The 144,179-nt window shown below is 39.5% G+C and overlaps 1 protein-coding gene across 11 annotated transcripts; it reads left to right on the top strand.

The window, feature by feature from the left end:
• The first annotated feature begins 26,194 nt into the window (after window positions 1-26,194).
• Window positions 26,195-133,873, top strand: LOC131233962 (general negative regulator of transcription subunit 3-like). 11 transcript variants are annotated; one of them, XM_058230861.1, is made up of 16 exons: window positions 26,197-26,422; window positions 26,518-26,649; window positions 30,237-30,374; window positions 41,800-41,850; window positions 42,376-42,465; window positions 42,576-42,722; window positions 42,990-43,100; window positions 59,874-59,951; window positions 68,079-68,864; window positions 71,898-72,053; window positions 101,377-101,440; window positions 101,552-101,685; window positions 110,977-111,255; window positions 111,378-111,512; window positions 111,607-111,788; window positions 133,532-133,873. In XM_058230861.1, exons 1-16 carry the CDS (start codon window positions 26,330-26,332, stop codon window positions 133,596-133,598), a joined length of 2,643 nt encoding a protein of 880 aa, XP_058086844.1. In that variant the 5' UTR covers window positions 26,197-26,329; the 3' UTR covers window positions 133,599-133,873. The 11 variants fall into 11 exon arrangements, with proteins under 11 accessions (XP_058086853.1, XP_058086844.1, XP_058086846.1 ...); XM_058230863.1 differs by lacking the exon at window positions 133,532-133,873 and adding an exon at window positions 132,021-132,279 and having other exon boundaries at window positions 101,398-101,440; XM_058230864.1 differs by lacking the exon at window positions 133,532-133,873 and adding an exon at window positions 132,021-132,279 and having other exon boundaries at window positions 101,552-101,661.
• The last annotated feature ends 10,306 nt before the right edge of the window (window positions 133,874-144,179 follow it).

Here is a 144,179-nt window from a genome sequence, read left to right as displayed (position 1 = left end):
TTGAAATGATGCACTAACCATGGAGGAATTGAAGGTGGGTTCAACCGGTCGAGCTAGGCTAGTTGGGAAGATGAAGCAAATGAAAAGAAATTGCTTTTTAGGTAATAAAAACTCCCAAACCCGAGCGGGCCGACTGGTCAAGTACATACTTGACCGGTCATGCCACAACTGGTCGAGTGTGTACTCGACTGGTCGAGCACCTCAAAAGTTCAGCATGTTTTCATATTTTGAAATTTAAAAAATTTGTAAAAATAAAATAAAATAACAACATGCAATATTATACAAATAAACATAAATATTTCAATTCATATTGCACATACCCATATCCAATTTCAACTTAGCAAACCTATTTCTGTCAAGCGGCTTTGTAAATAAGTCAGCAAGTTGATTTTCAGTCTGAATATAATCAACTGAAATAATCTTTTCTTCAACTAATTCACGAATATAATAATATCTAATGTCAATATGCTTAGTTTGTGAATGTTGAATTGGATTTTTAAAAATGTTAATTGCGCTAGAATTGTCACAATACAAAACCATAGTATCTTGCACAAATCCATAATCATTTAACATTCTCTTCATCCACACAAGTTGGGTACAAGCATTACATGCTGCAATATACTCAACCTCAGCTATGAAAAGAGATACAGAACTCTGTTTCTTGCTATGCTAAGAAACTAAACAGTTCCCGTCATAAAAACATCCACACTAGTAGACTTTCGGTCATCAATATTACCAGCCCAATCAGCATCCGATTAACTGGCTAAGTGAACATTAGTATCATGGGGGTACCAAAGGCCAAGTGTGGCCGAACTTGCGACATATCTTAAAATGCACTTTACAGCAAACAGGTGGGACTCTTTAAGGTCCGATTGATATATAGCATAGATTCCTACGCTAAATGCAATATCAGGTTAGCACGCAACTAAATATAATAAACTATCTATCATACTGCGATACAACTTAGGATCTACACTTTTACCTGTTGAATCCTTAGAAAGTTTAAGTGTCATACTCATAGGAGTATTGAAGTTCTTATCACTCTCAAATTTAAATTTTTTTCACCAAGTTTATAGTATACTTGGTTTAAGAGATAAATAACCATCAGCAAGCTGTTTTACTTGCAGTCATAGAAAATAGTTCAATTCTCCTACCATGCTCATTTCAAACTTGGACTTTATTAATTTTGCAAACTCAACCAACATGTTAGCACAAGTAGATCCATAGATAATGTCATCAACATATATCTGCACTATCAGAATGTGATCATTGTATTTCTTTACAAACAGTGTCTTACCAACACTCCCCATTACGAAGTTATGACTTAGTAGAAACTTAGTCAATTTTTCGTACCATACCCTGGGAGCTTGTTTTAAACCATAGAGTGCCTTTTTCAAATGATAAACATGGTTAGAATGTTTAGGGTCTTCAAAACCTTTAGGCTATTCTACATATACCTCCTCATGCAGATCACCATTCAAGAAAGCACTCTTGACATCCATTTGATAGATTTTAAAATGTTTGTAACAAGCAATGGATATGAACAATCTAATAGATTCAAGACGAGCTACTAGGGCAAAGGTTTCATCATAATCAATGCCTTCTATTTGAGTGTACCCTTGTACAACTAGTCTTGCTTTATTTCTTCTAATATTATTGAGTTCATCAGACTTATTTTTAAAGATCCACTTGGTTCCAATTACGTATTTATCATCAGGTCTGGGAACCAAATGCTATACATCATTTCAAAAAAATGATTAAGTTCATCTTGCATAGCTATAATCCAGTTTTCATCAGCAAGTGCTTCTTTTACATTGGCTGGCTCAATCTGGGAAGTGAAGCACACATAGTTACGTATGTTTTCAAGTTGTTTATGAGTGCGCACACCAGTGAGAGGATTCCCAAGTATTTGATCAATTGGATAGTCTTTAACTGATCGTAGTTCAGTGTCATTATTTTGACTAGATGAAGAGTCTGGTTTATTGATTAATGAGACTTCAGCATCTTCTGAACTAGAGGTGGATGTATGCAGATGATCATCTATGACAACATTAATAGATTCCTGAATTACACCAGTCCTCTTATTGAGAACACGATACGCTCGACTATTTAGAGTATATCCTAGGAAAATACCTGCGTCACTTTTCGTGTCGAATTTTTTCAAATTTTCTCGGTCACGTAGAATATAGCATTTGCTACCAAAAACTTGAAAATATTTTACTATTAGCTTCTTATTGAACCACAGTTCATATGCAGTCTTATTATTCGATTGTTTAGTATATACATGATTAATAATATAACAAGCAGTGTTAACAACTTTAGCCCAAAGATTTCTAGGAAGTTTCATGCTATTTAACATAACATTAGCCATCTCTTGAAGTACACAATTTTTTCTTTCAACAACCCCATTCTGTTGAGGTGTCTTAGGAGCAGAAAATTCATGTGATATCCCATGATCGCTACAGAACTTCTAATGCTACAATTATCAAATTCGGAACCATGATCACTTCGTATTTTAATAACTGGTGATTCCTTCTCAATTTGAATACGCTTGAGTACCCATTTTACTTCATCGAGAGTTTCAGATTTCTCTCTTATGAAGACTACCCATGTAAACCTGGTAAAATCATCTAATATTACCAGAATAGATTTTTTACCACTTCGACTCTCCATTCTAGTAGTCCAACTAGATCCATGTGGAGGAGCTCAAGAGGTTTGGATGTGGCACTAGAGTTCACTTTCCTATGAGCACTTCTAGTTTGTTTTCCAATCTAATAATCGCCACAGATTTTATCCATTTTCTTTAACTTGGGTAGACCACGTATTACTTCACCTTTGCTCAGCCTATAGAGATTACGATAATGTACATGTCCTAGGCGTTTATGCCATAAATCAAATTCATTGGTTTGGACCATGTCGCACGATAACTTAGATGAGCTTGAGTTACTGACAATAAAACAGTTCTCAGAAGTTCTACAACCAGTCAATATCACAGAACCATTCTCATTAGAAATTTCACACCCTTGGTTGTTGAATTTGATACTATGTTTATTATCACAGATTTGCGATATACTTAAGAGATTATGCTTAAGACCTTCTACAAATAAGACATTCTCAAATGGTGGAAGATTAAAGAGGTGAACCGCACCTTGGCCAACAATTCTACAATTGCTACCATCACCAAAAGTGACTAAACCATCAGCCATATCTTTGAGATTGGTGAACAAATCTTTGTCACCTGTCATATGTCTAAAGCATCCACTGTCTAGGTACCACTTTGATTGACTTGAAGCCTTGAAAGCAGTGTGAGCAACCAAACAAGCAACCTTAAGGACCCATTTCATTACAGTTTTGGGTTTTGGAGCATTGTTGTTTTTCAATACTTGTACTTGTTATATATTCTACCATTTAAGTTGGATTTAAAAGCTCCTTAAGTAGATCCACAATTTTTTCAGCCAAAGGGTTATGATTCTAATTTCTATAGTTGATATGATTGCTTTTAAGTTTCATAGCATGAGAAGTTTTAGAATTTTAAAAATTATTTTGATTAAACTTTTCCCTTTTGAGTTAGAGGACTCTCCTTTAACAAATTTAGGAGGAGTAAGCTTACTTTTAGGAGGGGTATTTTTTATCGTAGCCTAGACCAGATCGATCGCCACATTTCCTTGATCCGGTTAGAAGTATTTCTAGTTTAGGATCACCTTGGGCATACCTCCAAGTATCCTTCAAACTCAAGAGAGAAGAGACTTCTAATTTTATATTATCATTCTTTGATTTTAGAATTTCAATTTGAGATGTTTTGAAATCTAAATCGCACTTGGTTTTTTGAAAACAATTAGATAGATGCGATTTTTCTAAAACTAGAGTATCAAAATTTTCTTTTAGCTTTAAAAACTTTTCTTTTTAAAGTTTTAATTTTACAACTATCTTGCAACTCTCCCTGTATAGGGCATTGTAGGCATCTTGTAAATCTTCATCATTTTCAGGATCACTTCTCAAATTATCATCGTAAGTTAAATTACAACTTTCTGAGGAAGTGACTCTGGCTAGAGTCATTAAGGCTTTAACCTCATCAGTAGACTCAGAATCAAAATCATTTGACTCAGAAGAAGCTTCAGAGTAGGATGATTCATCCCATGTACCCAACATACCTTTCCTTTAGGTTTGTCCTTCTTTAGACATTTGTTTGCCAAATGCCTATATTTATGACAGTTGAAACATTGGCCGTCTTTAAGTGATTTCTAAGTTTTAGATCTACCCTTTTTCTTCTCAGAGGGTTTTTGAAAATCAACTCTCTTTTTGCTTTTAAAAATTTTATAAAACGTCTTGGCTAAAAGTGCCATATCATCCTTTGAATTTTCGCAATCAGAATTATTATAATTATGAGAAATACCTTTAGAAGATTTTAGGGCTATGGATTTACCTTTAGGAGCCTTAAAATTTAACTCGTAAGTTTGTAAAGAACCAATAAGTTCTTTAACCTGCATGTTATCCGTATCACGAAGTTCCTGAATGACAGTGACTTTTGAATTGAACCTTTCAGGTAATGAGCGCAGTATCTTTGCACAGACTTTACTTTCTGGGATGCTATCTCCAAGACCTCACATTGAGTTGAATATGTCATTTAACTTAGTATAGAAGTCCATGAATATTTCACTTTCTTCCATATGTATTTCCTCAAACCTAGTGGTGAGGATTTGAAGTTTAGATTTCTTAATAGTAGTCGTACCCTCGTGTGTCATTTCTAAGATATATCAGGCTTGTTTTGCAGTATCACAAGATATAATACTTTTGAATTCATCTGGTGATAGTGCGCAAGTAAATGCATTTAAAGCCTTGGCATTCGCACTGCCCTCATTTTTTTGAAGAGTGGTCCAAGTATTATAAGGTGCAACCTTAAGAGTTTTAATACCATCAATGCCTAGAACTTCAATGGTAGGAGGGTTCCACCTAGTCACTGTGGATTGCCACACATTTTCATCGATAGATCTCAAAAAAAAATCTCATCTTGGCTTTCCAATAGGCATAATTGGAGCCATCAAATGGTGGTGGCCTAGTAATTGAAAGGCTATCAAAATTTGACATGATATAAGCTCAGATTAGTTAGCTCAGGAAATAAATCCAAATAAATAAGTTATTAGGCTTTAATACCACTTCAAAAGGCCGAGCTAAGAGTCCTAGAGGGGAGGGGGGTGAATAGGACTATGCCAAATTAAAATTTAAATGTGGAATTAAGAAAGAACTAGAACAAGATAACACTTATCAATCCCAAATAGCATAAATAAATAGCAACCTCAAATGCACAAGTATTGAGAGGTTGATACAGATGTTGTTCTAAGGACAACCTTACACCAAAAACCAATGGCATATGGTAGGACAACATGATTTCTAGAACGGTCTGTGTATCAAAGTCCCAAACTAATACAGAGGAATAAAGAATAAAAAAGAAATAAATATCTACTGCTATTACAACATTCACCACATGTGAAGAAAATAACTTATAATCATTCACCACAAATGCATAATAATAAACATTCACTACAACTCCAGCAATTATAGTGGTTTGCTTGTGTGTACACCAACTGTTAGAAAACAGCCACACAACTACTCCACTCCCAATATCCTCACCCACGGGATATTGGCTTTCACTATGAAATAAGTTTTCCAAGATTCACCCAAAACCTTCACAATTGTGTTTTCAAAGGGCTACCACAATTAAAAACCCCACTCACTGAGATTTTCTGGCTATCTCAGTCAAAACCAAAAATGAAAGATTTTCTGGCAATCTTACAAACCAAATACAGAAAATTGAAATGTATTTATCTGAAGATTCTTCTTCTGATGAAGCCCAGTAGAACCAATTCAATGTAGATGTTCAATGTCCAATCTCACATATGAAAGGGTTCTTAGCTTTAAATGATTTTTAGATTAAAACAACCTGGGCTAGCTTGATTTAATTTTGATCTTAAAAAGGGAAATATTAATATTCCCTTTTCAAAAGAAATAGAATTGAATAGAGATCACAAAATCAAATGCAAAAAAACTATTAAAAGAATCTTAAATACTAACCAATTAGCTTCTCAAATGTGGAGATAAGTTTCTCAGAGTTGTGACTTGAATATCTTTTGAATGAATTGAGAAACTCTGAAAATCGTCCTCAATTTATAGGGAAAAATATTGTTCACTCGACTGGCCTAGTGGTCAGCTCGACTGGTCGAAGGACCAACAACATTTTAAAATTTCTGGCGCAATAAGATAAGATCGCTACTCGACTGGTCAAGTGGCTTGCTCAACTGGTCGAGTGGCCTGCTCGACTAATCAAGCCCTGCACTCGACTGGTCGAGTGGGTCCTAGAAATGTTGCTGGACTTTAAGTCGAGCCTACTCGACTGGACGAGTAGTCTCCAGGACTAGTCGAGGGTCCAACAGAAAATTCTGAAAATTCACAACAAACCTTTGACTGGTCAAGAAAATTCTTGGACTGGTTGAACCAGTGTCTGGACTAGTCGAACCATGACTAGGACTGGTCGAAGAATGACCTATAAATTTATCAAATGACTTATGATATAAGTGTAAATTGTATGACCTATCCTAAGGTCAATCTAGGGTCAAACAAACCTTACTTGTGAGATTGATTCATCACATATCATTCTCTTGAAGTAGTTGAAGCTTGAAGACATGATCTAGTACTTAAACTTCTTGTTCTTGAACCTCTTGATCTTGTACTTGAACTTCTTGTTCTTGAAAGTGAACTTCTTGATGTTGTACTTGAACCTCTTGATCTTGTACTTGAATGTAGACAATATTGGAAAGGATGACATGAAGTTGATCTTACAATAACTGCTAAATAAGATACAGATTCTAAAAGGCTTTGGCACTACGAAATTTGATAAACCTAGGAGCTAGATAAGACAACATTTACACACCGCCCTTAACATATCTTCGGAACAGATCCTGTTATACATTAGGGATCAGAAACTCCTTCAGTAACCAGTTTGCATGAAGGCCGACGTAGGACAACGAGACAAGCGCAAGCACTGTCGTTTCCATCACGACCACGGTCTTAATACGAGCGACTGTGTGGATCTCAAGGACGAGATCGAGACCCTCATCCATAAGGGTCATCTGCGACGATACGCCAAGGAAGAGAAGTCAGCTCAGAGAGAAGAGCAACAAAGCAAGACTACGGAAGAGCTTGCCGAGATACACACCATCTATGGTGATTCGTCTGGTGGAGGTGATTCGAATAGGGCTCGCAAAGCCTACTCTTGGAGCTCGGACCCCGAGCATTATGTCCACCTGATCGAAAGGCTGAGGAAAGAACTTCGAGTGAACCCCCACAGTTTAACCTTCACATAAGATGATGCGTGCCGAATTCAGCTTCATATGGCAATGCCCTGGTAGTGGCTATGACTATAGCTAACCATAAAGTTTACCACATCCTGGTCGATACCGGGAGCTCCGCCGACATCTACTCTGAGGCATTTGAAAGAATGAGGATTGACAAGTCATGCCTCCAACCTGTGAAGACCCTCCTGCACGGCTTTGCCAAAGATAAGGTGATCTCCGAGGGATCCATCTCCCTCCCCGTGACAGCAGGTGAAGGACATCATCAAGTCACACTTCTGGTCGACTTCCTTGTTGTGAACGTGCCGTCGGTGCACAATGTTATAATGGGCCGACCTTCCCTTAATGCAATGAGGGCGGTCGTGTCCACTTATCACCTCATGATGAAGTTCCTCGCTGAGGGAGGAGTCGGATACCTCCGAGGAGATCAGCGCGAAGCCCGGAGATGTTATGCTGTGGCGGTGAGAAAGGGTTCGGTAAAGTGGGCCCTTACTGTTAACGTCCTCAACTCCAGAGCTCTAACAGAAGATTCCTCCATGGACTTAGTGATCATCCCACTTGAAGAAGCTAACCCAAGCAGAACGGTTCTGCTCAAATCGTCGCTGAATTCCAAGCAGCGGTCTCAGATGATGGCTTTCTTATAGCAGCACAAGGACGTCTTCACCTAGTCGCACGAAGACATGCCAGGCATCTCTACCGAGGTTATGGTTCACAGGCTAAATGTGGACCCAAACCATAGACCGGTGAAGCAGAAGAGGAGGGCGTTCGGCCCCGAAAGGTACTCGGCCATAGCAGATGAAGTGTCGAAGCTCCTCAGTGTCAGATTCATCAAGGAAGTGCATTATCTGGATTGGATTACAAACGTGGTCCTTGTGAAGAAAGCCAACGGAAAGTGACGGGTTTGTGTAGACTACTCAGACTGAACAAGGCCTGCCCCAAGTACAGCTTTTCCCTGCCTCGAATCGATCAACTGGTAGATAGCACAGTCAGATATGAACTGCTATCCTTCCTGGATGTGTACTCCAGGTACAATCAGATCGTAATGCATCCTCTAGATAGGCAGAAGACGACCTTCGTTACAGATAAAGGTCTCTACTATTACCGGGTCATACCCTTTAGCCTGAAGAACGTAGGGGCAACTTATCAAAGGCTTGTTAACCAGATGTTTGCCAAGCAAATCGGTCGGACCATGGAGGTTTATGTTGACGACATGCTAGTGAAGAGCGTCAAGGCATCCGACCACATTACGGACCTCGGTAAAACTTTCTCAATTCTTCGGGAGTACCGTATGAAGTTGAACCCCGCCAAGTGCGCCTTCAGAGTCGGCTCCAGCAAATTCCTAAGGTTTCAAGTCAGCCAAAGGGGCATCGAGGCAAATCCTGAGAAGATCAAGGCGCTGCTTAACATGGGTTCACCTTAGATCACAAAGGAAATCCAATACCTCACCGGTTGGGTAGCGGCACTCGATCGATTCATATCTCGAGCTATGAATAAGTACCTCACCTTCTTCTAACAGTTGAAGGGTCATAAAAAGGCCGAGTGGACCCCGGAGTGTGAACAAGCATTCCAGCAACTAAAATAATATCTAGGATCACCACCCCTGCTTTCCAAGCTGGAAGAGGGTGAGCCCCTGTTCCTATATCTGGCGGTCTCATCTTTGGCCGTCAATTCTGCGCTCATCAGAGAGGTGGGGAGTAGGCAGCACCCCGTCTATTATGTGAGCAAAGAAATGGTACCTGCCGAGACTAAGTACCTGAGTATGGAGAAGCTGGCACTCAGCTTAATCTTCTCAGCATGGAGGCTGCGTCCGTACTTTCAAGCGCATACTATTATTGTCCTGACTGACTCCCCCCTCAAGCAAGTCCTTTAAAAGCCCGACGTGTCAGGTCGATTGACCAAGTGGGCTATAGAACTTGGGGAGTTCGACATCCAACATCATCTAAGAACTACAATCAAGGGCTAGGCTATGGCCAATTTCATAACAGGGTTCACTACTCCGAATGTAGAGGTGACAGACGCGGGCACAGAGGCAGTTCCCGTGGCCCCACTAACTCTCCCGCATACTTAGGATGCGGAGTCACACGGAGAGCATAAATAGATTCTTTTTATGGAGAAGGGTCATCAAATTCTAAGCATGTCGGGGTAGGGATTGTCCTGGTCGCGCCCGATTTAACCTCCATCCAGTACACTATCAGGCTCAGCTTCAAAGCCTCCAACAATGAAGCAGAGTACGAGGCCGTACTGGCTAGACTCAGACTGACAGCTAGTCTCGGGGTTCAGTCTCTCGAAGTACGATGCGATTCTCAACTCATTGTGAACCACATCTCTACCGAGTATGAGGCCAAGGAGACTAAAATAGTGGCTTATCTTGCCGAGGCTCGAAAGCTAATAGAGAAGTTCTAGAGCTGCATCATCAATCAGATTCCGAGGGTGGGGAACTCTTGGGCCGACGCCCTCGTGAAGCTAGCCTCGGCCACAAAAGGAAGATTCTCAGGCTCATTCCTGTAGAATTTTTAGATGGTCCGAGCATCGACCGGGCTAATCAAGAAATGGTCAATCTAGTGGAGACCACTCCGAGTTGGATGTACTTGATCTACAACTACCCGCATTTGGCGAGGTCCCCCAAGATAGACTAAAGGCCTGACGTCTGAAGGTCAAAGCTGCACGATACATAGTCTTGGACGGGATCTTATACAAGAAGGGGCATTTACAGCCCTACCTCCGGTGTCTCCGACTCGAAGAAGAAGACTACGTAATCTGAGAGATTCATGAGGGAATCTATGGAAATCACTTTTGGTGGCCATGCCTTAGCTCTAAAGATACTCCGTTAGAGGTACTTCTGGCCAACCATTCGAGAAGACTCCAAGAACTATGTCCAAAGGTGCGACAAATGTCAGAGGTTCACTGTTGTGCCAAGGCAGCCTGCGGAGGATATGACCCTTATGAGCGGGTCATGGCCGTTTACTTAGTAGGGGATCGACATCATCAGGCCTCTACCCACTGGAAAGGGACAGGTCAAGTTCGCTATCGTAGTGGTCGACTACTTCACCAAATGGGCAGAGGCCGAACCCATAGCGAAGATTACAAAGTAGAAGGTGATTGACATCTGGAAAAACATCATTTGTCAATTCGAAATCCCTCACACCATTGTCTTTGACAATGGGAAGTAGTTCGATAATGATAGATTCCAAGGCATGTGTAGGGGGCTTGGCATTTCAAATGCATACTCCTCACCTCGTCACCCATAGTCCAATGGGCAAGTAGAAGCCGTGAACAAGGTCATCAAGCACCACCTCAAGATGAAGTTAGAAAAGGCCAAAGGTAATTGGGCCGAGGAGCTCCCGTTTGTCCTTTGGGCCTATGGGACTATAGCTCAGTCGTCTACTGGGGAGATCCCGTTTTCACTATCTTATGCTCGGAGGTAATCGTCCCAGTTGAGATCGGCCTCCCCATGGCTCGAATCAGAAACTACGAGGAGGGCTAGAATGTCGAGCAAATTGTTGCAGGTCTTGACTTGCTCGAAGAGGCCAGAGACGTCGCCAGACTCCGAGTCGCAGCTTGACATCAACATGCACGCGATTCTAGAATTCCAGGGTCAAGACGAGGTGATTTCAGCCAGGGGATCTTGTTCTCCGCCGCGTCTTCCAGAATACAGTAGAATCGGGGGCTGGGACACTCTAACCGAACTGGGAAGGGCCTTATCGCGTGGTCAGATCAACGAAGTCAGGCTCCTACCACCTGGAAGATCTCGAAGGACGTCAGCTCTCTTACCCCTGGAACGCTGAGCACTTGAAGATCTACTACCCATGAAAAACTACTGGTTATTCAAGGCCCTTGATAAATGTACGGCTCGGAGCTAGTAGCCTATTAAGGCTCTGAATAAAAGCATCTTTCCTTCTACATGGTCTATTCCTTCAGTTTATCTACAACAAAAGAGTTGCCTCTCATAAGTAGAGGTGAACTCAACAAACCGATCCCTTAAAGAAGGGGTCGGCTCATTAATCCACGAAAAACTACAGAAGGGTCACCTTTCATATGCAGAGACAAAATCCGTAAGTGAACTGATCCCTTAAAGGAGGGGTTAGCTCATCATATGTTAAAAATCTACAAAACGACTAAGTGTTGCACGCCATTCGTGGAGAGTTGACCCCTCAAGGGGTTGGCCCTCAACATCAACAATTTATCATACAGCAATCAACATATAAAATTATGCCCTTGACTAAGGGTCAAATGATCAAAAATAAAAAATCATCATCCATCCAAAAATTAACATCCCATGTAAAAAAAAAAGTATTTCACTCCCTCCGAGCAGAGGGACCAGCCGCCGAGCTACGGGGCTAAACATCAGGGTTAGCCTCAGTAGCAGCCGGGACATTCTCAGGCTCAACTACAGTGGGTTCAGCGTCCTCGGCCTCGTTCGTAGTAAGAGCGTCGAGGTCGATGCCCAAGTGGAGCTGTAAGACCCGTATCCTAGCACGTACTGTTCCATAGGCTTTCGCGATCCTCCCGGTCGAATTTCGGTGACCCACGATGCGTATATAGCAGTGGCGTGCGATCCTGAGTTGTATCTCGTATTTTAGAGTCGGTTCGACCCGAGACTTGTACCCTAGCGACCGCACCGTCGCCGCGGTTCCGATGTCACGTCTCGCACGCCGAGGTGATACCTAGGCTAGAAGATGTGGGCCCGCGTTCAGTTCGAGAAAACACTGCGCTATTGCAAAACCCTAGAGAACATCACATCAAATCCCATCAATCCCATCAATCAATTACACATCACCTCACATGTCAAAGTACAACCCCATCCCCAAGTACACAATACCATCCCCAAAGTCAACTTTTCCATCCCATCTCTTACACACCCCATCACTCATCCCATCACTCTCTCTTTCAATCCCTCTCTCATCTCTCTCTCTTCCATTCTCTCTCTCATTTTCCTCCCAAGCAACCCACGTCCATGGTTCTCCATGGGAGAAGCTTTGTGTGGCCCACTTCTATCTCCCATCTCCACCATCCAAGTTTGATCCCAACCGTAGAAATTGTTCATTTGGAGCTCTAGCATACATTGGCGGAAGAAGGAAGAAGAGATCTAAGGCGGGTGCTTTTATTTGTTGATTTTGGATGACTTGAGGGCCCACTTGTAGTGGGACCCATCTTGATGTATGCATTGTAGTGAGGGGCCCATAGTGGCGGGGTCCCTCCATCTACGCCATCTATCTCTCTCTTTCTCTCCCTCTCCCTCTTTTAATGTGTGGCCCGCCATGATGAATGTCTTTTATCCACCCCGCTGTCCATCCGATGGCTCACCTTACTGCCCGTTTTCGGGTGGGCCTAACCGTGATGTATTTGTTTCATCCACACCATCCAGATCGTACTGGACGATGCTGGATCAATTACATGGTGATGAGGGGCCCTGATGTATGCATTCTAACCACACAGTGCAGACATGGTGTGTGGACCCCACCATATATATGTATTCTTCATCCCAGCCGTCTAGCAGGTCTGGACGGTGGGTACCCACCATGATTTATGCATTTTAGGTCCTGGCCGTCCAGGCCCTGGACACTAGGAATCCCTGAACGCTGGGGTGCTTTAAAAAAAAAGAATAATAATATTGTTATGATTATAATATAAAATTATGTCTATAAAATAATATAATTTATTATATAAAATAGGATGGTGGCCCCACGTGGGACCCACTTGCCTAGAAGCCTATTGGCTGGTGCACTGTATCAGCTATATAGCTGCTGATTTAACATCAGCAGCCCCGAGGGCCTGAGGGATGTGTTATAATCCAGTCTGTCCACTCTCGTGCCAACGCTGATGAGTGTATTCTTGATCCACCCCGTCCATGCACAGTTACGTGGGGCCCACCTTACGACTGCCACGTGTGGCCTACCATGATGCATATCTAGCCATCCACTTTCTTTACCTTGTGGGACGATGGGTCCCAGCAGCGTAGCTGCTGCACTGACGTCAGTCAGTGGGTCTGATCCAAAGTATGTGTTATATTCAAACGACCAGCCATTTGGCAGGAGAGGCCCACTAGGGTAGGTGCTTCACTCACACCGTCTAGCCATTTTGAGATGGCAACTGGGCCCCACGTGATGTGCGTATCTCATCCATACCGTTCACAACATTTGGACGGTGGCTGGACATTGACTGGATGCTGGACTCCTCACCCACTCACACACCCACATATGTATATATTAAATGATATATATATTATATTATATAAATATATATTACAGTGAGCTACTCCCATGTGGGACCCATGTTGAAGTGAATTTCATCCATCGATGTATGGGTTTTGTCCAAGCAGTCCATCTGGACGCTGGAGTGGAAGAATAAAATATATGAAATAATATATTATATTATATATGAAATATATATATATATATATAAGGGTGGACCCTAAGTGGGACCCACCTCTTTCTCTTTGAGGCATAGCTGCTCCCTTGGCGTCAGCTAGGTCCGTGGGACCTGTTGCACGTGTGGATACAATCCACACCGTCTAGCTCTGTGGGTCCCACTGCTATTCTACGTGCAGGCCCCACGAGTATGTATGTGTTTTACCTTCACTGCCCACTATTTGGGTGGTGGGGCCCACCATGATGCATGTGTTGTATCTATACCGTCTAACCACTTGTGAGATTATTTTATGACATGAGAAAATGATTATGTCAGATCCAAAGTTCAAGTGGACCCCACCATTTAAATAGTGGACAGTGACATCCACCCTTCAAACTTCTAAGGGCCGCAGTGGTTTCCAATTAAGCTACTACTTGTTTTCACTTCATTTACCTCTATGTTAACTTATGAATAGGTCATATCTCAAATATATATCAGAGTGGGCCCGATTTGATATACGTGAGGCCCATCGGCACGGCCTACTAGATATACATGAAGCCCGTTGGTGCGGCCCACGTGATATAGCCAACTTGATGTACGTGAGGCCCATTGTGATGTGTTGAAGGCCCATCAGTTGTGATCCTTTGTGATGTGTTCAAGGCCCATGGAACGTGGCCCATTTGCAGTATATGAGGCCCAAGTGGTGTGGCCCACTTGTTGTATATGTGGCCCATTTGATGAGGCCCAATATGATGTATTTAGGGCCCATTTGATGAGGCCCGATGTGATATATGTTGGACCCTTGTGCGAGGCCATGGGCCCACTGTATGCTTAGCTCTAAGTGGGTCACTTCTTGGGAGCAATGTTAGTTAAACATCCACATTGATGGGTGATGATGGTTAAACGTCCATATTGTGACCTTCCCTTAAGCCCTTTGTTAGGGCGATTACCGATTTCGATGGACGTGACCGATTTGCCGATTCCGATGGACGTGCCGATTCCGATTGTCGTGACCGATTTGACTATTGTGATTAGCGATCGAGGCTGATTATCGTGACCGATTTACCGATTTTGATTATCGATCGATCCCGATTGTCGTGACCGATTTCCTGACTTTGATTATCGATCAATCCCGATTGTCGTGACCGATTTGCCGACTTTGATTATCAATCGATCCCGGTTGTCGTGACCGATTTGCCGACTCTGATTATCAATCGATCCCGATTGTCGTTACTGATTTGCTGATTCTGATTATCGATCGATCCGATTGTCGTGACCGATTTATCGATTCTGATTATCGATCGATCCGATTGTCGTGGCCGATTTGCCGATTCCGATCAACGTTACCGATTTGCCGATTCCGATTGTCGTGACCGATTTGTCGATTTTGATTAGCGATCGAGGCTGATTATCGTGACCGATTTATCGATTTTGATTATCGATCGATCCCGATTGTCGTGACCAATTTTTCGACTTTGATTATCGATCGATCCAGATTGTCGTGACCGATTTGCCGACTCTGATTATCGATCAATCCCAATTGTCATGACCGATTTTTCCTGATTATTAATCGATCCCGATTGTCGTGACCGATTTGCCGACTCTGATTATCGATTGATCCCGATTGTCGCGACTTTTGTCGATTATCGATCGATCCCAATTGTCGTGACCGATTTTCGACTTTGATTATCGATCGATCTCGATTATCGTGCCGATTGTCGATTCCGATTATTAATCGATCCCGATTATCGATCGATCCGATTTTCGCTCGATTATCGATCGATCCCGATTTCTGTTTATCGAAGTCGATTATCGATCGATCCCGATTACCGACTCTGCGTGGCCGATTTCTGATTAGCGATCGAGGCGAATTATCGTGACCGATTCGATTTTGATTATCATCGATCCTGCATTGAGTCGATTTCTGTAATGTGCCGATTGTCATTCAATGATCGAGACCTGATATGATCGTATTGCCGTATCGTCGATGTATTCATGGCCCATGGGCAAGGCCCATTGTGGTTTATTCGTGGCCTATGGGCAAGGCCATTGTGATATGTATTAGGCCCATGATGTATGACGCATTTGATGTATTCGTGACCCATGTGTAGGGCTCACATTTCATGTGTTTAAAGCCCATGAGCAGGGCCCACCTGTTGTGTATATGTGGCCCTTGAGTAAGGCTCATGGTGTTATAAATTAGGTCCTTGTGTGAGGCCATGAGTCTACTATATATTAGGCTTTATGTGGGTCATTCCTTGAGGGTAATGTTGGTTAAATGTCCACATTGTCGAGATCGATTGTCGATGCCGGTTCTTCATACCGATTATGAGTATATGACAGCATAGCATCATGATACATGCCCATACGCATCATCTGCATGTTTGTTATGAGATGTGATTGACCATTGCATATGTTATAGGGTAGGTTGTTCATGGGGCTTCCTGATAGGCGAAGTTGCCCCACATGAGAGCACGACATGTGCAGGATTGATGCATGATTGGACTGTGTGACTCATGTATCTCGCATTTGTGTGACATGACCACCGTACGCACTAGCGACATCAGGGCCATAGCCTCCACAGGTATTTTGTGGATGGCCAGATGGGACACCAGAAATCTGTTCTACATGGGGTGCTATAGATATCCCTGAGTGAAAGTCCCTAAACCCTCTTGGTTCCAGAGGTTGCTCCAACGTCTAGACCGAGTGGATGCATGAGCGCATGAGGGCCGTCTACCATTAGGCCGCGTCTCCCACTGTATCGTGGTCGGTTGGAAGGGGGTACGGCCTTACCTGCCCGAGAGGAGGGGGCAATGCTAGGCTGAGTCTGACCAGCTCGAGGAATGGGTCCGCTATCGACGAGCCAGGCCCGATATTGGCAGGCGGATAGTGAGGTCTCTTCCACTCACCTTGTTGCGCGCGATGTGGCGGTAATCTGGTTTGGAGTGTAATAGACCCCGGTGATTTTCCAGAGAGTAACCGTACTGATATGTGGACTTATTGAGCAAGAATTGCATATTCATTCATTCACTATCCACTCGAGCTGGTGGTGCATAACTATTTGTTACATGTACCTTCGCATGGCGAGGATTTTGGTTGGGCGCGCGACTAACCTGAGATTAGGAGTTTACCACATTGAGTCTGACTATCCAAATTTAGGTATGGGACTGGTTTGGATAGAAGTCCCTGGTGGTGGACCCCATGCCTGCGATACTACGTACTATCATCCCGACTTCACACTCCAGTATGGTCATTTCATTCGCACCGCATACCACATTGCATCCGCAGTACTTAGCATTTTAGGTTGCTATGTTTCTGTATTATACGGCCTAGATATGACTGGTGGTATTCGTGGACTCATCAGGATTTGTATATTGCATTGCATCAGCGGCATCTGATATTTGGCTTGTTGTCTCCGCATTGCATAGTTGATCTACATTGCTTCATCAGTATATAATATTGTTTTTATTATATTTCAGACTGATGGTATTTATGGGCCTATCAGTATGTTTTCGTATTACTCTGATTTCGTATGATTTATGATCTTGCTAGTGTTTCTGATATTGTGTGATTATGCGTTTATCAGTATTTCCGCTTACTCTGATTGTTCCGATATTGCTTACTTGACACTTACCTTTTGCACACACTTTCACCACCCACTAAGCTTTCTATAAGCTTATGCACGATAGATACGTGCAGGTGGTGTTAGGTTGCAGCAGCATTGAGCCTGGAGCGTGCAGCGGTCTTCTGGAGCTTTGATTTATTTTATATTTCCCTTTCAGTATTGTACTCAAACGATTATATTAGTGGATATGTGATTATGGTGTTGCCTTTGTGATTTAGGTAATCTTGTTGTTATGCTCATTACGAGACAAATGTACATTGAAAAAAATCCTCCTTGTAGGATCTCAGGATCAGAATCTGGCGTATATACGCTGGGAACCGAGAATGGGGTACTACGGAGGCTGTCAATACCGGATTTGGTGAACGGGAATTTTGTGAGCCCGGTTTCCAAGTTTGGGGCGTGACAGGAGCTTTCGGACCTTAGGAAGCCAGGAATCGAAAACCGGTGTTGTAGTTGAAGAGATACAATTTGTCCAACTCTCTGACCCTCTCTGACGACTCCTTATAAGCTTCCACTGCCTCAGCAGCTTGTGAGGCCACTTGAGTTTTGAGCACCCCTCACTGCTTCTCCACCTCCGCAGCAGCCCAAGCCTCGAGGACTATCCTCTGCTGAATCAGCCCATCGGCAGCTTCACACTTCTCCCTCCTGAGGTTGTCCGTAAGTTGCGCACTCTCCCCCTCCATACGTTCAACGGAGGCTTCCAGGCGCTCGACGACCTCCCACAGGCGCATGACTTCGGGGTCGGCCACATCCAAGTGAGCTTGGAGTTGGTTGACCTCACCCTAGAGCATCAGATCCCTCGCTCGGCCCTCATCAGGAGCCCTCTTCAGCTCCTATTCAGTAGTTAAAGCCTCCAGAAGCCTTCTGAGCTTAGCCTTCTCCGCCTCAAGCTCGGCCTTCTCCGCCATGAGTCAATCCATCTCCTTCAACCTTTCCTTAACCTCCACCATCATCAGCAACGACTGGTAGCAGACTGCTATGTAGTCGTTCATGAACTTGGTGTAGTTGTGTGAGAGGGTGTTGGCTATGATCAACTCTGGTACATGCTTGGCCGTCCAATCATTCAGCAAAGCCATGTGGTAACCAGGAGGGAAGATCTTTAGAGTGGGCTCGACAGCTCATCCGACTTTGCTGGCCTCGGTGGCTTGAGCTGCTGCCTCGGGCGTGGTAGTGTATCTGACCAGGGTGTCGATTCTACCGGCCAGGAAGTTGACCTTGGTAACAGTGAGGCGGGCTACTGAACGGGCGGGGGCATCAGCATCGGGAGTCTCCCCGACAACTTCTCCCCCTATCCCAAGGGGCCAGCAGGGAGTGGGGGTGGAACCTCAAAGGCTTGCCCCTCTAGAGTCGGAGTCGAGATGGTGATAGGCTCAGCTCCGATGGGGGCCTCTGGGACTTGTGCTTCAGGGGCAGGGGTCTGGGCCAGGATGGGCATGGCTTCGGTTGGGGCGGGTGCAGCTTCAGCAGGGGTAGGGATGGCTTCGAAAGTCTTCCTCTTCTTCCCCATCACCTTAGTCCTCGGCTCATTAGCAAGGACCACGCTCATCGGAGGGCGCAACACCACCGGCCTCTTTCTTTTTGAGTCGCTTGCTTCCATTCCTACCCGAAAAGAAACAAAATAAGCCTAAGTGAAATCTACAGAAGAACAACGGACAGTCTCCGAGGACCTTACCCCGCTTACCCAGAGCGAAGGGAGTAGGCTGGAGTCTCCAGAAACCAAATGACACTAGGTTCTCCCAATTGATGAGTTCGAACCAAGCGCGTTGATCTTCGGCGAGCACTCTGGCTCTAGCTACTTGGTTCTGCTGGAGAGGATTGAGATCAGGAGCCCCTTTCAGTTGGACTATAGGCAGAAGCAAAGCACCAGTTATAATACAAAAAGACAAGTCAGACATACAGAGTGCGACAAAATTGGTGAACTTGGTAGGGACCCGGGCCCACAGTCCACCCAGCTCAGAGACTAAGGCCACCCACTCTCCTGAGGCCCAAAACCACTTCCCCTTCCAATCTTTGTTGGAAGTAGGGAGTCGGGTTACCAAACCCGGGATACATGGGGGTCTGGTAGAGAAGTAATATCGGGACGGCTCGTTCCTGTCGTACTTAGCCACGTACAAGTACAAGAACTCGTCCTGCGTCAGCCTTTGATTCTTCACCTGGCCAGATGAGGAATGTGGAGACTAGGATTCGCCCGGCATTCGGGACCAGCTGGCCTGGGGCCACTTTCAGTTGTGCAGTTAGGTCGCGCACAAACGGGTGGATGGGAAGTTGGAGCCCGCACTGAAGGACGCTGGTGAATACAACAATCTCCCCCTCATCAAGAAGACTATCTTGATTAGTGGGAGAAGGAGCTCGAATGTGCACCGAGTCCGAGATCTGGTAGTCTTCGCGAATCTGAGCCATCTCAAACTCAACCAGAACCGAGCCCCCGAGGACTAATGGCTTTGGTCTGCCTCCGGATGGGCCTACCTTCGATCGTCCCATAGGATCTCTAAGTGTCCTCTTCGACCTCTTGCCTCGGTTATCAGTCCTCGGACCTGCAGCTCTCTGGGTCGAGGGGTTAAACGGTATGGCCTTAAAGTGACCTTCAGAGTTCCCGGCCCCTGAGTCGGTGGTCCCCAGTTTGGAGTCGGCCTTCGCTCCTCAGACCTCCTCAACTTCATCAGAGTTGCTCGACATTGTAAAAGAAAAAGTCTAGATGGTGAAAGACTCACTGCGCTGAAGGCGATTCACTCCGGCAGAAAATCTCTCTACTCCAGCAGCTTCCTCTGAGTAAAATCCCTTCTCCGGCTATCGGAAACCCTTCCTCCAAGCGAAATTCCTTCTCCGGCTATCGGAAACCCTTTATCTGGCGAGGAAAAACCACTTTCCAGCAGAGGCGATTCGAAAAGAGTAAGGGAACAGGAAGTAAGAGAGCTAGAATACAGGAGAAGGAGAATGTGAATGAGAGCGAGAGGGGTTTATATGACCCTCCCATCACTTAGCGTCATCATTACGAACAGGTGTCCCCAAAGTCGAGGCGGCTCGACACTGTCACCGGGGGACACGTGGAGGGAATTAATAAGCTCGAGTCTGCGTTCCCAGGTCCGAGTCTCATCGGCATTAAAATCTACTTATGGCGTAGGCGGCCTCTCACCTCTATATGACCTCGTGGCATCGTTTCCTCTACTCTGTTGATTACGAATCGTAGCCGTCGCCACATGTCCTTCGTTTAGAGGTCGTAATCCTAAGAGTCGTAGCCGCCGTACTGCACCTGTAACCCGAAGTGCAATCGTCACAGTGATAGCGTTCAAATTATCCCAACCATCATCATGAGCAGAGACGTGGAGGCGTCGCCCCATTTCCTCAGGCATTTACTCTCTAAGTCTGAGCTCGGACTAAGAGAGTAGGGGGCTTCTGTTATGGGGAAATTTGGACAGAGTTGGCCCCAAGCCATCCGACCCAATTAATAGGGCCTCGGAAGGAGAACATCATGTCAGGCACGAACAGACTTCTGGACTACAACCCTAGGCCGGTGTAACGTCTCAAAAAAATCCGTACAAAGGCCCGAGTACCACCTCAGGAAGAAATCCTTATGGACCGTATTCTGTAGGAAATAGTCGAAAATTAATTAAGTATTAAACTAAATAATCGATAGATTTGGCTCGAACCACTATCTATACAAATGGCAAGAACCAAAACCGTCAGAATCACTAACTCAACACTACTTAAAAGCCAAGGAGGAATCCTAAAAGCCGGTTGCTCTCGGGAGCACATTGAAACTCCGTATCGGACCTGGACCGCACGTTGAAAGTCCGATGACCGTGAAACTATAGGGTTATGACCGCCTTATTGGGCTTGACAACCATCACGGGAATCAAGCCCAAATATTATCCAGAAATGCACAACTTGAGCCCTGAGTGAAGTGAGTGAGAAACGCGAATATCCTTAGAAAAAGTAATGAAACTTAAGTAAATTAGGCCATTCGCTTGCAGGCGAAATTAAAGATTTCAGACCGTCAGATTCTAACTGAACTTCACCTATGGATCAGGAAAATTTTCCTGCACATATCCATATACTTGTGGCCCCGATCGAGTAAGAACGACCGTTGATCTGATACTAGTTCTTCACAGTCGATCCGCTAATCCGATCGTACTAAAATCATAACCTGGCTTAGATATGGTTAGAGAACTTGCTCTATGCCGTAGGTGAGTAATGGACCTCCAAATGGGTTCTGTTTGCCTGAAACAGGCACCCTTTGGTTATAACCTATGTATACCATGGCCTTGGGGCCATTGACATCACTTCTGAGCCTATATAATGCCCTTAAACCACCTCATTCCCCTTTCATACGAATTTGCTTCAAACCTTAGGAGAGAAAAGAGAGAAAAAAAAGGAGAAAAGAGTGAGGAGAGAAGAGAAAGCTTGGGAGATCGTGGCAGTGTTTCTCTCTCACGACTACACGCACTAGATCGCCTTTCCACATCGCTACACGACTCGTTTAAAATACGATTTGGGTAAGAAATCCTAACCCTAATCTTGATTTAGGGATCCAAATAGATTAAGCGACAAAATAGCTAACCTATTTCAATGTTTAGGTACCCATTGTTTTATATTCAGGAATGTAGGATTCGAACCACGTCTTAATCGAGTATTCCGACGAAATGGGCGGACTATAAACGTTTAAGTTATGGTTTTCAAGGCTTTCAATGTCAGTAATGATTTATGTCTAACTTGATTGCTGCCATATGATCTTAGTTATGACACTTTCGATAAATTATGTAAGTGTGAACTATGTTGAATATAAGATACCTTCCATGTGTTTGTTGAAATGTTTGAATGAGCGTGAAATCCTGATTTGTGTTTGACATGATTTCTAATTTAAGATCCATGTATGTTATATGCTTTATAACCGATGTTGTGTAATGAATTGCTATGGTACATGTCGTAACTAATTTAGTCTATGTATTTAGTAAGGTGTAGTTCAAGTGTTTGATAAAATATCTGAATGAGAATTTGTTGATGGATTGTATTTATCAAGGGTATTGAGATAGGATTCTCAACAACCTCATCTATATATAAAGCTTTCGTCATGTAATCATAATTTCGATTATGCAATTTACGGATGAAATATTGGTAACATATTCAATTTCTTAACAAAATGCTCAAATGAGTGTTGTAATTAGATTGTTTGTTAAATGTTGCTATGATTATCACATGTGTTCTGCCTATTGCACTTGCATAAGATTGGGGCCATACCCTGGCCCAGGCAATCGGTAACAATTCCCGTTTGAGGGCGGAATTAGTCTCGCCACATTTGATACGTTCGGTGAATCCGAGTCGTACGACGATTGTCGACAGTGGTTAGGCCACGTGGAGTGCTTATGCACTCCATGTCGATTAATTCGGCGTGCGCTCGTACCAATCAAACTTGTCTAATAAACCGATTGGCCTATTATGTGTTTACCATGTATGGACATCACTGCTTGAATCTAAGGTACCGCTTACCAATGTAAAGACCCGTTTCAACTATGGTACTACGATTCGCTAAGACTCATGAGTCGGGCATGGTGGTATGGGACACCGTGGTCGAGTCGTCGGCCTACGCTAGGGTGATGAGCCTCCCCATAGTGACCAGTGAGCAACTCAAAATCATGAGCCAAATACGGTGGTATGGGACACTGTATTCGAGCTGTCGACCTACGCTGAGGTGACGAGCCTCCCCGTAGTAACCTCGAGTATAAACTCTTGAACTTGCTCATCCACTGTTCTTCATTAGGGTGATGCCCTACAACTTACCTATCATATGTGGTTAACTAAGATTGACGACCCTAGCTGGATCCTTTGTTTAGGTAATTGATTTAAAGGGAGGTACCTTAGCTTCCCAAATCTGCTGTATGAATAAGCCTAATTAAGAACCCGGCTAACACGACCATGCACCACATTGCATGTGCCTTTGTAGATGAAGGGCACGATGAAGGAGTTTGTCATGTGTGAATGGTTGATGTTGTCGCTTGCGAGGGAGCTTTGTGCGAGTGCATGCATCATACTGCACTTCATTCTTACATTAGCCAGAGTATTTAGGAAGTGATTGTTGTATTGCTTTATCATTACTGCTTAATCAAATTGATAACATGTTAACCTTTGCCTTATAGTACCACTGAGTTGATCACTCACTCCCACTCTGGGATGGTGTTTTAAAACACCAACCAGACTCTGTTGTAGATGCAGGTGATGAGGATGTATATGCAGCGGAGTTGGACTTTGTAGATGAGGAGGAAGAGTTCTCTTATGTTTAGCTCTTTGGCAGGTCTATGTAGACCTCGTGCTGCTTCGATGGGATTTTAGAGATACATAGATTAGTCGGACACTTACATTTTGTCATTTTGTATATTTTGAAACAACACTCATATATATTCAGCCTGGTAAATATGCATACTCCGGTTTGTGAAACACTTTCATGTGTTAATACACGTACTTTATTCTTTCGCTTGCTTAATTTAATTACACATGGAGTATGATATGCTGATTTAGTATAATCCCTCTCATGTTTAATGCACTAATATGAACAACATTTAAACATCATTATCTATGTTGCATAAGTGATGCGTTGGATTTCGGGAGATGAGCTTTGCTCGACCCTCGAAATTCGGGGCGTTACAGCTGGGCAAGACGAGCTCTCGTCCTCATCCTCATCTTCATCCGAAGAAGGTTGGCGAGCTAAGGGCTCATCCTCTTCCTCATCCTCATCTTCATCTGAAGAAAGTTAGTCGAGTCGAGCTCTCGTCCTCATCCTCATCCGAAGAAGGTTGGCCGAGCTGAGATCTCGTCCTCATCCTCATTTTCATCCAATAAGTTACTCACGATACGCTATACGATCCAAAGATTGTGGAGTATCTCCATGATTGTAATATTCGCTTGATTGAGTAGATCATGCTGAGATTGACGGACACGATCCGCCCTACCCACATGTATAAATACCAGGGGACCCCATTGTAACAGGTACGCAATATCTTGTACCCTCTCTCTACATTACGCGACTTACACCCAGATTTCCTAGCCTGACTTAGGCATCGGAGGGTCCCCTGTTTAAGCCAGGGTCTCCTTTGCTCACCTTTCTGTGCAGGACCAGGATTCGTTCGAGGCTCGCAGCATTGAGTGGAGGGTGGTCCAGATTTTGACCTCAACATATACGAAGGTCCGGAAAGGATTAACCGAATTTCCGTATCAACAAAGTTGAACTAAAAATTCAAATGATAGCTTAAACTTGTTTAGCCGCATGAAGGTTTCTTTGTGCATGCATTTGAGTTTTTGATCTTTCAGTTGAAGGCTATGTTCTACTGCATTGTGGTGGGCACAATCCACTAAGGTGGGTGGATACTGACTGTGGGCCTACCGTGATGTATGTGACTTACATCATCTAGATGTCCATCTTCTCACCGCTCATTTTAGAGCATGATTTAAAAAATGAAGCAATCCAAATCTCAAACCTCAAGTGGACTACACCACGGAAACACTGATGATTGATTACCCACCATTACAAACTTCTTGGGGCCACCCGACTTGTTAATAAGGTCACAAAGACCTGGATGAAGGGAGGACCGGACAAATATCAGCTTGGTCCAAAAGTTTTGTGGCCCACAAGAATTTTTTTACAGTCAATCACCACTGTTTCTTATGGTGTGGTCCACCTAAGATTTGGATTTGCTTCACCGAAAATGATATTTCAAAACGGATGGATGGGTGTGGATGTAAGGCACATACATCACGGTGGCCTCACAGGGATCCATCGAAGCGGATGGAGTGATATCTCGTGAACAGCGTTGTGGATCCACATAGTTTCTGCCAATAGTCAACTTCTTGCTACTTTTTTTCGGACACGGATTTTCTGCGAAAGGCTTTCGCAGGAAGTTCCTGCACTGGGAACCCAGGTGGGGTCCACTGTGATGTTTGTGAGAAATCCTACCTATTCATCTATTTTGTGAGTTCATTTTAGGACATGAGCCCAAAAATTAACCCTATCAAATGCTTAAGTGGGTTGAAAACATGAGAATTGAACGTCCACAGTTGAAATATTCATTGGGCTACAAAGTTTTGAATCATACTAATATTTGTATTTTCAGTTCATCCCAGAATGATGCTATTAGCAGTATGGATGGCATGTAAACATCACTTTCGAACCTAGTAAGGTTTCAACGGTAGAAATTTCCCCAATCACCTTTTCTTTTAGTACGGAACACTTGAGTTTTAGATCCTTCTCATTTTTTATGCCATAGCTAAAATAAACTCACAAAACAGATGAACGGGTAGGATTTCTCACAAACATCATAGTGGACCCCACCTGGGTTCAGCCACTTACAGGTTGAGTAGCGAAACTGGCTACTGAAGTGATGTCACCAAGTTCTGTGGGCCTCACCATGATGTAGATGTTATATCCACATCATCTATACATTTGTAGAGATGATTTTAGGTTATGAAATAAAGAATTAGACAGATTCAGATATGAAGTAGACCTCACCACAGAAAACATTGGGGAGAGTGACACCCACCGCTGAAACCTTTCCAAGGTCCACCGTAATGTTGATTTGAGATCCAACCTGTTCATAAGTTAACACACGTGAAATAAAGGAAAACACAAATATCAGCTTCAAATCGAAAACTTTTGTCGCCATTAAAAGTTTCTAACGGTGGCGTCACACTCTCCACTGTTTTCTGTGGTGGGGTCCGCTTGAGCTTTGTATCTAACTCATTCTTTGGATCATGTCCTAAAATAGTGTATCTAAATAGATGGACGGTGTGGATACAAAACATACATTATGGTGGGATCCACGTAACTTGGTGACGTCACTTCAGTACCGAGCCTCGCTACTCAACCTATCAGTGGCTAATCCGCGTCCCTATCTCCGTTAATCGGCTTCCCTCTGTGCGACTCTCAGACACTTGATAGAAAACCAAAAACCCAAAACCCAGAACCTATAGCCTAGCTTTGGATGTTCAGATCTCTGATACGTTAAAATTCCTCTTCGACATCTCCATGGGAGCGAGCCGGAAACTGCAGGGCGAGATCGATCGCGTCCTGAAAAAAGTCCAGGAAGGCGTGGATGTCTTCGACAGTATCTGGAACAAGGCCCGATCTCGAAAAATTGGTTTTTTTGTTTCATCTCCTTCCGACGCTTCCTGAGCTTTTCTTAGCTGAATTCGTCTTCTTTTTTGTGCTTCTAGGTTTATGACACTGATAATGCGAACCAGAAGGAGAAATTCGAGGCGGATTTGAAGAAGGAGATTAAGAAGCTGCAGAGGTACAGAGATCAGATCAAGACATGGATTCAGTCGAGTGAGATAAAGGACAAGAAGGTTAGAATTTCTATGCGTCTGCTCTTGTCCACCGTTTTATTTCTATGGTTTTGAAGTCTCTGTAGTTCTTTCATTCGTTGCTCCTGTTAAAATTTGTGTTATAAGATGCTTAATTAGCATGACTTGGAAGTGCGCAATGGATAACTGGGTTGCAGTATATTTACACCTAATGTAGAAACCCTAGAGTGTAGTTATGTACAACTTTAAGGGCTATGCTTTTGCTCTTAAGCTTTGCATTTCTGTTGGCAGTCAGGCTCTCACCTCGCTTAAGGTAGCATCTGGGCACACAATTATACGAAATTTGTTGATGCTGTTTTCGGCTCACCCCCTTTGTGGCCCTTGAACCTGCACAGGAAGAAGGAGAAAGGTGACCCTGGCTTTACCAGGGGACCCTCCGATGCTTAAGTCAGAATTTGGTTCTTAGAATAAAGGTTTTAGGGTGAGAGTTTCTGCATACCTTTCACCATAAAGGTGTTCTTATTTATAATGGTGTCGTACCCCGTAGGGCTTCCGCAATTGGAGTAGATCTTAATCTCTTGGGATCCGTAATCCTTGATATTCCTGGATTTTCGAGGATCTTAGCTTATCTCCCAAAAATCTCGAGTGGAGATCCAGAGTTTTACTAGGTAACTTCCGGATATGGAGCAATATAGCTCGGCCGACTCTTATCTCTTCAACACGGTCGTGCCGAGATAGGTTTTACGGCTAGGCTCCGCCCACTCTATTGGCCGACTCAATTTATGGGTCGGACTAAAGCTCGGGCGGCTCTAGGACCGACTGATCATAGGCCGGTTTCGGCTTTCCTCTGTGAGGCTTTCGATTGAGTGTTGAGGTGCACTTCCTCTCTTAAAGGTTTTGCTTTATGGCTCAGGACATTCAGGCTTTGGTCGGGCTAGGCGCCTCACGATCCGAGCTATATCTCTCCATTCAGCGTTTGAGGGCTTTGGGCTTTATCCGGACTCGGCGCCCGACGAGTTCGAGCCATTGCTTCACTGACTCTTCTGACCCTCAAGCCGACTCAAAGACTTGTCATATTTTCCCCCCAACAAAATTCATGTGAGTTTTGAAGAGTATCTAGCTGCACTTTCTGTATTTGGGTATCACTAGATTGTTTTTGGCAGGTTCAATATAAAAGCAATTTGGTTTGTCATTTTGTCAAGAGTACAAGTGGCATTAGATGGACATGAAGATGTGCTCACATTCATCCTAACCATCCGATCAATGGCCAATAAAATGGATTTAAGAATCACTTTTATTAGATGATTCTAACCATCCTATCTATGGCTATGAAAATGGATGGTCGAAATTAATTATGTTAAGGAAGGTCTGATCATTGTTGTAGACCTTTTATCTTTTACGTTCCACCTTTGATTGACCGTAACCCTCAAGAAGCACTTTGATAAGGTGATTCTAACCATTTGATTAGTGGACGGGAAAATAGGCTGTCTAAAATTATTATACTTGAAAATGTATGATTGTTTATCTGTACCGACCATCATGTAGTCCTCAACATTTGATTGACAATAACCTTCAAGAACCATGTTAACTAGGTGATGCTAATCATTCAACCAACGGCCAAGAAAATTGATGGTCCAGATTGATTATACTTAAAAAGGTCTATTTGTTGATCTTAACCATTTATCATGTAGGCCCCATTTTTGATTGAGTATAAATTTAAAGATTCACTTCTGGATTCAACAACTCAACCCGTGTTTGTCGACTAAATGAATTGACAAAGGAATCATACTTTCTTCCTCCTCCTCCTCCTCCTCCTCTTCTTCTTCTTACTCAATCCACGTCTGGTAGAGAGATTGGATAGAGCTCTCTATGTTCCAGATCGACGGATCTCTGGAGTTATCTGACTCGGCTCGAATCTGGAACCGAACCAACGACTCAGTGAGCAATCGCCCGATGCACACTGTCCCTCCCGTTTCCTTTCTCTCTCTCCTTTACACTTCAATTTGTTATGATATCTTTCTCACGTATGAGAGGTTTTGTAGTGCTTCAAAGGAGGGTGGGTGTGAAGGAAGCAGCGCCGTGTGGTACACCTACGCGAAGACGAATTGCGCACAGTGGTTTAGTGGCTGTTTTAATCCAACTCATAGTTCAGATAGAGATGGGTTTTAATCCATATTTCAAGGGATGGTACCCGTTCAAGTGGGCCACTCAGTGAATGGATTTGATCGTGGGATGGTGCAGCCCCAACGATCGACGGACAACACTCTAACGAAGAAGATGACCGTTATTTAAATGGCGGATTTTGTTCTGACCCATCTCTCTTCGTGGCAATCACTGTGAGTGGTTAAGATGGAGGCATGAAAGCTTGTGAACATCAAGAATCGAAGGTCCAACAGGTTTCAATTAGTGGTTTTTGCAAAAGAAACTCTCGCACAATGCAGCTCAATTTCGGGAAAAACGGCGGAGACGCCATGTTTATCTTGCTTTTCTCGACTCCTTATCCTGTTAGGAGTCGGAAACCTTGTTAGGGATATACAGACAGTTTGGATTTGCTAAAGAGGATTCTCCTCCTAATGTGGGAGAAGAAATCGGAACGCCTTCATGTTCTTACGCACTGTACGCACCTAATTGAAACATTACCCGATAGTTTGAACATATATCCTAAGATCTTTATAATGTCCAATTTATCTTAATATTCGGATGACCCGTTTGGCTGATCCAAACATGATGAATGGTCAGATGACATGTTAAAAAATAAGGAAACTTGATGGTTAGTACTTTGACCACGCATGTAGGTAGATACGATCAATTCTGTAAACTGATGAACACAAAGTGGTTTTTGGAGTGATCAAGAGGTAGAACATGTATACTGTTAGATTCAAGTGACTTATTCACATATGTAAGTTTCTTAGATTATAGTTTTGATGGTGGGTTTAGTATATTCATAGGTGGTGAACAAAATGAACAAATCAAAATCTCAATTCGATACGTGTACAAACGGATGTAGAGATCATATAGTTGGTTTATTATGATTGGGTGGTCTAAAATCAAAGTGAACGGTCAAATATCTTTATCTAGAGGTGAATATTTGATTGAACGGTTGGTTATGATGGCAAAGTGAGAATACTTAGATATATGATGGTCCTGTCTTAAAAATCAATGGTCGGATGACTTGATCTATGGATGAAGATCATTCTCAACGGTCAGATTCAAGTTAGAGAATAGATGTAAGTTTAGGATAGGCTAAGTTGGTGACATACACATGTATATACTAAATTAAATTTCATGGTAACACTCGAAAACTTTCAGTACTCAGAGTATTGAAAAGTTCGGGGTGTTATAATTACAACCACTATTATTGTTACAAAATACCTTACTTATACCACCACTATTGTGGTGGGTATCAATACTATGTGATGATTTCCCATATCTATGTATATCCACATTGCTAATCATTAGGAAAAAATTCCATATTATGCACAAATGTTTTGGGTTATCTTGCAACATTAATTATAACCACGCTATCTAGTCAGTTTCATAGATTAATTGTCATTTTAGTTAATCTTATATTAATATGGCATTCATGATTCTGGAGTTGACAGTCAATTTTTGATATATGTTTGACATAGGTTAGTGCCTCTTATGAGCAGGCTCTGCTGGATGCTCGAAAGCTCATCGAGCGTGAAATGGAAAGATTTAAAGTTTGTGAAAAGGAGACTAAAACAAAAGCATTCTCCAAAGAAGGGCTAGGCCAACAACCTAAAACTGTAAGTGTCTCTATATCCTCTTCTCTATCATATACTTTGTTTTCTGAATGTTAAATTGAAATTTTATTAAAAGAAAAGACGAGATGAGACTATGAAAAGGGTCTTAAGCCAGTGGGCAAGGTAATGTGGAATCATCCCATGACAAACAACACTGTTTAATTTGTTTAATTTTCATCATGTCACATACATTCATTCAAATCAAATATACATTCACACAAACTAAATGAAAAATCATCACCAGATTATAATTAGATTAAATCTAACCAAATAACTATTCAATTCACACTATTATCTAATTAAGTCTCTACTCCTTAAATAAATATTTAATTACACTATGAACTTTAAAATTTACAACTAAGTATAAATAAACGAAACAAAAATCTAATAGTAATATCCTGATTGCTGATAATACTCCAATTTTGAACTTGAAACATTATTCAAGATGGGGTGAGTTTACAAATTCTCAGTGGGATAATTTCCTTACCTGAATTTGAAATTTATAGATTATATCAAAATTAGATAAACAAAGGAAATACTTGAATTAAAGTACAAAGAGTAAATGAGCATAAATTAAAAATACTAAAATCGTAAAAATGCAATGAATGCAATGCTTTTCATGAATTTTCATAAACTAAAACTTAAACAACAGTCATCGCTTATAACACTATCGTGGATAGCTATGTTATACTAACGCCCGCACATCGGTGCCTCGTGGTGATGGACCCATTTATTTATTAGCTATTCAGACTACTGCACCAGATGTACCTCTAGTGTTTGTTTGTATACACGCTTGCTTTAATACACCGTACACGAATGAGACTCTAAAAGATCCAATGGGTTATAGGGTCTTTCACATAAGGGTCACAATCGCCCTACTGGCTAGATTTAAGAACTTTCTACCAAGGGACACAATGGCTTTACTTGCGTATACTTTTAGGACATCTATGGGCAGTGCACCTGCATACCAATCTCAATTCTCAATTAACATTAAACATGCATATGTTATTAATAATTATCCCATAACTATAAATTCTAATTAAAAATATAAAACGTGCATTCTATCATAGGTTCAACTATAGTCTTCAACAATGATTATAATTTATAACATTAACACACTTTTTGCTACTCTTACAATAATGATTAAAATTCCTTGTAAAGATCAATAATTGTTAAAAACTATTAAATTAGTAATAATTATATTTAAATAAATAATTAAAATATCTTTAAAAGAATAATCAACGTGAAACTCAATTTTCAAAAATATAAAAAAATTATTTCTTAAACAAAAAACGAAAGAAAATAAAGATAACTATGTGAAAATTTAGTGATGTGGCAAATCCTATATTTTAGGTGGAGGTTTAAAGAGATAAGATAATTAAAATTTATTTATTTTTTCCTAATATTTTCAAAAGTAATTAAGTCTAAAATTTAATAATTAATTATTTCTGGAATTTTTAAGTGGAAATAAATAAATTTTAATTATTTCATCTCTTTAAACTTCTAACTAAAAATAAAGGATTTACCCTAATCATTAGATTTTCACATAATTGTCTTTATTTCTTTTGTTTTTTATTTAGGAAATATTGTTTTATATTGCTGAAAATAGTTTCATGTTAATTATTTATTTGAATATAATCATTATTGATTTAATAGTTTTAAAAAATTATTGATCCTTACAAGAAATTGTAAATATCATTGTAAGAGTAGCAAAAAGTGTATTAATATTACTCTGTGAAGTTTGTAATTTAACATGTGGTAGACTGCCCCCTTTTCTATTTCTAATTAGAGTTAATGATTATGTGATAATGATTCACATCATATGCATATTTAATGTGAATTAAGAATTAAGATTGGTGCGCAGGTGCACTGCCTTGGTGATGTCCCTAAAAGTATAAGCAAGTAGGGCCATTATGTCCCTTGAAAGTCTCTAAAGTTAGCAAGTATGGCGATTGTAACTATTGGGTGAAAGACCCTAGAATCCATTAGATCTTTTGAAGTCTCATTTGTGTATGATATATTAGTGAAAGTGTGCATGCGGACATACAACAGACGTACAATTGAAGTATAAATGGGTCCCTCACCATGAGGTACCGGTGCGTGGGCGTTAATGCAACGTGGCCATCCACTATGGTTACAGTGTTGTACAAGATAATGGTTGTTTAAGTTTTGGTTTATGAGAATTTATGGAAAGCATTGCAATCATGGTATCTTTACGATTCTGGTATTTTTAATTCAAGTTTCTTTACTCTCTGTATTTTAATTCAAGTATTTCATTTGTTTATGTAATTTTGATATAATTTAAAATTTTCAAATTCAACTTCGAGTAAGGAAATGATCCCACCGAGCATGTATAAGCTTACTTCATCTTGGATAATGTTTCAGGTTTAGAGTTAGAAAATTATGAGTAGGCGAGATATTAGTATTAGATTTCTCTTTTGTTCATTTGTACTTAGTTGTAAAATTTAAAGTTTATAGTATAATTGAATATTTATTTAAGGAGTGGTGACCTGAGTAGATGATTGTGGATTAAATATTTATTTGGTTAGATTTAATCTAATTATGATATGGTGATGAATTTTCTTTTAGTTTGTGTGTAGATATTTATATGATTTGAATGAACGTATGTGATGTGATGAAAAGTGAGCAAATTATATAATGTTCTCGGAATTCGGGTCTCGAGTAGCCTTACTTGGGTACTTTGATTTTGGGGCGTGACAAAACTTGCCCTTCTCTAACATTCAAACATACTAACATTTTGAAGTTCTGTGTTGATTGCTTAGTTTTTTTTTTTTTTAAATTTTTTTTTAAATTTTTTTTAGTGTTTCTTTGCTCCTACTGAAGTTAAATCAGTGTGACAATGTTAGGTAATAAGTGCATTTAGGTTAATTTAGCAAAATTTGTACTGTGGTTGAAATTGACAGTATGTACCGATCTTAATGTTTTATCTTTTTCACTGCCTCAATATGAGACATTTTCTTTGATTCAATGACTTTGGTTTGTGGTACTTGATTCCTACTGTTGATCTAATTGTTTTTATTTATTATCCATTGCAAGTTTCTTACCTTAGTTATGTTAATGAACTTTGTTGACTTGGCTCTCCTATTTTTTTTTTTTAAAGATAATAAATAATTTATTCTATTTGTTTAAAAGGGCATTCACAAACATTACTTTGTTTTGATTTTGGGGTGTAGCCATAGCTTTGGATGTTTCCTGTGCTACCCTTTTCATTTTTTATACTCTTAATTAGAAAAAAAATGGAGAATCACCAAGTTGAATTGTCAGTTGTACACTGATTTTAGATCTTTATTTAATTTTTTCATTGTAAAATGTCATTTGTTCGTTACGATTTAGTTGAGTTGACCTTTGCTAAGGAGCTAGATCGGTCAACAACGCCAGTTGAAGCTATACACGATGCTCATTTGAGTGCTGATAAGACTGTCGGGGTCGGAGGCCATAGGAATCAAGCACTTGAAGCCGATATTACTAATAGAGACAAGGGCGAATCCAACAATGCACCCTACTCACTAGTGCAAGTCATCCTCGAGTCAAGCATACTGAGAGGAGCTCGAAGCAACCATGCTAAGACGGTAATGCAAATCATTCGGGACAGGGTTAATATGATTGCTCCCAAGCATATGTCATTGATGTGGCAGTGTAGGGCTAGTTTGGACCTTGTTGGAGTTGTTGGGCACACCCATTGATACCACCGAGGAGTTCTGAGCCACCCAGTGCTCTTTGGAAGGTCAAGCACTAGATTGGATCAAGGCAATGGAAGGCTTTAATCCAGTGGGTGTAGTAGAGGTGAATCATAAGAAGATTGCCAAGGTGGAAGCTGTCGTGACACAGGCCAATGAAGCCTGACTGGGGGCCGATCGATTGCACTAGAATCCATCCGGAAAACTCGCTTAGAGATATCCTCTCAACTGATGAAGACACTCGTGCTAACAATCTGGTCGCCTGGGGGAATCGTCTACGGGGTGAACTTACACAGGTCAACATAGAGCTGGCAACTATTGGTGAAAATACTTTACGAAGTGGAGGGCACTATCAATCATTGTGCATGATATTGTTATCAAAATCGTACGCTTCATGATATGAATCATATGATTCATATTGTATCGTATTGGTGTACGATTTGAATCGTACACCCAAATCGTACATTCTAAATAATCGTACGATAATCGTACGAATCATATGATAATTGTATTGAATTGTACAAATCATAAGATAATTGTAAACCGCATAAATGGGTCCAAAAAGTACTTGAAAAAATCAGTTTGTTATTATTTTTTATTCAAAAATTTCCTCTTCTTTGTACCCTTTTGCTCATAAAATATGAAAAAGGCTCTCCCTTATTAAAAATTTCCTCATTTTTTTTTTTTGAGAGAGAGAGAGAGAGAGAGAGAGAGAGAGAGAGAGAGAGAGAGAGGAGATTTGGGGATTTTGACATTCAAAAACTCAAAACAAAGAAATCAAGATATCTTTTGATTCACAATGAAATCTAATGTCATGTTTTCTAACATGATTCTACACTTAAGAAAGGCACAAAACAATAATTTTTATTTTTTTTTAAAGGACTCTTGTATGCTTTTAAGGTGAAGTTTTTTGAAAGGCAACAAAAGAAAACAAAAGAAAAAGACAAGAATCCTTTACCATCATGATATGTATACCATATACATTTTCTTAATTGATAATATCATGATATGTATTACTTTTTTGCGACACAATGGTAAATGGATGATTGATGAGTTTTTAATATTTTATGATTTACTTATATCTTTTCATATCTCTTATATATATATATATATATTGCAAATCAGAAATTTTTTTACGATTTATGATATGATCTTTGATTTGCGATACAACAATGATTTTGACAACATTGTTCGCCAATAGTATCTCATGAGCTTGACATGGTGATACAAGTTATGGCTAGCCTGGTGGCCACCACATTCTCCAGAATGCACTTCCTATAAGGCATGTTCAGATTCCTGCTTGTCTAAGGATTGCAGGAGAACGTCATAGGAACGATGATACAAGTTGTTGTTATGGTAGACAAAGCAATCGGCTCGTCGTCAAATCTCCATCTTCTGTTTAGGTTATTAGGGAGTTGCCCATACTAGCTATAGTTGATGAAGGGTTGCATCAATCATCAATTTCCGCCCTGAGGCAAAAACTTGTCTTGTGGGGAGGATTTTATTGATTGGATCGAGGGGCAATAGGAATCACTACTTCTCAATCTTGACTTGGAGGGGACTACCTATAGGCTATGGTGGTGCCATCCCAAGGTTTGCTAGCCCATTAGCTTCAATGTTGTCGGACTGAGACCAACATGTCTTTGAATGTCTCGGAGTGCTTTAATAATTTGCTTAGCTTGCTTGTAGTAAGGTGTAAGAACTCGTAATCAATGCAAGCTAGTTGATGATCAACTTTATTTCTCCAAAAACTTAAGGTGCACACTCTCCTCTTGTGGACAATCTCAAGGTCAATGATGTGCGCGTGATGCTTCGCCTTGTTGTTTGGGCAGGTGATGCCCATGGCAAGGGAGTAACGCAATAGGTCCCTTTGATGACTGATGAAGATGATGCCCCCACCGGCGTAGTTGCGTGGGAAGCTCTATCAAAGTGCATTTTCCATGGTCATGGTGTGCTGTAAAGGCCGTTATGTAAAGGTAACGGTGGCAACCATCACCTGTTATGGGATCATAATGGTCGTCATAGCTGTTATGTAAAAAAATAACCTGTAACCACCATTAACGGCCTGTTACGCCCCCTATAAAGGTCGTAACAGCCTCGCAATGATTTGTCACGGGTCAAATACAAGTTTTTCAGATTATTTTTTTTATTTGCAATGTTATGGGGAAGATGCAGGTTTTTTGAGTTTTTTCTTTCAATAAAAAAAGGGATTGTGACTGCCGTTACAGGGGTTGTAACAACCGTTACGACCTGTATCATAAAGATAACGGTGGAGCCCGTTATTGCCACTATTACTGTTATGGAATACCTTGGCCATGGTGTAAGTATCTTGACTAACAACACTTGTTCATTTGGGAGGTTGTCTAGAAGTACATCAGAGTCAAAGGCCAGATGGGCCCATAGGAAGTCGGTGAGGGCTTGTCCTTTAACCACATTCTAAGGTACATTCCTGATTTTGAACTTGTAGAGCGACAATGACCACTTGGTGAGACAACCAAAGAGCATGGGCCACAACATCAAGAGCTTGATCAGGTCAACTCTTGATATCAAGATGATCTTGTGTTCTAAGAAATAGTGACAGGCTTTTGGGCTGCGAATAGCAGCATTAGGTAGATCTTTTCAGTCGACGACTAGTTGTATTTTGCCCCTATTAGAGTGCGACTGAGGTAATACAGGACATTTTGTTTTCCCGCCTAGTTGTTCTTAGCTAATAGAGCACCAAGAGAATTCTCGCATGTTGCGATGTACAAGATTTGAGGTTAACCCGTGATCAGGGTTGTTAAGACTAGAGCTTGCTTAAGTGGCTTTTTGATGGTGTTAAAGGCATTCTGGCATGCTTCCATCCCATTGGAATGGGACTCTTCTTCATCAAGTGTGAGAACAGTAGACAATAGCTGGCCATATTTGAGGTGAATTGGCGGATGTAAGCGAGCTTTCCTTGGAAGCTCTTGAGTTCCTTGAGCGTCTTTGGAGGTGTCATCTCTTAGATGACTTTCATCTTCACTTGGTTGATCTCGATACCATATTAACATGCGATAAAGCCGAGGAATTTCTCAGAAGAAACCTCAAATGTGCACTTCACAGATTCATTTGTAACTGCTTGCTAATTCTGTGGAAGGCCGAATGCAGATGTTGGTGGTTATTCTTATGCCTGTTGGAGCGTACCACCAGGTCATATACATAGTACTCAACGTGTTTGTGCATTATGTCGTGGAAGATGACCTGCATGGCGCGTTGATAGCATGGTGTGTCGTAAAGGCCATTACGTAAAGGTAACGGTGGCAACTATTATGCGTTATGGGGTCGTAACGGCTGTCACAGCCGTTATGGAACAAAATGACCCATAATTGTAGTTAATGGCACGTTACGTCCCCTATAAAGGCTATAACAGCTCCGTAATTGTTTGTTATGGGGCAAATACGTGTTTTCCATACTTTTTAATCAACATTACGGGACAAATACAGGTTTTTGAGGATTTTTTTTTTCAATAAAAAAAGAGACCGTAACGGCCGTTACGGGGGCCGTAATAGCCATTATGACCTGTATCGTAAAGGTAACGGTGGTGGCCGGCCACCGTCACCGTTACAGAACACCTTGGTTGATAGGTCGTGCCGACATTGTTGAAGTTGAAGGCACAACCTTGTGGGAAAATGCCGATTGGGGTGCTAAAGACCATGGCCTCCACGTCCTCTAGGGCCATCCGGATTTGGTTGTATCCAGAGTAGCTGTCCACAAAGGATATGGTAGAGTAGCTAATGGTGTTGTCAATGAGGAGTTCTGTGATTTGGGTAACGAGAAGTCGTCCTTAGGACAGGCCTCGTTGAGGTCATAGAAGTCTATGCAAACCTTAATTTGCTTATCTTCTTTTTCACTGAGATGATGTTCGAGACCCATTGAGGGTACTTATTCTCTCTAATTAATCCAACTAAATCTCTCCAATTAATCCATCTAAGATGAGCTTATTGACCTCTTCTTCAAATTGCATAAACTTTGGGCGAAAGTGCCCCCTGCGTTTGCTTAAAAATCTTTTTCTCGTTGGAGATGTTGAGCGTAAGAATGGCCAACTTTGGATTCAGCTATGACATTTCCAAGTATGTCTAGGTAAATACGTCTTTCAACTCGTTTAGGAGGTCAATGTACTTGTTGACCTTATTCAGGGAATGCTGGTGTTGAGATGGGTCAGGCGAGGCTACTCTTGAGAATCGAGGTTGACTTCTCGTAGGTTGTCAATAGTGGGCTTGCTACCATCTCTGATTTTGGCTAGTGCTGAGCTTGGCTTAGCAAGCATAATGCCTACCCCCTGTCCTACAATTAATTCGAGGACCTCAAAGATCTGATGGATGGATGCCTTGGACCTTGACAGGAGGTGGATGATGACACACTCTGCCCCCAGACCACACCTTTTGGTTTAACTCCATATATTGGATGCTTCGTCCTGGCCGGTGATCTCAATTCTGAGGGCTTTACATGGTCAAACCCTATTTTTTTCATAATGCTCCTACTTGCAAAGCTGTAACACTGTAGTTCAAAGGGATCAAGCTTATCCTGCTCGGAGTAGTCACCATTGGGCTGCGGTTCGAAGTGATTGTTGTAGGCTTCTGCGTGTGTAGCCTTAGCAGCACACTGAGTGTCTGAGGTATCTAGTGCAATGGCTCAAGTGCCTCGAGTTTATGAAGCTAGATTGTGAAGCTTGTTTGTAGAACTTCCAGTGTCTTAGATGAGACAAGAGTCAACAGAGATTGTCCTGGTTGTCACAGATATTGTGGTATGTAGTGGAACTTCTTTGTTTGTTCAAGCTTTTGGTTGACGGTCATAGAAGAACTAGGAGGATTGTGAGCCTTGTCCTTGCTTACGATCTCCTCGACCTTGGAGCTACCGGGTCTGTCGATCTTCTTCTTGTTGACGATGACCTTGGTCTTGGGCCTGGAATGTTAAGGGAATTAGGTGCCTTAGTGGCTTCTTTCTCGTTAGCAGCAGTTGTCATAATATTGAGCATCTGCAAGGTATGACTTTGCAACCGTGTAGGGGTTGATGTCAGTGACCACCCTTTTTTGGATGCCATTCTCGCAGTACTTGAAGCACTAGTGGAGCAACAAAAGGACGATGTTGTAGTGATGCATCCACAAGTAGCCAAGCAGCAGGGTATAGGTGGTAAATATGTTGATGACCTAGCAGGTGACCTTGGTCAATAGCTTGCCTATCTTAGAGACAATGGTGATTGCCCCCATAGCGTACTAACCATCTTGATTAAAAGCCTTGTATCATCAGACTGCTGTCTTGCAAATTGGTGAACCCGGAGGTTAGCTTCTTTATGTTTTTAGTGACATGAGATTAGCTGTGAAGCAGCTATCCAGCGTGATGCCGTTGATGTTGACAACTTGGATGTAGCCGATGACCATGAGGGGTCAACTCTGTTCCTTTTCGAGCATGATAGCTTCAATTAAGGTGATAGTGGCCATGCACTTGGCAACCTAAGATGCTTCTATATGGCTGTTCCTGCTTTGGCTCTTGTCATGGTCATCGTCCTTAGCCTCGAACTTGACTAAGAAGAGCTCTCGGGTATTGTCATTCAAGAGGGTATGCACGAGGGCCTAATGGTAAGATCGGGAGAGGCACATGGCATTATAAATGCTTAGCTTGTTAGGAATTCTCTTGGGATGCGCCAAGATATGATAGATAACTAGAGGAGCTTCTGGGAGAGGCTGGTTGCCCTCGACAGGTGCTGTGCCTGTTGCCTTCCTTGGTTCATTAGGAACCAGGTCCTGAGCCTTATTGGGTTCGGATGACTGTGGAGTCGTATATCAAGAAGATATTTCCCAACTCAGAGAGCGACTTGTTCAGCCTCAGTCGGGGCATAAGGATTTGAGTCGTTGGGAATGCCCTCAATGACCGCAGAAGTCATATCACAGATGGACTGGAGGAGCCTGCAGAGGGCCTTGAGAATGCACTTGAATGTGTCGGGCATATGGTGGCTTCCATTTGATACATGCTTTGCTTGAAGATCGTAGCAGAGACAACACTCTACTATTGTCTCCTCAGATACTGGGAGAGACTGGCAGTAGCAATGGAGGTTCCAATAGCGCTGAATGAAGTTGAGAGTATTTTCTCCAGAGTGTTGTTTAACTATCTTAAGCTGGTCACTGGCCACCATGACACCATTTGGTGGAAGCGCACAATGAAAGCCTCTTGCAGGTCTGCCCACAACTGAAAGGCATGTGCTGGCGGGGAGAGATAACCATGGCCTCACCAGGAGATGGAAGGAGAAAGGGAAATATCGGAGCAGCCGAGCGGGTATCCTTCTATAACATTTCACGGGCGCGGGCCACCTTCTCGTATGTGACGAGGTGGTCAACTGGTCACCATTGTGGGACAATTTGAAGAGAATCTGAATGGGTGTTGCCTTGTAGGCCTTAGCTTGAGAAAAGTTTCGGGAATGAGGAAACTAGGGCATAGTAGCTAGCAGTCACCTCACATGGTTGGCATGGGCTTCCATGTAATATTGTATCGATGTATCGCTTTGGTCAGAGGGACCTCATGGCGGCTGCCTCTTTGAGAAGTTGGAAGGAGAGTCAGTGGCGCCTAGCTTCCGTGTGTGTGTAGGCCAGCACTTCGTTCGCCTGCCTCTGCAAATTCATGTTCAGGCTGCTCTCCTAGCCATGGTAATGTGAGAGCAAGTATCCTCCTCATCAGGACATTGATATGGGCACTCACTGGGGAACTTTTTCTAATAGATGAACTCCTAAGAGGGGTGGAGGTGCGCCTCGGGACGAAGAAGTGACAAATCCCTCTGATGGCTACTGAATCATACCAATTTTGGGCAGGGCCATGGGAGACTGGTGGAAGTGTTTGATGTGGCAACATGAATCAGATTTCTCACAAGGTCACTCCTTTATGTACTGGATGAGATTCTGTATTGGCATCTCAACACCAAAAAAGTGATAGGATACTGACTGGAGCCTCTTGCGTGTCCTCTGCCTCTTAGAAGACTGGTGAGTCCTTAGGCAAGCCGAGGTGGATGACAAGGTGTTAGGGGTGAGTGGTGATGGAGATATGCATCGAACAACCTTTGGTAATTGATTCTGAAGCTGTCATCACTGTCCTCATCACTAGCATGTGGAGAACTGACTTGCATATCTTTGATGTGCATTGGGAGTACATCCCAGAATATCTTATCACAATCATCTCAAGGGGCATTAGGCGGGACCCCACACCTTTTGGTGAGACAAGCCTAGCAGGGAAATATGAAGAATAACAGATGTTGTTGACCCCTTGGTCCAGGAGGTTGTCAGGATCGACCTGTTTCTTCTGCTTCTTGGTCTTGCGGTGAGCAGCGCCAACATCCCTGGGCATCAGTATCAATGGCTCGTTTCCGTTTGGCCTTCACAGCGCAGTCATGCTCTTGTCGGAGTCGATCTAGAGAGGCGCTAAGGCTCCATTTGATGTGTGTAGGCCTGTTTTGGGAGTGACAAACTCCATGGCAACACTCCTATTTCTTCTTTTAGGTGAGAGAACAAAATAATTTATCTTATTTGTGTAATGGTAATTCACAAACATTATTGGTATGATTTTGGGCTGTTGCTCTAGTTTTGGATGTTTCCCATGCTGCTCTTTTCATTTTTTAGACTCTTAATTAGGAAAAAATGGAGAATCTCCAAGCCGAATTGTCAGTTGTAGACTCATTTTAGATCTTATTTAATTGTTTCATTTCCTCTTTTCATCTTTTTTGATAGGATCCTAAAGAGAAGGCTAAATCAGAGACAAGGGATTGGCTAAACAATGTGGTATGCCAAAGTTTATTGCTCATCTTTGTTTTTCTTTTTCTGTTTCTTGTGCTTGAAAAACTTTCAGGTGAAATCGAGTAAATTATTATTCCTTGCTTACATGTTTGAAGTTTTCATCATGTTGAAAACTGGCATGATGAAATTTCCTAGGATTTGTTGAGTGGGTGGATTACTATATGTTGATTTCTTGTGGATGATCTTCCAATAACCCTTTTTCCACATCAATCGTTTCTCATAAATTCTCTCTGCTCTAGCTACGTGATTATATTTTGTTTCTATCTTAAAAAAAAGAACAACAAAAGAAGAAAAGAAATTATCTTCTCTAGTTCAGCCCCGATTAGTTAGGATTTATTAGTAGTATTGCAATGTCAGTTGTATCCTGTAAATTTAATTATGGCTGCATTTTATTCAACGTAGATGTCTTTGATCTTTGCAGTTCATTTTCTATGTTGTTTGACCATCTGTAGTTTGGTTTGATGTGGAAATGAAAAGTGGCTGTCCAACATGTATCTATCTCTTTTATAGGTTGGGGAGCTGGAGTCTCAGATTGATTACTTTGAAGCTGAGATTGAGGGGCTTTCAGTGAAGAAAGGAAAGATGAGGCCTCCTCGATTGGTTTATTTCCATCCCATATTCTGTTGTTACAGTGACAGCTATGCCGTTTTGTCGAATTGCTCATAGATTTACTTTTGAGTTTTATGTTTGATGAAATCACTGTTTTGCAGACACATTTAGAGGCATCCATTGTTCGGCATAAGGCTCATATAATAAAGCTAGAATTGATTTTGAGACTGCTGGATAATGATGAATTAAGTCCGGATCAGGTTAATGATGTTAGAGATTTCCTAGAAGACTATGTTGAACGCAATCAGGTGAGTATTTTCCATTTGTTCTATCAAATATTTATTACTTTTGTTTTCTATTTTAATTTTCAGTGTTTCTGACGTAAAGATCTGTGGAGTTGCAGAATCCATTCTTTGTTTTTTTTTTTTTGTTTGTTTTTGTTTTTCTTGTTTCTGTCTACCTTACTAACAAAATGCTGCTTTTGCAAACTTTTTTTTTTCTTTTCTTTTTTCCTTTTTTTTTTGGGGGGGTCTTTTTATAGCCTGTCTTTTACAAATTTTGCAATATATGTGAAGGAGGATTTTGATGAATTTAGTGATGTCGACGAGCTTTACAACTCTTTACCGTTAGACAAAGTGGAATCACTTGAAGATCTGGTTGCAATTGTTCCTCCTGCTCTTGTAAAGGTAACTTCAATTGGATGATATGTTTCAGTTGATAATTGTCTATCATTTAGAGGCTTGTTTTAAGCACTATATAAACTTGTAACATTCTATTGATTATTCATAGTTTTTGTTTGGGTTTTGTTACATTTTCTATGGATGCTAATTTACATGAATCTTTAACTTCTTAGATTATCTTTTATGAACTATTACATGAATCCTGTGCTGTCATTCCACTGTATATAGGACGATATCCTCAATTAAACCACGGGTCATCAATCTTTTGTTACTACCTCCACATCCTTTGAGGCCTTCCCCTTGTCCTTTTATAGCCTTCAACTAGAACTGACTCACCCCTAACAGGTGCAGTTCCTAATCTCTGATGCACATAGCCAAACCATCTAAGTCTACTTTCCATTACCTTATCACCTACTGGGGCTTCTCTTGAGTCCTAAGTTCCCTCAAACGCAATCATTTCTAATTCCATCATTTCTTGTCTGGCCACTCATTCGTATCACCATCTTCATTTCAAATATATTCATTCTACGAACATGTTGTTCCTTGACAGCCCAACATCTTGTCCCATAAAGCATGGCTGGTCTTAAAGCTATCCTATAAGATCTCCCCTTCATTTTGATTAGCATACACGGATCACATAAACTCTAGAGGCACGTCTTGACTTCATCATGTATGCCTGATGTAGGAACAAACCAAAATAGGGCACTCCAAAACTCAGGTGGGCCACGTGAGTTTTATGCTATTCCCTGTGGTGTGACCCACTTGACTTTTGCATCTAGCTGATTCTTGGGGTACACATAAATACATACATACATACATACATACAAACATACCTGTTCGTCATGTGTGTCCCACCTGGATGAAGGGTCAACTAGGCCATTGCAAAACTATGTGGGCTACACCTTGTGATTTGGAGGTTTTATGGATGATCATACACTATTCCTTATGGTGTGGCCCACTTGAATTTTGGATCTAGCTGATTCTTGGGGAGTCCCATTTCCATGATGTGGTGTCTAATGCATGCTTTGGATGTCTGACGCACATCACAGTGGGCCTCACATGTAGTTGCCTATGAGACATGGTCAATTGCATGTGATTAGATACTCTCTCTCTCTCTCTCTCTAGGGCTGTACATTGAGCCGAGTCGAGGTGGGCCAAGCTTGGCTTAACTCGTCCGTGCTCTCCTCGAGCCCAAGCTGGGTCTCGAGCTTACCATTGGAGCTTGACTTGTTTGCTAAACCTTTCGAGTCGAGCTAGTGGATCGAGTTGAGGCGAGCTTACTTTGAGTCGAGTCGAGCCTGCTCCCAACCCGACCCAACTCGCACCCGACTCAACCTAGCAACGCGACCCAACCGGCACCCAACTCAACCCATCCACCTGACCCAACCCAGCCACTCGACCCAACTGACTCAACCTGCGCGTGACCCAACTCCCAAATCAAATATTCAATTAATAATATATATATATATATATATATATATATCATAGAGCCATAGAGGTACCTTGATGTTGAGAGAGAGAGAAAGAGCTCGGGCTAGTGGCTGAGTGCAGGCCGTACGGTTGAGATGAGTCGGGCAGATGATGTGTTGAGAGAGAGAGAGAGAAGCTCGGGCGCGACGGGTTGGCTAAGGAAGGGAAAGGGTAAGAAACGGGCGGATGGGTTGGGTAGTGTAGGGTTTAAGTTTTAACTTTTTTTTTTTTAAATATATATATATATATATATTGAGTCGAGCTTCGAGTTCGAGTTCGAGTCGAGTCGAGTCAAGATCCACTATGATTGAACTTGGCTCATTTTCAAAACGAGCTGGGTCATATGAAGTTTGGCTCGCCTCGAGTCGTCGTTCAAGCAGAGCGAGCTTTTCGAGCTAGCTTGGCTTGTGTACAACCTATCTCTCTCTCCCCCCATCTGCATGTTTGTGTGGTGTACATGTATAAATAGATAGATATGTATTACAACATAGTGATAGTGAATACTTTATGTCAGAGAAGAAAATAATTTTAGAAAGAAGAAAAAGCCATATAGGACTGGACATCCAGCCCTTATTTATAAATGTGGAGGTGTATAATTACAATATGCCTTTATCACTGAAGAAAGAAAGGAGGGAAAAGAGGAAAAACATCTTAAATAGAAGTAACGCAAGGACCAAAGGCTCAACAAGCCTACACACAGATGTCTACACTCCCCTCAAGCCGAGGCATAGATACCAATCATGCCCATCTTGCTACGAATATGTCGTCCAACTTTTGTAGTAAGAGCCTTAGTCAAGATATCTAACGAAACAAACAGAGTGGAAATAATGCTAGCAACAACCTTCTCACAAATAAAGTTACAATCTGCTTCAATATGTTTTGTTCGCTCATGAAAAGAAGGATCAGAAGTTATATGAATTGCAACTTGATTATCATAATACATAGGCACAAGAGTCTTCATAGGAATTTCCAATTCAATAACAAAACTTTTCAACCACATAATTTCACATACATATTTGCCATAGCACAATGGTTGGCCTTGGCATTGGACCAAGCAACAATTGTCTGCTTTTTTGTCGTACAAGTAACTGAATTACCTTTGAAAAAAGTATAGTTGTTTGTTGTAGAGTGTTGATCATTTAGTGATGCTACCCAACACTCCCCCTCAAGCCGAGGCATAGATACCAATCATGCCCATCTTGCTACGAATATGTTGTCCAACTTTTATAGTAAGAGCCTTGGTCAAGATATCTAATCTTGCTACGAATATGTTGTCCAACTTTTATAGTAAGAGCCTTTGTCAAGATATCTAATCTTGCTACGAATATGTTGTCCAACTTTTATAGTAAGAGCCTTAGTCAAGATATCTAATGAAACAAACAGAGTGGAAATAATGCTAGCAAAAACCTTCTCACAAATAAAGTTACAATCTGCTTCAACATGTTTTGTTTGCTCATGAAAAGCAGGATTAGAAGCTATATGAATTGCAACTTATTATCATAATACATAGGCACAGGAGTTTTCATAGGAATTTCCAATTCAATAACAAAACTTTTCAACCACATAATTTCATATACATATTCGCCATAGCATGATAGTTGACCTTAGCATTGGACCAAGCAACAGTTGTTTGCTTTTCTGTTGTATAGGTAACTGAATTACCTTTGAAAAAAGTATATTTGTTTGTTGTAGAGCGTTGATCATTTAGTGATGCTACCCAATCTGCATCAGAATATCCTTCAATATCAATAAATGGGATGCCACTGTCCTAGAGAAGACTTAATGTAGCGTAAGATGCGGCGAATTGCTTTGAGATGACCAGAACGGGGAGAATGCATGAACTGACTAACCAAACTGCATGAGATATATCTAGGTGAGTAATTGTCAAATATATCAACCGCCCACCCAATTGCTAGTAGTACATATGCCACAAAGGTTCTTATTCACTTCCAATAGAGAATCGATAGGTTTGATACCAAGATTACTCGTTGAATTCAAGAAGGGCATATTTGCATTAAGACAAAAGTATGCCCTTCTTAGAATTAGAGACTTCAATTCCAAGAAAATATTGTAACAACCCCAAATCTTTGATGTCAAGCAACTTGTTATAATTTCAACTCAGAAATACCACTAACATCATCACCTCGTAACGAGTATATCATCCACATAGACAATCATGATAATGAGACCCTGCACATGCCTCTTAACAATCATAGAATGATCTGAGTGAATATGAACTAAAGCACCACTAAACTTCTCAAACCAAGCTCATGAAGTCTGCTTCAATCCATATATAGCATCCTTAAGACGACATGCCTTCATTTCTTCCCTCTTTCCAGCAAATCTAGGAAGAGGAATCATGTAGATCTCCTTAGTCAAATCACCATTTTAAAAAGCAAGCTTAACATCTAACTGGTACAAAGGCCAATGCAAATGATCAATTAGAGAAATGATCACCCATACGGAATTCATCTTGGCAACTGAAGCGAAGGTCTTAGAGTAATCCTCACCAAAGGCATTTATAAATCCTTTACTTACTAGACAGGCTTTATGTTAAGCTCTACCGCCATAAGGGTTGTACTTGGGAGCATACACTTAGCAACAACCCACTGAATTCATCTCAGTTGGTAACTCAATCATCTCCCATGTATGATTCTTTTTAAGGGCAACAACACCTCCTCAATAGCTTTTCGCTACAAAGGAGAATTGGGAGCCTCCACTAAAGTGCAGAAAGAAAGGATTTGTGTGCTGGAGATGGAATGATAGGGAACAAAACATTGAATAGGATTAGAAGTGTCTAAATATGGATCAATATAAATAGGCAAATTGGTAGGAACATTATTAGTACCCATCGCCAAGGGAGCATGCTTCGTGGTGTTGTGATGGAGATTTGGAGTATAAAGATTCTTTCTTTCGTATGCCTTAAAGTTTGATTTTTTGAAATCCGAAACAACCTTGTTTCTAACATTATTAGGTTTAGAAGGGACATACACTACTTGATCAAACTCAAGGATAGGAACCATGAGAACCATAGACTTGTGCTCTCGTTGTTCAATAAAAAAGTATGAAGCTTCTTAAAAGGAAAAAAATTGAACATCGATAATGACAATAATGCTTTTTAGTGATTAGATCAAAACACTTAAACCCCTCTTTATGAAGACGAATCTCCTAAGAAAATACATTTGATAGCCAAATTTGACAATTTATTTTTATGAGGATCAATGTTATAGGCATAACAAACACACCCAAAGACTCGAAAAGCGAATTTCTGAGATAGGATAAAAAGCCAAAAAATATTGAGTGGGTTATTACCCAATAAGAACCTTAGTAGGTAGCTGATTAATTAAATAACAAGCAGGAAGAACAACATCTTACTAAAAAGATTTAGGAACAAACATACCAGTAAAAAGGGCACATTTAACTTCTAGGAGATGTTTATTTTTTCATTCAACAATTCCATTCTTTCGTGGTGGGGTATATGCACAAGTGGTTTGAGAATTAATACCATGCTTCCGAAGATAAGATATTATAGTATGAGAAAGATATTCCTTTGCATTATATGTACAAAGTCTACCAATATTCATATTAAATTGATTTTTGACACAACTTTGAAATACTTTGAAAATTGAGGCAACCTCATCTCTATTTTTCATTAAATAAATCCACATTATACGAGAAACGTCATCACTAAAGGAGACATGATATTTCAATCCATTAGAAGCAATAAGAATTGGAACTTATACATTAGAATGAACCAAAGAAAAATCTACTAGACTTGCTTTCCACAGGCGAATAAATAGACTTATTATTATTATTATTATTTTTTGAAATATGACATTAGTATTAAGAAACAGAAAATTACAGAAAAAAGGAGAGAGAGTCCGCTGAGGGGGCAGACTCAACTAAGCTCCAATAAAATTAAGACCACAACCCTTCAAAAAATCTACATGAGTAGCCCATTCTATCATTAAACGCTTAGCCTTTGAGGTAACAGCTTCTACGATATTCGAAACATCCGTAAAACATCTCCCATTTCTTTCTTCCCAAACAACAAAAATGGCCATCGTCCATAACATGGTCCTCTTCTTACCTATTTTAACCCCAAGCCAAGCATGAAGGAATTGATCCATTGCTCCAGGAACGCACCAACTAATGTTGAACAACAAACAAAAATCAGACCAAATTCCAGTGATGAAAGGGCAATGCACTAGAAGATGATCGACTGTTTCTTCACTCCGCATACAACATAGACAGATATTTGCAAGGACCATCCCCCTTTTCCTCAGATTATCTATTGTAAGGATTTTCTTCTAGCCGACTAACCAACCGAAGGCCACGATCTTAGGGGGAGCCCAGGGTATCCCAAATCGGTTACGATACGGCCATATCGGTCGATACGTAACGGTAATGGCCGACACTGTTACGCGATATGGGGTTGAAACGGTCGTTACGGAAGTCTGTGACCATAACGGCCCCCGTAACGGCTGTTACGGACCCGTAACAGAGCCTTGAAAAAAAAAAAAGAAAAAAAAACTTACCCTTTTTCCTTTCTTTTCTTCTTCTTCTTCTTCTCTTTCTTCTTCTTTTTCTTCTTCTTCTTCTTCTCGGCCAGCTGCGGCAGCGGCCTTGGCCTTGGCCTTCTTTTCTTCTTCTCTCTCTCTCTCTCTCTCTGTTCTTTCCCTCTTTCCCTCTTTTTTCTTCTCTCTTCTTTCCCTCTTTTTTCTTTTCGGTTTCCCTCTCTCCCTTTTTTTTTTTCTTTTCGCAGGTGTCACGCTAAGACGAGCGCTTAGCTGCTGTAGGTACGTGCATGCTAAGACGAGCGCTGACACTCCTCGATCTTCGAGTTGTACGAACAATTCAAAGGAGATCAAAGTTATGTGGGCTCCACAGTGATGCATTTATTATATCTACACCATTCATCTATTTTTAAATATCATTTTAGAGCATTACCTAAAAAATGAATCGTATCCAAAGATCGTCTGGACCACACCAAAAATAGCAGCGGAAATGATAATTTTCATCGTTAAAAATTTCTTAGGGTCCACTGTAATGTTTATTTTTCATCTAACCTATTAATTGGGTCACATTGACGTGGATGAAGGGAAAACACACATGTCAACTTGATTTAAAACTTTTGTAGCTCCCAATAAATTTTTAATGGTGGACGTTTAATTATTGTTGTTCTTATGGTGTAGTCCACTTGAGCTTTGGATGTGCCACATTTTTTGGCTCATGCCCTAAAATTATTTGGCAAAATGGATGGACGGTGTGGATATAACACATTCATCACGGGTGGGGCTCAAAAAACTTTGACACGTGTGCTACACTTCACAATTCGAGTCCCGCCTAATTCGAGCCCTTAAAAAATTGTACACTAGACATATATTAACTTAAAATTTACCAATTAAATTATGGATTGCAATTGCTAACTCACAATGCCAAAATCAAATTGTCTGAATAGTTTTAATTGTTAATTTGTGGACTTTTATTTTTTAAAATAAGGCCTTTTGATATTTTTCATGATTCACTATCCAATAAATGTCCACCAATTCATAAGTGGGATAATGGCAATAAATTGCATGAATTTGAGGCTAATTTGGGGCATAGATTGGTCCTCCAAGCCAGCCCCAAATTGGCAACGCCATCTACCTAAATTTAATTTCATTTTTTTAAAGAACTATTGGGAGAAATGATATCAAATTGTTAAGTATATAAATTAGATATTTAGAAAATTAAATATATGAATTTTGTAGTCAAATTCAGGTTACTGGTTCAAAAATTAAACAGACAGTCCGATACAACTTCTCACCAAAGAATGGACCGTTACACCACCATAAACATGTTCCTATTTATAAACGAATGCATATTTGGAATGCTTAGAATATTGCGGATTTAATCCATACTTTTTCATATTTTTTTGGCAAAAGAAAATAAAACTTTGCGCCGTTACGGGCCGTTACAGCCCCATATCGCCGTTACGCCCCCGTATCTGTATCGGTTTTGGAGGGCACCGTTACGCCAACTGATACCGATACAGGATACCTTGGGGGAGCCGAGTATTTCCAGATGTGAAAGGGCTGCTGAGACTCTTTAGCAACCAGGTTACTATGAAGCAAATTATATAGAGATTTAATAGAAAACCTGCTAGTCTTATCTAGTCTCTAGATTAATCTATCTTCATTTGATTGATTTGGAATAATTGTATGAATGCATTCCAGGAGGTTCGCATATTCACTGATCTCCCAGTCTTGTAGATTCCTTCTGCAAATTAGATTCCAAACTATTGTCTCCAGCAACAGTATAACAACCAGCCACAGGAATATCTTTGATAGGCGCAAGAAGGTAAATGTTCGGAAATCTAGCTTTGAGAGGAACATCACCCACCCAAATATCTTCCCAAAATCGGAATGTGAAGCCCTTACCAAGGTCGAAACCGACGCCTTTGAGGACCTCCTTTTTCATCTTTAGGATACCCTTTTAAATAGCCGACGCCCTGTCTGCCGACGAGTCTTTAATCCACCAACCACCTGCTGATTTTCCGTATTTACTTATGATAATGATATTCGAGAGATTCCCATCTTCCGACCCTAATCTCCAAATCCACTTCCCTAGAAGAGCCTGATTCATTGTTTTTAGGTCTTTAACCCTTGCTCCGCCTCCTTGAATATGATTACACACCTCTTTCCAGTTTAAGAGACGAAATTTCTTCTTGTCTTCCTTACCATGCCATAGGAAGTTGCGTCCTAGATTTTCAAGGATAGCCATGACGGAGCTCAGGCATCTGAAAACTAACATGAAGTACAACGGTAAATTAGAAAGAGCAGCCTTGATAAGGGTGAGTCGTCCTCCCATGGATAAATAACGACATTTCCATCTAGCGAGGTATTTTTGGAACCTAGATATGTCCTTCTCCCATAGATACTTTGGAGGCGAACCTATACATAGAGGGAGCCCAATGAAGGAAGTCGAGAAAGAGGCCGGAGAACAATCAAAGACTTTGGCGTATGAATTGAGCTTCACGATCTCCATATTGACCCCGAACATCTTAGATTTCACCAAATTAACTCTCAAACTAGACACGGCCTCAAAGCAGCGAATCGTAGTGCGGAGATTATCCACCTTATCTGGACTAGCTTTGGAGAAGATCAAAGTATCATCCGCAAACTAGATATGTCAGATCGGGTTAATCACACCTTTCATTTTAATTCTACCTAGAATACCTTCAGATTGACTTTTATGCAACAATCTAGAAAGAGCTTCTCCCACAATGAGGAAAAGAAGTGGAGATAAGGGATCGCCTTGCTGCAAACCTCTCTTACTCTTGAAGAAACCTTTTGAGGACCCGTTGAGAAGAATTGAAAAGTAAGTTGATCCGATGCATTCACCCATCCACGCTCTCCATTTGTCTCCAAACCCCATTTGCTTCATCATGTATTCCAAAAAGTCCCAATCCACGTGATCATATGCCTTTTCAATATCCAACTTGCAGATAATGCTCTTCGACCCGGACCTATGGCTAGAATCCAAACATTCGTTAGCTATGAGAGTGCAATCCACTATTTGTCTGCCTGAAATAAATGCACTTTGATTACCTGATATGATCTTTCCTATAACCTTCTTTAGACGGGTCGCTGTAACTTTATCTAGAATTTTGTAAGGCCTCCCTACCAAGCTGATCGGTCTAAAGTCTTTGAACGTAGTTGCCCCCGAAATTTTAGGAATTAGGGCTATGAATAAATAGACTTATGATGTTTGAATTAAATACGAGCATCACACTGCAAGTTCTTGACATCACTAAAGTTGACTAACTGAGGTAACAACGACCGTAAGACTAGAGGGATGACCAAACCCACAATGCCAAATATAAAGGTCTTCCTTAACGCTTAGACACTCACTTATCTGACTTGAAGTATTTGAATGAAGAATACATAATCCATCATTCTCATGTTCACCACCAAGCAAGTTCTTCTTCTTCTTCAGATCCTGAAAGATAATGATCAAGATAAAAGGTCACATACATTGTTTGAAGTATCCTCAAAATTATTGAAATATCCCCGAAATTATCCTTATCTCCAGCTCGATGATATCGATAACACTAGTAGTATCATAAATTCCAGGTATCAACAATGTATCACTAAGTATCGCCAATATTTTCAATTGTGTAAATTTCAGGTGTAGCTTGTATTGCCAATGTATCGATATCGCCGATATTTTTGATTGTGTAAATTCTAGGTGTCGCATGTATCACAACTGTATTGACGATATTCTGATAATATCGCTAACGCATCGATATCACTAAAAATCTGTTTATTAAGAAATGTCCATTTCAAATTTTTTATGGGCACATGGTAGTATGTAGTGTTCAATTTGTCAATGATAATATTGATAATATCTCGATATTATCGTTATCGTAACCAATGTTTGAAATATCGGTATCGCATCCATGGGATGCGGATATGTATTGATTATCGCATGGGATATCTCGGTTGTATCGCGTAATGTATTGCTGTTGTTGGAAACATGGGGAAACATTGGAAATTGGTCGAATTTTTCAATGAAATTTCAATTATCATTAAAAAAGACATCAATGCACACTTACAAATCAAAACATTACAAAAAACAAGTGCATATAATAGGTATTCTTTATATGGGGTCCTAACCTATGCGTTGTCTAATTGAATTGATGCAATTATATTCAAAGTATATTCATATAATTTATAAATGTAAGAAGATGTGTGGAAACACAAATAATACATTCAAAAGAAAAAGAAGAATCAGTAAATTAGGTTACATACATGTTTGATTTTATGTTTGGACACAGAATGCAATCGATTTGCAAGAAATTGGGAAAATTTAAATTTTTTCAAATTTTCGCAAATTGATCATTCTATTCCAAATCTCAAAATCGAAGCTCTCAATCCATGGTTTTTCATGCAAAACATGAAAAAACATGGATTTGTAACAATTTGACTCTGATTTAACATGATTTATAGAAAAAAAGGATTGAAAATAAAAAATGCTCACCGGATCGAACTTGTGGGATATATCCCACTATTTGTGCGTTTCATATCGCACAGGTGGGATACAAGAAATATCGTGGGATATGTCGGCCAATATTGTCGATATTTAAAACACTGATTGCAACATGCATGATAACAAGACCACAATCTTTCATTTCCTTTTCAGTTAATGATTTTTTTTTTTTTTTTTTTTTGGGCGAAATATCGTGTTTTGTTGATATTCTGAAATATTGATGGATGTTTGGATGGAAGGTTGGATAGATGGTTGGATGGGATGGTTGGACCGAGTTCTTATGATGACACATGCTTTTAGGGCCCCATTAAATGGAAACTGATTATGTATGCATTCTTTTTACATTTTTTTAATATTCCTCAATAAGCAAATATATGTATTTTAGCATCTCTTGAAGTTTCACTAAAAATTCCACCATTTTCCCCATGTTTCCCTGCATTTCCGATTATCAGCGATGTTATTGGCGATATCGATATTGTTTCTGTATCCCTACCCAATGTAACTTGTAGCGATACCGATGCTTCGAACACTGGTCACAACACAATTTAGGTCCTTAGTAATCTGACTAAAAGACAACAAATTAGGCGCAATATTAGGAACCAATAAAACAGAGGACAAGGAGAATGACGGAGAAACAAAAATAGTACCCTTTCCCCCAATAGGTTTTAGTAATCTATATCTACTAATTCCAAATGACCTAAATTTAAATGAGTAAATGAAGAAAAAGAAAAAGATGTACCTGTCATATGATCAGTAGCCTCTCAATCAATTACCCAAGGAATTAACGCAGAAGTAGCATGAAGAGCAGTGATAATATTACCTGTTTGAGCTAAGGAAATAGATGAGGAGACCTTATTCTGAGTGACATCTCTTAACAATGCATCATGCTCGCTTTTTGATAGATGGACCACATCACTAATTGATAGAACCATAAGTTTAATCTTCAATAAAAAAAGGAAAAAAGAAAAGAAAAAAAGAACCACAGGTGAAGTTGCGTAAGGCATCGAATCCCCAATAGTAATTTGAGAATCCCTGCCATTTGAAGCTGCCGAATTGATTGCTTAGCCCTGTCGTCGACCATAAAGGATCTAGTAATAGTCAACAGTATGTCTATGTCTACCACAATGAGTGTGCAATCGATCTATGCCACGACCAAGACCATGGCCATGACCTTCTCTTCCTATGCCTTTACCATGGCCAACACCAACATTATCAAAATTTATGAATCCCGTCACTAGAACGGATTTTTCAACCACAATTTATCCCATAGCAGTGCGGCACATCTCATCACGTAATAGTAATGCATATACACTTGCCAAGAATCTGAGTGTGGGCCAATTTAAACTCAGGATTAAGACCTGACAATAATTTAAAAAGACTTTTCTTCTCAATGCTTTTATATGACTCTGCATTTACGGAACACAAATTGAAGATCATCCAACAAAGACAAATCACGCATCTTGGCATAATAATTTGACATTGATCTCTCCCCCTGTCTTAAATGACTAATTTCTTGATAAATATTATCAGTGCAGGCCATATTGTTCTGATAAGCATACAATTCGTAAGCCGTCAACCAAATCTCATGTGCAATAAAAAAAAAACTTCAGTAACCTCTAGTTCTATAGAACCGTGTCAAGAAACAAATTGTTTGATTTCCATTCACCATATGAGGGATCGGTCCTAGGTAGTTCTTATATATTGCATATATATATCAACTTTTGTTTCCTGCAACAAACATCTCAACATCTTTTGATCATTGAAGATAATTGTAAAACTTAAGTTTAGGTATTGTAATCTATAACTCAGGATTCTCAGAATGAATAACTAACATCTCCATTTTGAAGTTGATGGGATCAATAGTCTCAAATGTGGAAGATGCGACCATAGCCCTAGAAAATAAATAAATAAATAAATAATCAAAAGAGTACCAAGCCAGCCCACAAAAAGAAGAGAAAGGGATATTTTGACTAGCAAAGCTTGATACTCTTCATAAATCTTGGCAATCTTCTAGCAGGAAACAAAATTACATGATTGTTGCCCTCAAACATTTGCTGTAACCCTTTGACTATGCAACATTGGGTAATGGTTTTTGATGTCCGCATTAGAAGCTGAGAAAGAGAAGGTGAGAGTATAAGTTTACTTGGAATAAGATGGTGGGATTTCAAAAGGGTAAAGGTAAGCATTATTTAGAGAAAATCAACAAAAGAATGTTTGTGGATTTTTCAAGTAGAGGTTGCTGAGATGTGGATATGGATGGATGGCTATATAAAAGGAGCGATGATTGATAACATATGGAATAACTATAGGGAGAAGAGGTAGAATGTATGTGTGTGTGTGTGTGGAGAGAGAGAGAGAGAGAGAGAGAGAGAGAGAGAGAGAGAGAGAGAGAGAGAGAGAGAGTTTTAGACGTGCTCACATGCGCAAATAACCTTTTGCACACCTCTTGAGAGAGAGAGACTCGTTGTCGAGAGACTTGCTTCTCACGGTCGTGGAGAGATTTTAGGGTCTTCGAATATGTATTACTCCCACCGGGACCTAGCTAGAGATGGACAAGGGATCTATGTGACCCACCATGATGTATATGTTTTATCCATGCCCCCATCCATTTTGAAAGATCATTTAAGGGCACGAGCCAAAAAAGGAGGCATATTGAAGGCTCAAGTGGACCACACCATGGAAGGCGGTGGAGATTGAAAGCTTACTGTTGAAAACTTCTTTGGGCCCACGAAAGTTTTGGATCAATCTGATATTTGTATTTTCCCTTCATACAGGTTTATGTGACCTTATGAACAAGTTGGATGGCAAATAAACATCACGGTGGGCCTAGGAAGTTTATAATAGTATGAATTCAATCCCCAATGCTTCCTGTGTTGGTGTCCACTTTCAATCTGCCTCCTTCTTGGGCTCATAACCTAAAATAAATTGTAAAAATAAATGGACTTCGTTGATAAAACATATACATCACGGTGGTCCCCACAGATCCCCTGATAGGACCGTACGTCTCTAGCTAGGTCGTGTGGTGGTAGTATCCAATCCACCCCAAGGTTTAAAAGGAAACATCTATCTTATCTAAGTCTTGTGCCCAGACACAAATTGCCTACTAACAGTAGATGATGCTCAATGGCCCCATCTTGATGTATATCTTTTATTCACGCTGTCCATCTAATTTTCAAGATCATTTTAGGGCACGAGCACGAGCCTCAAAATTAGGCAGATCCAAATCTCATGTGGACCACACCATAGGAAATAGTGGCGATTGAATGCCCCTCATTAAAAAATAATTGGGGGCCACAAACATTTTGGACCAAGCTCATATTTGTGTTATTAGTTCGTCCAGGTCTGTGTGATCTAATCAACAGGTGGGATGGCAAAATAAACATTACAGTGGACCCTAGGAAGTTTTTAATGGTTGGTGTTCAATTACCTCTTCTTTCTTATGGTAGGGCCCACATGAGGTTTGGATCTGTCTCATTTTTGGGCTCATGCCCTAAAATGATCTGAAAAAATAAATGGATTGCATAGATAAAACACATACATCATGGTGGGGCCCACAACACTTTAATGGTCAATGACCACTGTTTCTTGTGGTGTGGTCAGTGGTCCACTTGAGATTATGATCTATTTCATTTTTCGACCGATGCTTGAAAATGAACTAGCAAAATGGATGGATGACATAGATATGCAACACATACATTGAGATGGGCTCACGGCCACATCCCACCCACATCGCTGGCTCAGGGTGATGTGCCAAAGACTTTTGCAGGAACTTCCTACAATAGGAAGCTAGGTGGGGCTCACCATGATGTTTGTTAGAAATCCATGCCATTCACCCCTTTTTCCTTATCATGTTAGGATATGGGCCCAAAAGCGAGGCATATCCAAAACTCAGGCGGGCCGCATGACAGGAAAAAGTGGATAGGGAAATGTCCACCGTTGAAACCTCCCTAGGCTCTGCCGTGATGTTCATATGCCATCCAAACCATTCATAAGGTCATCCTTATTAGGATGAACTGAAAACACAAAAATATTAGCTTGATCGAAAACTTCTGAGGCCCCACAAATGTTTCAGCAGTGGAGGTTCAATCCTCACTGTTTGTTATCGCTCGACCCACTTGAGTTTTGGATCTGGCTCACTTTTGGGTCCATCTCCTAACACGATCTGTCAAAACGGATGGGTGCGGTGGATGTCTCACAAACATCACGATGGGTCCCCATATAGTTTCCTGTTACAAGAAGTTTGTGCAACAATCTGCGTGCACAATTTTTTTAGGGTTGCGTATGCCGGTGTGATAGCGGAACCAATGATGTGAGTGGGACCATGATCGTAGGGCCACCTTGATGTTTGAATTGTATATGCTCACCGTCCATCTGTTTTGCCAGCTTATTTTAGGACGTGGTCCCAAAAATGAAGCAGATACAAATTTCAGGTGGACCACATGGTCCACACCACAAGAAACAATGATTATTAACCATTAAAAACTGTGGTCCACAAAACTTTTAGATCAAGTTGATATTTGTTTTTTTCCTTTCATCTAAGGTCTATATCATCTTATCAACAGGTTGGATATTCATTATACATTATGGTGGACCCTAGGAAGTTTTAATGGTGGGCGTTGAATGAACACTATTTCCTATTTTGTGGTCCACTTGAAATTTGTATCTACTTCAATTTTTGGATCATACCCTAAAAGCTGGCAAAATAGATGGATGGTGAGCATTTTCGATCCTTTTTTTCTATAAATCATGTTAAAATGTCTAATTATTACAAATCCATGATTTTTCATATTTTGCATGAAAAACCATGGATTGGGAGCTTCAATTTTAAGATGTGGAGGAGATCGACCGAGTTGTATAAGATTGAAAAAAATAGAAAATTTCCAATTTCTCTCAAATCAGTTGCAATCTTCGTATCCAAACATGTATGTAACTTGATCTAGTTATTCTTTTTTTGAATGTATTGTTTGTGTTTCCACATGTCTTCTTACGTTTTAAAATTATATGAATAGACTGTGAATATACTTGCATCAATTCAGTTAGACAGTGCATATATTAGGACCCCATACAAAGAAAACCTATTATGTGCACTTGTTTTTTGTAATGTTTTGATCTATAAGTGTGTATTGATGTCTTTTTTAACAATCATTGAAGTTTCATTGAAAAATTCGACCAATTTCCCAATGTTTCCCCATGTTTCCAACAACAACGATACATTATGCGATACAACCGATATATGAGTCATATATCCCATGCGATAACCAATATTTATTTGTATCTCAAGGGTGTGATACGTAACGCGATACTGATATTTCGAACATTGGCTATACCTTCGGAAGTGGCATATCTATTGCATATTGATTACTTCTTTGTTTATAAATGATGTTATGAAATTCTTTATTCTTTATGAATTCTGGGGTTGATAACCTCTGCTAGATCAGCAAAATATATTATTTAGTAGAATGACTATACCATGTCATAGTTGGACCCCGCTTAAGGGACTGTTTACAAAGAGGCGGCTCCAATGGAATTGGATTGCACCTGTTATGGGTTTGCTCCCCACAGACATGAGTCCATGGTGCTTTACCCGATGCACGTGGTTTGCGGGTGATTGTGTGCATCCACAGGGATGAGTCTCACCTTAAAAAAGGGGCAGGGACACCGTCATCATCACAAAAAAAAAAAAAAAAGAGAAAAAAAGAAAAAGAAAAAGGGATTGGATTGCATTATAGCCCAATCCATTTCATTTTTAGATGGAAACAGAATGAGACGGATTGCCAAAAGGTGCCCTCCTTAATGCTGTCTGCTTCCTGATCAAGAATGAAAAGGCCAGAATAATCAGGATTATCACGGCATGCAAACATGCCCAAAATTCTCGTATAATATCTCTTTCCTTGGTTATTGCTGATAGCAGTAATGCACTTTTTGGTTCATCCCATCTATCAGTTTAGGCACCTCTTCTGGGGGAACCCAGCCTTCTAGTAGCCTTTTCTGATTTTTGGTATTAGTTTTGCAATTGCTGAGATAATTATTGATTTGATCTTAGCAAGGCCAGGTCTAATGTCTAGCATCACAATGTGAACAATCCATCTTTTGTATTCATTGTTAGTTTTCATCGCTAAAAAATGGCTACTTATAATGTTCGCTTTGTGATAAAATGATGATGGCTTGGAGATGTAATTGATCGAAATGAATAAGATGAATTGATTGATTTTAGATATCCTTTTGTGCATCAAATGCTTTTTCCAATTAAATGAAGTAATATTTTTGTTTTGGCAGGGCATTGTTCCTATTGCTTCTGCCTCTGCAGTTTTAAGTTTAAAGCCTTCTTCACCGGCTTCCCCCTCCCAATCATCTGTAAGTCTTCTTTTAGATCTTCAAAAAGAACTGAACTTGGTGGTTGGCATGGGGATGCATTAAGATGTATGGGACTAGCTGTACCTTTTTATTGTTTAGGAACTTGCTGATGGAAACGCCAAATTTTCCCTGAGAATCCTCTCGGGAAAAAGACTTTGTTACTTTGTTTTGTTTGTTACCTTGTCTGTTCGGCCTTTAGGTGGTCAAAGAAAACATGATGATGAATGTAGAAAACTGGTTTGTGGACTTGCATAATTAAAGATTTTGATGATGAATACCATTTCCTTTGCCAAAAATATTTCTGCTGATCTTTAAACACCTTTTTTGCTGATATTTTAGAAAAATCTTCTAGGAATGGAAAGAAAAATAACTGAATTGTTTTTTTTTTTTTTTTTCTACCAAAGTTTTCTATTGATAAAAAGATGTTTCTGTTTATTGTTGCATTCTCTAAACCTTAATTTCCTTCATTATTTTTATTTTTTATTTTTTATATTTTTGTTTCTCTAAAAGGTATGTATTTACCATGATTTATGCATTATTTATTTAATTTCACTGTGTTTCTAGTTGTCTAGGCAAGTTTTCTTCTATTTTATGCTTCCACGATTTTTTATTTGACAAGTATTAGGGAGAAGTTCCTTTGCATGGTGTGCACCAAGAGTTAGTGCATGTCTCTCATCAACCAAAGATAGGTGGGAATTCCAACACCTAATTCAGATTCGATTTTCTTAAATTTCAATTTTGAAATGTTCACGATCTCTGACTATCCAAAGATAATGGGTGGGAGTCCCTATATATATATATATATATATATATATATATATATATATCTGGATTGATTTCTTAAAATTCAATTTTCAAATGTATTGGATTCCTCACCCTCTTTGGATGGTGCAAGATATGTGCACAGAAGCAATGCCCTTGGTTTGCCCACTGTATCCTACAATTGCTTTGCCAGTTTTCAAATACACAGCAGGAGGCCAAGGTACATGGTTAGGAAGTTGCCTTTCTTGCATCTAAAGGAGTTGGCGAACCCCTCCACCTCTTCCATTAACTTTCTGCCAAAACCACCTCAAAGCAACAGATGACCTTCCGCAAACTATCTACTTGATCAAATGAATTATTTGGCCAAATTGATGCTACCAACCTTCTGTCGCACACTTTTTTTTTTTTACCTTCTGTCTGTCACACGCAACTTGGTTTCCTGAAAAGTGGCTAACTAGATCTTTTCGCTCTTGCATAATTTCTTCACCTGGTCTCTTTTAGAAGGAAGACCCAACTTTCATTGAGGACTTGCTTTCTCCCCTTTGTCCGTTGCCCTATTATCGTCCAAAACCTCTGGAAATACTAACATCAGTTGTTTACCTTCCTTGGTTGTTGTTTTGAGTCTCTTCCTTCCTCATTTATCATAATTGATTGATGATGCGAACCATAAGAGTTCTCTCTTTCCCCATATGTTGCTTCTTTCCTGAGCCTCTTCCCAATTTCCTTTTCAGCACCTTTTTTGTTTCTTCAAGAGATTTGAAAATGGCTTGAATGTCTCCTTTGCTGCCTTCAGTAGTTAGCCCCACAGCCCTTCCTACTCCCAATATGCAATCACTGATCCACTCTACGTCCTTACCATTCACATTTCCCCTTCTTCCATTTATGCCTTCTTTTATCACATTGTCTTACCAAAACCTATTCCAGATCAAAATCTACTGGCCCCTTTGGTCTCAACTCTTCAACAGATAAGGAGGAATAAATAACGACTAACGGCTCTTCTCTTGGGTTAGAATTCGGAGACAACTCTCTCTCGGAGCCTAGGAAATTTGACTCCAAGTCACCATGATGGGGACATCACGTGCACACGCACGCCCCCTCCCTACGCACGTACGCAAGGAGGAGGAGGGCCCTACCATCGATCTGGATCGATGTCCAGGGAGTGCCTCCTAGCTAGAGGACTGTGTTTTGGTTCCTTGGAGTGGACCTGATCGGCATGTGAATCCCACCATGGGTTCTCATGATTGTGGCCCACTATTCTAATTAATCTAGTATTTTAGGTTTTGCTTATTATTGTTATTACGAATATCATGGACGGTTTAGATTGCTTTGATTAATTGGTATTTTTGATTATTTCGTCTCCAAGTAATAGGTTGCGCACATGGCGCGAGTTTTGGGGTATAGGATTTTATTATAAATAGACACCCCTTGTAGTCTTTTTTTAGAGAATGAAGATTAATAAAATTGCTGCGTTTTTCTGCTCCTATAAATTTCTCAGTTGTGGAGATTCAATTGGGTGTGAAACCCTCCATTCCTCGAAGGGCTGACTACCGTGGTGCGAAGCCACACCTATCCCGATTCGCCCCTACCTTCTTCCATCCATATTTCTCTTCTCATACGATCACCTATGCTTCAAATCCATCCTCTATTGCAGCTGTTTTTTTCTCTTTATAATAGATTTCCAGAATCTGGCCCTACAGGAGGGCTGAAACTTCGGCGCAGCACCACGCACAAACCGTGCATCGGATCGAGCCGAGATTTGGGGGTTTCGGAGTCCATCCCTGGCTGACTAGGGCCAAGATGGCCTTTTTCTAAATAGTGGGTCCCACACACGTGCGGCCGGGATCACACGCACGTGCCATTGCTGCTGTCCACACGTGTGGTACTTCTCTGGTTCGCCTCTCTTTTCTTTCACTCCTCTTTCACCCAAAATTCATAAACCTAACCCTAAATTACTCAAATCCCCAATTTTATGCCCTTTCCTCAACCTTAGGGTTTCCCAAATTGAAATTTCTGAATCCCTTGGATTGGGGGAATTATTTCTGTGCATTTGTGAATGAATTTACCCTCATTTGATTCTTGTTTGGTCTATAATTTTGATTGATCTGGCCCTAGCATGTGGGCCTGAACCCGCATAAGATTCTCCTTGATTGAGTGTTTGAACTTTTGTGAGGGATGTGGAATTTCGTGTAATTGTTTCTGAACTAGTGTGATCTAAAGCCTGAAATCTTGCACATCATACTTGAATTTCATGTCCTGCATCACACCACCCAGCATAGAATCAACCTTCACCCCTACTAGCTGATGCAATTTATCTCCCACCATTAGTGGCCATGAGTATGCTCATGGAATGGGGTGACAATGTGTCATATCCCCTACCTCCTTGCCTAGAAGTATGCCCCTACCTGCTCCAGTGACATTGAACGTAGGGGAAGAAGGAAGGGATAGGGATCCAAATTCAACTAGAGGAAGGGGTATAAGACTATTTGGAGGAGGCGTCAATTGGGTGGAACTTCCTGTTGACTCTAGTACCATACGTGGCCGATCACCTTGAATACATGGAGGGTCTTTCGACTCCATTTATAAGCTGCACTCCCCTTCCCACCAATGGTTTTTTACTTAAGAGCAGGTCTCTTATAGCTTCTTGCATTTCTGCCCGATTTTTCGAGAGTCTAGCATGTGACTCCACCTACCACACTCGTGTCAGTGTTAGCAACATTGGTATGTTTTTAGAGTGGATTTCAGTTGTCCTCCACTGGCCCAAGGTGAAGACCTTGAGTTTGTCCTCCACTTGCCCAAGGTGAAGACCTTGAGTCTCGCAAACTGACCTTTCTCCCAACCAAATGTGGTCACATGTTCTGATCTGAATTTGGTGGTCTGAGAGACACCAATTGACATGCTCCTTTCTCTGCCCATGCCTGATCCTAGGCCTGTTACCTCACCCCTGCAACGATTGCAACGCCCTTCTTCACCTGAGATAAACGGGTCCCTCTTTTCATGCGCTAGGATCCCCCACCTCAACCCGGAATGTGGCCTGGCTCTCAGCAATTTGGACTTCAATCTTGTTCAGGGGCAAAATCCACCCTCTTCTATGAACTAGCATACAAACATGAGCCTTCTTTAAAGATCTCTTGTCAATGACAACTTCATCACCCTTGCAAGAGCCCACCACCTTGAGATCTCTTCCTGCCATATCTCAATCAGGGTACCATGGAAATTAATCCACTATTCCTTGAAACCCAGTGGAGACCACTCGCTTTGCTAATGCAGGGATTTGATTGGTTTGATGGAAAAGGCCTCTCCTGCCACCATGATTCTCTTCAGGTTTGTGGCTGGATACCTTGTCCCATATCTCTTTACTATTGAGCCTTCGTAGCTGGAAGTCTCCTTCTAACAATCCCTGTCTCTCCATTAGGCATGGGCCAACTCCCATACCAAGCTCAACTGGAACTCCGCCTAGGATTCCTCCACCCTTGAGGGAGGGATAATGACCTTCCGTCTCTCCTTCGATATTTCCACCCTAATCTTCTCCTCCCCAAAAGCATTTATTGAAGTTTGTCCTCTCCTTCCGACTCGAGTGCCCTTCCCATCTCCTATAACTGCCCTCAACACCTCCTTATAGGATATTCCAGTAGCCACTACTTACTCCTTCCTTGCCCACATTGATTCAGGTTCTGGCTCTCGAATCTTCCTATCCTTTGGGGGCTTTCTTCTTCTTCCTGGTGTATTTTGGACCCTATTCGATGAAAGAACTTGAAGAACTAGAGCCAATTTGCATAGAATCTAAAAATGTATCAAATAAGGGCTTCTAATCTTCTCCAAGATGCCAAATTGAATTTCAATCACTCTGAAACCAGTGAATGGACAATAACATCAAAGGAAAGGAGATACAAGTGGAACTGCTCAAATTATCCCCAAGGCATCGCCCCAAGGGGCTCCTATGGCATAACACAATAGAGAGTATTGATCCCAATTGCAGGAAATAATTAAAAAACTAGAATAAACTCATTCTTTTGATAAAAGAAAAAATTATCCATCTCATGGTCTCCTATGCATGGCCCTTTAGGCCTTGCATCTCAATCCCAAGAACATTCTAGAGAGAACTTTCTAGTTGCTTAATACTATCCGTTCCATATCTAGTGTTTCCGAAATCCAAGGTGCCCCGTATCGGTATCGGTTGGCGTAATAGTGACCTTCAAAACCGATACGGATACGGGGGCGTAACGGCGCAAATTTTTTTTTTTGCCAAAAAAATATGAAAAAATATGGATTAAATCCGGAATATTCTAAGCATTCCAAATATGCATTCATTTATAAATTGGAACATGTTTATGGTGGTGTAACGGTCCACTCTTTGGTGAGAAGTTGTATCGGACTGTCTGATGAATTTATGAACCAGATAACCTGAATTTGACTACAAAATTCATATATTTAATTTTCTAACTATCTACTATCAATGATAGATATATTAGAATGAATGTAATATGAAAATATCTTACATTTAGGTGTTTGCAATTATTTTTGAGGGCCAAAATTCATGCGTAAATAGAAAAAAAAATATATAAAAATATAAAATGGCACCCCAAATATGTAAAATGCACATTAACATGTTCTACTATGATTAACACATCATATGGCATCATTAAAACAGCAAAAGAATCATTAAAAAATGATTTTTCGAATTTTCAAAAAAAGGGCCGAAATAAATGCGTAAATAGAAAAAAATATTAAAAAAATATAAAATGGCACCCCAAATATGTAAAATGCACATTAACATGTTCTACTATGATTAACACATCATATGGCATCATTAAAACAGCAAAAGAATCATTAAAAAATGATTTTTCGAATTTTCAAAAAAAGGGCCGATATAAATGCGTAAATAGAAAAAAATATAAAATGGAACCCCAAATCTGTAAAATGCACATTAACATGTTCTACTATGATTAACACATCATATGACATCATTAAAACAGCAAAAGAATCATTAAAAAATGATTTTTCGAATTTTCAAAAAAAGGGCCAAAATAAATGCGTATATAGAAAAAAATATAAAAAATATATAAAATGGCACCCCAAATCTGTAAAATGCATATTAACATGTTCTACTATGATTAACACATCATATGGCATCATTAAAACAGCAAAAGAATCATTAAAAAATGATTTTTCGAATTTTCAAAAAGAGGGCCAAAATAAATGCGTAAATAGAAAAAAATATTAAAAAAATATAAAATGGCACCCCAAATCTGTAAAATGCACATTAACATGTTCTACTATGATTAACATATCAAATGACATGATTAAAACGACAAAACAACCATTAAAAATTGATTTTTTGAATTTTAAAAAAAGCGGCCAAAATTCATGCGAAAATAGAAAAAAATATAAAAAAATTATTAAATGGCACCCCAAATCTGTAAAATGCACATTAACATGTTCTACTATGATTAACACATCATATGACATGATTAAAACAGCAAAACATATTAAAAAAAGTATAAATACCTATTTTTGACGAATTTCTGAAAAATGGCCCACCGAGCTTTGATTCAAAAAAATCTGTAATATAATGTGTTTTTATCTCAAATACCTAGCCAAGGTTGGTCGAAATTAGTAGTAGAAGGACTGAGAAATAGTTTGGAAACAAGAGGTTTCAAAAAAATAGCAAAAACAGAGCTTAAAATGAAAAAAAAAAAGTTACCGTTACGGGCCCGTAACGGCCGTTACACCCCGTAACGGGTCCGTATCGGCCGATACGGGTACAAAATCGGGTAACGGCCGATACGACCCCGAAACGCGTAACGGTTCCCACCGTTACCGTTACGTATCGGCCATTACGGCCGATACGTAACCGTTTTGGCACACCTGGCCGAAATCCGAACACACTCAAATTAACAACTACCTTGCTGGAATTAAAAGAAAGAAACTACGTTGCTAATTTAGAGACATTAACTTGCCATAATACTAATCCTATACACAGTTGTATGGAGTTGTGGTGTGGAATGGCCATACAAACAGCCCAAAGAGCTGTATGATTTTGTATAATGGCCATATGAAGGGTACAGTTGGAGTCACAGGTTCCATGATCCAGTTGTCTGGCCTCCCACAAATCGATTGGATGATTAACCTAGTCTTGAACACTAAGGAGTGTTGATAGGGTCCTTATGTTCCATCAAATCAATCTGGACCCTTGATATGTTCCAGATCTTTAATCTGGAAGGCTGGAAGGTTGGATCTTTAATCATGATAACCTGCATGACTGTATCTTTGATCAGGACCCTTGGATGGGCCTGATCTTCAATTGGACAGCTTGTAGGACCATTTGGGGCCCATCTAGCTGTGATGTGTGGCCTTAGATGCATTAGTTCCACATATGTTGCATACTAGCTGCACTGGATCATCGGTGTCCATGGTTTGCTCCACAGTATGGTGTAAACTCCTCAAGCTGACAAGGTTTAGGGCCTGTTTCGATTCACTTGTGGAAAAGGGGGTTTCCGCATGAGGAAGTGTGAAGCCTGCTTTCTCGTCTAGACTCAATGGTAACCAATCATATTGATTTCCATTGAGTCAGTATTTTAGTGCCTATTTTGTCGAGCAGGATAATGACATGGTGGTTTGCACAGTGCATCCAAACGCAAATCAAAAACTCCAGTTTGTCTCAAAAGAGGGTTTACACCTAAAATGCCCATTTGGAGAAAACACTAAGGAGTCATTCAACTTGTATTGGAGATTCTTATCCAGTGCCTTGATGGATAGTTTGTACCAATGTTTTAAATGAGGATGGATAGAGCCCTATTTTTATCGGCAGTCCTGTCCAATTGCTCTGACCCGCTGATCCATTTAGGCCTGGAAATCTTATCAATTGAAAATTATAGGAAACAGAGAGAATTAACAGGTAACCTGCTGTTAGTCTAGTGGTTGAAGTGTTTGGCTTTTGAGTAGAAACCGTGGGTTTGAGCTTTGATGGATGTAGTTTTTTTTTTTTTTTTTCCCAACTTTACAATACAGTTATCGCTATAACTGCAGGTTATATTATGACCCGCCCCGTTCTGGTGGTCAGTTCCAAACCAGTGGGACCCCTGGGTCCGGTCAAGGTTTTAAACGTTGTTTGTTTCTTTTTTCAACAATTATTGACAATATGAAAAATATAAAGATGCAAAAAGTGCAATTCCTAGATATTGGATGTGTGAACCATTGTTATTCTAAGGTCCTATATGACATTTCTTCTGGTTAATGCAGTCACTCTCTCCCTCTCTCTCTCTGTTTTTTTTTTTTTTGGTTGCTATGGTGGTTTAGCTTAAAATGGTGATTGTATGTCTTTGGGATGAGTGCCCCTTTGTTCTTATTATTCATTTCTATTGCCAGGCCATGTTAGCATCTGCTGCTCAACAGGGTACTTTGATTCAGGACCAAGCTGAAGAGACAGCTTCCCAGGACAGTAATTCTGATATTGGTCCAAGTACTCCATCTAAAAATGGCACGTGTGGTTGTTCAGTATTATCCACTACCTCCACAACTGGCCCTGGGATGCCTACAGGGACTAATACTACCCCTGCCACTGGCAGCATCCCCACACATAACTTGGCTGGTGGGTCAACTGCTTCAGCAATCCTTTCTGGTCCAGGATATGCTCTAGGTGTTGTGGAGAATGTAACTAATGCTGCTTCGTCATCGCCTATAAATTTGACCACTTTGGTTAAGGAGGATGATAATGCCAGCTTCCCTGGAGGAAGATCATCTCCTGCTCTTGCTGAAATTGGAACAGGGAGGGGCATTGGTAGAGGGTCTGTGGTTGGAGGGATAGCCAACCAGACGTCTACTGTTTCTTTGAATCTGAGTTCTGGTACTGGCTTGCCTAGCAGTGAAACCCTTGGTGCAGTGCTTGCAGTCTCAGACATTTCAAAGAGAAACATATTAGGGTCAGATGAGAGAATTGGAGGTGGTGGTCTTGTACAACCACCAGTTTCCCCCATCAGTAATAGAATGCTCTTGCAGCAGACTTCGAAGTCTAGCGATGGGGCAGGTACAACTGATTCTAATAATGTTGGTGAGGTTTCTGTGATAGGTGGGAGAGTTTTCTCACTTCCACTGGTTAGTGGAGGGCAATGGAGATCTCATAGTCCAAGTTCCTTTCAGAACCAGAATGAAACGGTATGCTTCATTGTCGTTCCATTTATCAATTTCATGCTATGGTATTGTTATTCCAGATAAAATTTCTTAGGCTTGATCTGTATATAGTTCTCTACTTAACCTTATAGTATCTTTTAATGTTTCTTTCTGCTTTTGGCGTCTATGATGTAATCTGTGTTGTGCATAACAAGTAATTCACTGGGGTGGTTTTTATCTCCTCTTTTTTTTATTTACTCTTTAATTGTAAATTTGCATGTGCATGAGTCTCTGGTCTTTAAAAAGTGAACTAATCATTCTGAGGCTGGCTGGCCTAGGAGAAAGTTCTTGCTTTCTTCGAATTTTCTGCTGTGTGGTGATCTTGAAAAGTCACCCCCCCACACACACACACACACACACATGATGGAAAATGAAAATCTTAATTGAGGTGGGGACATGTGATCATCCAGTCCAACATTGGCTCAGATGCTTCCTGGTTGAGGATTAGATCCATCCGAGGGTCCCAATTTAATATATGAACCATAAAAAAGGTCCAGATTGAAGTGATTGAAGATCTGAGCCTGTCAACGATCCTGATGAAAGATCTGGGCGAGATCGAGTGTCCAAATGGACTGTGGATGCCCACAAATCTGACCATATTGCCCAGACTATCAATCAGTTGGACTTTGTGGCTCACAAGCCCAACCTACTTCCTTTTAGATCTTATATATTAAAAGAAAAGTGGTTTGTACAATTCTTTATCATCATCATCATCTCAGTGTTTCAAATAGCACCCGTAGCATGGCTATAGTGCTACCTAGCGTCCTACATAGTGTAAATCCCCTATAGCGTACGCTACAGGGGTCGTAGCATACACTACAACTACGTTGTGCGTAGCGTACGTAGCGTAAGCTACAATGTATTTTTTTTTTTTTAAATTACTTTTTTCATATTTTCTTTTTATCTGATGTTGAGGAATGTGACACTTGTATTGTGCTTGATACTTTTAATGTATGGGATTTTTATTTCTTTTCATAATTGTGACTTGTGGTTTCAATTAGACATTATTAATTAAAGTGGTTTGCTTATATAGTTGTTGATGTGATAATTATTGGATTTGGCTTATATATGTGGATTGGCTTTTGAAAAATGATAACGAATAAATCCTTTGAAGATTCTTATAATTGATAAAATGAATCATCTTTTAGGCATATATATATATATATATATATATTCCTTTTTTCCACTATTTATTATATTTGTCCTTTTTTAAATTTAAAAATAGAAGTATCGTGTAGCTTACGCTACACGCTACATATTTACGCTACACGCTATAGAGGGTTGAGCGCTATATATATATATATATATATATATATATTCCTTTTTTCCACTATTTATTATATTTGTCCTTTTTTAAATTTAAAAATAGAAGTATCGTGTAGCTTACGCTACACGCTACGTATTTATGCTACACGTTATAGAGGGTTGAGCGCTATGCATCACTCTACCGCTGTTTAAAATACTGCATCATCTACGCCTTATTCCAATTAGTTGGGGTCAGCTACATGAATCCTGTTCCACTATTCCACTCTAGATAGGGCCAGAACTTCGGTTAGACCATAGGTCCTTAAGTAGATTTTTACAATTGTACTGAACTAAATATCTATAGTCCTACAGTTGTATATAGAGCCTATTTTAGTAGGTTTTGTACTTTATTCTCTTTCTTTTTATTACAGCTTAAGTAGGCAATATATTTAGACAAATAGGATTCTAGAACGGGCTTTATTCTAAAAGGATCTTTGAGATCGTATTGTCTATACAAATGCCTTTAGGGCATATATATGGTCATGATATGGTATTTTGATATTTTATTGAATAAAGTTTGTTTCTTCAAATTTTCTTCTCTTGAATTGTTATTCTTCTTCAGTTCAGTCAGTTTTCCCCTATAAGGCTGTTGGATTCATCCACGGCCTCCTTTTTTGGAGACTTTCCTCTTTATTTTTTTAATCATTTGGAACGTGGATTTTTATTTCTACTTCTAGAAACTAGATGGTTGCTTTATATTCTTTCCACAGCACATTGTGGGAATCCCTTTTAAGGCATCATAAGTAGAAGATTAAAGCTCAAAAGTGGTGTTCATGAATTCTTTATTCAATTGAGAATTTCCCCAGTTCTCTGCATCATTAATAGTTAATACTGTTCCTTTGGTCCATTTTTCTCTATTGCGGGGCCTTGTTCTGTGCCCTTCCTTAATAGTTTCTTGTTGACCTTGTCCAGCTCTTGATAGTTTTCTTTGTTGAGCTTCCAGAGCACATGATCTGGCCGTTTCATAATAGTGTGTTGGAAGCTGATCTATTTTTATTCTTTTTTTTTTTTTTTTTCATTTTCTTTAATTTTCCTTCAAAAGCAATAAAAATGACTAAGAAACCAGGAATCATATGCCTTCGTGCAGGACTCATAAGTCGAAGAATCAGAGATAACAAAATAACCTGGTAATGCAAATGCTGTTATGAAGCACATATTTGGAGAAAAAAAATTTGTTTCATATCTTTTGTTACTGGGTTCTATATCATTAATGATTTCTCACCTACTGGTCTGTGTTGTGTTCCATCTCATTGTTTCAAGATTGCATGTATTTTTCTGAAAGATTATATTTTCTTTTTGGAAGTAAAGAATGAGTAACTGTAAAATTCAAGAGCCGGTTTTAAAATACAAGTTTAGTAGAATGCTTAATGTGAAGATTATGCTTTTCCTGGATGGGTTCATATTGCCTGTGTGACATTTCTAACTTTTCAATACGTAGAGGATCTATGCCTTTTTCCCCCCTCTTAGGGCATGGGTCCCTGCTTCATATTCTTGTTATGGAAAATAATGCCTGATCTTTCATTTTATAGTTAACTATGAACTTGTTAAATAGCAAATTTTAAGTTTCTGTTGTCAATTGTAAGATCCGAATCAGAAGTTGGGCTCTTGTCCTAATCATAGATATATTTGCTTTTATCCATTAGAGGAGAAAAGATGTCTTAAATATTGGCATTTTGCCTTTGGGAAATGATTCATCTATTTAATTCTTTCCAGGGGCAGCTTCGTGGAAGAACTGAAATTGCCCCTGATATGCAGCTGTTCCAACAAGTGCAACAACAAGGTCATAGTACCGGACTCGGTGCGTCTCATCTTGCTGGGACAAATCCCAAACAGTTTCCAACCCAACAACAAAACTCACTCTTACAGCAGGTCATTCTTCATGCTTGAATGCAGAATGTACATCTAAGTCATGCCACCTTGAGATATCGTGGAGATATATGTTCAAATCTTTGGATTTTTTAAAAAAGGAAATACCAATCCATCTACATTGCTCAGTGATCGAACTTGTAAAAAATCATAAAAACTGGTTTAATACTTTCACCAATGGATGTTAGTATTAGATAATTCAAGGAGGTTGTGTTTTGTGTATCTAGGTGTCTCAGCATGTTCATAGCAAACAATTGCCCTAATGTCTTTTCCAAATACTTTATCAACGCCTTGGGATATGGAAATATCATGGAAAACATCATCGCATGTATCATAATTTGAGGGAAACATGAGGGAAATTTTAGGAAAATGGTGGAATTTCTCAGTGAAACTTCAGGAGATGATAAAAGATGTTTGTGTACATGCTTAGAACTTAACGCATTACAAGAATATACTGTGTAATATATTTCTACTGTTTAGGGGACAACTATGCATTGTTAGTTATAACTGATTCAATTGTATGTGAAATAAGTTCATGTAGTTCAAATGTTATGCATTGCAAGTAATAAAACACAAAAAATACCACAAAACTAAAAAGAAGATTTTTTTTTTTCCTTGGTCTCATATTCACATGGAATTAACTAGCCGTGGAGATTCTCGATTACGATTGGCAAAATATTGGATTTAAGAGTCAAGGACAAGCATTCCATTTGCCCCATGTCAAGATGAGGGTAAATATGCCAACACCCTTAATCAATCCCATTGTTGCCCTTGTGATGTACCAAAGAGAGGGATTGGATTCTCTCTCTCTCTCTCTCTCTCAGGAACCCTTAATCAATTCCATTGTTGCCCTTGTGATGTAGCAAAGAGAGGATTTGGCTCTCTCTCTCTCTCTCTCTCTCTCTCTATATATATATATATATATATAATTTTTCATTGGCAATAGATTGAACTTAAATTGAGAGGAGATTCATCACTCCTACTTTCCACAAATAGAGATGAAAATATCCGTTTTCAGACTTAAGTCAGACAGATCGAACACTCACACTCACACTTAAGTAAGACACTCAACATTCAAATCGAAGATTAAACTCAATATTACAAGATTATAGCTTGCTAGTCAAGCTCTCACTAGGACGAGATTTAATTCTCTATTCGAGTTCTGCCTTGAACATGAAGCAATACGTTCTATTTATAGACAAAGGAAAACTCCAAAATTGAAATCCAAGCGGAATTGAGAGCCCTTGAAATCCAGACGTTTTTAGAAGCTTGTACTAATTGCGGATTTGAAATTCTTTGGAATCCGGAATAATGGGCACTATTCTCGAATCTTGAATAATAACATGGGTATTGTAGCTACAGCGCTTTGGCTTTTGCTACATTGGAATGATTCTTCTTTTGTCCTTTTGTCTTTGGATAAGGTGCTTAACAACTTTGACGGCTTTTTGATGGAGACTTGGGTTAGAATATATCATCGACTGATGGAGCAGGGGAAGTAGCTGATCCTGCCGAATATACTGAGCGTTGGTTATTTTGACATTGGTTTTGCTCTTTGAGAATCATGATTTCTTCCTGAGCTTGTTGATTTCTTCAAGGAGGTTCGTTTATCTTTCAATATTGAGTTAGCTAATGGCAATTTCTTTGAAAGACTTCTTGGGAGCTTGATTTTGAGTTTTTGTCGGAGGGTTGTTTTTATACACACACACACACACACACACACACACACACACACACACACTGCCGTGATGTTAAATTTGTCCCCACCATTTGTTGAAAGTTCTTCTGAACATTGCTGGATCAAAGAATGTTTGTTTTCGACATCAAGTTTTTTATAATCCTATTCTAAAATCCATGGGAGTTCGGTTTTTACAAAGTAATTCATTATTGAAGGACTGGAAGATGATTCACTTTAGGATAACAAAGGTTCAGGAAGAATGGAGGATTGAGCTCCATAAAGGATCCACCAATTCGTTTAGAAACTTGTAGGAATTTTGTTTTGTTGGTCAAGGGAAAAGTTTATAAACCATGAGTGCAAGTTTTTGAAAATTTAGAACAATATAGTGTTGTCCCAAGCAAATCTATAATCCCAATAATCAAATGAAATTTTTTTTTTTTGGCTGTTTGGGCTCTGAATTTATTTTTATTGAGGTAAGTTTTCTCTTCATTAATGAGGAGAGAGAACATGAATGATTTTGAGCTTAGAGAAAGCAATTTCCCCGTCCTTTTGAGTATGGGAAATAAATTCACTTTTGATTTGGAGAAGAATTTCTTCATTGAATTTGTGAGTTAGATTGGGTTGTTTTGGGACAAAATGAAGTTTTGGGAGATATATCTTTTGGAGAATTTGATCGATCAAGAGATTTACAAATTCTTCATCTAAGTAGAATAGACAATGTTCACTTTTGGAGAGATATTGCGGTTTTGGAATATTTTGGAGAGGAGAAAACTTGTTGGAAATGACTAATGGGATAATGGGGATATCAATTTTGTGTTTTCCTTTTCCTCTGTCTTTGAGCCATGACCCTATAAGAAATCATGAGACAAAAGTTAGGAGGAGGATCTTCAATCCTTTGATAAATTCAATTTCAAAATAAAAAAATTGCCTAAAGCGCTTGCTATCTTGCCAAAATTTGTTTTGAGGCAAGGTTTTAACATCCTTTTGAAGAATTTCTTTTGTAGATTTGCAATCTATGCGAATGAATGTTTTGTTTAAAATGTCACTTTAAAATTTGAGTATACATTAAACTATGAGTAGATTTCTTTTTGGATTATGTAATAATTTTGTTCAGTTGAATTCTTACTACCTAATGTGTATTTAAATATTTGTTCTTTGGTTTAATTTTTAATTTGTAATAATATACCTCTAAAGCCTAATTCAGAGGCGTCTATTTGTATGATTTTATTAAATTCTGGATTTATGATAATAAGGCTCACAAAATTTACCTTTTTTTAAATATTTTTTTTTTTACTGCTTCTGTATCGGATTCGTTCCGTTCTTTTTTGTTTGATTTTTGGAGTTGTTTTTGTAAATTTTTTTGTTTAAAGCAATGTCTTTATAGAAATTTGGGATGTAATTAAGACATTCAAAAAATCTTTGTAAATATTTTTTGTTTTTTTATTTAATTAAGGAATTTATTAGAAAATTAGAAAATTAGATCACATGATTTATTAGTATGATGATATGCTTGTAGATTTTGAGTCCTAAAAATTACTAAGTTAGAAATAGTTTTATTTTTCTTTGAGATAGTATTAGACCTTTGATTTTAATTATTTGTTGAAATATTGATAGATGTTTCCAATGTTGGCTTATATTATAACTTATAAGATAATATTAAAATACCGTCTATATAATTTATGATAAAATTTTTATATGGATGAAATATTTCATTCATAATTCTTTGGAATTCAAAAGGAGTGTTTCTTAGGCCGAATGGAATTACGTTCAATTCATAATGGCCAAAGGGGATTGTGAAGGCTGTTTTATAATGACCTTCTGGTTTATTTGTATTTATCAAAAACTTGATTTAAGATTGAATTTCGAGAATATATTTGTGTCATAGAGTCTTTTGGTAAGATCTTGTTTATTGGGGATAGAGTATCTAATGTCTTGTAGAACTTTGTTTAAAGGTTTATAGTTAATGATAAGTCTAGGAACTCCTCGTTCTATTTCACCAGCGTTTTCCACAAAATGTTGCACATCTCCAAGGCAAGTTTGTTTTTTTGTCAAAGTGGGGATGTTTCTTTCGTCAAAGTCTTTGGTACATGGGAGCAGTGTTCGAGTTGTCGGTATCGCTACAAGTTTCGCTGGCCAGAGATAAAGATATAATATCGTTATTGCCGATAATATCGCCGATAATCGGAAATGCAGGGAAAAAGGGAGAAACATGGAGAAAATGGTGGAATTTTTTAGTGAAACTTCAGGACATGCCTAAATACACATATTTACATATTCAAGAATGAAAAAATTACAAAAAGAATGCATTAAATTAGAAGTTTCCATTTAATGGGAGTAAAAAAGCATGCGTTGTCGTAAAAAATAACTCAAATAGTAACCAAAATGAGTTCATATAATACAAATGCAGCTGGTATATAGTAATTAAGACATGTAAAAGTAAATGAACTCAAAGATGCCAAATCAAGGATGGATTAGATTATCCAATCAGTGTGGTATTTGATACTTTGGTTGTGTATGACGCTTGATACCTAACATTTGAAAATGGTACATGTGGCAAATTTTAACATAATCTAAACCGTGTTTTCGCTTCATCAAGATCTGTGTAACCTAATCAAGAGGTTGGATGGCAAAAAAAAAAAAAAAAAACCATTACAATGGCCCTTTGAAGTTTTTAATGGTGAGCATTTAATCGCCACTGTTTCCTTTAGTGTGGTCCACCTGAGATGCAGTCATGCAAATCTGTCTCATTTTAGACTCATGCCTTAAAATTATCTATCAAAATAAATGGACAACATTGATAAAATATTTATCATTATGATGGCCCCACATAACATCGACCCATCAATCCACGGATACAAACAAGTGACACGTGCGCACCCTATAAATCAGTACACTTATCACTGTGTGGGTCCCATTGTGATTTATGTATTTTATCCACCCCATCCATCCATTTTACAAGATAATTTTAAGGCTTGATCCCAAAGAAGAAGCATATCCAATGCTCAAATGGACCACACCACAGGAAACGATGTGAATTGAACATGCCTACCATTGAAAAATTATTAGAGGTTACAAAAGTTTTGGATCCATGTCATTTTTGTATCTTTCCTTCATCCATCCCCGTGTGATCTTATGAACAACTTGGATGACAAATAAACACCACTGTGGGCCATGGCGCCTAGGAAGGTTTCAATGGTAGGAATCATTGTCCCCATTGCCTTGGCGGTGTGGTCCACCCTAGCTTTGGATCTGCCTCATTTTTGGGTTCACTACCTAAAATGATCTCGCTAATTGGATGGACCATGTGGATATAACACATACATCATGGTGGGGTCCACAGAACTTGGTGACGTCCACACGCCACTGACGTTGGCACCTGCACGCCCGTACTGTGTAAACTCTGTGGGGTCCACCATGATTTATGTATTTTATCCACTCCGTCCGACCATTTTAATAGATAAATTTTGGGCTTGAGCGTAGAAATGAACTATATCCAAACCTCAAGTGGAACACATAATGGGAAGTAGTGTGAATTGAACATCTACTGTTGAAAATTTCTTGGGGGCCACAGAAGTTTTGGATCAAGCTTGTATTTGTGTTTTCCCTTCATCCATGTCTGTGTGATCTTATGAACAGGTTGGATGACCAATAAACATCACTGTGGGCCCAAGAAATGTTTCAACGGTAGAAGTTATTATTCCAACTGTTTCCAATGGTATGGTCCACTTGATCTTTGGGTATGCTTAAATTTTGGTCTCAACCCCTAAAATAATATGAAAAAACGGATGGACGGCGTGGATGGACCAGATGCATTCACGGTGGGCCTAATAGAGTTTACTCGATATGATAAGAGCATATAACTCAGTACGCAATCTACTTTCCGCGTAAAAACCGGACGCGGATTAGATACTGATGTAGTGACACTCGCTACACGTCACCAAGTTCCGTGGACCCTACTAGGATGTATATGTTGTATCCACAACGTCCATTCATTTGGAGATATTATTTTAAGGCATTACTCAGCGAATGAGGCAGATCCAAACCTTTAGTGGACCCCACCACACAAAACTGCGGGAAGATTGATGTACACCGTTGAAATCTTCCTAGGGACCACCGTAACGTTTATTTTCCATCCAATCCAATCTGTTCATAATGTCACAAAGACATGAATGAAGAGGAAAAACAAATTTCATATTGATCCAAAACTTCTGTGACCCAAAAACGTGTTTCAATGGTAGACGTTCAATTTCCCACTGCTTTTTGCAGTGTGGTCCACTTGATAGTTAGATCTGTCTTATTTTTCTTCTAACTCCTTAAGACGAGCTCGCCAAATGGATTAACGGTCTGGATATAACACATACCTCATCATCAGACCCACTTAACTTGCTGATGTCAATACAGCAGGTGTAAGGTACACCAGCCAATCCGCGTCCTCATATCGAGCCCGAAATAAAGAAAAAAAACAATAAAAAAACAAAGAAAAAAAGAGGAAGAAAACCCTGAACTGTCTTTCGCGAGGGATTCTTGCCGAAGAAAGGGGGTTTTTGAGGGAGGGTTTCGAAACCCTATATCATTCCCAAATCGCGAGGAAATTCCTAAAATCGCTGATTTTTCGCCGAAATTTCAAGCTTTAAACGGAAAAGGGAAAGGGGATTTTGAGGTTTTCTTACCTCTTTGCAATGTTTGAAGATCGACAGGAGGCATTCTTCCGAGTTGTGAGTTTTGATTAACCAGGTACGCTATCACTCACGTATTTACAAAAACAGCGAAATCAAAGCGATTTTTTGATTTTTTTCCCCCCTTATTTTTACCTATTTATCGAAAAAATGGGTTGTTGGCTGTGTGGTTGGTGGCTACGGTCGATATTCTCGGCGATAATCCAAAATTATCGACAATATCTCCGATTTTTCACCGATAATAGGGAGAGAAACGAAAAATTGGGGTTTCGGTATCGCTAGACTAGCGACACCAATATTATCGTCGATAATATCGACATTTCGTCGACAATTTGAACACTGCATGGGAGATATACTTGATGACCACAATTCTATACATGAAGACAATTCATCCTCATCCCTTCTCTCTATAATGATGATGACTACAAATGAAGATATGATTTTAGAAATAATTAATCAAATTCAATACCTTAAAAAAACAAAGTAAATACTTAAAAACAAATCCTACACCTACTTCGAACCTCTCAACCCCAAAAACCTCCTACTTCAACTACAATAGTCTATTTCATGTAATCAGCTGTAAACATCTTTCATGGAATAGAGTTTTGTGGTTGAAGTATGAGATTTTTGGGGTTGAGAGGTTTGAACTAGGTGTAGGATTTGTTTTAAGTATTTTTTTCGGTGTCTTGAATTTGATTAATCATTTCTAGAATCATCTGTTAAACCTAGGAAGAATAAAAAGACGTTTGGGCTTGTTGATTCTAGTCCGTTTGCCCCTCCGCTAGTCTCCCCGCCCTCCCTCTTTCGATTCGAAATTGCAATGTTTTTCTAGGTATTTAATTGAGATTTCAGAGCGTTTCGGTTTCTTTAAATCCCCAAGAAATTTCACCATAGCTGTTGACCATGCCCGACTCCAAATTCAAAACCCTCAAGAACTCCATTTGGCTTTTTCTCTTGATTCTGTCACCTACACAAAGCTCCTTCAATATGCCACAAAATCCCCATCTTTGATCCAAGGAAAGCTAACCCATGCCCACCTGATCAAGACATCCTTCAAGCTATGCCTCTTCTTGTAGTACAATCTCTTCAACATGTATTTCAAATGTGGCAACATCAATAACACACGCCAACTATTCGATTGGATGCCCAAACATGATTTAATTTCATTGAATTCAATAATTTTTGGTTACTCCCAAATGGGTTTTTATGATAAAGCCACAAAAGTGTTTATTGAAGCAAGAGTGACCAGAATGGCGCTTGTCCGGTTCACTTACCCTAGCGCATTGAGTGTCTGTGCTCAAAATGGTGATTTGAGATTGGGTGTGATAGTTCATGGGTTGGTGTTGTTGGCGGATTGGGTTCACTGGTTTTCTTAACCAACTCATTTTTCGATATGTATGCAAAGTGTGGTAGGATGGATCAAGCGAGGCTTTTGTTGGATAATTCCGATGAATTAGACATTTTTTTTATTTTTTTTATTTTTTATTTGTGTGTGTGTGGAATTTATTGGTTGCATGTTATGTTCAAATCGGTTCAAATGAGGAGGCATTGGAAGTTTTTGTTCAGATGCATTGATTTGGAGTGAAGATGAATAGTTTTGCTTTGGGTAGTGTGATTAAGGCATGCTCAGATGTTGATGGTTTGTAAGAATTTGGAAAAATGATCCATGGGTGTGTGATTAAATCTGGATTAGATTTAGATGTCTTTGTGAGCAGTGCAATGATTCACATGTACGCGATGAGTAGGAGACTGGACAACACAATCATGGTTTTCAAACTTGTGCCCAATCCGAATGTCATCGTGTTTAATGCCATGATTGCTGGATTCTTCAGATCAGTGACTGAAATATGTGACAAATTTGCAAATGAAGCTCTGAGTCTCTTCTCTGAGACGTGAAAGAGAGGACTGAAATCGTCGAAGTTTACATTCTCGAGTATAGTTCGAGCTTGTAATTCAATTGGAGCTCTGGAACACGGGAAACAAATTCATTCCCAGATTATCAAGAACAGTCTCCAATCTAATGAGTTTATTGGGAGTGCACTCATCAACTTGTACTCAACATTGAGTTTGACCGGAGATGGATTAAAATGCTTTAATTCAATCCTGAAACATGTCATTCTCTCGTGATACTATCTCCATTAGACACCATTGATACTATCTCCATTAAAAATTCTAAAGAAATTACATATAACAATATTGAGAAATCTATCCAAGATTGGACTATTCCAAAGGTTTAAATATATATATATATATATATATATATATATATATATATATAGTAACGGATCATTCGAAGAAACCTCGAATTATGTAATCAAAATAGTTGACAAACATAATTATCTTCATATTGGTTTAATCATCAAAATAGTTGAAGAAAATTTACAATTAATTCCAAAAGCCACAATCAAAATCATCAAAAGAAAATATAATTATCTTCATATCGGTTTAATCCAAGTTGCCATAAAACCCTTCATACGCTTTCATCTCAAAACATCTATCTCAACATATGTTAGAGACAGACACCATAATCAAATTTTTGACTCTTTAGTTGGAATGGTAGAAGCCAACCTTCATAATGGCCTTGCCTACTTCAAATGTTGTCCAAAATTTTCAATATCCCTTACCAATCCAGGTGCACATCAAGCTATAAGTCTAGGCATCCACACTAAAGGATTTGACCTAGTATATCGAATATATTATAAAGCTATGAAGTCCATGGTACTAGACATAAGAATATAATCAAGAAATAAAAGGTGTAACAACATTATTCTTCAGCAATACCCAAAACAATGTCATAATACCTAAAGTCATCTCTTGGAATGAGATTAATCTAGAAGGACATTGGGAATTAAGGGCCCGTTTGGATACCCCCAAATAAGTTACTTTTTTTTTTTTTAAATTTTTAATTTTTAAATTTTTATTTTAAAACTTACAATAGTAGATAAGTAACTTATTTGAGATAGTTTAGTTTATGATCAATTATAAGTAGTTTTTTTTTAATTTTTAATTTTATTTATTTTATTTATAAAATTTAAAGCGTTTATATATATATATATTTACATAGTCACTTCAGTTTAATAAGGAGAAATCAAGATAAGCTACTCAAGGCATAAGTAGCTTATCTTAAGTAACTTACAATCCAAATGCACCCTAAATAACATAGAAAAGCCGACTTCTCAAACTCATAATGAAATAGAATCCATTATAGAGTATCCTGATGGAAAAGTTGAAATCAATTTTAATCAAAAAATAAAAGAGCCTTTATGAGGCATTCCACCTCCTCAATCCTAGATACTCCTCAAAAGTCTTCTTCACAGCTCCAAAGACATTTTACTCAAATGCCTCCCAATAATATTGCTTACCCAGTCTATTCATCTGAAACCAAACCTTAATCTCGAATCTTATAATCCCACAGAAAAGATTTTGAACAAAGTTATCAACGCAATATGATATCCTTAGAATCCCAATATACTAATTTTGAAATTGATAAAAAAAAAAATCTCATAGAGAACCTCAAAACTCGTCCTTTAAAAAACCGGTTCTTTAAAAACTTCACTGACGAAGAGCGCACAAATCTAAAATCCTTATGATTTCAAGAAATGCAAAATCAAGAAGAATATTTTCTTCTTCCCTTGGTTTTCTCTATATCATCTAAACACAAAATTCAAGAACATTACGATGCTTCACCAATTAACTCAAAAACGGGAACCACTAGAGGAGAAGCTATAGCACAACCCCTACCTCCTCTTCGATCAATCAAAGTAATGGAAACGATCGTAACTCCAATTAAACAAGAATCCCAATTCAAAGATGATTGACCTGCAACCTATAAAGATTTGTCACACATAATTGAACACAATAATTATACAAATACATTCTTTAGGAAAACAAATAAGTGACATTGAAAGTATCCCAAATAATAAACCCTCTACTGCTGTAGAACTTCTCCCAAAATCTCCCATAAATACACAACCAATGTTCATACCTAGGCAACTCGTAGACCTTTATTTCCTCAAAAAAATGAATCAACCAGACTTTCCGCTGGATTCCCAAATTAATTATCAAAGAAATTCCAAATTGCTAATCTCGACAAAGAAAAGGTCCTCAAATTAATATTATTAAAGAAGATCAAGAAGACCTAGATGAGCCCATGACAGAGTCTGAATCAGAAATATAAGAAAACATATCCCAAATAAATAGATTAGTTAGACCTCAAACTTTTGCTAGAGCAAAATTATTATAGAAGATCAACTACCATCGTTCTCCAATTTGAAGAAAACAATGATTTTCCTAGAACCCATTTCGAAGGAAATTATGTTTATGAATGGAACATCGATGGCCTCACAGCGTATCAAATCCTTCAACTTTTTAATCACCTACTTGTTTATCAAAATGTTTGTGCAGTATATAATCATACGCCTAAAAATATTGCCCATGCAATTGTTGCTGGTTTCACAAGTCAATTACATGGTTGGTGGCGTGATTACTTCATGCCACTTCAAAGAGAAAGGATTCTACCTGCCATAAAACTTAATGAGAATGGAGAAGCAATCTTAGATGAAAGAGGACACTCAAAAGGAGACCAAATCATAGTTTTAATAATAAACAGAATCCAACATTTTGTAGGAACACTCTTAGATATTTTCGAGAAAAATAAAGAACAACTAATGAATCTAAGATGCCGCACGTTAACTGATTTTACATGTTATACAAATGTATTTCTCTCAAAATTATATAGAGTTAATTCGTTTCATGAGTATTTTAGATGTTATAAAGATGTATTTCTCTCAAAATTATATTGAGTTAATTCATGTGGTGACTATTTTTGAAAGAGAAATTTATATCAGGATTACCTCTCTTATTTTCAAAAGAAGTAAAAAATTATCTTCTAAAATAAAATACTGGAACATTAAACTATAATCATTACATATTTGGGGCATTAATTCTTGTTATTACTAGAACAGGCCTCAATATCTGTACTGATTTAAAACTCAAATCTCAATTGCCCAAAGAACATTCTAATAGTACGAAATTATTAAGGGATTTTTGTTATCAATTCAGTTAAAATCCCATAATAAGCCCTTCATTAAAATGGCATATTAAACATGCTAAATATTATGCCAGGAATCTTAAAAAATGAACCTATAATGAACCTTACCAAAACTTTTCTCAAAATCACTCCCATAAACCAAAATACTCCTAGAATACTCAAAGATGCTTCAAATGTAATAAACCCAGCCATATGGCCAATAAATGTTTTAAATCCACCCCCAAAAGAAAACTTAATAAGATTAAAAAGGAAGACAATAAAAATCATTCAGCCACATATACGTCTACTCAAGAAAAAACCCTTGAAATATGCAATTGTTCATGCCATAATTCTATACATGAAGACAATTCATCCTCATACCCTACCTCTATAATGATGATGACTGCAGATGAAGAAATGATTAATCAAATTCAAGACTCCAAAAAACAAAATAAATAGTTAAAACAAATCCTACACCAAGTTCAAACCTCTCAACCCCAAAAGCCTCCTACTTCAACCACAACAGTCTATTCCATGAAAGATGTTTACACTAGATTACATGAACAAATTCCTTTATCCGATCCTACTACCATTTCAGACCTTCAAAGAGATTAATGAATTAAAAGAAGTTCAAAATCTCAAACATTAAGTAACTCTTCTTCAAGACCAATATAAAACTCTAGATGAAGAAGTTGACTAATTTCTAGAAACCATTACCAAATATCAATTTAAAAAATGGTTTACTGCATTAACTCTCAAAACCAAACACTTCTCAAAAGAAGTAGTTGGTCTAATAGATTCAGGTTTAGATATCAATTGCATTCGTGAAGGATTAGTTCCAAATCTGTGAAAAAACCAATAGTTCTCTAACAACGGCTAATAGACAAAGCCTTAGAATCCAGTACAAGTTACCAAATGTTCGTATTTGTAAAAATGGAGAATTTATCCCTATATCCTTCATTCTTCTAAAAAATTTGCAACATGATGTGGTTTTAGGCACCTTTAATTCTTCAAATTCAACCATTTACAACAACTCACAATGGCCTTCAAACCACTATTAACAATAAAACCCTTAATTTGAAATTTATCAAACCACCCAAACATGGAAAAATAAAAGAATTAATCAATCTAATATCCTACGATGAATCCTTAAGCATGAAATAAAACTCTCAAACATACAAGAATGACTTCTAAAACCTTATATTAAAGAAAAAATAAAAATTATTAAGCTTCCCTTTCCAAATATTGTTCGGATCTCCCCTCCACCTTTTGGCATAGAAAAACTCATCGAGTATCTCTCCCATATATCAAAGACTTTGACGAAAGAAACATCCCCACTAAAACTAGACCATCTCAAATGGATTCTGGACTTCTAAAACTCTGTGATCAAGAAATGAAAAACCTAATTAATAATTAAAAAAAAAAAAACAAAAAACAAACTCGCCTAGATTTGTCATTAACTATAAACCTTTAAACAAAGTTCTACATGACATTAATACCCTATCCCCAATCAACAAAATCTCACCAAAAGACTTTATAACGCAAATATATTCTCAAAATTCGATATGAAATTAAGGTTTTAGTAATTGCAAATAAAATGAGAAGATCACTATAAAACTAGAAGATCACTATAAAACAGCCTTCCAATCTCCTTTGGCCATTATGGATGGAATGTTATGTCATTGGACCTAAAGAAACGCTACTTCCGAATTCATGTGAATTATAAATGGCATATTTCATCAATATAAATTTTTTATCATAAATTATATAAACGATATTTTAGTATTCTCAGATAATATAGAGCAATTATTTGAACATATAATCAAAATCAATGGTCTACTATTGTCTTAAAGAAAAATAAAATTATTTCAAACCTAATTTTTAAGATTCAAAATCTACTAACATACCATCGCACCAATAAATTGTATGATCCAGTTTTCTAATCAATTCCCTGATGAAATAAAAGACAATAATTATTACAAAGATTTTTAGGATGTCGTAATTACATTTTAGACTTCTATAAAGGCATTGCTTTAAAAATAAATTTCTACAAAAACAATTCCAAAATTCTAGCACAAAAAAATGGAACAAATCCCATACAATAACATTAAAAAGATCAAAGAAAAGGTAAAAGTTTTGCCATGCCTTATTATCGAAAATACAAAATTTAACAAAATCATACAAATTGACGCCTCTAGATTAGGCTTTAGAGGTATATTGTTATAAATTAAAAATTAAAGCAAAATACAAATAGTTAGATTCACATAAAATATTGGAATCCAATTAAACAAAATTATTCCACAGTCGAAAAAGAAATCCCAGTCATAGTTTCATGTATACTTAAATTTCAAAGTGACATTTTAAAGAAAACATTCATTCTTATAGATTGTAAATCTGCAAAAGAAATTCTTCAAAAAGATGTTAGAAACCTTGCATCAAAATAAAATTTTGTAAGATGGCTAGTGCCTTTAACAAATTTATATTTTAAATTTAAATTTATTAAAGAATCTTCAAATTCTCTTCTCTGACTTTTATCTCGTGAATTCTTGCAATGTCATGGCTTAATGCGATAGAGGAAAAGGCAAACAAAAAAATTAATAATTTCCCCACTCTCCCATTAGTCATTTTCAACCATGGTTTGCCGTAAAGGCCGTTACGTAATGGTAACGGTGGCAACTGTTACACGTCATAGGTTCGTAATGGCCATAACAACCGTTATGGAAAAAATGAGCCATAATTGCCATTAATGGCATGTTACATCCCCTATAAAGGCCATAATAGCCATGTAATGGTCTATTACAGGACATATATAAGTTTTTCATACTTTTTAATCAACATTACGAGGCAGATACAAGTTTTTCGGGGGTATTTTGAAAAAGAAAAGAAAAGAGAGAGACCATAACAGCCTTTATGCCCCGTATCGTAAAGGTAACGGTGGTGGCCGTTACAACCATCATTACCGTTACGGAACACCTTGTTTTCAACAAGTTTTCTCCACTCCAAAATATTCCAAAACCTCAATATCTCTCTAACAGTGAACATTGTTTATTTAGAATTTGTAAATCTCTTCGTTGATCAAATTCTCCAAAAGATATATCTCCTAAAGCTTTATTTGGTTCCAAAACAACCCAACCTAACTTGCAAATTCTATAAAAAAAGTTTTCTCCAAACCAAAAGTGTCTTCATTTCTCATACTGAAAAAGACAGAGAAGTTGCTTTCTCTAACCTTAAAATCTTTCATATTCCATCTCCTCATGAATAGGGACACAACTTATCTCAACCAAAACAAATTCAAAGCCCAACTGGTTAAGAATTTTCATTCGATTATTGGGATTATAAATCTGCATGGGACCATCATGTTGTTCAAAATGTTTGAAAACTTACACTCATGGTTTAGAAACTTTTGTTGGAGATATAAAAACCAGATCCGGTCGATGCAAATGTTTCAAAATGTATCTCTAGTGTCTGTTGGAGGCTTGGAAGGAATTTCTGGTGATTGTCAGAGACTCTGGAGATAGATTTGACGATTGCAACTGAATTTCCGGCAGCTACTGGAGGTCTGGAAGGTTTCCCAGCAAGTATTGGAGGCCTAGAAGACAGATAAGGAAACTGTCATGAAAATACTTGTTATTGAAGCAGCAAGCGCCAGATCTGATAGATCTTTTAGTCAAAAACATTAATATGGTGGTCTGTTACTCTTCCATCTCTAAGTCCGGTGGACCGTTGCACTTTTGGGGATGATTAAAGGTCTTAAAAACTCACGGAACCATTTTCTTATGATGGCGTATGATTAATCCACTTTTATCATCACAAAGGGTTCCGTAAAGCAACAATGAGTATAGTTGTCAAAATCCTATGATTTACAATTTACAATTTGAGTCGGATCTCAATTCAAACCATTTGAATCCTACCTTCAATCCCGTTTTTAATGAATCCTACGATTATATGATTTGAATCCTATGATTCATTATTTAAATCCCGATTTACGATTCAAATTATACTTGTTCTCTTCATTATTTTAAGTTTTACTTGGCTTTCAATATATGTTTTTAAATTGGTGGGAACTATAAGCATCGTTTGGAAGAGGTCAATTGTTTTATTTTGTGCTTTATAAGAGACTACATTATAGATATTCTCTTCAATGTTAAATCGTGCTGCATTTTCTTATGATTTCTTACTTATATACAGTGTTCCTAATATTGATACTATCGGTCGATATATCAGCCGATATTATCGTTATCGCTGCCCAACAAGACGAAACCCATCCGATACCCCCGAAAATTTTTTTTAAAAAAAAACCAAAATTCTTTTTATCATGTGATATATCGCACAATATCGCATGATTTTTTTTGCGAAATCGACGATATTAGCAATACTATCGTGTTATATCCGCAGATTTACTGGAAAATCAGGAAAAAAAAGGAAAAATCTTTCTTAAGAGGAGATTTCGGTACCTGTGAAAGAAGATTGCGTGACTGGAACCGTGGGGCCACTCGATCGAGAGGTCTACCAAAACTCGCAGGGATTTGGGGAGAATATTTAGAAAAGTTTTAAAATTTCAGGGTTTCGGGATGACTGGAACCCTATCCCTGTTGCTGCGAGAATGGCCTCGGAAGCCTTTTTTGAGGATGCCATCTTCTTCGGAAGCTAGGAACGAGCAGTAGCTTTGGCAGAAGCGGATTAGCTGGTGTACCACACACCAGCTATATAGCTGTTGTATTGATGTCACCAAGTTCTATGGGTCCCATTATGAGGTATATGTTGTATCCAAACCGTCCATCTATTTGGCGAGCTCGTCGTAAGTCTTGAGGCAAAACATAAGACAGATCTAAAGAACAAGTGGACCACACTGAAAAATGCAGTGGAAGATTGAATGTCTACCATTGAAAACCTTTTGGGGGTCACAGAAGTTTTGGATCAATATGATATTTGTTTTCCCTTTTAATCCAGGTCTTTGTGACCTTATGAACATATTGGATGGAAAATAAACGTTATGGTGGGCCTACAAATGTTTTAACGGTGAAAATCATTATCACAGCTGCTATGTGGTGTGGTCCATTTGAGCTTTGGATATGATTCATTTTTTTGGCTCATCCTCTAAAATGATCTCGCCAAATGGATTAACGGTGTGGATATAATAAATACATCATTGTAGGCCCATGTAATTTTGATCTCCTTTGAACCGGTCGTACAATTCAGAGCTCGAGGAGTGTCAGCGCTCATCTTCGCACAATACGTACCCACAGCAGCTATATAGCTGGTGTGTGCTACACCAGCTAATCCGCTTCCGTGAGTGGCCATGTGATGTATGGGTCTTTTACACACTGTCCATCCATTTTTTCATATCATTATAGGGTATAAACCCAAAAATAGGTAGATCTAAGGCTCAAGTGGACTACACAATGGGGGATTAAACTCTTACCGTTGAAAACTTCTTGGGGGCCTCAGAAGTTTTGGATGGAGCTGATATTTGTGTTTTCTCTTCATCTAGGTCTACGTAACTTTATGAATAGGTTGGATGGAAAATAAACATCACGGTGGGCCCTAGAAAAGTTTCAATGATGAGAGTCATTATCATCATTGCTTCCTGTAGTGTGGTCCACTTGGTCCTTGGATCTTCCTCATTTTTGGGCTTATACCCTAAAATGATACGAAAAAAACGGATGGACGCTGTGGATAAGACCCATACATCATGGTGGCCAATCAAAGGTGCTGCCTGTTCTCAGCTGGAGACGGGCTGCTGTAGGACGCAATTTGGGTACTTTTTTAATTGATGCGCAGAGATAGACACGGTCTGTAATGGTAGGTCCACATTGATGTATATTTTTTTATCTAGGCCGTCCATCCATCTTTTCATATAATTTAAGGACATTATATGAAAAATTAAGCAGATCTAGATCTCAGGTGGACCACACCAGAAAAACTGGTGAATGACCGTTAAAAGTATTTTATAGGCCACGAAGATTTTGGTTTACACTAATCTTTGTATATTTCCTTCATTCAGTTTTGATTGACCTTGTCAACGATTTGGATGACAAATAAACATCAAGGATCTACTTAAAGTAGGCCTTGATATATTTTTAATGGTGAACGTTCAATAATCACTGTTTCATGTGGTGTGGTCCACCGTCCACTTGAGATTTGGATGTACTTAATGTTTAGAAAAACGTTCTAAAAGGATCCGTAAAAATGAATGGACGTAGTGGATATATAACATATCATCAAAGGTGGGCCCTACAATAAAAGTAACACTTGTGGGTCAAATCCAAAGCTTAAGTGGACCCTAGACAAAACAATGGGGATTGAACTCCTACCATTAAAAACTTAGTGAGGACCATAGAAGTTTTTGATCAAGCTGATATTTGTGTTTTACCTTGGCAAATATTTGTATGAACTTATGAACAGATTGGATCTAAAATAAACATTATGGTGGAACCCATAAAAGTGGTTTCAAGTTTCAACGGTGGGTGTCATTGCCCCCATTGTTATCTATGGTAGGGTCCACTTGAGCTTTGGATCGGCCTAATTCCTTGGCTCAGGACCTAAAATGATCTCTCCAAATGGATGGACGGTGTGGATAAAACCCATATATAATGGCAAAGGCCACATTGAGGGTCCCACGCACATGTTGGTTTCAAAGTAGGAAGGTTTCAATGGTGGGTGTCACTGTCCCCACTGTTTTTTTATTTTTTATTTTTTTTTATTTATTTTATTTTTTTTGTAGTGGGGTCCACTTAGTTGTGTTTTCATACATGTTTTGATACATTTATAAATGTTATACATTATATTTGAATATAGTTGACTTAGTTCAATCAGACAGCGCATGGCTTATGACCCTGCACAAAGGAAGCCTATTGTCTATACTATTTTTTTATTTTTTTATTTTTTTTGAGATTTTATGATTTAAAAGTGTGTATTAAAGTCTTTTTTAACCATCCCTGAAGTTTCATTGAAAAATTCAACCATTTTCCCAATGTTTCCCAATGTTTCCCAAAAAGTGTGATAAATTATGTGATACAAACGATATATCCTGTGCGATAACCAATACGTATCTGTATCCCAAGGGTGCGATACATTGCGCGATATCGATATTTCGAACACTGCTTATATATATATTATTTACTTCTAAAAAAAAAAGTAGTAGGATATGGGAAACTTGTTTGAGGAAGAGATGAGGATAAGTTTTGCTCTGATACCATGTAGGTTTGGTTAGAGGAAACAAGAAGATAGAGAAAAAAGAAGATTGGAGAGAGAGAGAGAGAGAGAGAGAGAGAGAGAGAGAGAGAGAGAGTACATCTCTCCTCATGGTATTTGAATCAAACTAATAGATATATACCACAATTATGGTGCTTTGCACGTACACACAAAACAGTGTATTCTATGAGTATGGTGCTCTGTACCTACCGACAACTGTGTCCTTTAAGGGCGTGTTTGGAAAGGTGCATTGCATTGCTTGGCGTTAACACAATGATTACTCCCTTCAATACCTATATGGAAATACCATGGTATTTTGACCATCAAATCCCACGTTTGGGATTGAATTCTTCCTTTGGGAAAAACACTATATTACGTAAACGAATGTATGATGGATGCTGGAATTGTAATCAACGGACCAGATTTCACATGTAATGCTCATCACCTATATTCATATGCAACTCGAGTGTCACGTGTGAAGGGCGCATATGGATGGATAGCGTGGATAAAACACTGACATCAATGTGGGGCCCATAGATGTAGTGGATTTCAAAATCCACCAGAAATCACATTGTGTCTCATGTTGGGATTGGAAGGTCAAATACCTAGATTAATTAAATCTCATCCATCGATTATGAACACTGGATGGAATTTATTTCCTACCAATTGCAATTTAATACATCGAAATTCTACCCAATGCTCAAAGTATCGATATCGCTATAAGTTTTGCTGGCCGGGGGATACAGAAACAATATCGATATCGCCAATAATATCTGATGAGGACATCCGAGCACCATACTGGAGGAGGGCTGAGCTAGTCTCCTTATGGCTAGACGACCATTACATGGGGCCCACTTGGCCCAATTCACATTCCTAGCCACGTTGAAGATCCCACGTACATGTTCCTGCATCTTTGAAGACTATGCACTGGGAAGATGCACATGGGCTGCATATAGGAGTTTGATGGACGCGATGATCGGACCATTGGATCTTCATCATCGGACATCTTGATCATGGACCCCATGGGCCACGAAATAGTTTAGTTGTTTAGATTATTTACATGCTTCATTATTTTTATTATAGCTTATATTTTTGTTAACATTAGGGAGTTAGGAATAACTTTTAATTTATTAAGCATCTTTATGTTGAGAATCTTATTTGAGAGCGCCTTTTTGTAAAAAGGTCTTTTCTGAGACTATAAAAGAGAAAGATGAGTGTGTGAAGCTCTAATGCCATTATTTTGAAAAAAAAAAATGCTTTGTGTTTTCTCTTCTTCATGTGATTTGGAGCTTGGGTATGGTGTGATTCCATTCCCCATTTTACGGAGGTGCAAGGCTTCTATCTATCTTCATTCTCTATTCCTTTCTATCCAAAAGAGGTATTCTCCCAAAAACTTCATCTCGCTTATTCTCTTCCTATCCAAGACCATCCAAATCATCTTTTTTTCTTCAACTTTTCATAATCTAACTTCAACCCTAACTGAAATCAACCATTGAGGACCCAAAAATCCTAGCTAATGACCGCATGTGCGAGTCCGTAGGCTGACCGTACGGACAACTGCTCAATCCTTTGATTTTCCCTTGCTTCCCCCATCAAAACCCCTTGATTCCCCATCCATAATCCAACCCTAAACCCTAGATCCCTAATTTCTAAAAAATCCTAATTCCAAAATCTTCAATTTCTATGAACATTAATTTTCCAAATTTTAAATTTCCCCTTCCTAACCCTAATCATAAAACCTATAAATCTATCCCTTGAGTGTGGAACATGCCTATGCTAAATTAGAAGTTCTATCCTTCCATTGGGCCTAGTTTTAATTGATTTATGCGATTTCTTAGCACGCGGGTAGGTGATTTATATTAAATCAGATTTTATTTCCTATTGTTTACTCTTACTTGGTGGGTTAGCATCTTTTGTTAATTGAATTACTTTATGGATTCTTTCATAATATCGACGCATTAAATCATGTGTCCTACATCAATATTGCTAATAATCGAAAATGTGGGGAAACATGGAAAAGAATTTTCAATGAAACTTCAGGAGATGCTAAAGTACACATTTGCATATTTATGAATAAAAATTGCAAAAAAATAAAATAAAATGTATATATAATAAGTTTCCATTTAATGAGGGCCTAAAAGCATCTTCGGCCATAAGAAATTAGTCCAACCATCCCAGACATCTAATATTAACATCTAAACATCCATCGATATTTCAGAATATTGACAACACACGATATTTCCCCAAGAAATCATCAACAACTAGAAAGGAAACGAAAGATTGTGGTCTTGATATCACGCATGTCACGATAATGATAATATCGAGATATACAACCATGTGCCCATAACAAAATTTGAAATGGAAATTCTTTTAATAAATAGATTTTGGTGATATCGATATGTTGGCGAAATTATGGAAATATCACCAATACACTTGTGACACAAGCAACGCCTAGAATTTACGCAGTCGAACATATTGGCGATATCGATACATTGGCAATAAAGCGACACCTAGTTTTTCAACAGTGAAAATATTGGCAATACATTGGCGGTACATAACGATACATTGCTGATACGTGGAATTTCAGGTGCCACCAGTGTTATTAGTATTGCTACTGGTGTTATCAGTATTGCCGAGCTGGAGATAAGGATAATATCGGGGATACTTCGATCAATGATTCTACCTACCAAATTCGCCCTAACATAGACCAAACACAGATTTTCTTGTGGTATTTACACTTTTCCATTTCCAGCAGATTGTCTGTTCGTTTTCCATATTGATGAAATGGTCTTAAAGACACACACACACACACACACCCCATCGAAATTAAAGTGGATTTAGTTGGAAGAAGATTGTGGTCGCCTGGTGCAACCAAATTAATCATAGATGATGTACAGTCCGTAGAGAATCCTTTTTGGGTAATTGTGTTTAATGTAGCGAAGATTTCACACATGATGCACTTGTATGCTTGAACATGTCTGATGCAGGACCAATGCATGAACCAAGTATTATGTGAGATCAAGTAGTAAAATTAAGGTAATGAACAAAAGAACATAAATCTTGCCATTATGATCACTGATACCAAGTATACCATAAGAATATCATTTATAATCTTAGCTTAAGTTACCAACATCGTAGCACAAGATCATTAAATAAAGGAAACTAGGATCTAATGGATGTGGGGATATCTAATTAGCATAGGGTAAAGCCTTTTTTTTTTTTTTTTTTTTCACAGTAGAAGACCTAATACACCCTAGGGTGAAACTAGGGTTAAAGAGATTGAGAAATTTAGGAATTAGGGTTCATGGGATCAAATTGGGTGAAAGGATTAAGGAATCGAGGTATGAAGACGTGGGAAATAAGGTTTTAGAGGGATAAGATGTAAGGATTAGGGTTAATTGAAGGATGGGATGAGCTAGGGTTTGGTGAATTAAGAAAATTGAAAAGTTAGGGATTTTTAGGTTTAGGGTTGGGGTTTTGGAAAAAGATAAGAGGGTTTTGATTTAAGGGTGATGAAAAACCAAAAGGGTCAAGATATGGCCATACGGCCAATCCTCAGGGTTCACAAGTATGGTTGTACGGTCACACGTGTGGATATGTTGGATCGGTTTAGGTCTTTTAGGGTTTGGATTGTTGATGGGTTTAGGAAAGTGATGTTTAGAAGAAGATGAAGATCTTGGATGGGAGAATTGAAGAACTTTGAAGAAAATACCTTGATGGATAATGAAAGGGTGATGTTATGGGGATAAATGGAGACCTCGCATCTCCATTGATGAAGATTAGCCTCACACCAATCTTCCTTCCAAATCACATTGAAGTATCTTCAAATCTCATGAAGATGGAAGAAGAAGAAAAGAGCAAAAGCCTCTCTTTTATTTATTTATTTTACACAAAACCTAATGAGGGAGAGAGTCACACGCCCGCCCTCTTTTTATAACTCTAACAAGTTTCACCAATTACAAAAAACACCATGTCTTATGAGATTTTAATAAAAATGGCCCTGGTCTAAAGAGAATCTACTAAATCACTCATAAAGTCTTCAAACATAAAATAATCAAAACTAAATACTAAAAGATGATGAAATCTAAAAAACTAATGTGGACGATTCACGATCAATGGCCTGATCATGTGATTCATGCGATCCAATAGCCCGATCATCATGTCCCTCCAATCCGATGGTATCGATCACTTCATATAACAACTTATGTTTATCTTCCCAGTGTAGGGTCTTCCAAATGCTCGCACATGCACATGGGGTCTTGAACACGATCACAGGTAGTCGCCTAGCTACAGGGAAATCGGTGCGGCTTACCTCCTCTGATACGTACACAAAGGGATACGTGAAGTGATGTCCTCATCAACTCTCCTCGGCTGAGAAGAGTTCGTGTATGGCAGACTAAAACTCTTGTAGGGCTCCAAAATGTCTGGATCTAAATGCTGTACCTCGTCCTCTGTAATCCAAGTACTATCTGAACTCGGCATGTGCTTCCACTTGACAATGAATTTATGAAATCCCCCATGGCAAGTGGAAACTTCTTGTGCATCCAGTATGTCTTAAATTTGTTCACTTCAAGCAGGCAAGGAGGGTAAAGGCTCGGATGATTGATCAGGTAGGGGCCATGGATTTGGGACTAGGTCATGGTCTGTGGGAGGGTCAGTGGATGGATCAAAAGGTGAAGTAGCAGAACCCTTGTATTGTACTAGATCTTTTACATTAAAGTTAAAGCTAATTCCCATGGTAGGTAGAAGGTCTACTACATATGCATTAAGACCTAGTTTCTGCAGTATTTTGTATGGTCATTTGATACTCGCTTGTAACTTTTTAACGACCCCATGTGGGAACCGTTCAGGCTTCATATGAACCATGGCATAATCTCCTGCTTGAAATTCATGGAACCTACGATGAGAATCAGGAAACGCTTTATATTTTTCATTACTTACCTTAATTCGCTTCCTAATCTCACTATGTAACTCATGTATGTGACGTGCAAACTCATGTGCTGACTTAGATGGCCTATGGGACACATATATAGGTATGAGATCTACATGTTCCTTAGGTTTGTAGCCATGCACAACCTCAAATGAACTCATGCCTATGGACCTATTAATGGAATTGTTATATACTAACTCGGCTATAGCAAAACGGTATCCCAAGTTTGGATGTGATCACCCACAAGGCATCTAAGTAGATTTGCAAGACTCGTATTGACAACCTTAGTCTGACTGTCTGTTTGAGGGTGATAGGCAGACGAAAATTGAAGCCTTGTCCCCATTATGTGCCACAATGTCTTCCAAAAATAGCTCATAAAGCGTACATCATGATCAAACACTATGGAGTTAGTTAGACCATGTAAACGCACCTCTCCAAACAAAAACTTGGCCACATTGGAGGCATCTGACGTTTTTGAGCACAGAATGAAATGGGCCATTTTGAAAAAAAGGGTCCATAACCACAAATAAAGATTTCTTGATAGTTTTTGGTAAACCCAACACGAAATCTATACTTATATCCTGTCACGACACATGGGGTATTGACAAAGGTGTATACAATCCTGTATTTTGCTTCCTCTTCTTCACTAGTTGACAAGTCTTACACTGCCCAACAATATTGGCTATATCTCGCTTGACACTTGGCTATATCTCGCTTGAGCACAGAATGAAATGGGCCATTTTGGAAAAAACGGTCCACAAGGGCAATGGTTTTGTCCCTCCCCAAATGACTTGCTACCCCTCCTGCATGAAGTTCCCAAACTAGGAAATCACAGAGGGAGGTATGGGGAACGCAAAGTTTGTCACCTTTAGATGGGAACTCATCGATGATGACAAACCCGCGACTGTCGGTTGACTGACCATCTCGTTGTGACGCATACAACTCACCAAAGTCCGGGCATGTAGGATACTCTTCTCTCAGCCGATCAAACCCAGTTCCACTCTCATAATTTGGAGTAACGCCACACGACGACTAATAGCATCAACAGGTTTGTTCTCGACCCCAGCCTTATGTTTCAGGACGAAAGAATATTCCTAAAGAAATTGGACCCCTTTGGCATGCCTAGGGTTTAGTTTCTTCTGGGAATTGAGGTAACGTAAGGCCTCGTAGTCAGAGAACAAGACATTCTTACGGTTATAAGTAATGCCGCTAATGGCGCAAGGATTGGACAATCACACAGAACTCTTTGTTATAGGAGGAATACCGTTGCTTTGCCTCATTCAACTTCTCACTAAAGTAAGCAACGGGGTGCCCCTCATGACTAAGCACTCCAACTATACCTGACCCAGATGCATTGCACGCAACCTCAAAGACTTTAGAAAAGTCTAGAAGGTACATGACGGGGGCTTCGCTCATTTTGCCCTTAATCTCTTTAAATGCTTTAAATGCAGCTTTAGTGCATACAAACTCCCCTTTCTTGATGCAATCCGTGATGGGAGCCATGATGGAGCTAAATCCTCTGATGAACCACCTATAAAATGTTGTCATGCCATAAAAGCTTCGTACTCATGAATATTGCGTGGTTCAAGCCATTCAACTATGGCTCGGACTTTCTCCGAGTCTGCTCTCATGCCCTCAAATGATATGATGAACCCTAAGAAGATAACACTTTTTCACATAAATGTGCATTTCTTAAGGTTGGCGTAAAACTTTCAGTTCTGAGGACCCCGCAAACTTGCCTCAGACGGTGGAGGTGTTGTTCCTTTGATGTGCTATAGATAAGAATGTCATTGAAATACATCACAAAGAACTTACCCATAAATGATCTCAACACCTGGGTCATCACTCTCATAAATGTGCTCGGGGCGTTAGTCAAGCTAAAAGGCATGACTAGCCACTCTTATAGCCCATCATTCGTCTCGAAGGTTGTCTTTCACTCATCTCCTGGGCGTATATGTATTTGGTGATACTCGCTCTTGAGGTCAATCTTTGAAAAGATTGTGGCACTTGGCATCATGTCTAACATATCATCAAGACGTGGTATGGGAAACCGGTACTTGACTGTGATTTTGTTGATGGCTCGACTGTCCACATACATGGCCTACATGCCATCTTTCTTGGGCGTGAGAAGCGTCGGTACAACACATGGGCTCAAACTCTCCTGAATGAAACCCTTTCTGACGAGCTTATCTACTTGCCTTTTCAATTCTGCTTGCTCTGTAGGGTTCATTAGATAATGTGGAAGGTTTGACAGAGTCGACTCAGGGACAAGATCAATGGCATGCTGGATGTCCCTCATGGGTGGAAGCTTATCTGGTAAGTCCTTTGGAAATACATCGTGAAACTCATCCATAATTGGATTCACCTCAGGGGGTCCCTCTACACTAACCTCGGGTGTAACTTCTTTTGCCACTAAGGCGTACACCATCGAATCTACCGTAGTCTCTCTTTCAAACTCCTTGGTGTTGACATGGAGAGACTTGGGTTGGGATTTCCTCGTATCCCTTGGGTTACCCGACTTCCCCTCAGTTTTCTTCCCCGCATTGCTTTTTAGTGGGAGAGGAATTAGATATATCTTTTTACCTTGATGCATGAACGAACCTACATTTGAGTGGCCGTATATCGTCACATCGTGGTTAATTAGCCAAGGCTGTCCCAAAATGATGTGTCCAACATCCATAGGTAAGACATCGCACCACGACGAATCTGAATAAGATCCAAAATTAACGGGCACGAGATATCACTGGGTAACAGGCATGGAAGATGCATCCGCCCATGACACTCTATAGGGTTGAGGGTGCGGTTCAGGTTTTAAACCCAAACGGGACAAAGTGCTAGTGGAGACCACATTGGTACAACTACCGCTATCGACAATCACATTGCAATTCTTCTCTCCACATTTTGCATAGGTGTAAAATATCGTAATCCGACGCCAATCATCATTCTCCTTAGCATTAGTCAAGGCACCTGACTACTGCAGGCACCTGACTACTGCAAGCGATGTAGTCTCTTCTTCTTCTACTTCCTCATTACTAGCACCATTGATGTTGAGCTGATAAACTTCTTATTCAAAATTGTCCTGTTCATCTCCTTCCTCACCATCGTCAATCACCAGGGCTTTGTTCCTATCTTTCGAGTGACATTGATGAGCAAAGTGACTAACTCCATGGCAATTGAAGCATCGCGTTTGCTCACCTTCCCTAGAGCTAGCACTTGTTATCCCTTTTCCTTTGACATCTCCAGGGTTGGGCTGAGACTTAATTTGGGGTCTAGACTGACTCCCCATGTTAGGCTTAGCCCCTTGAGAGTAAGTTTTGACACTTGGATCCCGAGAGTCATAACGCTTACCAACTGGTGCCTTGAGGTAGTGTTCAATGTCTTGCACCACTTGGTACATGTGCTCCAATTTGCCAACATCACGAGAATAAAGTTCTCGTTGGATCCCAAATCGTAGGCCCGTCCTGAATCTGGACAATGTAACCATCGGATCCTAAATGTCACATTGCATCATGTACTCCTCGAACCTAGCGATGAAATTAGGCAGGGTCATGGATCCCTGGCGCAAAGCCTGCCACTGGTTTAGGAGCCTCTGGCAATAAGAAAGAGGGAGATACTTTTCTTTAAGGACCTCTTTCATCTCGGCCTAGTGCGCAACTGGGGGTTCTCCTTTCCTTTCAATTTTACGTTCCATGTTGGTACAAAAAAGTTTAGCGTGGCCCACCAACTTCATCTTGGCAAATCTCACTCGACGGGAGCATCGGACATATCATACCACTCAAAATAGTGGTCCATGTTTGCCAACTAATCGAGGAATGCTTTGGGGGTCCAAACGACCATCAAAACTGAGGGCCTCAACTTTCACACCTTTCATGACTTGTGCATCTAGATCATGATGGTTATAATGTTCCTCACGCGGTGGTGGGACCTGTGCTCGACCACGGCCAATGCCTTGGCCACGACCACTCTCTTGCCTATCAACTTGATCTCCAGCCCAAGATTGAGCGTCTTCACCAGTGTCGGGGTTTGCTTGTAAGGAGGCCTCAAGTTGATTGTCGCGCGTATTGGTTGCGGTTAATTGAGTGGCAGTAGTTCTATTGTGTGCTTCAATGGTCGTTAAACGGTTATTGATAGCATTAAGAGCCTCTACAATCTAGATTCATTATGGGTTATAGACCCAAACCATGTCTCGAACAAGTGGGCATACACAAAGAAACTCTAAAAGGAAACCCTAGATGTGACTCTAACCTAGATGCAACACAAAAATCTTATGCTAAACGTATGGGCTATAATACCAAATTTAATGTAGGACCAATACATGAACCAAGTATTATGTGAGATCAAGTAGCGAAATTAAGGTAATAATAATAAAAAAAGAATATAAAGCCTGCCATTATGATCACTGATATCAAATAAACCATAAGAATATCATGCACAATCCTAGCCTAGGTTACCAACATTGTAGCACAAGATCATTGAATAAATGAAACTAGGATCTAATGGATGTAGGGACTTCCAATGAGGATAGGATAAAGCCTTCTGTTTTTTCAAAGTAGAAGACCAAATACACCTTAGGATGAAATTAGGGTCAAAGAGATTGTGAAATCTAAGAATTAGGGTTCCTGGGATCAAATTGGGTGAAAGGGTTAAGGTATTGAGGTATGAAGATGTGGGAATTAGGGTTTTAGAGGGATAGGATGTAAGGATTAGGGTTAATTGAAGAATGGGATGAGCTAGGATTTGGTGAATTGGGAAAATTGAAAAGTTAAGGATTTCTAGGTTTAGGGTTAGGGTTTTGGGAAAAGATAAGAAGGTTTTGATTTAAGGGTGATAGGAAACCAAAATGGTCAAGGTGTGGCCTTACGGCTAACCTGTAGGGTTCACATGCGTGGCCGTACGGTCACACGTGTGGATAGGTTGGATGGGTTTAGATCTTTTAGGGTTTGGATTGTTGATGGGTATAGGAAAGTGAGGTTCAGAAGAAGATGAAGATCTGGGATGAGAGAATTAAAGAACTTTGAAGAAAATACCTTGATGGATAATGAAAGGGAATTATTGTGAGGATAGATGGAGACCTCGTACCTCCGTTGACAGATTAGCCTCACACCAATTTCCCTTTCAAATCACATGAAAGTATCTTCAAATCTCATGAAGATGGAAGAAGAAGAAGAAAAGAGCAAAAGCCTCTTTTTTTTTTTTTTCCACACAAAACCTAATGAGGGAGAGAGTCACATGCCCGCTCTCTTTTTATAGCTCCAACAAGTTTCACTAATTACAAAAAACACCATGTCTTATGAAATTTTAATAAAAATGGCCCTAATCTAAAGAGAATCTAACAAATCACTCATGAAGGTGTCCAAACATAAAAAATCAAAACTAAATCCTGAAAGATTGATGTGGACGATCCACGATCAATGACCCGGTCATGTGATCCATGCGATCCAACGGTCTATATCACTCAATATAGCAGCCCATGTGCATCTTCCCAGTGTGGGGTCTTCTAGATCCTCGCACATGCACATGGGGTCTTCAACACGATCACGGGTAGTCTCATAGCCACAGGGAAATCGGTGCGGCCCACTTCCTCCTCTGATACGTATGCAAAGGTGTACACAAAGGTGATGTCCTCATCAATGTCCTTGCACAAGGGCATACATGCGCAATAAAAAAGGCATATGCATGTGCACATGCTCAAACACAAACACAAGAATAGGCATTTTTCTGATTGATTTTGAGTACAATATTGTTTCCCATTTATGTATTGTCATGATTTAATTCATTTTTCACCCGTGGATCTCCCTGCTATCACATCTTCTTCACTACAGCAAAATTCCATGCATCAACAGTCTGCTCAGCATGCACTGATGTCAGCTGGAGCGAAAGATGCAGGTGCTCATGACATCACTATTCAGCATGTACCCTTACTACATTCCAAGTTCATTGATATTTAGTTCCTCTCTTTGTTCTCGAAATTAAAATTTGTTATTATTTATAATGCAGATGCTGGCCAGGTGAAAGCAGAAGCCCAACAGCAACAACAAAATTCATCTAATGATTTGAGCATGGAACCTGCTACTAATTTTGGAGTAAATAAGAGTCTCATGAATGAGGTTGATTTGAAAGCAGATATGCCTGTATGTTGAGAAGTTTGTGTTCTCTATCTTATCCCTGTGAAAATATGTTCATGTTAGCTTTCTGGGACCTGTTATGTTTTGCAACCACTACTCTGAATGGACATGTTTTCTGCCAAATGATAGATTTGACTATGAAGATGGGAGATTGCTATTGTGAGAGTACATCTCAAACATGATGGAGATGTGCCAAAAATGTTAGTGGTGTTGTTAAATTTCCACCTTGTATATATATATATATTTTTCTCATAAGATTAGAGTCTTCCTCAGCCATCTATGGAAACAAAGTGGGAAATATAGATCCTTGTTCCATCTCCATTGCTTGTATATGCATATCAGAAATACCCAATGTGCTTGCATAATAGAAAGCCATGCAACTGTACTTTCCAAAGTATAAACTCCAGCGTCTGTTAACCTCTTGATACCTAGGCTTATTCTTTCTAAATGAGCCTAATATCCCTCAACCCTGATGGAGATATGCCAAAAATGTTAGTGCTGTTGTTCCATTGGGTGGTACCCAATGTGGTACCACCATAGGTTCTGAATATCAGTATTTGAGTGTGTATTGTCTGGGCCCCAAAATGATATGATAAAGGCCATCAAACCTATGTCAGACGATATTGGTGTGATTTTTTTTTTTTAATCGCCAAAAAATGTAGAAAAATATCATGAAAATGAAGAATTGGGAAATACATGATTCTATCATTATATGTGTTTTGCGAAGGCATTCAACTGTTTATTGGACCATTTTTAATCAGAATACTCAATCAACTTCACCTGCTGAAAATTGAGTTTTAGTTCTTTGTCCTCCAAAGTTGGTTTTAAAGTATTTGGAAACTAGAAAATGTTTGGTTGATTATCAATTCTACTACAATGTTTTTGTTATATATTTTTAAGTTTTTAAACAAACATCATGGGGATAACTCTAGTTTATCCAAAATTTAAATATTTGTAAAATTGAAACATTTGTTATTACAATCAGAGGTATCGTAAATGAAATATAATGAATGACATGCCATTATAAGTAATTATATGCATGTTATCCGGACTTAATCTAAGAATCTGTCTCTGATCTGGTTAAAATGAACAATTCTAGTTGGACAAAAATCAACAAAAGATGGTTAAAAACATTGAAAATCAACTAAATTGCCCCTAGCCAAACACAAATCGAGCATGATATCGATATGGTGGATGATGGTCCATTAGGTAGAAATACAACAAGAAGAAGAGGAGAGAGAAACAAAAAACAAAAACAAAACAAAACAAAAGTGATGGTTTACCCCCTTTTCCAATTTTCCCTCAAATGATCCACTCTAGTTCGATTGAATCCTGCTCAAATCTTGTGTTTTGATATCCAATATATGCCTAGATCTAGTCGAAAATGAGTTTCTAGGCTACCTCTATTGACGCAGGACAGCCCTAATTATGATGCATGCTCATGGAGATAATTAAACAGCGGGAATAAAAGGAATAAATGATTTAAAATTCTAACAGTAATCATCATAACTGAGAAAATCATAAAGGAAACATGCAATGGAGCGGGCCATCACTACAACCATGGAGTATGGAATTCAATTACTACTTAGGTTGGATCCGGTGAGGGATGAGACCTCCCGATCTTGCATGGTCACACCCAATCGATCAATGAAGATCACTAGTCCGAAGAACCAAGAAGTTTCTCGGATTAGGGATTTGAGAATTTAGGGATTTGAGAATTTGGGGATTTAGGGTTTAGATCGGTTATCAAGATTTTGATCGAAGAAGAATTAGCCAAAACTGAAAAATAGAAGAAAGAAAGTTATTACCTTGAGGAAGTTGGAGGGGCACAAGAAGAAATTAGAAGAAGATGATCAAGGGGAGAGAAGAAGCACCATTAGAGAGAAGAGAGGAAGGAGGCAACCAAAGGGTTTGCTTTTCATTAATCAATAGTTGAAATTTGTGTTTAGGGCTTTAGCCCACTTAAATAAGCAAATAAAGACATAAAATTACTAAAATACCCCTAGAATAAGCAAATAAAGACATAAAATTACTAAAAGACCCCTAAGTCAAAATCGCGCAAATAACATAAGTACGGGAAAGTTTGGGTGCTTTTGGGCACTCGATCTTCTTTCTCCAATCTTCCTTCACATGTGTCTTCCCTGAGTGGGGTCTTCTATATGTCCCATCACATGTGAAAGGTCTTCAGCTGCTCAATAGTCGCCTATCCATAAGGACGACACTTGTGGTTGGCGCTTTCTTCGTTGGTACACCTTGAATGCGCTTGTGTCCACATCAATTCCCCTCGGGCGAGAAAAACTCAACTCCGACGAGTTGAAACTTTTGTAGCCTCGAGTAGATCTGGATCAATACCCTGCAATGCGTCGCCCGACAGCCACGTAGATTCAGATGATGGTTTGTTCTTCCACTTGACAAGATACCTTTGGAAACCCCCATCTCTCGTGGTTACTATCTCGTCATCCAAGATTTCTTCAATTGCTTCTTTATTGGTAATGGGTGGAGGAGGGGGTGGAAGGGGTTGGGTAGCAAACTCAGAAAAAGGCCATGAAAGGGACGATGTATCAACAATGGGAGTATGGGCACGGACTAGATCTTCCACATTAAAAGTTAGATTAATGCTCATTTCAGGTGGAAGGTCAACCCGATACGCGTTGGACCCAACCTTTTGTAATATCTTGAATGGTCTAGCACTACGCGCTTGTAATTTCTTTGCAGATCCTTGAGAGAATCGCTCTGGCCTTATTCACACCATTACAGTCTCCTTCTTGAAATTCTTGCACTCTACGATGAGAATCAGCTGAAACTTTATAATCATCATTGCTCTTATTTAACCGCTGTCTAATATGTGTATGCAAATCATGAATATGGCGTGCGAATGCATCGGCTGACTCAGAAAACCTTTGGGTAACAGACATAGGTGAGAGATCTATGGGCATTCTAGGTTTATAACCACTTACAATTTCAAAAGGACTCAACCCTGTAGATCTATTAACTGACCCATTATAAGCAAGTTCAGCAGTTGGTAAAATTAGGTCCCAAGTCTTAATATGTTCACCCACTAGACAACGTAGAAGATTTCCAAGGCTACGGTTTACCACTTCAGTTTGACCATCTGTTTGTGGGTGGTAAGCAGTAGAAAATTGCAAACGAGTTCCCATAATGTGCTACAGTGTCTTCCAAAAATAGCTAGTAAATCGAACAACACGATCAGATACTATGGTTTTAGGTAACCCATGGAGACGCACCACACCATCAAAAAAAAGACGAGCAACATGAGACGCATCTGACGTCTTCGAACATGGGAGGAAATGCGCCATTTTAGAAAAACGTTCCACAACGACAAAAACGGAATCGTGCTTTTTTATAGTCTTGGGAAGCCCGAGCACGAAATCCATACTAATGTCCTGCCACGGAGCATGTGGCACTGGCAATGGCGTGTACAGCCCGGTATTTTGCTTTCTTTGCTTTGCCAGCTGACATGTTCGACACTGCCCTAAAACTTTGGCTACGTCTCGCTTGAGGCTTGGCCAATAGAAACGATCTTCCACGAGGGCAATGGTCTTATCATGACCAAAATGACCAGCTATCCCTCCTGAATGAAGCTCCCAGATGAGGAATTCACGAAGGGACATACGGGGAATACAAAGTCTGTCTCCCTTGAAAAGAAAGCCATCTTTAAGAACATATTCACCCATAATATGCTGGTCACTAGAGAGCGACGCGTAAGTACCCCCAAAATCAGGACATATGGGGTATTCATCTTTCAGTTGCTCAAATCCGACTACCTCTACACTCAAGGAGTTGAGCAACGCCACTCTCCTACTAAGGGCATCCGCTGGTTTGTTTTCAACTCCGGCCTTGTGTTTTAAAACAAACGAATATTCCTGAAGAAACGCTACCCACTTGGCATGCCTTGGGTTGAGTTTCTTCTGAGAATGCAAATATCTCAAAACCTCATGGTCAGAAAACAAAACGAATTCTTGCGGTAGGAGGTAGTGTCGCCAATGTCTCAGGGATTGCACTACCGCATAAAATTCTTTGTCGTAAGTGGAGTATTTTTGTTTTGCCTCATTCAGTTTCTCACCGAAATAGGCCACCGGGTGTCCTTCTTGACTCAACACTCCACCTATACCGACACCAGACGCATCGCACGCTACTACAAAGACTTTAGAAAAGTCAGGTAGACGCATGACAGGAGCTTCCACCATCTTGCCCTTAATTTCTTTAAAAGCCTTGACGGCGGCTTTAGACCACACGAACTCTCCCTTTTTCATGCACTCGGTAATGGGAGCCATGATCGTGCTAAAACCCTTGATGAACCGACGATAAAAAGTTGTTAGGCCGTGAAAACTTCGCACCTCATGAATGTTCCTTGGTTCTGGCCACTCAACTATGGCCCTGACTTTTTCAGGGTCTGCGCGCATCCCTTCAGATGACACTATAAATCCTAAGAACACAACTTGGCTAGACATGAATGCACATTTCTTAAGATTAGCGTACAACTTTTCCTTCCGAAGGACACTACAGACCTTCTTTAAATGTTCAAGGTGTGATTCCTTAGTGGTACTATAAATAAGAATATCGTCAAAGTACACCACTAGGAATTTTTCCATGAACGGCCTCAAAGCTTGTGTCATCACCCGCATGAAAGTACTGGGTGCGTTAGTCAAGGTGAAGGGCATGACCAACCACTCATACAGCCCATCTTTCGTCTTAAACGCCGTCTTCCACTCATCTCCTGGGCGTATACGGATTTGGTGATATCCACTCTTGAGGTCTATCTTAGAGAATATAGTGGACCTGGCCAACATGTCAAGCATATCATCAAGTCTAGGTATAGGGAACCTATACTTGACAGTAATTTTGTTTATGGCACGGCTGTCCACACACATGCGCCACGTGCCGTCTTTCTTTGGCGTCAACAATGCAGGCACGACACACGGGCTCATACTCTCTTGGATGAAACCCTTTTGCAGAAGCTCATCAACTTGCTTCTTCAACTCTGCATGCGCTGCAGGGTTCATCCTGTAGTGAGGAAGGTTCGGTAGAGTAGACCTTGGGACAAGATCAATGGCATGCTGTATGTCCCTCATAGGTGGCAACTCATTCGGTAAGTCTTCAGGAAATACATTACTGTATTCCTTTAGGACCGAGGTCACCTCACAGGGCAACTCTGATGGAACCTCAGGTGTAATTTCTCTAGCCACAAGGGCATACACCATAGAATCCTCCTTAGCCTCTTTTTCAAACTCTCTTGCGCTGATTATATGTAAAGACTTAGGTTTGGATTTCCCCATTTCTCTAGGCTCACTTGCCTTCTCATCCTTCTTCTTCCCTAGTGTATTCTCAGGTGGCATGGGATTAAGTTTGATCTTTTTACCATTATACATAAAAGTACACGCATTCGAATGGCTAAAGATCGTGACATCATTATCGAATAGCCACGGTCTACCTAGGATAACATGTCCTACATCCATAGGTAAAACATCACACCACAGGGACTCTTTGTATGACCCAAACTCGATGGGAACTAGACATTGCTGGGTGACAGATAGGGATGTCTTGTCAACCCAAGAAACTTTATACGGGTCTGGATGAGGTGTGGATTTCAGTTTTAAGCGATCTAAGGTGCTAGTGGAAATCACATTCTGACAACTTCCACTGTCCACTATCACCTTACAATTCTTTTCACCACACTTGGCAATAGTGTAGAAGATAGTGCTTCGACGCCAGTCAGCACTACTTCTAGACTGAGCTAATACACGCTTGACTACTGCAAGCGTTGCTTCTCCATCCACTTCTTCATCAGTAAGTCCTCCTTCAGCGTGATACTCTTCAACTTTATAATCACCCTGGTCATCTCCACCCTCGTGGGACTCGCCTATAACTAAGGCTCTCCCACGGCTCTTCGTAGGACACTGAGACATGTGGCCAAGGTTGCCACACTCATAGCACCTCACTTGGCTCATGTTACTAGGACCGGCACCAAGAACCCTTTTACCCTTGTCCTCCCTAGGCCTAGGCGGAATGGTCGCATGTGCCCTAGGTTGACTACCAATATTAGGTCTAGTTCCTTAGGAACTAGATCTAGCACTGGAGTCTCGGGACTCAAAACGACGAACGACAGGAGCCTTCAGATATTGCTCTAACTCCTGCACGACTTGATATGCTTCATCTAAGTCCGTTAAGAGCTGAGTAGTAAGCTCGCGCTGAAGATCCGCACAAAGGCCCGTCTTGAAACGCGAGAGCGTCACTAGAGGGTCTTCTCGGATATCACATCGCATTACATACTCTTCAAATTTAGCGATGTAGTTAGCGGCAGGCATTGACCCTTGGCGTAAGGATTGCCATTGGTCAAGGAGCTTCTGACGGTATGAGAGGAAGGTACTTCTCCTTCAACTTCTCTTTCATCTCATACCAATGTGTGAGAGGGGCTCTACCAACTCTCTCTATCCTACGCTCGGTGTTGGTCCAGAAAAGCTTGGCTTGACCCACAAGCTTCATCTTAGCAAACCGCATTTGACGGTTTTCCGACATGCCATACCACTCAAAGTAGTGGTTCATGTCAGCAACCCAGTCAAGGAACGCCTTGGGATCCAAGCGCCCATCAAAACTCGGGGCCTCAACTCTCACACTCTTCATCGCACGCTCATCTGGATCATAGCGGTCTTGATGACCACATGTGGCTCGTGCCTCTCGCACCACACCACGACCGTTACCACGATCTCTATCCTCATTACCACCACGTGTAGCAGCACGTTCTTCAATGATTCCTTCTACTTGGGAGTGCGCATCTTCCCCTACAGCGGGGTTTTCCTTTTGGGACGCCTCTAGTTGCTCCACCTTAGTCATGGTAGTGGTAATTTGGTTCTCAAGGCGGGCAAACTCACGCCTTTGACCCGCTTCTAGGGCGGTTATCTTTTGTATCAATTGAGCAAGTTGCTCAGATAACTGCTCGTTATTCATGATAGGTTGAAGTCCGAAACCTCTACCTCTTCTCGTGGGCATACAATGAAGACTTGAACCCAACTCTACCTAACTAGACTACTAGGTGTTATGACTTTCAAGATGAATGCGATGAATGCAAAACTACTATGAACTGACACAAGTAAGTTAAAACAGGAAACAACTCAAATCTGGAAATTTTCCAGATTAGGAACTTTCTAAAATTGGAAAGTTTCTAAAATTGAAAACTTTCTAAACCTGGAACTTTTCTAAGTTAAACCTAAAAATCAAAACCCTAATTTGATAACTCAATCTAGACAAAAACCATGCAAGCCTAGGCTTTAATACCAAATTTGATGCAGGACAGCCCTAATTATGATGCATGCTCATGGAGATAATTAAACAGCGGAAATAAAAGGAATAAATGATTTAAAATTCTAACAGTAATCATCATAACTGAGAAAATCATAAAGGAAACATGCAATGGAGCGGGCCATCACTACAACCATGGAGTATGGAATTCAATTACTACTTAGGTTGGATCCGTAAGGATGAGACCTCCCGATCTTGCATGGTCACACCCAATCGATCAATGAAGATCACTAGTCCGAAGAACCAAGAAGTTTCTCGGATTAGGGATTTGAGAATTTGGGGATTTAGGGTTTAGATCGGTTATCAAGATTTTGATCGAAGAAGAATTAACCAAAACTGAAAAATAGAAGGAAGAAAGTTATTACCTTGAGGAAGTTGGAGGGGCACAAGAAGAAATTAGAAGAAGAAGATCAAGGGGAGAGAAGAAGCACCATTAGAGAGAAGAGAGGAAGGAGGCAACCAAAGGGTTTGCTTTTCATTAATCAATAGTTGAAATTCGTGTTTAGGGCTTTAGCCCACTTAAATAAGCAAATAAAGACATAAAATTACTAAAATACCCCTAGAATAAGCAAATAAAGACATAAAATTACTAAAAGACCCCTAACTAAGTCAAAAACGCGCAAATAATATAAGTACGGGAAAGTTTGGGCGCTTTTGGGCGCTCGATCTTCTTTCTCCAATCTTCCTTCACATGTGTCTTCCCTGAGTGGGGTCTTCTATATGTCCCATCACATGTGAAAGGTCTTCAGCTCCTCAATAGTCGCCTATCCATAAGGACGGCACTTGTGGTTGGCGCTTTCTTCGTTGGTACACCTTGAATGCGCTTGTGTCCGCATCATCTATCTTCTGGAAGAAGAAAATAAGTAAAGAGAGGGAAAAGAGTACCAAAAACAGAAAGAAAGATTGAAAAACACAAACCGTGTCGATAACAGTACAAGGTGTATCAGCCAATACAACCGCTGATTTTTTTTTTTGCTCTCCCCATTTCACCTTGTATTGAGTATTGGTACCAATCAATATGGATATAATCAAGGCATAACAGTTGCCATAATGACCGCCATCATTACTGTTATGCTACAGGCTGTAATTGCCATTATGGACGTTTATTTTAAAACTATGATGACCCTGTAATGGCTGATACATAATGGTAAAGGTGGCAACCATTACGCATCATGGAGACATAATGGTCATTACTGAAAAAATGGCCTGTAACTGGACTGATATAGTTTTTTTTTTTCTCCCCTTTTTAATAAATAAGTGCCGTAACAGCTTTTATGGCCTGTAACAGGGCTGATATATGTTTTTTTTTCCTTAATAAATAAGTGCCGTAACAGCTGTTATGGCCCGTATCATATTGGTAATGGTGGTGGACATTATGGCCACCATTACCGTCACGGAATACCTTGGTTATGGCCCTGTAATGTGCTATTATGGAGCTGTTACAGGGACTTTTTTTTTTTTTCCGTAACTGTCGTTATGGCCCTGTAACGCAAAATGGTACCCGCCGTTAACCATTTTTGGATGCCATGGATAAAATACAGCCATATCAGCTGATAAGAAATAGATATTTGTAACCTTGGTAGTTGGTACCACCAGTCCTCTTGTCACCCTATAGGGAGAACCTTACTATTTTCTTATGATGCATCACAAACCCACCATGCTGACCTGGTCACGTCCGTTTGGTGATGTCCCTTGACATCAGCCTAACACTTCTTTTAGGTGTTCTTCTTTCACTCCTTCCTAGTTATCCACAAGAAATAAAACAAATGTGATTTTTATCTTTACAATAGACCTCAACTATCCAACCTATTCAAAGCCTCATCAACCATCTATGTCAAGTCTTGGAGATAAATCATAAGACAATGGACATATAGTATTGTACTTTTAACTGTTTAAGTTTCCATATTTATATTTAAGATGTAATTGGTGCTCGTGTTATGTTATGCAAGTAGATTGACCCTTGGCTCTGGATTAATGCAGGCTGGAGTTTCTGGCTCTTCAGCAGAAGCTACCCAAGTACCGAGAGATACCGATCTCTCTCCTGGGCAACCTTTACAATCAAATCAATCTTCAGTTAGCCTTGGTGTCATTGGTCGAAGAGGCTTTTCTGATCTCGGTGCCATTGGCGATAACCTCAGTGCCTCAATTGGAAATTCTGGAGGTATGCATGATCAGTCATATAATTTGCAGATGCTTGATGCTTCATATTACAAGCTTCCTCAACCAAAAGATTCGGAACGTGCAAAGAACTATGTTCCAGTATGCAAGCTTTCCACTTCTCCACCTTATCTTGCAATCCTATAGAAAATGCTTGAAAGTCTGTCAATAAATAGATAGATCTGTCTTGTGCTCATTCAATTATTTAACTTTACCATTTGTAGAGACGCCCCGTGAAGACTCCACCCAGCTATCCTCAAGTGCAGGCTCCAATTGTTGACAATCCTGCTTTCTGGGAACGATTAGGTCTTGATACTTTGGGCACGGACACCCTTTTCTTTGCATTTTACTATCAACAGGTATTTTTTATTTGTTCATTTTCATTCTTTAATATGCTTTTTGTTTTGTCATCAACATTAGGTTTTTCTTGTCTTAATTTGAATAGTGCTGTAGAATACTTACCAGCAATACTTAGCTGCAAGAGAACTGAAAAAGCAATCCTGGAGATACCACCGGAAGTACAACACATGGTTTCAACGGCATGAAGAGCCAAAAGTCACAACTGATGAATACGAGCAGGGAACTTATGTGTACTTTGATTTCCATATTGCAGATGATGACTTACAGCATGGCTGGTATGTTAACATACATCACATTAATTGGATGAGATTAATGCTCAATTTTTTCAGTTAAAAATTATCTATGTACCACCGTGTCGTGAAAGTTGTGTTTTACCCAAGTGGTTACTGTATCCATAAGTATCAATCTGGATTAGAATTGTGCTTCAGACTTCTTCGTTAGTAGATATAACCTTATGGTTATCTCATCCTTCTTTTAAGAACTTCCCATCTCTCTCCAGCCACTACACCGGGATCATATGGTTTTCTCATCCTTCTTTTAAGAAACTCCCATCTCTCTCCCACCACTGCACAATGGAAGAAACAGATCGTCCACCTTCTTAAACTGTCCAATGTAAGGATCTTGGCTATCATACCCACAAAAGTGAAAGTCTTTAAGCTGGCGGGGATCAGGGCCTTCCATCCTGTTGCACATGGGGGAGATACACCTTCCCTCATCATCAAAGCTGAGAAAAGAAAAAAAAAGATTTAGCTGAAAATTGACCATCAGCTGACCATTCCATGCTTAAGTATCATCTACCAAGGTGTCAATATGCATCTCATTCAGTTTGTTAAGGAGATTTGCAAACAGACACGATTCCTCACTGGATAAATTCTCATCCTCATGTGCCGAACTATTGCTCCCCTCACTACCTCAAAACCATCTTGCACCTTTTCCTCCTTATCAGTAGCTAGATCGAATAGGGCCTAATAGGATGACTCTATAGATTTGTTGTTTAACCAAGCATCCCTTCAAAATCAAGCGATGTTCCCTTCCCCGTCCATGAACCAGACGCCCTTCCCAAATTCCTTCTCAAAAATATTCTATATGGGACAAGTTGCAGTGGACAAGTAGGGTTGAAATAAATCTCCTGGCCCAAATGGCTTTCCCATAGACTTCTTCCAAGTCTTTTTGGGAGGTTTCTAAAGGGGATTTGATGGTGTTTATTACGGATTTTTACAATAGGAGCAGCATATCAAAAGGTATGGGCACATTTTTCATTGTGTCGATTCCTAGGAAGGGGAGAAGAATCTTAGAGACTTTCAGGCTAATCAGTTTATTGGGCAATCCATATAATTTTTTCGCAAAGACTCTGGTGAGCAGAATGAGGGAAGTATTGGGAAAAATAATCTTTAATTCACTAGGGGCTTTTGTATTTGTGGGATGTTATTGACAGAGTGCTCAAGGTTCATGTGTATGGACTAGAAATATATGACAAGACAACTGGGCATTCTATGTGAGCTTGATTTGGAGAAAGTGTACGACCATATCAATTGGGATTTTCTGCTCTAAATCCTTCGTAGAATGGATTTCAGGGTTAGATTGCAGCAATGGATCAAGAATTGTTTGCCTTTGACGCATTACTCGATCAAAGTTAATGGAAATGCAAAAGGTTTCTTCGAGGAACTAGGAGCATGTGACAAGGGGATCCACTTTTCCCTTACCTATTTTTTGTGGTGGCAGAGGCTTTAAGCACCATGATGGATAGGGCATCAGGAGTGGAAACATGGTTAGCAAAAGTCTGAAAGGTTCCTAAAGAGAAACAAGGGACATGACAAGGGGATCCACTTCTCCCTTACCTATTTGTTGTGGCAGCAGGGGCTTTAAGCATGACAATGAATTGGGCACCATTGGTGGGAATGATGAATGAGCTTTCTGATTAGGAAAGGCGAGTTGCAGATATCACATCTTCAATATACAGACGATACAATGCCATTTTGCGGTGATAGTAAGGAACAGATTTGCAATTTGTAATAGGTAGTAGCATGGTTCGATGATAGTTTTAGGACAAAAGGTGAATCTTAAGAAAGTGAAGATAGTGGTGTTCAACTAAGTCAGGAGGGGGTGCAGGATTTGGAAAATACTTTTAGTTGTAAATTCGGAAGTATCCTGCAACATATCTTGGATCACCATTACTTATTGGTAAACCAACAAAAAGATTGTGGGAGTCGATGATAAATCGAATGGGAAGGAAATTACCAGCATGGAAGTGCAAACATTTGTTGACTGAGGGTGTATTACACTGACTAGGGCATCCCTATTCAAATGGCCAGCATGCATTAGATATGGGATCGAGAAGCTCCAGAAAGGGACTTCCTGTGGGAAGGGAAGGAGGAAAAGAATAAATTTCACTTGGTGAATTGGAAGACCTGTGAATATCCAGAGGAAGAAGGGCTTGGTATTAAAGATATAAATATAATGAATCGTGCATAAATTGGAAAATGGCTTTGGAGGTTTGGTAGTGAAGAAGACTTGCTATGGAAAAAAGGTAATTGTTAGCAAATATAGTGTCTAAGAAGGAGATTAGACCGTTAAAGAATCTTCTTTATATTGAGCTTCCAGGATTTGTCAAGGAGTGATGGGTGAATCGTAGGAGTACATAAAAGGTGTGTCATTTGAGGTTGGCAATGGGACATGTTAAAATTTAGGAAGATCTTTAGTATGGAAGAGATCCTCTTTGTGTAATCTATAACAAACCGTCTAGCATTGCAACTAATAAAGATAAAAGTATATCAACATGTTTTAATAGAGAAGAAAGGGGATGGGCTTTGGTGTCGAGATTCCATCAAAACCTTTCGGAGGAGGAGAGAGAAGAATATGCTTGGTTACAGGTAGTGTTCGAAGTATCAACATCCCTACAAGTTTCACTGGCTGGCGATATGGAAACAATATCGATATCATCAAGAATATCGCTAATAACTGGAAATGCAGGGAAACATTGGGAAAACAATGGAATTTTTTAGTGAAACTTTAGGAAGTGCTAAAATGCACATATTTGCATATTTAGGAATAAACAAATTGTGGAAAGACTGCATACATAATATGTTTCCATTTAATGGGAGCCTAAAAGAATGTGTTGTCGTAAGCAACCATCCCATGTATCCAACCATAGCATATATCCATCCAACCATCCCATCTTCCATCCAAACATCTATCGATATTTCAGAATATTGACAACACATGATATTCCACTGAGAAATCATCACAATTGGAAAGGAAATGAAAGATTGTGGTCTTGATATCACCCATGTTGCAATAACGATAATATCGCAATATAATCGATATTATCGTCGACAATTTGAACACTACGTACAACCATATGCCCATTAAAAAAGGAAATGGAAGGGGATTGCCTTTGACAAAAACAAACAAACAAACAAACAAAAGAAAAGGGACTACACTATGGAGGAGTTTTTTGTTTTTTTTCTTTGTTTGTGACTATTTGGGATACATAGAGCAAAAGGGGCATATCCTTGATGCGCATCAGGAATTTCGTTATTTAACGGTTGTATTATTGAAGAGATAAGCCCTGCTGCCTTTTAGCAGGTTTAAATGGTTAAGAAGATTTAAATTGATCTCCTTATACCAATGATGTATATAGCTTGTAGATGGTTTATCACCATGCCCGCCCTCTTAGATGCACAAACACATTTTATCATTGAAAATATTCGATATGGACTACATAACTATTTTGTCTTTTTGTTGTTCTCTGGTTTCGTTTAGGTTTAGTGGGGTTCGTGGTGTATAATTGTTTTCTTTTTTCATTCTTTTCTTTTGGGTTGCTTTGGCTCCCTTTTAATATATTTTGCAATCTTCAAAAAAAAAAAGAAGACAATACATGCAATAGTATTGTCGGGATACCATTCCAGTCGTGTGAATCCCCTTGTTTTTTCAAAATTAAAAAAATCTCCAAAAACCTTAGAAAATCATATTTTTTCCCCCTAAATCTGTTGCTTGTAATCCATTCCAAACCTAATTTCAACCAACTTTCTTCCATTTCTGGAGAAACAAGGTGATTTCCGTGCGGAAATCAAGATCGGACAGCGGGTTGGCCAAATTTTCAAACGGTGAGATTTTTTTTCGATTTTAATCCATTTTTAAATTGTAAATTACTTGAATCACTAGAATGGACGCGGATTGCGTCCTACCCCCGCCCGGATGGTAATTCGTCTGGGCAGGGCTCTATGGGGCCCACCGTGATGTAAGTGTTTTATCCACGCCGTTCAACGCTTTTCTCAGATCATTTTAAGATATGAACAAAAAAATGAGGTAGGTCCAAGGCTTAAGTGGACAACAAAGTGGGGATTGAACGTCACCATTAAAAACTTCTTGGGAGTTGGAGAAGTTTCAGATCAAGTTGATAATTTGTGTTTTCACTTCATCCGCATCTACATGACCTTATGAATAGGTTGGATGGTAAAAAAACATCACGTTGGGCCTTAGAAAGGTTTCAACGGTGGGTGTCATTATCAGTGCAACTTCCTTTGGTGTGGTCCACTGGAGTTGTGGACCTGCTTCATTTTTAGGATCATACCTTAAAATGATTTGAGAAAAGCGGTGAACGGCGTGGATAAAATACTTACATCACGGTGGGCCCCACAGAGCCCTAATCCGTCCGGGTGGGGGTAGGACGCAATCTGCGTCCCACTAGAATGGAAATCCATGCTTTTTCATGTTTTGCTCGATCATGGATTTCAACCTCCAATTTGCAAATTTGGACATATTGGGGGAAATTGGAGAAAATCAGAAAATTTCCCCATTTAAATTGCAATGAGAGTATCCATAGGCGGTGAAAGCCCACTACGGCGTGAGTGTGTGGGAGTGTGTGTGCGTGTGTAAAAAAAAAAAAAAACCCAAAAAAAGCAAAATGACCTTTAAAAAAAAATTGCAATGAGAGTATGGAAAAATCACATTGGACTTGTTAGAGGCTGATTTACAGATTGACGATGGTTTTATTAATTTTGTGAGAAAAAAATTAAAAAATATCAAATATACATACATATATATATATATATATATTCAAAAACTCTAGATTGATCAATGGTTATAAATGATATGAACTGATTTTAAATATAGTTGCATCGCTTCTGTCAGACACCACAGTCTAGGAATCTGCACTTGTTTTTTGTGATATTTTGATTTCTTAGTGTCTAATGTACTTTTTAACATTTGCTACAGTTCCATTGAAATATTCGACCAATTTCCCTATGTTTCCCATAAACAATGACACATTAAGTGATAGATCCGATATTTCCCATTAAATACCCAATATGTTTCCATATCCTGAGGGTGTGATGCATCCATCAATGTTGATACTGAAAACAATGGTAACAACTATCCACCAAACTAATAGGTTTGAAATCTTTAATTTCTATAGCTTCCTCAACATTTACAATAAGAGTGATGAAAGTTGAGTTTGGACCATTAGTGTAGACCTGTGAAAAATCCTTCAAAAAATGCCATAATATCTCCCTTGATAATGTCCCAACAATCTTGAGAGAAGGTCGTCATGATGCCATCCAACCCCAATGCTTCGTCTCTGTGAGTAGAGATTGGAATAATATTTGATTCTTTCATCTCTAATTTGCCATCGCTTTTCGACAAGAGAGTTACTCAAGTATGACTTGTGATTTGCGAATGGTATTCTTTCTCCACCCATTCACCAAATTATGACAAAATGCAATATCTTCCCATTAAGCCATGACATAGTGCAATATTTTCATCCCTTCAAGCCATGTCACCCTTTATCTTTGCCTCCATTTCACTTCCTTTTCTTCTCAAGGATCACTACACAGTCCACATAAGTCATTCTTTTTCAATTGTTGAAATTTCATCAATTTGACCTTCCTTGCCTCCCCCATCTATGGCTTCATTATGGCTTAGAATCTCTTCTTAAAAAACTGCTCATCTCTGTAACTGTCATTCCTGTCACCACCTTGCTATTAGCTATATACATCCCTCCTCCACCCTCCAATTTTCAAATGTGAAAGGAGTGGACCCTGAAGGTATTTTGATGAGCATAAGACATATTAGAACGTGACCTCTTGGGAGTACTGACTAGACTACCCCTAAGAAGTGTCCCTCTCATCCCACTTGCATGTGGAATTTGTCTAGTTTGCACATGTTCAGCCTCTCTTGGTTATTTGACCAAGTGAAGTGTCCTCCTACAAATGTCCTTTAAGCAGTCTATTTCTTGCAACCACTTCTGCAAAAACCTCAATGTAGTTATTCTGATGCCTCCCAGTTTCTCATGTGTGAATTTGCTTGTATTCAAATCCCCTGCAACCTCCCACATACATTAAGGGTCATTGTCATCATCTAAGCCTCATCCTAATTAATAATCGTATTCCACCATTCCACTCTATCAAGGTCCAAACCTTTAGTTAGAACAAGGTCATCATGTCTGTTTTTTACGACCTCCATCCATGTCATTTGGGCCTTTCCCTTGCACATTTATAGCCTTCAACTTGTGCCAACTGTCCCCTAACCAGTGCAGTTGTTGGTCTTTGACGCAGGGACATGTGATGGCCTAACCGTATATGCATGTATAATTAGGATGACGAGATTCAAATAAATAAATTAATCAACCAACTGTTTTCAGTCAAATTGATTAGGCAAATCTCAACATAGAGATGAGATCATTCAGTTAGGATCATGCCCCTTAACATAAAACCACATAAACAGTAATAAGGGAGGACCTAGGGATATGAGGATATCTCAAATTTAGCATAAGTTAGTCCGGGTCAAGTTTGGATATGATTTTACTGACTAACCATCCTTCTTTTCCTCTTTTAAACCAAAAGGGAATGTCCAGAGGAACGAAAGGGATGAAGAAGGGAGGGTTGGAGATGAAGAAAGTACGGGTCCTTTGTCATCAAAAGAAAAGAAGGCGGATGATTCTTACCTTTTCCTGCACCTCAAAAATCTAGGAAGAAAGAAACCTGAAATCGGGGTGGAATTTTCAACATCCAAGGGCCAATCCTGAAACCCTAATATCTTGATAAAAGAGGGAACAAAAAAAAAAAAACAAAAAAAAAACACCATACGAACTCTTATTCATTCTATATATCAAAATAGGGTTTCTCACGATGTATATATAAGTCATGCAAAAAGTAAAAGTGCACTAAAGCCCCTGAAAACAAGGAAAATAACAAAAGATGAAAAAATAAAACAAAGTGCACTAAAGCTTTTAAAAACAAGTGATTAAAAAAAAAGCCTAAAACTAAAACACCCGCACAATGGTGTGAAATCCACCCCATGGGCATGCGGTCAGGGTGCAGTTATGCCGCACCTACACCCATAGCGCGTCAGAAAATGGGTCCGATGGACCCGACGTCCATCCACATCAATTCCTTTGCTCCGGTACTATGTCGGTGACGCCTCCTCCTTTGGTACACTCTAAAGGGTGCACCACTGATGTCGCATCAATTCTCCATTGGTAGGAAGAATTCGCCACTGGCGAAAGTGAACTCTTGTATCTCTCGAGTAAATCAGGGTCGATGCGCGGCAGCTTTGTCTTTGTGATCCAAGAGTTATATATAATGGGCCTGTTCCTCTATTTGACTATGAATTTCTGAAAACCCCCAAAGCGAGTGGAAACCGCCTCGGAGTCTAAAATTTCCTCCATTTCATCTCTTCTCGGTGCAAGTGGAAGAGAAGGTAAGATGGGTACAGGAAGGTCAAGCTGTGGCCAAAGTCCATATATAGGGGGAGTCTGGGAAGAAACAGGGGAACCGGTAGATAGAGGTGATGGCTCGTGATAGGGAACTAGATCTTCCACATTAAATGTGGAATTGATGCCCATGGTAATAGGGATATCAATAACATAAGCATTAGACCCCAACCTTTTCACAATTTTATGTGGGCCTATGCTACGGGCATGAAGTTTCTTCACGGATCCAGGTGGAAACCGATCAAACCTAATGCGAACCATGACGTCATCTCCAGGTTAAAATTCCTTAAATCTCTTGTGAGTGTTAGTAGAAAGTATATAATGTTCATTACTTGAATCAATCTTCCTCCGGATCTCGCTATGCAATGCATGTATATGTGGGGCGAAGGACTCTCCTTACTTTGAAGGACGCTGTGGGTCTCGGGGTCTAAGACATGAAACAATTTCAAAAGGGCTCATTCCTGTGGACCTGTTCATCGAACAATTATACGCGAACTCTGCTGTGGGAAGAACAGTGTCCCAAGTCCTGTGGTGGTCTCCAACCAGACATCTCAATAAATTCCCTAGGTTATAGTTCACTGACTCTGTTTGACCATTCAACTGGGGATGATATGCTGAAGAAAACTGGAGCCTCGTACCCAAAAGATTCCAGAGTCTTCCAAAAATAACTAGTGACCCTAGTATATCTATCAGACACGATGGATTTAGGTACTCCATGAAGTCGCACAACCTCTTGAAAGAATAACTTAGCAACGTGTGAGGCATCTGAGATCTTATAACAGGGTAGAAAATGGGTCATCTTAGAAATTCGATCAACAACTACGAGTATGGAATCATGCTTACGAATAGTCTTGGGAAGCCCAAACACGAAGTCCATACTGACATCTTGCCATGGGGCATGTGGAGCTGGCAAAGGAGTGTATAAACATGTATTTTGCTTCCTTTGCTTCGCCGGTTGACATGTCCGACACTGCCCTACAATCTTAGCCACATATCGCTGGAGATTAGGCCAATATAAACGATCAGACACAAGGGCAACTGTTTTATCTCGACCAAAGTGACCTGCCATCCATCCAACATGCAGCTCCCAAACTAGAAAATCACGGAGAGATGTGCGTGGGATACAAAGCTTGTCCCCTCTAAAAAGATATCCATTTGTAAGGACGAATTCTGCACTTCTTGAGGGCGGGTCACTAGACAATGACGCATAAATGATCTCAAAATCAAGACAGTTTGAGTACTCACCCTTGAGTTGCTCAAAGTTTGTAACTTCAATACTCATGGACCACAACGTCATGATACGACGGCTAAGCGCGTCAGTAACCCTATTCCCTATTCTCTTTTCTGGCCTTGTGCTTAAGTACAAACGTGTACTCTTGAAGAAATTGTGCCCCACTTGGCATGCCTTGGGCTCAACTTCTTTTGAGAGCTCAAATATTTCAAGGCCTCATGATCAGAGAACAGGACGGATTATTGTGGTAATAAATAATGCCACCAATGGCGCAATGATTGCACAACCACATAGAACTTTGTCATAAGTGGAGTACTATTGTTTAGCCTCGTTCAGCTTCTCACTGAAAAAGACCACAAGATGTCTTTATTGGCTTAACACTCCACCTATGGCAATTCCTGATGCGTCACATGCTACCTTAAAGACTTTGGTAAAGTTAGGCAGATGCGTGACTGATGCTTTTGTCATTTTCTTCTTAATTTCTGAGAAAGCCCATTGTTGGAGTACAAAAAACCAGAAAGAAAGAAGAAATGGAAGTGCAAAAATCAAGATGTAAAAAGAGAGGGAAGAAGAGATTTCATGAATTTTGCATTGCAAAGTCGTTGCGCACGTGCAATAGGTATTGCGCGAGCCATAGAATGGTCCACCGCGCGGCGCGCAATGCATATTTTGTGTGCCCGCGCAATGGAGGTATATGGCACATGGACCGAGACCACACCTGCAAATGCCTATAAATACCCCCCTCCCCTCCTTATTTCATTCATTCTCAAGTGTGGAGCTCTAGAAGGCTTCCGAAGACCTCTGGGATTTCACCTGAAGCACTTCAGGTATCCAACAAGGGAAGAAGGAGAAGTGCAGAGGCATTATCTGTTGCACTAGGAGCACGCAACAGGGACCCATTGCGCGCCTTGCAATGAGTTTGTTCCGCGCACAGTCACCCCAAAGGACTGTACATGTTTTGTTATTCCTGCATTGTTCGCAGTGATCCGCTACGGAAATCCTATATATATCCCTTAAGATCATTATTATAGGCGAACTGGAGGAGAAATAAAGGATTTTTGAAGGATTCCTGAATCCGCGCAATGACTCCATTAAAAAGGGGCACACCGCAAGCCGGAATGCTGCCGAAACCATTATTCGAATTATTTTTTACATTTAACATTGTTTTGTTTGCCTGATACACTTTGTATTGGAATCAAGGGAAACATGAGGATGTAAACGAACCTTTGAATCAATAAAATATCTAATGATGATTGTTCTCTCATATTTCTTTGTTATTATTAAATAAGAAATCCCCGATCAAAATACATTTGTTTTTTGTCGAAATAAAATAGTGACTCTGTTGGGGACTATTCTTTAGTCAATATTAACTTAGAAATTATTTAGAGAACTTTTATCATCACTTGGCATCATCGTGACGCCAAAATGACGACTCTTAACGGGAATATCCTCCCCTTCATCTCCAAAACAAAGTATATTTCGTTTAGTTTATGCTGCTAATGTATGATTATTTTCTACTTTAGACTTTCAGGTTCTCCCAATTGCAATGGCTTCTTTCTTGAACAACACAATCTTCTATTTCACACCTAATGGGTTTGCTATCGACTATGTGCAAACACTACAAGAAGCTTTGGTCAAGGAAGTTCAACCAACGATGAGTATGAATAACAAGATAAAAGTGACGGCTAGTGCGATCCCCACATCACCAGTTGCGCATAACGACGAAGAAGAATGGACAATAGTATCCTCTAAGAGAATAAAAACCCAATCTCCTCTGTCCAGGAGTCCAATTCCATTACATGCAATTAAAGAATCTATCACACGTAACACTGCAAGAGAGAATGCTATTTTAACTCCGCCTTCACTATATCCAGGACAAGCCGGAACCGTTTCCTTCACCGTAGAAGATTTCCCAGCTCTTCTGATCATGGTTTCGCATTGGACTCAGAAAGAGAGAAAATGCACCTTGTAAATATGTGCAAGTGAATATGACTATTACTATACTAACTAGTCAAGAAACAATTTTATAGGCAGTAGAAGGTAATAATAAAGAAGTCAAACATCCAGAGACAACTCCTAAACAGATAGAAGGCGGAGGGGCACCCAACAATTGATGCATTGCGAAAAGTGAACCTGGGAACAGAAGAGGAACCCTGAAATACTGACATAAGTGCCACCCTATCGAAACAAGAAACTAATCAGTATGTCGAATTGTTGAAAATAAACAAAGATGTATTCACCTAGACATACGCTGAGATGCCCGATCTGAAACCAACAATAGCAATGCATCGTCTTAATGTCTCTAAAGATAGGAGGCCAGTTAAACAAGCACAAAGATGATTCCACCTTGATTTAATACCCCTAATAGAAGAGGAGGAGAACAAACTGATTAAGGTTGGTTTTATAAGGGAAGTCAAATACCCCAAATGGATCTCTAACATTGTTCCTGTGAAAAAGAAGAGCAACAGATCAGAGTATGTGTCAATTTTAGAGATTTGAATGAAGCCTGTCCAAAAGACGATTTTCCATTGCCCATAACAGAATTGTTGATCGATAGTACTACAAAATATGCAATTATGTCCTTCATGGATGGATATGCTAGTTACAATCAGATACGCATGGCTCCTGAAAATGAAGAGTCTACAGCATTCAGGACATCCCTAGGAATTTATTGCTACAAAGTTATGCCATTCGGACTAAAAAATGCCTGAGCCACGTACCAGAGAGCGATGCAAAATATTTTTCAAGATATGATGCATAAACATGTTGAATATTATGTTGACGATTTAGTAGTTCGATCAAATGATCACGAAGAATATCGAGAACATTTATCCTCTATTTTTCACTAGCTCAGAAAGAAACAGTTAAAAATGAATTTGACAAAATGTGCATTCGGTGTATTGTCAGGTAAGTTTCTTGGATTCGTCGTCAGACATCGAGGAATTGAAGTTGATCCAGGAAAAATCAAAGCTATTCAGGAGATGCCACCCCCCGAAAACTTTAAAAGAACTCAAAAGCTTACAAGCAAAGCTGATGTATATTCGACGTTTCATCTTAAAGTTGGCTGGAAGGTGCCAACCATTTTCTCATCTCATGAAAAGGGGGTAGAATTCATATGGGATCAAGCATGTCAGAATGCATTTGATTCCATCAAAGAATTGCTGAAGCAACCTCCGGTGCTAACAACACCTGTGAAGGGCAAACCTCTGATCTTATATATCGCCGCATGCAAAAACTCTTTAAGAGCTCTGCTGGCTCAACGCAATGAATATGGAAAAGAAAGTGCCCTCTATTATTTGAGCAGGACTCTAATAGGAGCAGAGTGTAATTATTCGCTTATTGAGAAAATGTTTGGCACTGGTGTTCGTTGTACAAAAATTGCGACATTATTGTCTCTCCCATGAAATAACCTTGATCTCTCGAGAGTATCCTATAAAATATCTAATGACAAAACCAATGTTGTCTGGAAGATTAGCCAAATGGATGCAACTCCTATCTAAATATACTAGCACTTATGAACCATACAAAGCAATGAAAGGGCAAGCAGTTGCAGACTTCCTGGCAGTGCATCCAATTCCATACAATGAAGAAATTTCTAATGAGTTACCAGACAACAAATATTGTTAGTCAAGCCATCTAGCTAATGGCAAATGTATTTTGATGGAGCTTCTCGAACGTCATAAGCAAGAGTTGGAATAATATTCATCAGTCCTCGGGGTGATTTGTTGCCATATTCTTTTACACTAGGACTGATGTATACTAATAACGAAGCTGAATACAATGCCCTCATCATAGGACTGGAAATAGCTCGTGAGATGAAAATACAAGTCCTAAAAATCTACGGATATTCCATGTTGGTGATAAATCAATTGATGACAGGATTCGAAATAAGAAAACCAAAATTAGTACCTTATTGCCGACGAGTACAACAATTATTAGAGGGTTTTCATGATGTTGAAATCAACCATATACCACGATATGAAAACGCGAAAGCAGATGCGTTAGCCGGTTTAGCTGCAACTCTTTCTCACCATGACAGGAGTCCTCTCTAGATAATAATTGAGGAACGAAGATTTCTACCGTCAGCAAAACTCTTAAATGAAGTCGTCGAAACACTGTCAGTATCTTGTCTAGAAATTACTGTCGAAGATTGGCATCAAACTTTTATCGATTATCTCAAGTACGGGATTCTACCAAAGAATCAAATTCTGAGATAACAAATTAAACAGAGATCGAAGAGGTTTATTATGCACAATGAGGTATTGTATAGGAAATCTTATAATAAAATGTTGTTGCGTTGTCTAGATACAGAAGAAGCAAATCATATATTACGAGAGACACACTTAAGAGAATATGGAGCTCATCAGGCGGGTCGAAATTTATTCCATCGTGTACATCGTATGGGATATTATTGGCCTTATATGTTTAAAGATGCAATAACTTATGTGAAACGATGTCATGAGTGTCCAAGTACACGGTCATATTATACATGTGCCTCCAAAAGGCCTACATCAATCAGTAACTTCATGGCCTTTTGCAGCTTGGGGATTAGATTTTATTGGTCCTATTAATCCGCCATCATCAAGAGGATGTCAGTATATTCTGTTAGCGACAAATTATTTTTCCAAATGGACGGAGGCAGTTACCTTACGTAGTGTAAAAGAAAAAGATGTTACCGATTTCTTTCGTCATGCGATCATATATTGTCATAGAATTCCAAAGAAAATTATCACCTATAATGACACTCCTTTCAAGAATAGAAACATGGAAAAACTGTGCCGAAAGTTTAGCATTCAACATTCATTCTCAACACATAATCCGCCCGCCAACGGATTGGCAGAAGCTTTGAATAAGACCATAGTCAAAATCTTAAAGAAAATTGTTACGGAAAATAAACGAGATTGGGACGAAAGATTGCAGGAAGCCTTGCGGGCCAATTGAACAGCGACAAAATTTACGCCCTATTCGCTAATCTATGGAGTTGAAGATGTTATCCCTATTGAGATACAAGTTGTGTCGCTAAAGCAGTCTACGAATCAATGACAAACGATGAATATGCCAAAATAAGGCTAATGGAATTGGATGCCCTGGATGAAAAATGACTGGCAGCACAACAACGGTTAGAATTGTATCAGGCATGAATATTTACCGCAGTCGACAAGAAAGTCAAGTACCGTTCGTTCAAGAAAGGCGACACGGTATTGGTGCTAAAAAGACCCATTGTGGTTACTCACAGAACTGGGGGCAAATTCGATCCCAAATGGGACAGCCCGTATATCATTACTGAAGTCTATTCTAACGGAGCCTATCGAGTAGTAAATCAAAATGGACAAGGTATCGGAATACCTGTCAATGCTCAATTCATTAAGAAATATCATCCTTAAGAGATGAGTATATTTTGATTGTGAAAGATAATCAAGAGAATCTGTCCCAATCGAAAGGGGGCAAGACAAGTTTAGCTCCATAACTACAAGGAGCTCGCTGTAAAGCACATGTATTCTCCAGATATTGCTTCAAATAAAGGATAGATTCAAGAACATATTATTACTCCCGAAGCTCCACACTCCTAAAGCTCAAGTAGGCCTTTTCAGTTGATAATTGATGATAAAACGACAATCGAAAGATCTGCGATGATAACGGTGATCTGAATATTAACAGTTGCGATACAAATATCAACAGTTGGTAGGCGACTTCTAAACCGCCGAAAGATTTATCGCTCTTATATACATAACAAAGCATTGTTGATTATCGAACCATCGCCGAATTATCGCCATTATGGCAAATTATTATTGATCATCGCCCATTATCGTCAATTATTACTGATTATGGAATATTATTATTACAGATCGTTGTCCAGCTTATATTATTGCTTAAACGAACTATTATTATCACTGGCCATCGCCAAAATAATATTATTGCCAGACGGATATCATCACCTATTATTGCCATTAATGATGTCGCCGGCTATCAATCACTATTGACCATCACTGATTACGCCAAAATGATTATATCATCACCTATTATTGCCATTAATGATGTCGCCAGCTATCAATCACTATTGACCATCGCTGATTACGCCAAAATGATTATATCATCACCTATTATTGCCATTAATGATGTTGCTGGCTATCAATCACTATTGACCATCGCTGATTGTGCCGAGCTGGATCGATTATATTGGCGATTTATCATTTACAGCAGTGGTGAGCGTCCAAGTAGGCCAACCACACGTAAGCCCTATATTATCAGCGATGGCAATTTATCATTTATGGCAGTGGTGAACGCCCAAGTAAGCCAATCACACGTAAGCCCTATATTATCAGCGATGGTGATTTTTCATTTATGGTAGCGGTGAGCACTCAAGTAGGCCAACCATGTGTAAGACCTATACTATGGCGTCAATTCACCAAATATTATGCGGGCAGCAATAGAAGTCAGTGACCCTAAAAAGCCCGCGAAGGCGATCACATGCTTAGACCCATGTGGGCAACGGAGAGAGTCCGCGACTAAAAGCCCTAAGTGGCCAAAAGTCCATGAAGCCCAACTACGTGTGAGACCTATGCCGTCTGTATAATTCTTTTTGCAGCGCCATGGGGATGAGTGAGAGAAAATGCCCCTCCATGAATGGGTCAAAATATACAGACGAATAAAAAGTGGGCCGTAGTGTGAGCTGTTTGGTTTGTCCATGGATAGGCCAACCATGCGTAAACTCCCAGGTTCCTGGCTTGATTTTAGTAGAAACTCATGAGAAATGGTCGACCTCTAAATGAGCTCCCCCCTCATCGATGGACTGACGACCTTGGATCTGGTACTCAAACAGGTAGCCTTGTGTGCCCTGCATGAGACCTATGTCATCTGTATAATAGCCTTGTGCGCCTTGCATGAGACCTATGTCATCTGTATAATTCTTTGGCAGCGCCATGGGGATGAGTGAGAGAAAATGCCTCTCCATGAATGGGTTGGGATATATAGACGAATAAAAAGTGGGCTGCAGTGTGAGCTCTTTGGTTCATCCATAGATAGGCCAACCATGTGTAAGAACCCCCAGGTTCCTGGCTTGATTTCAGTAGAAACTCATGAGAAAGGGTCGACCTTTAAATGAGCTTCCCCCTCATCGATGGACTGACGACCTTGGATCTAGTATCCAAACAGGTAGCCTTGTGCGCCACGTGAACTCTAGAGAGTTACTGCAGACAACCCTGCGCATAAAACCTACCGAGTTCACTGCCCTGGTAGCTTCACTGGGCCCTTCTGATGGATCGCAGTTTGTGAACTCCCCAGGCTGCGGTGGTTTAGTGAACTCTTAAGAGTTACAAAGCATTTGCATAAGTCCACCTGTTTTAACTACTTAAGAGCTAAAACTGTGATTGCTTCAACTACTCAAGAGCTTAAACTGTGTGTGGCACCTTAGGAATACTAACTGGACCCTAAGATAGTCTCACCCATTAAAAGGATGTTGCATAGCAGATGCTAACAAATATAGAATTATGTTATTTCCATGATGTCTCCAAATTATAGAATTGGAATATGCAGTTAGAGCATAAAATTATAGAAAACATGCAGTAAAGTATAAACATTTGCAATTACATGTCAGAACATGCAAACAATTCATGTCATTCATACAATACTGAAATGTCACATGAATATACATGTATGAATAAATCTTGATACAAAACGATTCTTAAACTGTTATATTCATTCAAAAATGCCCAAAGCAGACATAAATTTTTGTAAGACTTGCTTAAATTGAATTTGGGCAACAACAACATTAAGCTCGACGTCAATAATAAGCTTGGCCTGATCAAGAGCATCCACCAATTTTTGCTCTAACAAGGCAACATACGCCTTATTGCTAGAAAGTTCTAACTTTTCAAAATTAGCTATGTTGATATACTCTGTAAGAGTATCCTTGATTCTGCCCATCTTTAATTCTTCTTCATATCTCTGAAATCTGAGAACAACTATTTTCTCATCGATAGCCATTATATTCTGCTCAGAAATCTTCAATTGTTCTTGAAGGGAGTCGTTTTCCCTATCACAACTAGTGATGATGGCTGAAATCATGGATACTTTTTCTTTGAGAAGCAATAATTCCTTCTAACAGTTAAGAATGTCTAGTGCGATGACTATATCGCGAACTAATTCAAGTTGTCGCAAGGAAGCACAAAAATGAATCCGAGAGTCATGAAGTGGCGTAATATCTATCCTGTCCAATTTCACGAAATAATCTAAAATCGCCAAAGCATCATTTGAGCAGAGGACACTGTTCTTGATCTTGAAATGCATGAGCCACACCCAACAAAGCATTTTTGAACACAATTAACTTATGTGGAGGAACTTCTTCTAACGAAAGAATATCCGATGCCATGGCAGTTGCGCAAGATTTAACCGAATCACTCGAAGAAGGAGCAACTGCGAAAGATGAAAAGAAATAAGAGCATGAAAGAAATAGCATTATGTATAGAAAGGACATTATATAAATACAATCCTGTTGCGTGAACAGAGGATATAGGAATCAATATAGGTGAATCCTTTGCTCTAGAAGGAATGAAAGAAGGAACAGTGCCACTACGTGCAGATAATTCTTCATTATTATCTTCTTCAAGAGATTCCTCTTCTTTGGGCTCTTCAATTATTACTTGTTTGCCTTTTTGAAGAACACGATGATCTCTTTCTGGCAACATTGATCCTGAAGCCAAAGTAGAGTCGTCTCGAAGAACCCGCAATGGTGGAGAGAACCAAAGTTACGTATACATATTAATTGTTGGCAAAGGACTTCGCTGTGATGATTGCACCGCAAAAGATGTATCTGGATTTTCTCTTGATTTATGTAAGTCATCCAGGAAAGTGCCGAATGCTATCCACCCCTCAAGAGTGTCAGCAGGTTTTATCTTGCAAGTGGTCTCTTTAAAAGAAATCTTTATATAAACTTGGCCAGGACTAGGGACATGGTCTCTTTCTTCGATATAACCTATTCCTTGATCCGTCTTATAATTCCTCACTCGCGGTGGGAGAATCCATATAGGGCAATCAATTGGACGACAACTGAACACTAGATAGTGCTGATGAGTCCACCAGCGCATCCGGCGATATGAACTATGAACTAGATGATTATAGCCTGGAATCATGAAATGTGTTCCTGTGCATACAATCAGGAGTTGTCTCCATAGCAATGCCCAGTTATATGGTCCGATGCCATAGCTTCTCATCGTTCTTATAATAACACCACAGGTTTCTAGTACCGTTTGGTCAAAACCAAATTAGCAAGCGAATCTGCTCGGGTAATATGGTTCACGCCAGAATTTACTACCTTCTCTTAATGGGAGAGTACTAGATCTGATGCAGATGAGAAAGGTGTGTTCGCTAGAGGAGGCGGAATCATCATCAACAATCTCCATGTCTTCAAGAAAGCTAGTGAGAGGGAATTGAAAGAATTCGATCTATCTTATCTATGACCCAAGCATATAATTCCTTAATCATCTTCTGTTTTTTATAATACCGAAGTGGAAGCCGATGTGGATGCATGTATGCCTTTTCTGCTTCATTAAATGTCCACGGGAAGTAAACTCCTAGCCAGCCTACAAAGTAATGCCAAGGAGTGTACACCGAATAAGCCCCAATAGATGGATTTTTATGTTGGGCAGCATTTCCAAAAGCACGATACAGTGAGCAAAGAACCGGAGGTGCCAATGAATACTTTTGGCCTTCTGCCATTGCACCTCCAAACACGAAGAGTGTTGGTCTGACGAATTTCCGCCCACTTTGAGCTTGGAAGCACTATCAAGCTTAACCAGTAAGTCAAGAAAGCAGCTAATTCACAAGAAGCACTGTATTCAACAGGGCCTTTAATGTTTCGACGAAGAATTTCAAGTTCTTGAGAATCCTGGCCTGTAAAGCTGAAAAGGTAGTGAAAGCAGAAATCCAGTTATTATACAAACGACAAAAGTATATAGAAGACTGAAATTTCAGTAAAAAGAGAAGAGAGGGAAAACATGCTGTAAATTACGGGAAAAATGTGCTAGCCAGTCGAGAGAAGAAATTTCATGAATGTGCTGAAATTTGGCAATCTCTTTGAAGAGTTCGATGGGTAGCTCGATTTGGCAACGTTTCAAGCCAAGTCAGTGGGAAACTCACTTTTGAGAGCGACTCAGTCCTGAATCAGGAAGACTCATCAAGTCGACTGATTGACTCAGTTGACTTGTTCAATCAGTCGACTTGATGCAACTCGTGGTGACTCGAGCCAAGTTACTTTCCTTGTCAAACTCTTTTGAAATTAAAGTTGAAAGGGATTAGGGGGTTCGGAACTCATGACCGTACATAGAGAGTGCATGTTGCACTGGGCATTGTGTTTTATTTATTTATTTGTCAGTAATCTGGACCCCAATTAATTGGGATAAGGCTTAGATGATGATGATGATTTATTAATAAGCTGGACTTGAACCTGAGATCTCATTGTTGAAATGAAGGCCGTCTACCAATGAGCTGAACTCTACACCCTGATCCATAGCTCAAGTGGTAGACTGAGTGAAAGATACCTCGTTTCAACACTGAGGTCTTGGTATCGATTCCCTAGTGGGGGTGGCTAACAGTGGAGTGTGAACTGACAGTGGGTGTACTAACAAGCTAACAAAAAAAAGGAAAAAAAAAAAAAGCTGAACTCTTTTGATGTTTTCATTAGTCAATTGGTTCAACCAACCAAACCAATGGTTGTATTATAAAAAAGCAGATTGGCAACTTCCTGGATTTGATGGATGATTCGTTATATACAACATTGATTGCAAGAGGGAAGTGCCAATACAAACTCAAAGCAAGTGAAAATAAGCACCCCATTCACTTGAAAATAAGCAAATTTGTTAGCTGCTCTGCCTAAATGACTAAACGAGAAGCTTAAGGCTGGTTTGGATCCACAGGTGAGCTGAATTGCAAAAATCAGTTTTATCAAAGTCGAAATGACAAAATTTAATTGCCCCTAGCATTCAGAGCTTAGTCGCATGATCCTTCTAATTAGGTGCTGCTCCCACTTCAAATTGCTTTCAGACTCGCACTACCACTCTCCCTTCCTATCAGTTTATAATTGAAAACATTGAAATAGACATTCTCTGCTCCCACAGCCGAATCTGTTGCTGCTTCAGAATGTGGAAGTAACCCACACTTTGCAGTTGCATCCTTACAAGTCCTGGTTGAAGTAATGTAAGTGGCAATTTGGAGCCATGCCCCTCTATATGAATGCTAAGGAAGGTAACCAGAACTTGGTTCTTTCCTTGTTATCAAACTAATTATTGGTTTTCAGTTTAACAGTGCATCCGTACCTAAATTAAAATCATGTTTATTCAAATACTGTACTTATCACCAATGGTTTAACTGATGATATGCTCCTCGATAGAGTGGAATGATGGAACATGATTCTTTTCACCAAGACAAATTAGTTGGGATAAGGGTTAGATGATGATGAATCAAATCCTGGAACTAGCTTTGCAGCTATCTGTAAAATGTGATGTAGGTATGTCCTTGAAATGAGATGTTGCCAGTATTCATGATTGCCTGCTTACTGCTACTGGTGTGCAGGTGCCAAAGGATCAAGACTGAGTTTACTTTCGAGTACAGTTATCTTGAAGATGAGCTTGTTGTATAGATGGGCAGGGATGTAACCTTGAGTAACCAAACATCAAGTATTTGATATCTAATGATAAATGACTCATATTTAATTTGAAAATTGCATGGTAAGTGATGCTATTTTATTTGATAAGCTTCCCACAACATTTGGTTACATAAAAAATAAGTGTAGTTCTGGTTATTTATTATATTTATTGGTATTTGTCAATAATTATTGCGGCGACCTTGTGTATAGTAGTTATTGGTATTGATTGGTAATTAGCTATACTTATCTGCCATGGTTATTTTCCTCCAAGAACCTTTGTCTGGGATCCTTTCATCGCAAACACTACCTATCCTTAGTATGATTAGGTGAAGTCAGCCGCAATGGAAGTCCATCTCAAACCCATCTGGATTAATTCCTTGACTGATACTTAAAACTTCCAGGACTTGTAAACTTGATTGAATATTTGTGCATATCCTTCATGCTGGGCTACACGCCCATGTTCCGAGGAACACTTAAAAGTTGGCATTCCTCCATCTAAAGTCTACACATTGTGCAAATCTATAACCAAGGCATTCATCCATTGGGTCCTATCATAAATGCTCATAACTTGAAAACTGCACTGGATAGACGAGATCCTAAGAGGAAGGAACTCGGTCTTGGATAAAGCATTGCATTGGTAATTATGTATCATACAAATATCTCTCTCCATCTTATCAGTCATACCTTTCATCCATACAATTTGTCTCTATACCAACCAAGATTATAAATGCCCTAGGTGACCTTAAATGAAAATCAGCAATGTTGGAAGAGATTTAAAAGCTTGGCTTAAACGGTCTCAAATAGTTACCCTGGGCTTGGTTTGAAAAGCTTGTCAATACGACTTCCAACATCGGATTTGGAAAAAAAAAAAGTATATTTGATCATTGTAGTGTTTGTAAAACATATGGATGGCAACACAACAATTCTTACCGTATATGTTGATGATATTATTCTAATTGGCATGAGCGCAATTGTGATAAATAATGTCGAGAATTTCTTAGTCTTATCATGTGAAATGAGGGATTTAGCGCTATTGAAGTACTTACTTGGAATTGAAGTGTCTCGCTTCAAAACATGGAATCTTTTAACCCAGTGCAAGTATGTGCTAGACATTTTATCTAAGGTTGGTTTACTTGGTGCTCTCCCTGTTGACATACCTATTGAAGTAAATCATAAATTACACAAGAGAGAATCAAACGGAATTAATAATACATGCATGTATTGTCATTTAGTGGGTTGCCTAATTTATCTCTCCTTTATTCATCTTGACATCTCTTCTGTTATTAGGATTGTATGCCAGTTTATGCAACGACCTTGTTGCCATCACCTCTAAGTGGTCTATTAGATCCTTCGTTACTTAAAAGTTGCACTTGTTCGTGGTCTTCTCTATTCAAATCATGGTCACTTAAACATCAGTGGTTTCTACGATGTTGATCAGGTTAGGTCTTATTTTGATCGACCCTCTACTACAAGGATCATTTGTTGGAGGAAGTCTAGTTACTTGAAATAACAAGAAGCAATATGTTGATGCTCACTCCTTCACTGAGACCGAATATCGTGCAATGGTTCCTACAACTTGTGAATTACTATGGGTCAAAGCCATCTTTCAACATTTGGGGTTCACAACGTCTTCCCCCATTTCATTACACTACAATAATCAAGTAGGAATTCACATTACATCCAACCCGGTCTTCCACAAACACACAAAGCACATTGAAGTCGACTGCAGCTTTATTCGAAGAAAAAAAAATAAAAATAGCTGCCAAGCTTCTACACACACCCTTTGTTCGTTCAAAAGATTAGCTTTCAGATCATCGGTATCAAGCTCGGCAAGAACATCAGTAGCTTGAGAGGGAGTGTTAGTGTACACAGATTGTGTGTACTTGTAGTGTACACATCTACTTGTGTACGCAGCTCCTTGTGCAATTGCGGTGCACCATATTTTTAGATTATGCTTAGGCCCTGATTTATCTTACATTTGATCCTATCAAATGCTCCTGTTGTTGCACTTGTCTATAAAGCTCTCTGTTTCATGTAATTAGTGATTAGAGTGACATGATGTTGATGGTATCCACTGCGAATATCAATCTTAGAGAAGACGCTAGCACCTAGCATCGAGGCCATCATATCGTCAAATTTTATTAATAGTTCGGTTGTCCACATACATATGCCAACTTTCATCCTTATTGGGGTTTATGAGGGCTAGCACAACACTTGGGCTTAGGCTCTCTTAGATGTAGCCCTTGTCTACCATCACTATAATGACGCTTAACTCAGTGTCCTCAGTTGAACTCATTCGGTATGCTTGTAATTAGCTAAGGGTGTTTCAGGAACCAAATCTATGGCATGCTAAATATCCTACAATGGAGGCAACTCTTTAGGTATATCATCAAGGACTAAATCTTGGAGGTCATCGAGCGTAAATTTGACTTCATCAGAAATAGGCTCATCGCTCATCCTTATCAATAAAAGGCTTTTTACACTTGTTTTGTGACTAACGTGAAAATTACACATTTTTCCTTGCTCTCTTCCTTGAACTTCCACACGATAAGTACATGGGAGTTATGAAGAGTACTCGATGTTGACAATGAAGGCATAGATGAGGGAGGTGATGTTGGTTGCAATGGGCAAAGGTAAATCTAATAACCCCACCATAGAAAAGTATATGTGTTAGTCTCACCGTTGCTTTGTACCTTTTGATCAAAGAAGTAAGGTCAACTGAGAAGGATGTGAATGACATTCATTGAAATTATGCCACACCAAATGCCGTCCTCATAGATGTCAATTTTAAAGGACACCACACACCTTCAAGTCACGGGGATGGAGTGTCATCAACCTAAGCAACCTTTTATAGTTGAGATGCCTTTCAGTTACCAATTTAAGCTTATTAATTACCTCATGTGAGATGATGTGCATTGCACTGCAGTCATCGATAATCATGTTACATAACATACTCATATACGTGCATTCAAGTCTTTCACTTCCTTCTCGATGGTGGTAAAGAGATAGTGTATGTGGAGAGTGGGGTCTTTAACCTCAACTTCAACTACGGTTTCAGCAGGGGTGTCCCTTGGTTGTGATGCAGGCTCTACCTAGGGTTTGTTCCATCTCATTGTGCTCATTGTAATATTCAGGGTTATCCGTGTGGTAGGGATCTTCGTTACCACAATAATTGAGGTTCTTAACTTGTGGACACTTATTAGAAAAGTGTCCTCTCTATCCGCAGTAGTAACAATCAACATCCTGTTATTCTCACCTAAGGAGAGGATTAGGATTATGACCTCGCCTCTGGTGTCATATCCTTGCAGTGCTAGTTGCCTTTGGTATGAATTTTGCAATGGAGGGTGCTACAAAGGTTGTGGTTGCTTTATAAGAGGAGTTTGCATCTGTGGGTGTATCTTAAAAGGGTAGATAAGTGGTTGGTAGCCTTGCAACAGAGTCTGGTTAAGATATGGATCTAGACCTTTCTCCATGGAAGGTTCTTCAGCCAAAGAGGCAAAGCGTCGAAGAATCTGCTTCACACTTATTGTTCAACTTGTCGTGCCTTCAAATGAACATCATCAACTGATTCGAAATCGTAGATGACTATTTCACGCTGGATCATTTGGTGTAATCCTCCCCGATAATGATTAGTCGTTACAAAGTCGGTCTTTGCAAGTTTGCAATGAATAGGAAGCTCATTGAACTTTTCAATGTAGTCATCCACCAATAAAGTTCCCTGTTTAAACACAAGAAGCTCCTAGAGAAAGGCATCCATTTAGTCTGAAGAGATGCTTATTTTCTAGCTTCTCTCTCATGTCAACCCACCCGGTAATAGCAGAGCATGATGAAATTGTTGTCGGTAGTGATTCGTCACGAGATTCTTTGTAGGCCCTTCAACTTTACCTTGACAAAGGCCACTTGCTAGACATGGTCAATGTCATACCATGCAACGTAATCTTCAAGTGTTTTAATCCAGTTAACAAAAGTTTTACATTAATGTGACCCGTGAAGTCTGAAACTTAACTCTTACTTTCTTGAGCATCTATATCATGTCATCGTGGGCTCTCTTCGCATAGAGTCATTGCATGGAATCATTAATAGACCCTCCAGGACCAGTACCATTTTGATTCAACGAAGGTTTTGGCTAGACAATTGATCGTGGATTTGGGTTATTAGGATCTCTGGTGGAGTCAGGATGCTCTTTATTGTTCTCCTTGTAGCTTGTCAACAACGGCTTCCAAACCGGTTACCCTTGTGAATAGTTCAGTGATGCAATACATCGATGTTGATCGGTAAGCCTCCCTCGATAGATGTGACCATGGTAGATGGACATCATATTAAGGACGTGACGTTGACAAAGTAATAGATAGAATATGGCATTGTTTATGGCTAAAATAGAGGATTGTTAATGTGTTGAGATTTGGGCTTTGTAAAAGGAAAAACAAAAATAAAAAAGTGAAGGGGGTAGGTGGAATAGATGAAGAAAATAAATAGAAAGATGAGTTATTATTATTATTATTATTATTATTATTATTATTATTATAATGGTTCAAGAACTTGGAGCGGAAGATTGTGATTGTTGTTGATCCAGGAGGATTTTAATCCAATCGTTGGAACCCACTCCATTTCGAAGGTGCCTTGAGAATTTTCATGTTAGGCCATAAATAGGCTTCTTAGACTTACGAAGAAGGAAGGTTCTTAATGTCAATGACAACTAATGACTTGCTACAAAAAATAAAAGATTAATCACGAAAGACGCTCAATGGGTAAGAGAGATCAAATGAGATTTTGTCACATGGTTGGCTTATTGATTTTACATAGCTAGCTACCCAATTAGGAGGCCTGGGCCTCCTTACTAAGCTGTGGGGCTTGCCTTGGCCCTGGATCTGGCCCATGGAACCTGGGCCCAATTCAGCTTGCGTCACCTTGAAAGCCCGGCATGTTACAAAGGTTGCCTGGAAAGGAGATATTGACTATGAGGAAATCTCTTTTGGTGAAAGCCCGGCATGTGACAAAGGTTGCCTAGAAAGGAGATATTGACTATAAGGAAATCTCCTCCTATGGCCATGTTAAAATCCAATTTTGATTTTGTTAGTGATAACCGTAGACTTCAATTATAAGATCTGGTAAGTGGATGTTTAGACAACTTTTGGTAAGTGGATGTTTAGACAGCTTTTGGTAAATGGATGTGTAAACAGCTTTGGTTTTCTTGAGGAAGAGATCTATATGAAATAAATCCCAAGGCTTATTTCTATTGGGCATGGGAATAAATTGTGCAAGTTAAGTCAATTTATGGTCTAAACCTAAAGGAATCATCTTGAAGTTTAGAAGTGTGCTTTGACAACCACCATCACATGTTTCAGTTTTGCCCAGAATCCTGAGGTGCTTTATGTCTATGCGAAGATTGATGCAAGCTTAAGTGGTTTTACTGATTTTGCTTGGCGATGACATTTTACTTATTGGCAACTATGTGGGAATGTTTTCATAAACCAAATCCTGGCTTTCTAAAAACCTTGACATTAAGGACCTTGGGGATGCTTGGGATTAAGTTTCTAACGGATAGGTCAACTAGGATTCTAGGTCCATATCAGTCTACTTAGATAAGGTTTGAAGACGTTTAACATGCTAAACTCAATTACAGGACGTGCCTTTTAGGCATGGATTCGTGTTAACTAATGATCAATATCCCCAAACTGAAGCTGAAAAGCTCAGTTAGCGTCTATTGAAAAGCATTACTTGTTGTTATAAGCTTCATATAGACCTGATATGTCTACTATGTGGGCATGGTTAGTTGTTTTTAAAGTAATTTAGGACTCAACCACTAGACAGTAATGAAGTAAATAGTCGAATATTTAAGGTGAACTAAAAAGTGTTCTATAGGGCCAACGTGTTCAATATTGTCAGTTAGAATGATTGCAGATTTCCAAAATCTATCACTCTAAGTATACTTTTGGATACATATTTACACTTAAGTTGATGAGTTGTCAGCTAGACAATCAAGCAAGATTGTATCACTGACTCCATCGTGGAAGCGGACTATATTGCAGCTAGTGAGGTACTAGGGGAGCTGTATGGTAGAGAAAGATCCTAAGAGAAAGTGCAGGTGGTGACCGCTATTACTACAACCATTACGTTGTTTTGCGACAATAATGCTGGTGGTGACCGCTATCACGAAGATGCTTTATGCATCCTGTTGTGTTTTTTATAATAAAAATAAATTTCAAAAATAAAAGTTATTTTTAGAAAGTAAATAAATATATTAATTATTTAAACTTTCCATAAATAGTGTGTATAGCCAGTTGGTAAGGGAAGAGGTTTTTGCTTATGCAACCAGGGTTCAAATCTTCTTGAGGACGGTGCGAACACTGTCCGTGCAGCGTGGGCTGTAGGGCTGCTTGGGCGCTTTATTAGGCGCATTTCGCACGTGCGCATCCTCGCAAGGAGCAATAAGAGCCTTAGTCTTTTTGGCACATGGTTTAAACTTTTTTGAGCCATGATTCAACTGGTATTGAACTGGGGTCTACCCTGATGTTTTATTATCTTTTTTATGATTGAGAGTAATTGTGACATAATTGTACATGTGGCACCTATGCCACATGTTGCTTATGTGGATATAGTTTTTCCTGTTGGATAACTGCTCTTGTCTGAATGGGTACAGAAATAACTGCCCTAAGACAAAGAGTCATGTCCTTTCATGGAAAGACAATTATTTGCTGTGAATGGGTATGAATTTCTTAAAGAGGATCTTTATCACCTCTTCATCAAGAAATCTATAACCTTTCAATTGATATAAATCCTAATACTATAATCCAGAAGAAGACACTCTTATCCTTAAGATTATATCATCTTCTGTCTCGATTTGATCTCTTACTGAATTTTTTCTAAACGTCTTAAGGCATATCGGTGTCAAAACCAGAGATCTGTTCAACACTTAAATGTGCAAATTTTTGTGTTGAAATTCGGATTGAGAGTTTATTGTATCCTGAAGACAATTTGCAGATTTCCTTCGTTTGCACTTGCTGGAAATTTCAGAAAAAGGGCAGCAAATCTGTCTTGAGAAATTGACTATTCAAGTCAAGCCTTGAACCCGATAGATCTAATCGTTTTCTTATCGTTTTCTTCTATCCTCCGTTGTGCACAAGAAACACTTATTTTTCTAACACATCCAAGACGAGTATCACATGGTGTGTGATGTCACCAAGTGTGGAGAAATCATAGTCACTACTATTCATTTGATCAATTACTTGGCTGACTCTTAGGTGGTGTTTAATAAGTGTATGTTGAAAACATAGGTTTACATGTCCTATGTTATTGCCTTTAGAGCAAGTTGGAGTTGTTGGCTTTTTGTGCCCTTGAAAGCCAATTCAATTGGTTGTTGCTCCACAACTTTTCACACTACGCTTACTGTGTTTGACAATGCATCATGCTTCAGTTTAATTGCTCTAATTTCAACCGATCCACATCTTAACAGTTATGTATTTCAACATAGGTTGATTAATTAATCTCGACAGGTCTATTGAAGACCTTATAACGAGGCATGTGCATGCATTCAGTCAATGAGTTTGGGAGACTTGGTCTTGTGGTTCACAACCAGTGATTTTCTTGACATCATAAATGAGTTCACAATAGGAGAGGTTGTTTGACAATACCACACCAGTAAAGTTGTCCTAGTACTGATGATTGCTTACTAGGGATTAGTTAAGTCACAGCCAGTTAGAGATGTGTTTCAAATCGGTACATGAGTGTGTACAACAAGAGTTGGCAATCGGACAAGACCTGTGTGAAAAAGGATACTCTTTGGTGTTAACTTAGCATCCCACTGATACTAAACATATCGTCTGATCATAGGTTAATGCGTAGAGAATTATCTCCTTGGATGATTTTGATAAATGTTAAGCCCCAATGAATTGGTGATGCCTTAGTGATGTTAAGTCATCTAAAAGGGTGACTATGGATGTTCATACTCTCCTGAATGCAATCCATGTTGTAGTGCCCTTAAGAGGATTGCTCTCCCCGAGGAAAGACACCATTTGCAATCAACCTCACTTTATCTGGAACATCCAATCTGTGACAATGGTGGGCCATGCTTTGAAGATCACATGGAGCAAAAGTTGGAACAAGGAGTCACACACGTTAGGTTATTCATTGAATTTGAGGATGTAGCCCGCTTGATGCATCGACCATCCTGGTTTTTGGCTTGGGTGATCTTTTGATGCATCCTACCATTTTACATGGCTCCGATATTACGAAAACAGTTACCGGTGAGCGGTAAAGAACGCATTGGATGTTAAGGTCTCATACAACATGGGATGTGAACATTTTTTGTATAGTGTAACGTTTGCAAAGCATAGAAATATTCACACACAACAAAGTACGGGAACATTAATATACTACAATTTTCTTTTCCTTAGGCTAATTATGTCTTCTTCTTTTTTTTTTTTTCTTTTTTTTTTTCGTTTTTGAAAGGTCACGCTACCAGGGATTGAACCCTGGATCACTCACACACGCTACACTCTATTGGCTCATCTAACAAACAGGAGACGGCTAATGTGTCATTTTGGTGGAGAAATGGAGCAATGCAAGATGGCTAGCCATACCATATGGATTGTTGGGGAATCGCGGAAGCACATAGGGATAAATCTCGGATAGAAATCTAATAGCACCAAACAAACACAAAGAATACAGGGATTTTAACGTGGAAAAACCCTTTCGGAAAAAAAAAACTACAACACGAAGCGACAGATGATCACTATGAAAGCATAAATTACAAAGAGAAATAGCTTTCCTGATTCAAACAACCTCAAATCTCACCCTTGCTACACCCTTTGAAACCCTAGGACGATTTGGAACACTTAGAATACCTTCCAATCCCATTTATACCCATATATATAGCCTTGAAAAGAATCCCACACGAAATCGAAAACAAATCCCTCAATTTCACAGTTTTGCAAAAAATTTGCGCAGAATGTATCGATGCCATTGAAGACCTGTCGATGTCATCAAACTAATCCTGTCAATGGCATTGAAGACCTGTAGATGGCATCGGACTAACACCTCAACTATTTAAAGATAAAACAAGATTTTTCGGAAATACTCGATGGCATCGAACACTCATCAATGACATCAAAAAAGTGCCCAGTTAGTCCAGCAATCAACTGAAGAAAATCCAGAAGACATTGATGGGATCGAGAATTGTTCGATGTCATCAAAGGTGACATCGAACGGACTGTCGATGACATCGACAGACCTAGTAACAGACTTGATTTAAGACATCTTTACAACAATCTCCACCATGTCTTCAATCATCAAACGTGTAGCTACTTGTCCTTTTCTCTTATATCTGTCTCGCATCATAGCTTCATCAACGCTTCTCGTGTACACTCCGTTCTCTTTTTACGCCATCGTCAAGCCTAAAGAAGTTGCACAGAACTTGAACTTCTCTGCAGGAACCACCTTGGTGAGCATGTCCATCGGATTCATGCTTGTGTAAATCTTCTCTAGAGTTACGCCTCCTTCCTCAAGCACCTGTCAGATAAAGTGGTGATGAACATCAATGTGTTTAGTACGTGAGTGATAAACAATTTTTTTAGCCAAATTGATAGCGCTCTCGCTATCATAGTTAATAGCACGACCTCCTGTTGAAGCCCCAATTGATTTATCATGCCACTTAAGCAAACACCTTTCCTAAATGCTTCCGTCACTGCCATATACTCAGCTTCGATCGTGGAAAGATCCACTACGGACTGAAGCGTTGACATCCAACTGATTACTCCACCCGTTAGTACAAACGAGTAACCTGAAGTCGACTTTCTAGAATCCATACTGCCTACGTAGTCTGAATCCATATACCCTACCAACTTTGCTCTTATCTTTTCAAAAGTTAAGACGTAGTCTTTTGTATCTCGAATGTATCAAAGTAGTTATTTCACCGCTTCCCAATATTGCTTGCCGGGGTTTGACGTGTATCTGCTCACAACACCGACTGCCTATGAAATATCCAGTCTTGTATAGACCATGACATACATTAAACTGCCAACCACATTTGAATAAGGCATGTAAGACATATCTTGTTTTTCTTCATCTGTTTTGAAGACATTGTTCTGAGGAAAGCTTAAAGTGAGCCCCATGGGGAACGCTCACTGGCTTTGCCTGGTCCATCCCATACTTGATCAACACCTTCTTAAGGTATTCTGCTTGAGATAACCTAAGCCTGCTCCTGTTCCTGTCTCTATGAATATCTATGCTGAGAACCCTCTTTGCAACCCTAGATCTTTCATATCGAATGTCCCTGATAACTGAGCTTTAGTACATCTATTTTAGACATATTATGACTGGCAATCAACATACCATCAACATACAATACTAGGATAATGAATTTGTCATCACTCAGTGTCTTATAAATAGACACAGTGATTGTATTCACTCCTGGTAAATTTCTGACTCAACATGAAAGAATCAGATTTTTTATACCACTGCCTAGGCAACTGTTTCAGGCCGTACAACGACCTCATTAACTTGCAAACTTTGTTCTCTGCCCTTTAACTTCGTAGCCCTCTCATTGCTTCATGTAGATTTTCTCTTCCAACTTCCTGTATAGGAATGCAGTCTTGACATTCATCTGTTTCAGCTCGAGATAGTATTAGGCAACCAGCATTAACACAAATTTGATAGACACTTGCTTAACCACCGGTGTGAATATCTCTGTGAAGTCAATTCCTTCTCTCTGAGCATAACCCTTCCCCACCAGCCTTGCTTTGTATCCATCATGTTTCCTTTTGAATAACCACTTGCATCCGATTGCTTTTCGGCCTACTAGAAGCTCCACCAGCTCCCGTGTGTGGTTCTTGTACAAAGAGTCCATCTCAGCGTCTATAACCGCCTTCCACTTTTCTACATCAGGCTCAACAAGAGCATCCTGAATAGTAGACGGGTCCCCCTCATCTGTAATGAGGGCATATGCGTATTAGAGTCGTCTCTGTATCTTGCCAGTAACCTACGGTCTCACAGTGGGTTTCTTCTCACAGGTGGTTACTCCACCTGCTCTTGTACCTCTGTCTATGCATTTATCTCTGCTCGAGTATCATCTGTGTCAATCCGGACGTCTATGGTCAACCTTTCTAGTTCCTCTTCCTCCTCTTGATCATTCTTGCGGAATAGGGAGCTTTCATCGAATCTAATGTCACGGATAGTGATGACCTTGTGTGTGACCTTATCGAATAACTTGTAATCTTTCACACTAACACCATAGCTAACAAAGATGTACTTTTTGGCTCTGTAGTCTAGCTTATTTCTCTCAACTGATGGTACATGAGAGTAAACCTCATAACCAAATATATATGCAAATCTGAGTAGTCCATCTTATGACCACTCCATACTTCCTCTGAGATTTTACGTTTAATTGCCATAGAAGGAGACCATTTCACCAAATAGCAAGCCGTGTTAATGGCCTCTGTCCATAGGTCCTTGCCCAATGTATCGGGCCCTCTCCATAAGAGTCCGATTCATCTGTTCAGCCATACCATTTTTATTTGGGCATGTGGCGCACCGTGTTGTAACTAATGATCCCTTCATCCTTGTAATATTCATTAAATTCAATGGAGGTAAATTCTCCACCATTGTCAGTCCTTAAAACTTTTATTTTTCGCCCTTCTTATTTTTTCACCATTGCCTTCTATTGTCTGAATATAGTAAAAACTTCGAATTTACATTTCATGAAGTAAACCCAAACTTTCTCGGAGTAGTCATCAATGAATGAGACAAACCATGACGACCCTCCAATGGAAACTTCTAATGATAACCCCCATACGTCAAAGTGTACATAATCAAGCACTTCCTTACGTACATGTTTTCCAGATTTAAAAGATAATCTAGATTGCTTACCATATATATAATGCTCACATATTTCTAAATCAGAATTCTTAAAAACTGGAATTAAACATCGATTAGAAAATACCTTCATGCCCCGCTCGCTCATGTTGCCTAGACGGGCGTACCACATACGTGCAGATGTGGAATCCGCAACAGTCGTTGTCGCTCTACCTACTGAAGTCTTTCCAATCAACCTGTAAAGGTTTCCATGCCTCTGCGCTCTCATAACCACGAGT

This window comes from Magnolia sinica, chromosome 18, assembly GCF_029962835.1.
Source record: "Magnolia sinica isolate HGM2019 chromosome 18, MsV1, whole genome shotgun sequence".
Lineage (NCBI taxonomy): Eukaryota > Viridiplantae > Streptophyta > Magnoliopsida > Magnoliales > Magnoliaceae > Magnolia > Magnolia sinica.
Note: the sequence above shows the minus strand (reverse complement) of the source record. Positions and strands in the feature narration are given on the sequence as shown.

Coding starts and splice junctions, on each gene's coding strand:
- LOC131233962 (XM_058230861.1), top strand. CDS start 26,330: ATGGGAGCGAGCCGGAAACTGCAGGGCGAGATCGATCGCGTCCTGAAA. Junction 59,952..68,078: donor CTTCCCCCTCCCAATCATCT/GTAAGTCTTCTT, acceptor TTCTATTGCCAG/GCCATGTTAGCATCTGCTGC. Junction 101,441..101,551: donor AGCTGGAGCGAAAGATGCAG/GTGCTCATGACA, acceptor TTTATAATGCAG/ATGCTGGCCAGGTGAAAGCA.